We start from the raw sequence: 125,902 nt of genomic DNA, 5'->3' as shown, positions 1-125,902 counted from the left end.
GTGTATGTGAGTGAGTGTGTGTACCTGGCTATGGACTGGCCTGCTTTAGGGGCACAGGGCTGAAAGGCTCAAGCTGGGGTCCTACTCAGATAAGGGGTCAGGGCAGGGTACGTGATGGAGGGGAGGCATGAGGACTGGACCAAGCTTGGGGGCTGGAGGAGGATGGATGGATGGGGAGCTCACATCAGGGCAGTGGGCCAGGAGCCATTTCTGCAGCAGCCAAACTTCAGCAGGGCTTCCAGTCTCCTGAGCACACTGAGCCCTGTGGCCAAGCACTGCCAAGGGCAGAACTGAACAGCTCGCATTCCATGGAGGGAAGGGTAGTGTGTCCTAGTCACCAAGCAGACCCTGAATTTCCGGGACCTTAGGCATCTACATGGGGTCTGAGCCCCAGGCAGAGAGAAGTTATGTCTGGGCTCCAGATTAGTTCCTGGTCACACATAGGCTTACTCGACGGTTCTGCTTGAGCCTCGGTCAAATGAAGGCCTGCAGGCCACATGTGAAAGCCCAGAAGGGCAGGCACATGAGGGCAGATGCCCTGAGGAGAAGCTGCACAGAGACCTCGCTGGTGGCCAGAGTACGTAACCTCTTCCTACAAAACTGTGTTCACATTCTGGGTTTCTTGGGTTTCCTTGGATTTGTCTAGTAAATGGCCCAAGTTTCTGTGAAACTTGCCCAGGCCTGGGGCTAGCTGGAGAGAGAGGGGGCTGTGACCAGGTACTCATAGGCAGGGCCTCCCCGTCAAGGGCAAGCCCCAAACAGTTCTGGCCTGAGGCCAACTCCATCCTCAGGTTCCCCTTCCCACCCCTAGGTCCCTGAGCCTCACCTCACCTCTTGAGCCCACCCTTTGCTTCTCTCACGTGGTGTAGGCCTTGGGGCCCCGCTTGTGGCTGGAGGCCTTGGCCATCCCAGGCTCCCAACTCTCAATCCTCAGGGACACTCTAGCTTTCTGCCTATGACCCCTCAGAGCCTATCTGTGCCAGAGTCAGAAATGAAATGCCCATGGAAACTTCAGGGGATCCAAACCAGAGCCCCCTGTGGCCAGGCAGACTGCTCTACAATCTTGGTTTGGATCTTGGCTTTGTGGGAGCTTGAAATAGGTGTGGCTCCTCACAAAGAGAACACCATGTAAATAAAACAGACAATGAAATAAATGATCCACTATTACACACAGCAATGTGGAAGAAACTCAGATATTATGTTGAGCAAAAGAACCCACGGACCAGAGTCCCTACTGTGCACTTGCATTTCTATGATGTCTACAAACAGGCAAAAGTCATCTCTAGTGACGGAAATCAGAATAGCAGTCGCCTCTTGGTGGGAACCTTCTGCAGTGATGTAATTATTCCACAGTCTACATGCTACTAGGAGCCCTGGCGGCTTAATGGTTAAGTGCTCAGCTGCTAACCCAAAAGCTGGTGGTTCCAATCCACCCGGGGGCTCCACCGGACAAAGACCTGGGGACCTGCTCCTGTAAAGATTACAGCCTGGAAAAGCTTATGGGGCAGTTCTACTCTGTCACATGGGGTTGCTAGAAGTTGAAATCAACTGGAGTGCTCCTAACAACAACAACCACATGCTACTATTTTCTATATTCCATTATTTGACATTTTATCAGGGTGGTGGTTACAAGGATATGCCATGTAAATTTTGTTGAGCGGTACACTTAATGCATTTTACTGTATGGATGACATACCTCCATGAAAAAGAAAAAAAAAAAAACGCCCACAAAGAAACAAAAATTACAAAAACCAGGTACAGGGCCTTGAAGCTTGAGTGTTATTAGCATTCTGGTAAATCTGCCTCTAGAAGGGTCTTCAGCTCCTGCGGGTTGGAACTGTACGCCCCAGGCCCCCTCTAGGCTCTTGAAGGGTTCCACCCCACCCTTATGGCCCTCCCCCCGCCCTCCCTGTCTCTTGCTTCACTACCTAGCGCCCTACCTTTCTGCCGAACTCCTGGGCCTTGCGCCTGCGCTCTCGGTGCACGATGTCCGAGCGCTTGCGGCCCGCCAAGCGCAGCAGCTCTCGTCCCAAGAAGAGGCCGCGGCCGCAGGGCAGAGGCCGCAAGGCTGTGGCTGGGGGCGCGGGGTCGCATCCCGGGCGAGGGCCGCCAACAGGGCCTGGGAGCACGCCGAGGCTTGGCGGCACGCGCGGGCAGCGTCTCGCCAGGCGCACCAGGCGCTCGCGGCTCAGGCCGCCCACGGCCAGACCCTCCACCTCCAGGATCTGGTCCCCGGGCCGCAGCCCCCCGGCGTGCGCGCTGCTCCCCTCAGCCACCTCCAGGACGAAGCAGGGACCGGAGCCCCCCAGCCGGAAGCCGAAGTCCTCAGGCCACCCCCGGTTGGTGGCCGTCATGACAGCGGCAGTGGCACTGCTGGGGAGGGGAAGAAACAGCACAGGGGTCCCTTGCGGCGCTGTCCATGGCGCCAAATACCTCTCAGCGTTGCAGCCTACCTGGTCCCGGAGTTGTGCAGCCTGGGCCTCTGTTTCTCTCTGCCTCCTCCTTCTGACTATCTCTCAGTGTCCCCCTCCATCTGTCTGCTCTTTTTCCCCTTCACCCTTCAGCTGGATCCTCTGGCCCTGAGTCTTTCCACCAAGAGAAGGAAGTATGGCTGAGAGGATGGGGCCTCAGAGGGACAGGTTTAGATGGGGAGGACAGAAGGAGGTGAAGGGACATTTGCTGGGTAAAGACCCAGTCTCAAACCCTATAGAAGCTGTGTAAGGGAATGGGGCTGGAGGGAGAGCAATGAGGGCATGCAGTTTTTAGGAGGAGCCCGGTGGGACAGTGGTTGAGCACTCCGCTGCTAACCGGCAGGTCAGTGGTTTGAACCTACCAGCTGCTCCGAGGGAAAGATGTGGCAGTTTGTTCTGTAAAGATTACAGCCTTGCAAACCCTACGAGGCAGTTCTGCTCTGTCCTGTAGGGTCACTGTGACTCAATTGACTTGATGGCAATGGCTTTGGTTTTGGTTTTGGTTGGTCTCTAGGAAAAGGGTTGGAGGAGAGCTTGAGGCTCCTGCTTCAGTGCCCCAGCGGACACCAAGGGCTAAAGTGGGAGTCTTTGAAGACATGTACTCATTTCTCTACATTGCTGTGAGCAATGTGAAAATTCGTGAGAAATATAAAATTTGAGTGTAAAAGGGTTTTCTTTATAGACTTAATCTGAGTTCGTTGGCTTTAACTGATGACGCTACACTTTTTCCATGTGCCTGCTTTATTGTCTGACTTAGATGGGGCACTCTGGCCCCAAAATCCCCTTGCCTCCTCACTGTCCCTCCACCTTAATCCGTCTTCTGACCCCTTCTCCATTTGCCAAAATCCCCTTTCTAGAATTTCCCCATTCAGGGACTGTTGGAGCAGGAAGATGCCCTAGAAACCATTTGTATCCTGGGGAATGTTTTAAAAACCATCGTAGACCCAGGGAAGTGGAGTGTTTGCACCCTGAAACAGGAGGAGCCCAACTCATGGTCACCCATCAGAGAATGGCGGAACCAGCCCTCCTAGCCTCCCCGCCTAAGGCTCACTCCATTGAACCACACTGCCTCCTAGCCCAGCACAGGTAAAGCCCTGGAACCCCTGTCCAGGGTATTCCTGTCTGTCTGAAGGCTGCTCCCACAGACACCCCTCACTTAATGTTGAAGGAGACCCCAAGAGCTGACTACTGGCAACTCTCCCTTTCTCTCTTGCCCTGGGGTTCTGGGGGAACAAGCAATCATGTATCTCACTGGTCCTGGCAGCAGGGGTAGGTATGTGACCAGGTCAGTCACTGTGTCTCAACGTGCATGTCCCAAAGAAGAGCTGTTGAGATTTGACATGGTGGCCTTGGGAGAAAGGTCTTTCTCTGGGCCTGTGACCTGCAGGTGAATGCAGGTTTGGGACTGCCAGCAGCCATCATGCCACCACATGGAGGGTCAGTTTTTATATCATCTGAACTCCTGATGCATCTGTGCCTGAAAGTCACCCAACTTCCATGTGACAAAAAGGCTTCCCAGTGACATGAGCTCACCAATTCCTTTCTTTTTTTTTTTAAAGGCCATTTAGCATTGGGTCTCTGTCATTTGCTACTGACAGGACGCTGAGTAATATAAACTTCTAGGCAAGCAGGAAATGACAGGAGGGCTTATATGGTTAAGATCTCGGCTGCTAACCAAAAGGTTGGCAGTTCAAATCTACTAGCTGCTCCTTGGAAACTCTGTGGGGCAGTTGTACTCTGTCCTGTGGGGTGCTATGAGTTAGAATTGACTCGATAACAACAGGGTTAGGGTTTCCACTACTACTGACTTTGTAGGGGATTTGCCTTTTGAGTTGCAAGACTCTTGGCCTCTTTGGGGAAGCAGGGAATGGCTGATTTGGGCTGCTTGGGCTCTAGGACAGTCTCTGGGGAGACCAATTGTGTGAGCTGCACAAACTCTCACAACTGGAGAGGCAAGGATGATAGACTGTTCCAAAAGGAACAGTCTGTGTGTATGTGTTCCTGTCTGTTTGATTAGAGCAGGAATTCCTGACCGGAGTCATGGGTGGCCCCTGAGATTGTAGGCAGTATGTGGTGTGAAGTCTTATTTTTCTGGAGATAGGTCCACAGATCTGGTCAGAGTGTCTGAGGGATTCCTGACCCTGGTTTAGAAGAACCTCGAAGGCAGGCGCCTGCTCTCTTGTGCCCCTCAGCTGTCAGCAGATGCTTGGAGACTCACCTACGGAGCCAGCCTTCTGTTGGCTCCCTCTCCCAGGAAGCAACCTCTCAGAAGCCCCGTGGATCACTTTTTAGAAACTGGGGAGCCAGGGACGCATTACCCCAAAAGCAAGGTAAGCACATGCTTAGGGCATCAACAAATAGGGGCACTAGTTGTCCAAAGCAAAGACCCATAGATGCCAAGCACACAGGACACAAGGAAAAGCAAGTGCTGCAGTGGAAGGGAACTGACAGGGCACTAAATGAAACTGATCCCAGCTCCAGGGCGTGAGAATGTGCTGGCTGGAAATAAAGTTCACTGCAGGGTCATGAGGGCGCCCACACACAAGGTTGTTTAAGCTATGAGGCCCCTACCACTTCAACACCTTCATTGACATCTGTCTCCTGTGGTCCCTTCCTGTGTAATTGTAATTCCTTATCTCAGCAGGTCTCTTGGGAGTAAACTATTTCTTTCTAATAAACAAGAGGTGAGGGTGGGCTGTTGAGTCTAACTCTTGCTACATTCACCAAATACGGAACTGGATCTAACAGCTCCAACCAGGAGGGTCAGCAATGCTCTTTGCCACGATGCAAGCAAAAGGGTATGCTCTTGCCCATGTCCCAGTAAACAACCAATGGGATCTCCAGTCCCAAAAGACATGCAAAAGGAAGGGAACTTGTATAAGTTGACCATTGCAATGAATTCGATCAAGTTACTTTTTAAGCATATACCATTTGCATACAGGGTTACGTCCTAAGTTTTGTAAACAATAATATTTATAACTTTAGCCTTAAAATATGTTTGGCATACACATGAACACATCAAAGCAAATTGGTAAAAGTCAATTTTTCATTGTGGGAGATCAACAGAATTTCACATTGATTGTTGGAACAACTGAATTCATTGACTCCTTTTCTTTGTTGTAGAGTATTCTCTTTGTAGAAAATGTGGTATATAGTAAAAATCTTAGTACCCCACATCCACTACAATTTTTAAAATCCAGTTTATCTCATTCCACTAAAATGGCATATGCCACTTTCATGTTCAATCGATAATATGGTCACATTTAAAAAGAAGTTACATCGTAGATAGCTAAAACACACACACGTGTATATAGAACTCAAGGGGGCCCTGGTGATGCAGTGGTTAAGCGTTTGGCTGCTAATCGAAAGGTCAGCAGTTTGAATCCACCAGCCACTTCTTGGAAACACTGTGGGGCGGTTCTACTCTGTCCTATAGGGTCGCTATGAGTTGGAATAGACTCGACGGCAAGGGTTTTGATCTTTTTTTGGTTTATATATATCCTGTTAGAATGCATGAGTAAGTAGAGGGGGCGCCACAGACTATCAGCCTTGTCTGGCCCCAGGGGGAGCTGGGAGAGGGGTGGAGAGCCAGGGTTCTGCCAGCATCATGGAAGAAACGGAAATGTCCCTGAGTGACATCCGTAAGAAACTGTGTCACCTGGCCGCCAGAGGGCATGGTGCGAGAACTCACACTGGGTGGGGTGGAGGCCAGCACACACCAAGGCTGACGGGATCACTCCTGACCCCACCCCCGGGGCCTTGCCCTCCTCTGCCAGGAGGTGGTGGACAACAGGCATGGAGCCTCCAGGACACTTTCTTTGTCACTTGGTGGTATACCACTGGACCCCCGTGGCCCACTGCTCCCAGGCAGGATAGGGGAATCACCAAATCTTGGAGGGACCCGAGGTCAGTTTTGTACCCTGAGAGAAGCAATCAACTCCTCCATGATCTAAGAGGGCCTAGATGAAAACTGAATTCAAGGCTGGGGCCCATGCTTCCCCCAACCATGCACACCTCTTCTGACCGGCATTCCTGTGGCAGGGCTGCCTGTCAGAGGCCACAGCAGGTAACTCCTAACACCTCTACACCTGACGTGTGGAGCCCACAGGGCCAAAGAAGCTGCCAGTGCTCAGACCCCACTGGGCTTTTGAGCCATGCCAAGCCCTCTGAGTCCCGCACACTGACCCAAGCCCCACTCCCGCCGACCTGGAGCTCCCAGTTGGGGCCACACTCTTTTCCATCACTCACCACCTGGAAACCGGAACCCAGGCTCCTGGCAGAGGTTACTGGGCTATCTCAAGGCATGAAAGGAAGGCAGCCCGGGTTCCCCATCCCAGAATACTAGGTGCTGCACCACCCTGGCTTGCTCACCTTCTTCTCTGATGGCTGCAGTGGCCGTGGAGGACAGAGCAGAGCATTCACGAAGTGCCCCAGAGACACTCAGTTGTTGCCAGCCCTCTGCTGCTCGGGGTCTTGGCATCAGTTACTGATGCGTCCAAGGTGACAGCTGGAGTTTCTAAGGCAAAGTGATCCTCTGGGTAACCTGAGAAGGCCTCAGTTACCAGGTAGACCAGCAGCATGGCTGGACAGCTTGGCCAGGGCCCAGGCCAGCTGGCCCCTGGTCTGTGGTCCCCAGGGCAAGTGGTGGTCCTTGGGCAGAGATAAAGACTCATCTCTGTGCCCATTTCACTGGGAGGGTGAAGCTGGGCCTGGGGCATTGTCCACCACAAGGTCACAGAACTTGGCAGCTGGGTTGAAAGGTTCGACTGGGTTGTTTCGGGGTGGGGGTTGGCACTCAACTTAGTGGGACCAGTGACAGCAGAGGGGTCCAGTGAGGCCCAATAGGGCATTTGGATCCAGTCCTCGCAGAGAATACCGCAGTGGGAGCCCCACTCCCACAGGCTGGGTTTGTGGGCAGGAGGAAAGGGGGCTGGGACAGCAAAAACGATTTGGGTGGGGGAAAAGGTGCTGATCTACGTAAGTTTGGAAATGAATGGAGACTGTAAGACTACAGGCAAGAGGAACTGTATGCAGCACGGTACTCTAGTTGGTAAACTTGGAGTACAAGTTAACAATTCAGAAACCATTATACATGTACACTGAAATTGAACAATTTACTACGTGGATGGTGGGAGCCAGGTGTTCCCTCTGTTGAAGTGGTAGGTTATAGACAAGCAAGGAGAGAAGGCTAGAATGATCCATATAGTACTAGAATGCAGTTGGAGACATCAGTATGAACTCATGTTTAGCTTAATATATAAAATAGATATAAAAAAATAGAGATAGTTAAATACATACATGTGTGTATGTGTGTGTGTTAGTATGCACACATATATTTGTTTGCTCTGTCAGCAAAGAGGGCCTAGAAGCAAGGACACTCCAGTAGCACTGAGCATACCCAGAGCCCAGATCTTGATTTCTAATACCATACTCCAATAAAAGCAACCAGGGCTTCTTGGACAAATGGCTGAATATAAGGCTCTGGCAGAGAATATACAAGATGAGTCTGGAGTATCTTACGTTGTTGTTAGGTGCCATTAAGTTGATTCCAACACCATAATTCAGAGGCATCAATTCTTCTTCAGTCTTCATTATTCATTGTCCAGCTTTCACATGCATATGAGGCAATTGAAAATACCATGGCTTGGGTCAGGGGCGCCCTAGTCCTTGAACTGACATCTTTGCATATCGACACTTTAAAGAGGTCTTTTGCAGCAGATTTGTCCAGTGCAATACGTGGTTTGATTTCTTGGTTGCTGCTTCCATGGGCGTTGATTGTGGATCCAAGTAAAATGAAATCCTTGACAACTTCAACATTTTCTCTGTTTATCATGATGTTACTTATTAGTCTAGTTTGTGAGGATTTGTGTTTTCTTTATGTTGAGGTGTAATCCAAGGCTGTAGTCTTTGATGTTCATCAGTAAGTGCTTCAAGTCCTCTTCACTTTCAGTAAGCAAGTTTGTGTCATCTCCATAATGCAGGTTGTTAGTGAGTCTTCCTCCAAGCCTGATTCCATGTTCTTCTTCATATAGTCCCGTTTATTGGATTATTTGCTCAGCATACAGATTGAGTAAGTGTGGGAAAAAGATACAACCCTGACGCATATTTCCTGACTTTAAACCACGCAGTATCCCCTTGTTCTGTTTGAATGGCTGCTTCTTGGTCTATATACAGGTTCTGCATGAGCACAATTAAGCTGTTCCCAATGCTATATCTATAATTTATGATTAACATATTCAAATACCTTCCCATAGTCAAAAAAACACAGATAAAAGCATTTTTCTGGTATTCTCTGCTTTCAGCCAAGTTCCATCTGACATTGGCAATGATATCCCTCATTTCACATCCTCTTCTGAATCCGGCTTGAATTTCCGGCAGTTCTCTGTCAATGTTTTCGAATTATCTTCAGCAAAATTTTACTTGCATATGATATTAATGATATTGGTCGATAATTTCTGCATTCGTTGGATCACCTTTCTTCGGATTGGGCACAAATATGGATCTCTTCCAGTCAGTTGGCCAGGTAGCTGTCTTCCAAGTTTCTTGGCATAGATGAGTAAGCACCTCCAGTGCTGCATCCATTTGTTGAAACATCTCAACTGGTATTCCATCAGTTCCTGGAGCCTTGTTTTTTGCCTATACCTTCAGTGCAGCTTGGACTTCTTCCTTCAATATCATCGTTCTTGATTACATTCTACCTTCTGAAATGGTTGAACATCAAACAAATCTTTTTGGTACAGTGACTTTGTGTATCCCTTCCATCTTCTTTTGATGCTTCCTGTATCGTTCAATATTTTGCACATAGAATCCTTCAGTATTTCACCTTGAAGCTTCAATTTTTTTTCTTCAGTTCTTTCACCTTGAGAAATGTTGAGTGTGTTCTTGTCTTTTGGTTTTCTAACTCCAGATCTTTGCACATTTCATTATGATACTTTGTCTTCTTGAGCTGCCCTTTGAAATTTTCTGTTCAGCTCTTTTACTTCATCATTTCTTCCATTTGCTTTAGCTACTCTATGTTCAAGAGCAAGTTTTAGAGTATTCTGGCATCCATTTTGATCTTTTCATTCTTTTCTGTCTTTTTAATGAGCTTTTGCTTTCTTCACGTATGATGTCCTTGCTGTCATCTCAAAACTCTTCTCGTCCTCAGTCATTAGTGTTCAGTGTGTCAAATCTATTATTGAGATGGTCTCCAAATTCAGGTAGGATATACTCAAGGTCATATTTTGATTTCCACGGACTTATTTTAATTTTCTTCAGCTTCAACTTAAACTTGCATATGAGCAATTGACGGTCTGTTCCGCAGGTGGCCCTTCACCTTGTTCTGACTGATATTGAACTTTTTCGTCATCTCTTTCCACAGATGTAGGCAGTTTGATTCCTCAGTTTTGCATCTGTCAAGGTCCTTGTGTATAGTAGCCACTTATGTTGTTAAAAAAAAAAAAAGTATTTGCAATGAATAAATTACTGATCTTGCAAAATTCTATCATGCAATCTCTGGTGTTGTTTCTATCAACCAAGCCATATTTTCCAACTACAGAGCCTTCGTTTCCAACTTTCACATTCCAATCACCAGTAATTTTCAATGTATCTTGATTGCATGTTTGATCAAATTCCGACTGCAGAAATTGGTAAAAATCTTCAATTTCCTCATCTTTGGCATTAGTGGTTGGTGCGTAAATTTCAATAAGTATTGTTATGAATTGAACTGTGTCCCCTCAAAATGTGTGTCAGCTTGGCTAGGCCCAGTATTGTGTGGTTGTCCACGATTTTGTGCTCTGATGTGATTATCTTATGTGTTGTAAATCCTAACCTCTGTGATGTTAAGGAGGCAGGCTTAGAGGTAGTTCAGTTAATGAGACAGGGCTGAATCTACAGGATTAGGTTGTATCTTGAGGCAATCTCTTTTGAGATATAAACTAGAGAATCAAGCAGAGAGGGGAGGGACCTCATGCCAACAAGAAAGAAGAGCTGGGAGTGGAGTGCGTCCTTTGGACCCAGGTCCCTGAGCTGAGAAGCTCTTAGACCAGGGGAAGCTTGATGACAAGGACCTTTCTCCAGAGCTGATAGAGAAAGCCTCTCCTGGAGCTGGTGCCCTGAAGTCAGATTTCTAGCCTCCTAAACTGTGAGAGAATAACTTTCTGTTTGTTAAAGCCTTTCACTTATGGTATTCCTGTTATAGCAGCACGAGATAACTAAGACAGTTGTATTAACTGATCTTCCTTGTAGGTGTGTGGACATTATCCTATCACTGACAGCATCGTACTTCAGGATAGATCTTTGAACATTCTTTTTTTATGATGAATGCAATTTCATTCCTTTTCAATTTGTCACTTCCCTGGCATAGTAGACTGTATGATTGTCGGATTCAAATTGGCCAATACCAGTCAATTTCAGCTCAGTAATGCCTAGGGTATCAATGTTTGTGCGTCCTGTTTCATTTTTGACGACTTTCAATTTTCCTAGATTCATACTTCGTACATTCCACTTCCAATTATTAATAGATATCTGCAGCTGTTTCTTCTCATTTTGAGTCATGCCACATCAGCAAATGAAAGTCCCAAAAGCTTGACTCCATCCACGTCATTAAGGTCGACTCTATTTTGAGAATGCAGCTCTTCCCCAGTTGTATTTTGAGTGCCTGCTAACCCGAGGGGCTCATCTTCCAGCACTATATCAGACAGTGTTTCACTGCTATTCAAAAGGCTTTCACTGGCCAATTTTTTCAGAAATAGACCTCCAGGTCCTTCTTCTTAGTCTGTCTTAGCCTGAAAGGTCCACTAAAACCTGTCCACCATGAGTGAGCCTGCTTGTATTTGAAATACCAGTAGCACAGTGTCCAGCATCACAACACACAAGCCACTATAGTATGACAAACTGACAGACGAGTGGTGAGGGGATCTCATATTGCCAGAAAATAAGTAGTACTAACTCATACACACACACACACACACACACACACAGAGACATACACAACGATGGGGTTAGTCAAAGGGAGAAATATAGCTAGAATGATTTGAGCAACAAAACAGATCACAGAGTAATGGGTTATCCATGTGTGCATACCAATATGAATAAACAATTGATTAAATAAATAGAGACAATACCCTCATGCAGAAATGCAAATAATTCATGTATTACTGCCATGTCAAGGAGGTAGAACATAAATCCTGCCCCCCCTTAAGTGTGTGGTGCACATAGTGATTTCCTTCCAAAGAGCACAGTATGGGAGACAGTGAGAAGAGTAAGCTTACAATGGAAAAATCTGACAAACACTTCCTCAGTCAGACGCTCAGGGTCAACATCAACAGTGATATGTCCCTGTTGTTGAAACCATGTACCCTTGATATGATGTGATGAGAATGACAGTTTGCCTCAGTGGTTTTCCTCTCAAAATCCCATAACCATTTAACTGTGAGAAAAACATCAGGCAAACCCAACTGAAGTGCATTCTACAAAATATCTTCAAAACTATCATGATCTTCAAAAACAAGGAAACTCTGAGAAACTCTCACAGATTAGAGGAGTCTAAGAAGACATGACCACTAAACATAAGGTGGCGTTCTGGATGAGACCTTGAAACAGAAAAAGAGCAGTAGGTAAAAAACTAAGGAACTCTGAACATGGTATTATTAATGGATCAATATTGGCTCATGAGTTGTGACAAATGCATCATAGTGTTGTAAGATGTCAATAATACCAAAAACAAAACCCAAACCCACTGCCGTCGAGTCGATTCCGACTCATAGGGACCCTATAGGACAGAGTAGAACTGCACCATAGAGTTTCCAAGGGGCGCCTGGCGGATTTGAACTGCCGACCTCTTGGTTAGCAGCCATAGCACTTAATCACTACGCCACGAGGGCTTCCAAGATGTCAATAACAGGGGAAATTAAAAGCGTAGGGTATATGGGAACTCTGTACTATCTTGATAGCTTTTGATAAACCTGAATCTATTCTAAAACTAAAATTTCATTAAAAAAAGCCTTCTTAAGGGGGTGGGTCAAGCAGAGTAGAGGACACCTTTAATAGGGCACCATGATTGGACTGGATATTTTCAAGAGTTCCCTTTACCCAGAGGTGATCTCCGAGTTATTGTGTGTGCGTGTGTGATGTTGTTAGATGCCATGGAGTCAGCTCAGACTCGTGGTGACCACATGGACAACACAACGAAACGTTGCCTGGTCCTGCACCACCTTCGTGACTGTGGACAAGTTGGAGGCAATTGCTGTAGCGCCTTCCAACCTGGGGTGGTCATCTTCCAGCACTGTGCTGGATAATATTCTGTTGTGATTCGTAGGGTTTTCATTGGCTAATTTTCAGAAGTAGGTCACCAGGCCTTTCTTCGTAATCTGCCGTAGTCTGGAAGCTCTGCTGAAACCTGTCCAGGCCAAAAACAAAACCCATTCTTGTCGAGTTGATTCCGACTCATAGTGGCCCTATAGGACAGACTAGAACTGCCCCATAAGGTTTCCAAGGAGTGACTGGTGGATTCAAACTACCGACCTTTTGGTTAGCAGCTCAGCGCTTAACCACTGCGCCACCGAAGATGATCCAGCTGATATTTGAAACACCAGTGGCATAGCTTCCAGCATTTTAAAACATGCAGGCCACAACAGTTCAACAAACAGATGGGTGGTGGGTGTGTGAGATAGATGTGTCTACATGTGCACTCTTGTCTCTTAGACATTATAAATGTACATTATGAAATCTCTGCTAAGGAGTTTACAGTACACCCTTATTGAAAAAATAATAAGCGTGAATGTACGAGAGTGTCCCCAGAGCATTGTAGACCAGTGTCTGATGTTGCAGTAGAATACACCCCAGCACACATCTCTTTGGCTGCGTAATTGCTGTGCTGCCTGGTAGTTAGACATAAATAGCAAGTAGGTCATGTGGGTGACTTTACTTGGTGATGCTCTTTTGTCTTTTTTCATTAACAAACTGGTGTTTTTCCAGGATGGTAAAAAAAAAAAAAAAAAATGGAGTTATCATTGCTGGTGGGCAAGCAAAATGGTGCAACCATTCTGGAAAACTATTTGTCAGCTATGTAAAAAGATAAACATACACTTACCATACAACCCACCTCTTCCACTTCTAGGTACTTACCCAAGAGAAATGAAACCATATGTCCACCCAAAGACTGGACATGAATGTTTACAGCAGCTTTATTCTCAACGGCCCCAAACTGGAGACGATCCAACTGTCCATCAACTGTGAATGGATAAAGTGTGGTGTATCCATAGAATGGAATACTAGTCAGCAATAAAAAGAAATAAACTATTGTTACGTGTAACAATGCAGATGAACCTCAAAACCATTATGCCAAGTGCAAGGAAGCCAGAAGCAAAAGGCTCTAGGATTCCATTTACATCTAATTCTATAAAATGCAACCAATCTATAGTGTCAGGAAACAGATCAGTGGTTGCCTGGGACCAGGGTGGAGGGAGGGATGAACTGCAAAGGGGCATAAGAAAACTTTTTGGTGCGTGGAAACGTTCTGTACCTTGATTATAGTGGTAATTTTACAAGGATATTCATTGAACTGTACATTTTAAATGTATACCATTTATGGTCTATAAATTATAGCTCAACAAAGCTTTTATTTTTTTTAACTTGAATTGTCTGGGAAGCAGTGAGTTTCTGTTCATGGTGATGGGAAACTTGGCATCAATGAAGGGTAATGGTTGCACAATGTGATTAATGTAATAGATACCACCTATGGGGTTGGGTGTACACCTGAAAAACATGGAATTGGCAAATGTTGTTTTATATGTATCTTTACAACAACAACAAAAGCTTGAATTATTTGAAGGATGCTTTTCTAAACCCCATACCCTGAAAGAGAAGGTAATATGTATTAAGCCAGACCTGATAGTGTGCCAGGCAATTTTCACACATTTGCCATCTCATTTGATTCTCCCAACTCTCTTAACAGAGTAAGAATTGTTAGCCTGGGTTTAGAGATGAAAAAAACCAAGCTAAAGAAAGATCACGGACTTGTCCACAAGCCAATGAGTGGCAGAAGCGGTATTTGAACCTGCCTCTAGCTCCAGAATTCTTGGTCTGCCCACTGTTCTCTGCTGTCTTCCTGCCCTCTGGGGAACTCCATGTCTGGTACTCTTTCTACTGGCCACAGAAGAAAGCACATTTCTGCAGCCTGGGCCTGATGTCCTTTCTCCATGTTCCACCTTCTTTAAAGGTTTGCCCAGGCCAATAGACTCAGAATGTGTCCTGGGCATTTCCCACCCTAATCTCAGAAGATGAGTCAAAGATGGCTGCTGTCCAAGGTATGGGGGAGTTCCTGGGTAGTGCAAATGATTAACACGCAACCAAAAGGTTGGAGGTTTGAGTTCACCCAGAGGTACCTGGAGGAAAGGCCTGGTGATCCACTTTGAAAAATCAGCCATTGAAAATCCTTTGGAGCACAGTTCTACTCCAGCACATATGGGTTCACCATGTGTTGGAACTGATCAGACAGAAATTGGTTTTTCGTTGGTCCAAGGTGTGGGGATTCCAGCAGGTGGAGGGAGAGAGGCCAGGCCCAGGCCTGCCTGGCTTCCTGGGATGGTAGGGGGGAGGTGTCTGCAGGTATGGAAAACAGAACCCTGGAGACCCTGGACCAGTGGTGCTGAGAAAAGCTGGCATCCGGACTCCTCTATTTTTCATCCCAATTCAAACATCAGCAAATCCCATTGATTTGTGTTCAATCTCCTGTGTTCAAAATATAACCAGAATCCATGTCCTTCTCTCTACTTCCACTGCCCCTGGCCTGGCCCAAGCCCCATCATCCCTTCCTGGATGGTGCCTCCGTCTCCTCACTGGTCTCCCCTTGCCCCCTGCAGTCTATCGTCCACATAGTGGCCAGATTGATCCTGTTAAAACATGTGCTTCCTTCATGGTCAGATCATGTCACTCTTTCCCTGGGTGATGTAGACAGTTAATGTGCTCATCTGCTAACCAAAAAGTTGGCAGTCTCAGTCCACCCAGAGGTATGTTAGAAGAAAAGCCTGGCAGTCTACTTCCAAAAAATCAGCCAGTGAAAACCCTATGGACCACAATAGAACATTGTCCAGTATAGTGCTACAGAAGATGATCCCCTTAGGTCGGAAGACACTCAAGGTACATGGTGGCCACCATTGACCTCAAGGATTCCGATGGCTGCGAAGAGGGTGCAGGACCAGGCAATGTTTCATTCCGTTGTACATGGGATGACCGTGAGTTGGAGTCCACTGGACAGCAACTAACAACAACGATAGGTATGTAATGGTATCCCACTGATATTTTAATTTGCAGTTTCTTAATGACTAATGGTGTTGAGCATCTCTTCATGTATTTATTTACCATCTGTATATCTTCATTGGTGAGGGTTCTGCTCAGATCTTTTGCCTGTTTTTAAATCGGGTTGTTTGCTTTTTTATTGATGAGTTTTAAGAGTTCTTTATATTTTTTATACACAAGTCCTTTACCCAACATGTGATTTACAAATATTTCCTCCCAGTAGGTGACCTGTCTTTTCATTCTCTTAACAGTGCTTTTTACCAAGCAAAAAATTTTAATTTTAATAAAGTCTGATGTATCAATTTTCTTTCATAGATTGTGTTTTTGGTGTTGCATCTAAAAGCTCGTCACCAAACCTAAGGCCGCGTATATTGTCTCCTATTTTTTTTTTTCTTGTAACAGACTCTGGAAAACATCAAACTCAATCATGGTGCCCCTGGTAAGAGTATCTTCTAGTCTATCTGACTCCGCCATGAAAAGAGGATTTTCTCATTTAAATAATCTACAGAAATGTGACCGGGAACACCACAAAAGGAACCCTGAAAGATCAATCACTAGAAAAAGACGTCACATCTGGTAAAGTAAAAGGCCGGTGAAAACAAAGGAAACTCTCAATGAGATGGACTAGGACTAACACAATAGCTGCAACGATGGACACAAAAATACCAACGATCCTGAAGATGGCGCAGTACCTGGCGACGGTTTTGTTCTGTCACATGGGAGGTTGCCATGAGTCAGAGCCAATTCAACAGCAACTAACAACAACAAAAAACATAACTGATTTGTAATTCTTTTCTTTAAAATGTTTCACATACATCATCGCAAGCAAATGTACACATTATATACGTAATTAGAAACAATATTTTCTTTTGTAGTCACATTCCTGAGTTTTTACTACCTTAAATGTGGACTATCTAGGTTCCTTTCTTTCTTTTTTTTTTTTTTTAATAACATTAAAAAACAGTTAAAATAATTCAGCTGCTGTTTATCCAACAGAAAGAAAAAGAAGGCATCACACATAGAGCTCCTCTATGCACAACCTTTCCACCAGGAGTTATAACAGGCTACCCATTCCCTGCAGCTATCTCTCTCCCTTTGTGGGTGCCCTCAAGCAGAGTCTCAGGGCTGCGGGTAGGAGCCAGCACTCCTGGGGCAACCCGAGCTCCGCCACCTGCTGGCAGGCAAGGTGACCTCAACTTTGTTTTTCCTTGGTGATCTCCAAGTCTGGGCACAACCTATCTACTCTTGTGAAATTTTATCAGAGTATGGCCAAAGGCTCTTCATTCAGGCTGTGTTTAGAGTCTGAGCAGGAACCCTTAATCCAGGAGAGGGAGTAAGGGCAGGCAGGCAGGGATTGATTGGGAAAATACCGACACCAACTGAAAACTGGCTGGCGTTGCATTCTCTGCATGCCGAGCCTCTCCTGACCTGGCACATCCAGCCTCCCCCCACCGGACTGAAGAATCAGGGTCCAAACTGGGGGGTGACATCTGGTAGTCATACACTCCTCCCTAAAGCCTCTGGGTATATAAGCCCTGTGCTCTGAAGCCCTCTGCAGCTGAAGGAAGGGGAGTGAGTGGCAGCCTGTGTAGAGTAGGGGAGGTCGGTCAAGATGACTGTCCATCCCCATAAGAGCTGAAGTTGACCGACAACTTAACAGCATTTTGAGGACTGGCTTGATGAGTAGCACAGGGCCAGGCAATGGCTTTTACCAACACCTTGAATGGTCTGTGAGTCAGGGCCGCTTATGCTAACTTCTGTAACAAACAGCCATCCAATCCCAGTGGTTTAGCATAATGAAGTTGCATGTACTGCCTGCATCACAGTCCCACGTGAGTCAGGCAGCTCTCCTGGGGGCACTACTTCCAAGAAAAGCTCAGTGTTTGTAACGGTTAAGGTTGTGTGTCAACTTGGCTGGGCCATGATTCTCAGTGGTTTGGCAGTTATGACGTAGTTTGGCAGTTATTTAATGATGTAATCACCTCCATGATGAGATCTGATAAAATGTAATGATGAGATCTGCTATGAGGAGTCAATCGGTTGGAAGAAAGTTTCCTTGTGGTATGCCCACATGCAATATATATGGGCTTTCTTGCAAACCTTGCTGGCTTTTACTTTGCTCTGGATCCGCATTCAGCGTGTCATTATCTGAACTCCAGTTCTTGGGACTTGAGCCAGCAGCCTGCCATCTGACCTGCCCATCTTGGGCTCGTCAGCTCCTGCAGCTTTGTGAGTCAGGAGAAGCCTCCAGTCTGACGCCTGACCCACGGAGTTGGGACCTTCCCGCCTGAACCAGCACTCTGGGTTTCTTCCACATTGGGATGCTGAGATCTTAAACATGTGGCTGCAGAAGTCACTGCAGAAGGGAAGAAGATAGCCAGAGGATGGTGCAAGGATGTTTCCAAGGCTATATTTCTTCTGCCCACTTTCCAATGGCCAGAACAAACTGCAAGGGAGACTGGGAAATGTAGTCTTCCTTTGTGCCAGGAAGGAAGCAGTATGGTAAACACTTGGTGTTCTCTACCACAGATAAGGACACTAATTTTGTTACCAAGCCTGCAAATGTTAGGATGCTGAGGATGACCTGACAGATGGGATGGAGATTCGGCCTCCAGAATTGGGATAGCTGAACTGGCTGGGACAATCACTTCAGTCTAACAAGATAGCAGGAGAGTTGGCTTAGCAGCACACAGGGCAAAAGTTGGGGACTTACTTGACGGTGAATCTGGTGTGAATTAATGGTGGAACTCCTTAGGGGAACTCTTCAGAGGGGAGGGTGAAACGAGGAGCGGCATCTGGAATTGTAAATCCCACTGTCGTATCATATGAAGTGCTATAACCCTACAATGATGAACAGAACAGGTGTCATGTTCTGACCTAGACACACCTGACCCTCTCCTTCATCCCTGTCACAGGTCTCAGGCCTGAAGTTGCACAGAGAGCTGGTCTGAGTCCAGATATTGGTGGCAGCCTCTCTCAGCATCCTCACTTCCACAGCAGAAGTAAGATCAGTCCGCTGGTGCATCTGGGTTCATCTCTTCTTTCTTACATTCATTTTCCCTTTGCCTTTTACTCCCTCTGCTCAGAGTTATTTTATACTGTTTTGTGTATTTATGTAAACCATCTTCAATCCTGCCTAGGATAAGACAGGATGTTATAATAAACGTAGTAGACCTACATTTGGAGTGTTGGCGATATTGAGAAGCTGCCCTTCTGATCAGGCATGGACCAGTAACTTGAAATTTGCCTCCAAAATTGGAGAGCACCAAGAGACCAAAGAAAAGGCACGCAACTCCAGTGTGGTGGTGAAGGAGTCTTAATTAGGGAGATTTACATGTTGGGGGTGGACATACCAAGGTAGGTGGTTCCTAGGTGGCCACAGGACTAAAGCAGTTCTCCATGCCCAGCAGCAGGGGTCTGGAGGTTTTACAGTGGTCAAGGACAAAGGTGGCCCAAGCCAGACAGCTACATAAGACTGCCTCTGCAAGGTCACATAACAGAGGCTTGGAAAACAGCAGTGAACAGAAACAGGAGTGAACTAATGGAAAGCATGACAGCAGCCATGTTTGGCCTCGAAAAGCCTATTTTCCCCTTCACCTTCCCATTTCTTATTCCCATTGCTCCTCTCCCAAACAAGCTAGCTTTAGATGGTGAGATGGTTAATTTTATATGTCAATTTGGCTAGACTATTGTCATGGATTGAATCGTGTTCCCCCCCTCCAAATATCTGGCAGCTTGGCTAGGTCATGATTCCAAGTATTGTATGATTGTCCACCATTTTGTCATCTGATGAGATTTTCCTATGTGTTGTAAATCCTATCTCTATGATGTTGATGAGGTGGGATTAGCAGCAGTTATGTAAACTCAATCTACAAGATTAATCTGCAATTTAAGCCAATCTCTTTTGAGATATAAAAGAGAGAAGTGAGCAGAGAGACAGGGGGACTTTATACCAGCAAGAAAGCAGCTTCAAAGCAGAGCGCGTCCTTTGGACCCAGGGTCCATGTGCCTGAGAAGCTCGTAGACCAGGGAAACATTGATGACAAGGACCTTCCCCTAGAGCCAGAAGAGAGAAAGCCTTCCTCTGTAGCTGGCACCCTGAATTTGGACTTCTAGCCTCCTAGACTGTGAGAGAGTACGTTTCTCTTTGTTAAAGCCATCCACTTGTGGTATTTCTGTTACAGTAGCACTAGATAACTAAGACAGCTATGGTGCTCAGTTGTTTGGTCAAACACTAGTCTAGATGTTGCTCTGAAGGTATTTGCATATGATTAGCGTTTACAATCAGTTTACTTTAAATCAAGCAGATTACGCCTCCATTGGGCATCATCCAATCAGCTAAAGGCCTTAAGAGTAAAAACTGAGGATTCCCAAGAGAGAAGGAACTCTGTCTCAAGAATTCAACATAGACATCCTGCTGGAGTTTCCACCCTGCACCTGGCTCACGGATTTTGGACATACAGCCTCACAATCATGTGAGGCAATTCCTTAACATAATCAAAATCTATGTCTCTCTCTCTCTATATATACATACACTTATGCATATATATAGACAGAGAGTATATATACATATACATATAGAGAGAGAGAGAGAGAATTTATCTCCTATTGGTTCTGTTTTTCTGGAGAACCCTGACTAATACAGATGGGTACTTGGGTGTGTGTGCATATTAGAGGGAGATTTAGCTCAAAAGGAGCCACCTTTTTGGACTTTGATCTCCTAAGTAGACTTTTGTGCATCTATTGAAAAGACCCACTAAACATCTGTCAGTTTGTCATACTGTGGTGGCTTGCATGTTGCTATGATGCTAGAAGTTATGCCACTGGTATTTCACATAGCAGCAGGGTTACCCAAGGTGGATAGGTTTCAGCAGAGCCTACAGACTAGGAAGAAAAGCCTGGTGATCTACTTTTGAAAATCAGCCAATGAAAACCCTATGGATCACAACAGAACACTGTCCGATACAGTGCTAGAAGATGACCCCCCTAGGTGGGAAGGCAGTCAAAATACACAGTGGCCACAATAGACTCGAGCATACCAACGATGGTGAGGACGGCACAGGACCAGGCAACGTTTTATTCTGTTATGTACAAGGCCACCATGAGTCAGAGCCGACTTGATGGGGACTAACAACAACTAACAACCTTAAAAAAGCAAAGGCCTAGAAGCCAAACAATTTTTTTTTAGGTACAAAAGCTGGGGCTTTTGGAAGAGAGAAAAAAAAAAAAGATCAGAAAATCTTATAGTTAAAGGCAAAACTAGAGAGACAGTAAAAAGATCAGTGATTGTTAGGAGCTTAGGGGGAGGGAGGGCAGGATGAGTAGGTGGAGCACTGCACATTTTTAGGGCAGTGAAATTATTCTGTATGATACTGTAATGGTGGACATAAGACATTATGCTTTTGTCCAAACCCATAGGACTGTACAACAGAAATGATGAACCCTAATCTCAAGTGCTACGGCTGCTAACCAAAGGGTCAGCAGATCGAATCCTCCAGGCGCTCCTTGGAAACTCCATGGGGCAGTTCTACTCTGTCCTAGAGGGTCGCTATGAGTCGGAATCGACTCGACGGCACTGAGTTTCCTGGATTTAGTGTAAACTAAAGGAGCCCTGGTAGCGTAGTGGCTAAAACACTTGGCTGCTAACCAAAAGGTCAGCAGATGGAACCCACCGGCGCAGGAGAAAGACGTGGCGGTCTGCTTGTGTAAAGATCTACTGCCTTGGAAACCCTACGGAGCAGTTCTACTTGTCCTATACGGTCACTGTGAGTCAGAACTGGAACTGACCCCACAGCAGTGGGTTTGGTCTGAGTGTGAACTGTGTACTTTAGATAATAACGGATCAACATTGCTTCCTCGACTGCAACAAATGTGCTACACCAACCCAGATGTTAACAACAGGAGAAACAGTGTGCAGAGGGGAGAGGAAGCATATGGGAACTCTTCTGAAGTCCCTGGGTGGTACAAATGGTTAAAGCACTCAGCTGCTAACTGAGAGGTTGGAGGTTCAAGTCCACCCAGAGGCACCTCAGAAAAAAGGCCTGGCAATCTACTTCCAAAACACCGGCTGCTGAAAACCCTCTGGGGCACAGTTCTACTCTGACGGACATGGGGTCGCCAAGAGTCAGAATCTACTTGATGGCAACCGTTTTTTTCTGTACTTTCTGCAAACCTTTTCTGCAGACCTGAAACTGCTCTAAAACAAAAAGTATATTTTAAAAAAGAAAAAACTTACGGTTTACTCCATTAACCATCAAGCAGGCCTGGTTGCACCAGGAGCGAGGGCCTTTTTCACACCCCCAAAGAAGTAGGCGTTTGAGCAGTGGGCCAGTAGGGGTGAATCAGGAAATAGCCCCAGAGGGGCAGGCTTGCTGCCTCAGGGGAACCTGGGTCCCAGGAGCCAGGCTGAGTCCAGTTATGACGAAACAAAGGAGCTGGGTTTGGAACAGCTGACTTTGTGGCTGTGTGATCTTGTTAGCTGCACCTGCTCACCTCTGGGGGCTACACCCCACTCTTGAGGGGCCCGTTGAAGTGGGCAAGGGACGCTCTTGTGTACCCCAGACACCTCACCATCTGGTCCTCTTGATTCCGGCTAATGTTCAGAAGCACTTGGGACACGCAGGCTCAGAGTTCCCCGGCCCAGGCAGCAGAGTTTCCAGGGCCTTCCAGCTGATCTGGGGCCCCCCCAGCCAGTGATGCAGTGTCTCTAGTAGGCTCTGGTGGGCAGCTGCCCTGGTGGCTTTCTGGCCCAGGTGAGTCATCAGAGCCTGGTGTCAGAACTGGGTGCCAGGTGCCTTAGTTCTCTAGTGCTGCTATAATAGAAATACCACAAGTGGATGATTTGAACAAAGAGACGTTTATTTCCTCCCAGTAAAGTAGGCTCAAAGTCCAAATTCTAGGCGTCAGCTCCAGGGAAAGGCTTTCTCTCTCTGTCAGCCTTGTCAATCTTCCCCGGAATAGGAGCTTCTCCGTGTAGGGACCCCAGATCCAAAGGACGCACTTTGCTCCCAGCACTGCTATCTTGATGGTATGAGGTTCCCCCTCTCTGCTTGCTTCCTTTTCCTTTTTATCACTTGAGAGATAAAATGTGGTGCAGGCCACATCCCAGGGAAACTCTCTTTACATTGGATCAGGGATGTGACCTGGGTAAGGGCGTTGCAATCCCACCCTAACCCTCTTTAAGATAAAATTACTATCACAAAAATGGAGGACAACCACTCAATACTGGGAATCCTGGCCTAACTAAGTCGACACATATTTTGGGTGGACACGATTCAATCCATGACACCAGGTTAGGGGTGGGGCACATCTCACCTTCCCTGGGGACATTTCACAGAGTCTGTGGGGGGCTCACTCCAAGCCTTGCTGCTTTTCTCATTGGCCTCACCTGTTCCAGCCCCCTGGGGAGGTTAGAGAGCCCTTCCTTTCTTTGGCTTCCATGATGCCCTTTTTCCTGCCTCTCCTCCAATTCCTCTGACCAGCTCCTCTTTTTCTGGCTACACTGCAATGTCAGCTGGTCCCAGCCTCATCTCTCTTTACACTTTCTGGCTCTTCCTAAGGAATCGCATCCATTCCAGGTGACCTTGCAGAACTGTGTGACTGCAGCTTTGTGGCTAAAATTTCCTTCTCCTTCCTTTGGAGGTACATTTCCTTGTCCAGGAGACGGCTGCCAGGAAGGAATTTTATTAATAGATTTGCCTTTGAGTCTGGGAAACGAAAGACAGCCACCCCAAGTTAGCGCCATGCCCCCGTTCCCAGCACCAGCCTGGCCCTTTCTTTCGTGAGGCTTTTCCCATTTGTCAGAGCAAAGAAGTCAGTTATGGTGGAGAAGCCTGTGTCTCCATGTGTGTAGGTGGGGTCCCCAGAGTGACTCTTCCACCAGCACCCCATGTTCCCATTCTTGTGCCTTCATTCATCCTGGCCTTCATCTCACCTTTTCACCATATTCCTCCTGTTGCTCCAGACACAACAACTTACTAGATGCCCCATTGTTGACTGCATACCCCACATCCATGCCCCTTCCTAGTATAACCCATACATCCCTTCTGGAACCCTTCCCTCCCCTGAGCACCCCAAGTGCTTTGGGAGAAACTGATCGTACCTGCAGCTTCAACAGGGCGCCTTGTTGAACCAACCTAGGTGGCACTTTCCATTCTCCTGTCCCAGTCGCAGGTTCGGTGGTAAACCTCTGACCCAAGCCAGCTCAGTCGAGATGAATCGCAGCACCCCTGCTTGGCATGCTGGAATCAGCCCGGTATAAGTTTCTTAGAGCTGCTGTAACAAAATACCACAAACCGGATGGCACATAAGGGCAGAAATGTATTGTCTCTCAGTTCTGGAGGCTGGAAGTCTAAGATGGGAGTGTCAGCCCTCTTGGTTCCTTCTGAGGCTCTGAGGAAGAACCTGTTCCTGCCTCTCTCCTAGCTTCTGGTAGCTTCAGGTGGCTAGCAGCTGCAGCAACACATGGTGTCCTTCCTCTGGCTCCCTGTCTGTATCTCTCCCCCTCTGTTATAATGACACCGGTCATATAGGATTAGGACCCACTTACCATATAGGGTTTGATCTCACGTTAACCTACCTGATGACATCTTCGAAGACCCTCTTCCATACAGGGTTACATTCACAGGTATCGAGGTTAAGACTTTGACATATCTTTTTGGGGGGACATGATTCAGTTCATAACAGACCTCCTTTCTCACTTCATTGGACGTGATTGTGGGAGCATGAAGGCCCATCTGTAGCTGGATTAAACTGTTGTGAGGATTAAAGCCCACTCCAAAATGGGATCATAGCCCATTGTTGTCAGCTGCTGTGGAGTCAGTTCTGACTCATAGTGACCCTATGCACAACAGAACAAAACACTGCCTGGTTCTGCGCCATCCTCGCAATCGTTGTTATGCTCGAGCCCATTGTTGCAGCCACTGCATTAATCCATCTTGTTGAGGGTCTTCCTCTCTTTCGCTGACCCTCTACTTTACCAAGCATGACGTGCTTCTCCAGGGACTGGTCCCTCCTGATAATATGTCCAAAGTACATAAGACAAAATCTTGCCATCTTCCCTTCTAAGGAGCATTCTGGCTGTACTTCCAAGACAGATTTGTTTGTTCTTCTGGCAGTCCACGATATATTCAATATCTTCTGCCAACACCATAATTCAAAGGTGCCAGTTCTTCTTCAGTCTTCCTTACTCATTGTCCAGCTTTTGCATGCTTACAAGGTGATTGAAAATACCATGGCTTGGGTCAGGCATATCTTAGTCCTCAAAGTGACATCTTTGCTTTTTTGACACTTTAAAGAAGACTTTTGCAGCAGGCACAGGGGTTAAGATTCACAACACATATTTTTAGTGACACAATTCAATACATGCCATTAAGTCACTTGCTCAAAACCATACAGCTAGAAGAAGTGGAGTCTGGATGGAAACCCAGGCAGTCTGATTCCTGAGCTCACATTCTTAACTGCCATGTGGCCTCCCATTCAATGTCTTCATTCTGGAGTTACACTCATTTCTGTCCTTAGCAGAGCCCGCGTCAGTCCCGACTCACTTGATCTTGACAGTGTTAATAATAAAGTCATTGACTCTGGCACACTAAACAGAAGTTTCCATTCCTTTCTTCCCCAAGTCTCTGAGCACAGCCTTTGCAATGTTTTCCTTTGTCTTTTTTCAGCCTCTGTCTGCGTAACTTGTAAAACAAACAAGTGAAGCACCCATTATTCATACTTTATATGAGTGAGTGGACCACCCTCCCTCAGTCAGCTCATTATCTCTTGCTTTTCGGCCTTTTCTCCAGGTTGTCAGCTGACTTCTCTTTTGTGGAAATGTCTCATGGGTCATCCCAACTCAACGTCCAGGTCTGGATGCTCCTCTAGCCCAGCACTGCTAGCCAAAGGATAACCAGGTTCCAGATGCAGAACTCATTCCTGGCCTTAGTTGTTGTTAGCTGCTGTCGAGTTGGCTCTGATTTATGATAACCTTATGTATAACAGAATGAAATCTTGCCTGGTCTTATGCCATATTCGTGATCCTTGAGTCCATTATTGGGCTATTGTGCCTGTCCATCTCATGGAGGGTTTCCCTCGTTTTCACTGGCCATCTACTTTACCAAACATGATGTCCTTTTCTAGTGATTGGTGTCTCTGGATGAAGTATCCAAAGTGAGTTAAGTCTCACCATTCTTACTTCTAAGAAACATTCTGGTTGTAATTCTTCTAAGACCGATTTGTGCGTTCTTTGGCGGTCCCTGGTATAATCAACATTCTTTGCCAACACCACAGTTACAACACGTCAGTTCTTCTGTCTTACTTTTTTATTATCCAACTATCCTGGCCTTAATAAGGCAGAAAACTAGAATCTCTGTTTTGAGACATTAAGACGGTATTTTCAGGTAGGATCCTCAGATTTAACAAATAAAAATACAAGACACTTAGTTAACTTGAATTTCAGATAAATAATGAGGACTTTTTTTTGTATAAGAGAGAATGCCCGCATTCTGTCTGGCAGCCCTGATCCAAGAGAGAAGAGAGGTGAAGGTGAATTTTAGAGTTGTGAGCCGGAGCAACAGAGCACTTGGGGTGAGAAGAGCTCAGCAGTGCTTGGTTAACTGGCTAAGAAGAGGTCAGAACTGAGGCAGAAAATGGTGAGTCTAAGGAGGAGGAAATGGAATGTGTGGCTAATTGGCTCCATGGAACCATTGCCTCCTTTGCTGTGAGACCAGAACTGGATGGTGCCTGACTGACATTGGTGAACATTTTGATCAAAGATTCCATAGAAGAATCCTGATCAAAAGGGGGAAAATATAGAGCAGAATTTCAAATTCTCATGGAACCCAGACTTTGATGAACCCTGAAACTATTGCCCAGAGGCACTCTTTAAACCTTAAACCAAAAATAACCCCTGAAGTCTTCTTTAAACCAAACAATAGTTTAGCTTAATTAGTAAAGAATGTCTGCCTTGGGCATTGTGGTCTGTTGAAGAACTATCTACATGTGATCAAATTGACAATCGCAACTTGAAAGGTAGGAAACTTAGGGGGCAGTGAGTTTATGTTAATGGGGGAGGAATAATTCAGAAAAGGGGGGTGAGAATGGTTGCATAACTTGAAGAATGAAATCAATGTCACTGAATTGTACATGTAGAAATTGTTTAACTGGTGTATGTTTAGCTGTATATATTTTCAACAACAAAAAAAAATTAAAAAAAAAAGAAAATGGAGATTCCGCCCTGACAACCCCCCTTTACATGGTGCTCAGCCTGAGCACAGTTGCTTTAAGGGGCAGAAATCACAGTAGCAAAAACAGAGCGAAATTTGGAGGTGTAAGTTGACCTAATATACTTTGTGCTTGGAGCTGCCTAGCAGTGACACCTTGTGGCCCCACCTACTGGCCAGAGGAATTCTGTTTCAGTCATATCTAGGATATAATTTTCTTCCATTATAACTCATCATCATTCATGTAACATGTTTGTACTGAGCACCCAGGCATTAAATAGTTGCTGCTGATACAACTATAATAGTTAGGAAACACAGACCGAGTCATTGCCCTCCAACAGAAAATTCTTCTGTTACCTTCCTTTTTTTTCTTGATTTCTCCATTGTAAAATTCCTCACAACCAACAAACCACTGGTCGTAAACAAGCATCGTGTGCTATTTGTCCATTGCAAGAGTTTCTCTTGCAATGAAGTCCTGTATTCCATTTCCCAAGTATTGCCTCAGTCATTCCAGTGGGGACGGGAGATCCTGGTGTAGAAGGGGTTGATCCTGTCAACTGATCTTGTAGCAGGTAAAACACTGATATCCCAGGTCTAGTTTCAGGGCCAACAGGAAGGTTTAGAAAAGCTCCAAGGAAAGGTTATTTGTTGCATGTTTCACAAGCGATACAATCCTTTGTCTCACACTGGAATTAAATTCTTGGTTTTCGGCTTACGTAGCATGTTTCTTCCTGTGCCATTTACAAAATACAAGCGTCAAGGTCTGTACTTGGAGGTTTTTGAAGAACAGAGAGAGAAATAAAATGCCAGACTCACATCAGTTTCAGTAACTGACCAACCTCTGAGAGATTTATCCTGAGAAAATAATTAAACTAAAAAAAAAAAAAAGCTATGAAGGTGTTAATTGAAAAACTATAATACTGAAAAGTAGGAAATAATACAACTGTCCAATATAAGAGAAGGCTAAGTTCATTGTATTATTTCCCTGGGTAATAATTAAAAATATCTAGACTGATCGAGGAGAGACCTGATGGCGCAGTGATTAAGCGCTTGGCTGCCAATTGTAAGGTCAGTGGTTTGAACTCATCAGCCACTCCGCGGGAGAAGATAGATGTGGCAGTCTGCTTCGGTAAAGATCTAGAGCCTTGGAAACCTAGAGCCTTGGAAACCTTATGGGGCAGTTCTACTCTGTCCTATAGGATCTTTATGAGTGGATATAAGGGCAATGGGCTTTTTTTTTTTTTAAACATTTACATGAATATACAATTCACACATACGTATCTATCTATGAATACACAATAATGAAGTAGCAGTTAAGATAGTAAGATACAGAGTCTTTTTTCTTTGCTGTTATCTATTTTTATAACATTTAACATGAGTTTAGAAAGAGGAACATGAGGTGGGAGGAGACGAGCTGAAGGAGTACGTGTTTCCGTCACAGTTAGGATGTTTCAGTTGGAAGTCCCGTAAAACGTAACTCAGCATGGTTTACACAATAGAGGGGATTTCTAGCTCATTGGACTAAAATGTCCAGCTGTGTGTGGTACAGGCTTCAGGTACAGCTCAGTCAGAGCTCTGGCTCCACTTCTGTGACTGTTCGTTCTGTCCCCTCCCATGTGTTAGCGTTGTCCTCAGGCTGGCTTTCCTTATGGCCCTGGATGAGGGAAGTGAAGTCACAGGCTTCTCCTTTAAAGATCTTTACTCTCCCAGGGAGAGAGGTGGCATCCTCTCTTACAACCTTTGAAGGAGAATCCTAGCTTCATTCGAATTGGCTCACCCGCAGGGGTAGAGGTTGCGTTTGTTTCGAAAACTTATTGTAATAGGAAGGGCAGTATTATCCTGATTGGCTAAGACCAATTAAGGCCCACCCCTGGAGCTGGGGTGGGTTCTTTCTGATCCAAACAGCATTTAGGGAGAGGTGTGGCAGACACCGGAAACCCTGGTGGGGTAGTGGTTAAGTGCTACAGCTGCTAATTCAAGGGTCAGCAGTTCAAATCCATCAGGCGCTCCTTGGAAACTCCATGGGGCAGTTCTACTCTGTCCTATAGGGTCTCTAGGAGACACCTAGGGTAGTTCGGTGTCCACCTATGCCATTTGTATGCAGCAGATTGTCATGAAAAGCAGGAAGTGCGTTGGAAGACAGTTGAGAATTTAATAGATAGTGTCTTGGTGAAATACTTTAAATGTCTCCTTTCCCTCCTGAAACGATTTTGGTCATCACAGGAAAAAATTCCAGATGAAGTGGAGATAAAAACGTAAATCAACTAGAAGAAAATATTCTGGAATATACTTTGGTGTGTGTGTATGCATATATTATATATGCATTTGTAATATTGGCTCAAAGAATATCTTGTTAAACAAGACATAAAACACAAAAGCCACAAAATAAAAGGCTGGTAAAGATTTGACTACATCAGAATTTAAAACCTCTGTGTGATGACACCATAAACCAAGTTAAAAGATATGCGACAGTCGCAAAAGGACGAATACTGCATGATCTCACTTATAAGAAATAAGCAAATGTATAGAAACCAAAGATTATTAGTGGTGTCTTAGTTATCTAGTGCTACTATAACAGAAATGCCACCAGCGGATGGCTTTAACAAACAGAAATTTATTCTCTCACAGTCTAGGACGCTAGAAGTTGGAGTTCAGGACCCAAGCTCCAGTCTTTGTCTCTGTGTCATTTCTGGGAGAAAGGCCTGTTATCAATCTTCCCCTGGTGTAGGAGCTTCTCAGCACAGGGATCCTGGGTCCAAAGGACACGCTTCTTTCTTGGTGGTATGAGATCCCTCTCCTTTCTGCTTACTTCTCTCTTTTATTTCTTAAAAGAGATTGACTCAAGATAAGACCTAATCCTGTAGATTGAGTCCTGCCTCGTTAACATAACTGTCTCCAATCCTGCCTCATTAACATCATAAAGGTTAGGATTTACAACATATAGGATAATCACATCAGATCACAAAATGGAAGACAACCACACAATACTGGGAATCATGGCCTAGCCAAGTTGACACACATTTTTGGGGGACACAATTCAGTCCATAACGAGTGGTTACCAGGAGCAGGGGGGAGGGGGAAGGGGCAGTTGTTGCTTAGGGGACACTGAGTTGATGTTATTGGTGGTAGAATGATTTGGAAAAGAATATTGAGAATGGTTGCACAACTTGAAGAATGTAGTCAATGTCACTGAATGATACATGTAGAAATTGTTGAGATGGTGTACGTTTTGTTGGGTATAATTTCATCCCATTAAAAAAATAAATAAAAAAGCAGATTAGACAAAGAAGTGAGCACATACTTGGGAAGACAGATGCCGCGGGAGAATTGTCTACAAGCCAAGAACACCCAGGGATACCAACAAGGAAGAAATCGACAGAGCCGAGACCCTGATTTGGAATTTCAGCCTTCCAGAACTCATGACAGCCTTAAGTGTGTCAGAGTAGAAAATAAATTTTGATTCTTTAAAGTGACCCACTTGTGGTATTTGTGTTAGAGCAGCCCTCGGAAACTAAGAAGGAAACTAAGACAAGGGCGTTCCTGCGCATGGGTTGTGCTGGCCTGTCGGGGGCGGGCCAGGAGGGGTCGGGAGTTCTTGCCCTAGGAGTGGTTGGGTGACTACTCCAGCTCCCTTGCCCCTCATGGGACAATTCTGAGGCCTGTTCTGTGGGCCTTTTCAGAGGACCCCCAGTGGAACAGCATCCAGATGCCCACAGTCGCATTCTGCTCATCAACATCAGCTTTGGTGGCTTTCCAGCCCTTTATCTCTTGCTTCTGCAGTTCCATCACTGTGTTTCCTGAGACCATCTCCTAAAATAAGCTACTTGTACCAAATCCTTGTTTCAGGGTCTACTTTTGGGGGAACCCAAACTAAGAGAAGCAGCTTAGGCTGTACCTTAACTAATCCACAAAATATGTAAATAAGTACTGCAAAGCCACAAGATAATGTCAAACAACCCAAATAAAATCAAAACCAAACCCAGTGCCGTCGAGTTGATTCCGACTCATAGTGACCCAATAGGACAGAGTAGAACTGCCTCATAGAGTTTCCAAGGAGCGCCTGGCAGATTTGAACTGCCAACCCTTTGGTTGGCAGCCGTAGCACTTAACCACTATGCCACCAGGGTTTCCAACCCAAATAAAAATGGACAAAAATATTAATAGGCAATTGGCTGTTGTTGTTGTTGTTAGGTGCCGTCAAGTCGGTTCCGACTCATAGCGACTCTATGCATAACAGAATGAAACACTGCCCGGTCGTGTGCCATCCTCACAAACGTTGTTATGCTTGAGCCCATCGTTGCAGCCACTGTGTCAATCCACCTCGTTGAGGGTCTTCCTCTTTTAATTAAGGTTGACTCTACTTTGAGGGGGCGGCTCTTCCCCAGTCATCTTTTGAGTGCCTTCCAACCCCGGGGGGCTCATCTTCCAGCACTGTATCAGACAATGTTCCGCTGCTATTCACTGGCTAATGCTTTTCAGAAGTAGACTGCCAGGTCCTTCTTCCTAGTCTGTCTTAGTCTGGAAGCTCAGCTGAAACCTGTCCTCCATGGGTGACCCTGCTGGTATCTGAATACCGGTGGCATAGCTTCCAGCATCACAGCAACACACAAGCCCCCACGGTACGACAAACTGACAGACACGTGGGAGAGGCAATTGGCAGTAGAGGAAAAACAATTGGCGGATAAACACGTAAGAAGTTCAACCTCACTAGAAATTGGCCTACTGTAATTAAACCGGCATAGCCCAGTAATGAAAAGCACTGATCCTGAAACCCAGCTATCTGGGTTTGCATCTGGCTCTCATACTGTCTCACTCTATGACCCTGGGAAAATTATTTAACTTCCCTATGCCTCACTTTCTCCATCTATAAAAGTGGCAAAATAATAATGCCTACCCCTTAGGATTACTATAAGGATGAAATGAGGAATATTTAAATTTTTTTCTAGACACTTAAGAGCAATTTCATTATTTGCTTGGGGGAATTTTTTAATATTACAGAGAAAAATATTTCAGCTGAGACTCCTGATAGCACCTCACTTGGTTGAACAGGTTCACAATAATAGACGTAAATAGATGTCAGCCCTCTAAACTTCTTTTATGCCCTGATAAATATTTATCCATGTCTTTTTTTTTTTTTGATAGGTCTGTCCGAAGTCTCGACCGTGAAGTCTCGACCAAGGCGGGAGGTGGAGAAGGACATCTCCAAGTGCAGCTGGTAGACCAAGGGTGTGGACTTGCTGTTCCTATACAGAAAACATTGTTTCATTTTTATAGTTTTTCATCCAGAAATTTTATACACAAATAGCTTTAGGAAATGAGTTGCAATTCTTCCCCTTTCTCTTTCCACTCTGGGTTCTCAGTGTCCATTCGTCCAGCTTTTCTGTCTCTTCCTGCCATCCTGTCTTTGCTTTCGGGGAAGCGCTGCTCATTTGGTCTCATATACTTGATTGAACTAAGAAGCACTTTCCTCACGTGTTTTGTTTGTTTTATAGTCCTGTCTAATCCTCGGCTGAAAGGTGGACTTCAGGAGTGGCTTCAGTTCTGAGTTAGCAGGGTGCCCAGGGGCCACATCCCAGGGGTTCCTCCAGTCTCTGCCAGGCCAGTAAGTCTGGACTTTTTTGTGTGAATTTGAATTTTGTTCTATATTTTTCTCCTGCTCTGTCCAGGGCCCTCTGTTGTAATCTCCATCAGAATGGTCGGTGGTGGTAGCTGCGCACTGTCTAGTTCTTCTGGGCTCAAGCTGGTAGAAGCTGTGGTTCACGTGCTCTATTAGCCCTTTGGACTAATATTTTCCTTGTGCTTTTGGTTTTCTTCATTCTCCTTTGCTCCAAACGTGATGGGACCAATAGATTTATGTCAAATGTCCACTTGCCATCTTTAAGACCCCAGACACTACTTACCAAAGTAGGATATAAAACATTTTCTTTATGAAGTATGTTATGCCAATTGACCTAGACGTTCCCCAAGACCATGGTCCCCAGCCCTCAGCCCCTCAAGGGGGTTTGAATGTGTCTGTGAAGCTACTACGACTGCCTTGGTTATGTTGTCTTGACTCTCCCTAAATTGTGTGTTGTCTTTCCCTTCATCAGAGTTAACACTTGTCTACTACCTAGTTAGTGGTTTACCCTCCCCTTCGGCATAACCATCAAAGATTGTTTTTTTCTGTGTATAAACCTTTTCTTGGGTTTTTATAATAGTAATCTCATACAGTATCTGTCCTTTTGTGGTTGACTTATTTCACTCAGCATAATGTCCTCCAGATACATCCATGTTATGAGATGTTTCGTAGATTCATCATTTTTCTTTATCATGGCGTAGTATTCCATTGTGTGTATATACCATAGTTTGTTTATCCATTCATCTGTTGATGCGCACTTAGGTTGTTTCCATCTTTTTGCTATTGTGAATAATGCTGCAATGAACATGGGTGTGCATATGTCCATTCGTGTGATGGCTCTTATTTCTCTAGCGTGTATTCCTAGGAGTGAGATTTCTGGATTATATGGTATTTCTATTTATGGGTTTTTAAGGAGGTGCCATATTTTCCAGAGTGGAAAACATTCGCACCAGCAGTTCCAATCTCCCCACAACGTCTCCAACATTTGTTATTTTCTTTTTAATTAGTTTAAATTTTTTAAGTACTTAGGACAGTGCCTGGAATACAGTAAGTACTATATGGGTGTTTGCTAATAAAGAAATAAAATGCCATTTCACCTAAATGTTGGCAAGTGTTTGGAGAAACAGGCTCTCTCATACATTTTTAGTTGAAGGGCAATTTAATAGTATTGATTAAAAATTAAAATGCCTGTATATTTTTTGGTACAGAAATTCTACTTCCTTGTAACTGCCCTAGAAAAATGATCCTATTTGTGTGGAATGAAGCTCACGCAGTTACTTCCACTGCAGCTTTGTTTGTAATAGTAAACACCGAAACTAACCTAAATGTTTACCAATAGAACAACGCAATTAGAGGTTGCAAACTGGTGACCCCTGGGCTAAATTTGGCCCGCAGGTGTGTTGTGCTTAGCCTGAACAGTGTTTTAAAATCTTGACTTGGTTGCCAACATTAAAAACTCAGGAGATTCATGTTGTAAAATACAGATTTCCACATGCTCGTGAAACACTGAAGTTCTGTATCCATTAATTCAAGTTAACGATCCTTGGGCCAAGCAGCAGCTACTTCCTCTTGGGACAAGGGAACGACTGAAGCGAGCCATAGAGTTTTCTTTTTTTTATTGTACTTTAGATGAAGGTTTACAGAGCAAATTAATTTCTCACTAAACAATTAATGCATATATTGTTTTGTGACATTCGTTGCCAACCCCAACGACATGTCAACACTCTCCCCTTTGCGACTTTGGGTTCCCGGTTACGGGCTTTCCTGTCCCCTCCTGTCTTCTCATCCTTGCCCCTGAGCTAGTGCGCCCATTTAATTCATAACGTTTTCACTGGCTGATTTTCAGCAGTAGATCACCAGGCCTTTCTTCCTCGTCTTCGTCTGGAAGCTCTGCTGAAACCTTGCAACACGCAAGCCTCCACTGACAGACTGGCACTGGCTGTGTATAAGGTGTATTAGCCTGATTCGAACCCAGGTCTTCTGCATGGAAGGTGAAAATTCTAACACTGAACCACCACTGAAATACATGAAATACGTAGAATGAGGTAAATACAGTGTAGTAGATCTATACGTCGTGGTGTGGAAAAATTACCAAGACATATTGTTTAGTGAAAAAAAGCAAGATGCAGAACCATGTGTACAATAAGATGCCATTTCTAGAAAACAGCATATTATATATGTACATGAGAATGTGGACTCCATAAGACTCAGGAATTTTTGTCTGTTTCGTTCATTGCTGTGTTCTCAATGCTTAGAAGAGAGGCTGGCACATGTTAAGTTCTCAGTACATATTTGTTGAATGAATAAACCAAAAGCAAACCCATTTGAGAGGGCCCTGAGCAATACAAGACGGATCCTGCCCACAAAGGAGTCTGGGAGAGAACTAGAGTATCTTACTGAGCAGTGATTTGAGTCAGGAAAAACGTACCAAACACCTGATGTCATGGTAACATCAATTGGAACCCATTAACAAAGATAACCCCCTCCATCACAGTCAGCATGTTTTTTTCTGGGGTCCCCTGCACATATCCTTGCATGTAAGTACTAAGTATATAAACCCCCACCCCGAACTGCTGTGTGTGGGCTTCTAATCAGGTGATTCGGCATGGCACTGTCCATCTCGGAAATCTTGGCACCCACCTCTGCCTGTAAATTCCCAAATAAAAGTTCCCTCTGATCAACCCGGCTTTTTCTGCCACTTTTTTTTTTTGAAATCTGACTTGTGCCCCCCAAAGCCACTCCTGCTGCTGGTCTCGTGGGGCGAGATCCACTGCCATCGACTCCATTCCGACTCACGGTGGCCCCGTGTGTTCCAGAGTAGAGCTAAGCTCCGTAGGATTTTCAATGGCTGTGTTCTAATGGAAGTAGACCACCAGAGTTTTCTCCTGTGGGGCTGCGGGATAGATTCAAACCGATGGACATTTTTGTTCGTAGTTGAGTGCAAAATGTTTTTGCCACCCAGGGACCTGTTGAAGACACACGTATAAATGCACAGAAGAGGCTTTTGGAGAATACACATTAAAAAATCAATTGCCCTTGAGTTGACTCCAACTCATGGTAACCTCGTGTGTCAGAGTAGAACTGTGCTATACAGGGTTTTTAATTGCTGTTTTTTTTTTTTTTTCAGAATAGATCACCAGGCCCTGGAAGAAATGTGACTTCTGAGGCATCTCTGGGTGGACTTGAACATCCAACCTTTCAGTTAGCAGCCAAATATGTTAACCATTTGCATCACCCAGGGACTCCACACACTAAAGAGAGTGATTAATTCTGTCAAGGGAGGGCTAGTGCTCAAGGAAAATTTTTGGTTTTGTTTTGTATAGTTTTACTCTTTTACAAGAACACAATACTGTATTATTTATATAAATTTTTAAGAAAGGCAACAAAGCACAAAATGATAGGTGATCAAACCAAGATTCAAAGTTAGTCTCAACTGAAACCATCCAAGGAAAAATGAACAGAGTTAAAAATAAAGTTCCACATCGATGAGCAAAAAAGCCTAATTCTAAATATTTAACCCCCAGCTCAGTAATAACCAGCAGGGTTGTTGCCGGGTGGAAACCGCAGGTTTTGCTCAGTGAGACTCCTTTTAGCCAATAAACAAGAGACGGAAGTGGGAGGTCATTGTACAAGGAAAGGAACAGTCGGGGATGCTGCTGCCAAGACTGCTCAGTTGGGGCAAGAAGAAAGGTTACTTTTATGGGGGTTACTAGCAGAAAGTTCATACAAGTCACGTCAGCAACATTTTTTTTTTTACTTTTTTTTAAATAACTTTTATTGTGCTTTAAGTGTAAGTTTACAAATCAAGTCAGTCTCTCACACAAAAACCCATATACACCTTGCTACACACTCCCAATTACTCTCCCCCTAATGAGACAGCCCGCTCTCTCCCTCCACTCTCTCTTTTCGTGTCCATTTTGCCAGCTTCTAACCCCCTCCACCTTCTCATCTCCCCTCCAGGCAGGAGATGACAACATAGTCTCAAGTGTCCACCTGATCCAAGCTCACTCTTCACCAGCATACCTCTCCAACCCATTGTCCAGTCCAATCCATGTCTGAAGAGTTGGCTCCGGGAATGGTTCGTTCTGGGCCAACAGAAGGTCTGGGGGCCATGACCACAGGGGTCCTTCTAGTCTCAGTCAGACCATTAAGTCTGGTCTTATGAGAATTTGGGGTCTGCATCCCACTGCTCTCTTGCTCCCTCAGGGATTCTCTATTGTGTTCCCTGTCAGGGCAGTCATCGGTTGCAGCCGGGCACCATCTAGTTCTTCTGGTCTCAGGATGATGTAGTCTCTGGTTCATGTGGCCCTTTCTGTCCCTTGGGCTCATAATCGCCTTGTGTCCTTGGTGTTCTTCATTCTCCTTTGATCCAGGTGGGTTGAGACCAATTAATGCATCTTAGATGGCTGCTTGCTGGCGTTTAAGACCCCAGATGTCACTCTTCAAAGTGGGATGCAGAATGTTTTCTTAACAGATTTTATTAGGTCAATTGACTTAGATGTCCCCTGAAACCATGGTCTCCAGACCCCAGCCCCTGCTACGCTGGCCTTTGAAGCATTCAGTTTATTCAGGAAACTTCTTTGCTTTTGGTTTAGTCCAATTGTGCTGACCTCCCTGTACTGTGTACTGTCTTTACCTAAAGTAGTGCTTATCTACTATCTAATTAGTGAATGCCCCTCTCCTACCCTCCCTCCCCCCTCTCGGAACCACAAAAGAATGTTTTCTTCTGTTTAAACTATTTCTCAAGTTCTTGTAATAGTGGTCTTATACAATATTTGTTCTTTTGCAACCAATTTCACTCAGCATAATGCCTTCCAGGTTCCTCCATGTTATGAAATGTTTCACAGATTCCTCACTGCTCTTTATAGATGCGTAGTACTCCATTGTGTGTGTGTGTGTGTGTGTGTGTGTGTGTGTGTGAATATACCATAATTTATTTATCCATTCATCCATTGACGGGCACCTTGGTTGCTTCCATCTTTTTGCTATTGTAAACAGTGCTGCAATAAACATGGGTATGCATGTATCTGTTCATGTAAAGGCTCTTATTTCTCTAGGATATATTCCACAGAGTGGGATTGCTGGATTGTATGGTAGTTCTATTTCTAGCTTTTTATGGAAGCGCCAAATCGATTTCCCAAGCAGTTGTACCATTTTACATTCCCACCAGCAGTGTATAAGTATTCCAGTCTCTCCACAGCCTCTTCAACATTTGTTATTTTGTGTTTTTTGGATTAATGCCAGCCTTGTTGGAGTGAGATGAAATCTTATTGTAGTTTTGATCTGCATTTCTCTAATGGCTAATGATCGTGAACATTTCCTCATATATCTGTTAGCTACCTGAATGTCTTCTTTAGTGAAGCATCTATTCATATCTTTTGCCCATGTTTTAATTGGGTTGTCTTTTTGCAGTTGAGTTTTTGCAGTAACATGCAGATTTTAGAGATCAGGCGCTCACATCAGCAACATTTTTAATCATACTACGCAGGAAACCCTGGCGGCATAGTGGTTAAGGGCTACGGCTGCTAACTGAAAGATCAGCAGTTCGAATCCACCAGGCGCTCCTTGGAAACGGTGTGGGGCAGTTCTACTCTGTCCTGTAGGGTCACTATGAGTCGGAATCAACTCAACGGCAACAGAATTTTTAATGGGATTTACATATGACATCAAGCATCACAGTTCTACTCTGCCCTACGGGGTCGGAATTGACTCAAAGGCAATGGATTTTCATCCATCGCATGTTCAGAAAATGGCAGTTAAACCCCACCCAGAGTCGGGAAAGTTACTATGTGTATGTGGTACTTAATGAGCTAAAAGATTAGCCAGAACATCAACATGGCACCTAAACCGGTTTCCACCAATTTCCTCTAGTTCTGGGCAGCAGTTAAGGGGAACCAGGATGTTAACGTAAAGCTAGCTTGAAGCAGTGCAAATTTCCGCAGCCTGGGGACCTCTGTTTTAGGATAAGGAGTTAGCTCCAGACAGCAACGAAATCCAGCCCACTCTGGATTACCATCCCTGGGGCTCCACCCACAACCACAGTCTTTTCCTAGTCCAATCAGATCTTCAGTTTTCTTGTTTTCCAATTCTGTGTTCACAAGTTCATGAAGGCCCTGCACACAATGAACACAGGCGAAGGTGTCCAGCTTGGTTAGGAGTTTTTAAAAAAGGATAAAGAAAAAGAACCAAGAATCTGGGATAGGTAGCAAGGGCAGACAGGAAAAGAGCTTTAAGGTCCGTGTTTGGAGATCAGACATTTCTCCCTCAAAGGGAGGGCAGGACTGGCTCAGGCAGACAAATTTTCAGAGGCATCATGAATAGACAAGTCTTCACGTATTCAAAGGCGTTCAGAGCCAGGCAACACCCACAGGGGCACTCTCAATGCTATGTTTGGAAGCACCCTTTGCCACCCCAGGTCTCTCTGTCATTAACAGCCTCTGATCCTCAAGGTTTGTGGGCAAGGAAATGTCACTGTCCCCAGGGGCTGGATGTTCAAAGCTGTTCGGAAACAGCAGGAGCAAAGACACACGTGGAGCGGCATGTCAGACCCTGATTGGTACATACCGTACCTTTGAACTGCCTCGGCGGGGTTAAGATGCCGGGACGGCTAGGATAGGTGTCGTCGGCTGAAAACAAATTGCCCATCACAAAGAAAACTATATAAGCGCCCAAAGTCTGACGGCTCTGGTTGGCCAGGATTCCACGCTCGGGTGTGAGCGCGGCCGCAGTGGGCTCTGCCCGGGTGGCAGGGTCGCTCGGTGTTTCACAACCCAGGCCTTCTCGCCTACACCAGAACGGGTTTTTTGTAAGAATCTAACACTAAAAAAAAAACACTACTGCTCTAAAACTCGGGTTTTCCACGCTGCGTGTGCCGGACTAGAACATGGAGAGACTGGAAAGCCCAGGCGGGGCGCGAGCAGCCGGTCCTCACCCTAAAGGGCCCCCAGCACTTCCGCCGGAAGTCTGCCTCACAGTGTCAGGGTGCATCGGGGTCACCGGTCCGCCGAAATTCTCGGGCCACGCACGGACGGCGCCGGCGCGGTACGGCTGGCACTTGGCAGTTAGACCGCCTCCGCGGGGATCGTTGGCATCCGGGCTGGCCCAGGGCCATTGGCCTCTGTGTCTGAGCCTTCCTTCGCCCTTGGATGTAGGGCCGCAGCCCCAGCTCTACCCCACCCGGGGCCGGGGCGCCTCCGGGCCTGCGGGGTCCCGCGCCCTTCACCCGGGCTCCGGTCCCCGGGGAAATCTCGGGTTAGAAAGTGGCCGCAGGGACACCCTTCTGTCCGGTGTCCAGCGTGGGCGCCCCAGGGATAGGGCAAGACCCGGGACTCAAGGCTCCTAGCTTATTTCTTCTTAATGAGCCGTTTCTGCCGAAGTCTCATAACCCGGTCACCCTGCGGGGCTCAGCACCCCTCGACTTTCACCAAATTCTTAGCCACAATGCGTTTCTAGTTCTGCCCCGGCTCCTCCGCTGTCTTATTATGTGAGTGATTCATTGATCTTTCTCTCCAGCCAGATCCAGCCTGCTTGGCAAACCAGGAATCATGTTGCCTGCAGCTTTGGGTGCCACCTGCCGTGCCAGGCACACACTGTTGCACAAGAGGAGAGGCCATTTGAATTCTCTGTGACTGTTGGGAGGAGAAATGCCAGAGCTGCCGGCTGAAAATTATCCAACCAAGAGCAATATGCAGGCTGGGGCCCTGAGTCATGCCATGAGAATTGCTGTTCCTACTTTGAGTCCTCCGCCCTACAATCACATGAAAAGGAGCCCTGTGTCACATCGGTTAAGCACTCAGCTGGTAACCAGAAGGTTGGCAGTTGGAACCCATCCAGTGGCTCCAAGGGAGAAGAGACCTGGCAATCTGCTCCTGTAAAGATTACAGCCTAGAAAACCCTATGGGCCAGTTCTACACTGTCCCATGGGGTTGCTATGAAACAAAAGCTGACTCAACAGCACCGGACAACAATAACCCCATGAGTAGTTTCTGGTTTGGCTTTCACAATCAGAACTCCTGCCCAAAATCACATCTACTAAGGCCAAAAGTAACAATTTCCAGTTTATCAAGTACCTTGGTTTATGGAGAAGTATTCATGTATTCCCTTAAAGACATGTCAGTGCTTCTGGCACACACACGAAAAACTGTGAATTAAGTCATGGAGGGAGCACAGGGTGTGTGGTGGCACAGGTTCCGTTGGCGCTTCTGCTTATCCTTTCTGCCATTATCAGCTCATGGACAGTTTCAGGTGAAGGTGGTGATGGCTTGGTTTTTGGGATGCTGGGTCAGGTCACCGCTAAAGACTAGTTTTCCTGGGTCTGTGAATTGACCGGTCTTTGGTGGCACAAATGGTTTGTGCTTGACTACTAACCTAAAGTTTGGCGGTGTGAACGCACCCAAGCAGTGCCGTGGAACAAAGGCCTAGCAATCTACTTCCATAAAGATTACAGCCAAGAAAGCCCTGTGGAACAGCTCTAGTCTTTAACACAGGGGGTCACATGAGTTGGAATTGACTACCATGATGGGTTTGGTTTTATGTGTGTGTGTTGACCGACTCTGGTCCCGACGGGTGATCCCTGATAGTTGTGGCCATTGTCTTGGAGGGATATGTGGGGGGACACAAAGCCTGATTCTGAGAACAGCCGTTAACTGCGTGTGGGGGATGCTTGTTCCAATGACTTTGTCTAGTAGAATCATTGGGTACCTTCTGTATCAATATCTATGCGAATATTTATATTTAAAGAAAAATGATTTGTTGCTGGGGTGGGAGGGTAGTTGCATTCCCCTCCCTCCCGCCGCCACATATGCTTTATTTTGGAATCTCCCAGCCAGCAGTGTCCCAAAAGCAGACTCCAGCATTATATTGGGAAATTCTAAACAGACAAGGCTCAGGACTGTTGAGGGCCCCACCAAAGAGTAACAGGGCTCCAGGGTGTGTGCTTTGAAGGTTGTCATTCAGTGTGGGGAGCCACTTAGGTAGTTGGTGTCTGAGAATATGTGCCTTGGAATGAATCCCTCAGCAGTGGATGGTCACTGTCCTTCTGTTGTAGCCCCCAAGATGGAGTTCCTGGTTCTCTTCTCGCTCTACCTGGCTCTGCTGCTGATTGGTGTGGCTCTGATCTGCATCTGTGCGAGAACCCAGTACTTGGATGGCCTGGTCAGGGGAGGAGCACAGGTAACAGTGATGCTTGGGTACCACTCAACTCAACTCGCCAGGGTCCTGACAGGACAAAAAGGAGTGTCATTTTAATACATTTGTTCCTGTAGTCTTTTATTTATGGCAATTGTGGTATATTCAGAGGTCTCACTCTCTCTGGTTACTGTTGAAAGTAATCTAGTGATGATTCTTTGCAGTTATAAGATAACATTCTCAAGGTGGACAGTTTTCCTCTGCATTTGATTGCTGTAATGAGACGTGGATGTGAGCATTGTCTGCCTGGAGGGTCCCGATGGATGAAACTGGGGGCGGGGGCGGGGGCGTGTATGGTCAGAAAGCTGAGTGTCAGGCCGCCCACCTTCTTCCTTCAGGGATCAGAGTGAGCCAGAGTGGGGCAAGCAGCCCTCAGGAGGGGTTGACATGGGCGAGTGGCTGGTGATCTGGGGGCAGGCTCCAGAGCCTGGGCTTGAACTAGTGTTACTGATCCATCCCCTCCATGCCCCTCCTTTTCCCTGAAGACTCTGGCATGGAGCCTCCTTTGGGGTCAGGGTAGAAATGGAGGAGTTGGTAGTTGAGGAATGTTCTCTTTATTCCCTCTTAAATCTCTTCTCTGTCCACATGCTAGCACAAAACTTAGTATTACCGATATTGCCATTTTTACATGGAGAAAGGAGCCCTGGTGGTGCAGCAGTTAAGCATTCTGCTGCTAATGGAAAGGTCGGTGGTTTGAACCCACCCAGCAGCTCTCTGGGAGGAAGGACCTGGCAGTCTGCTCCCATAAAGATTACTGCCTTGGAAACCCTATGGGGCAGTTCTGCACTGTCACTCAGGGTTGCTGTGAGTTGGCAGCTACTCAACGGAACATAACAACATACATGGGGAATCTAATTTGTTTGGGAATGGGAGGATTGAGAAATGCAATCGAGCCTTTCTCTTTTCTTTTATTTCAGATACTTTCCCGTATAATTCCGGAATGCCTTCAGAGAGCCGTGCACAGATTGCTCCATTACCTCTTTCAAACACGGTATTTATATTTCAGAAGGAGCCCTGGTGATGCAGTGGTTAAGTGCTCGGCCGCCAACCAAAAGGTTGATGGTTTGTACCTTCCAGCCACTACGAGGGAGAAAGATGTGGCAGTCTGCTTCCGTAAAGATTACAGCCTTGAAAACCCTGTGGGGCAGTTCTGCTCTGTCCTATAGGGTCGCTATGAGTTGGAATCAACTCGACAGCAGTGGATTTTTTTTTTTTAATTTCAGAGTTTAAACATTACCCTTCTTTTCTGTTCTGATGGTTAATTGTTGTCATCCCCTAGCTCTGGAAGCTCCGTGTGGTTTCCAGCCTCGTGGGGGAAGGACACTGGGAAGAGTCAGAGTCCTAGGTTCGGAACTCCACTCCTCCACTGTGTGGCCACGGGAGGAGTCACTTCTTCTCTCAGGGCTTCATTTTCTGCAGCTGGGGAGTGAGGGGAGGTGGAGTCGAGGGTTTTGGAAGTCCCTCTCGGGCTCTCAGGTGACACACCTTGGCCCGTCTGCTCCGTGCACTTGTGGAGCAGCCTTCCTGCATTGCCTGGTTAAGGTGATGTGACCGGCGGGACGGACATGCTGCCCCATCCAGAGGGTAGGCACGTCCATACTCATGATGAGACCCACGTGGACACCAAAGTCGAGGTAACCAGGAAAGCAGAGAGGAGATTGGTACCTTGTGATTGTCATTTGAGCAACCACTAAAACAATGTCAAATGTGCTGGAAAGTGAGATGTCGTAATAACAGTAATGGAGGTCTCCAGGTAGCACGAACAGTTAAGTGCTCGACTACTAGCTGAAAGGTTGACTGTTTGAACCCACCCAGAGGCACCTCGGAAGAAAGTCCTGGCAGTCTGCTTCCAAAAGGTCACGGCCTTAAAAACCCTGCACACATGGGGTCACCACGTGTCAGAATCAACTCGACGGCAACCATGGTAACGACAAGGGTAGCAACGATATTTATGAACACTTATGTTCTTTACGCACATCATTGGCTCGTTGAACTCCCGCAGCAACCTTCTAGGCAGACGTGATTGTGTGAGTTCCAACGTGAATGTTACCATTTCTTTTCAGATGGATGTACATTGAACAAGAAAAAATTCACATAGCTGGAGCTGCAGTATTTTGTAGTCCCCTGTGGCCATGATAGGGGTCCCTGGGTGGTGCAAATGGTTAACATGCTCAGCTGCTAACCGAAAGGTTGGAGGTTCGAGTCTACCCAGAGCTGCCTTGGAAGAAAGGCCTGGCACTCTATTTCTGGAAAAAATCAGCCATTGAAATCCTTATACAGTGCAGTTCTACCCTGACACGCATGGGGTCGCCATGAGTCAGAACTGACTCAGCGACATCTGGTTTTGGTTGGCCATGAGGCCACCTAGGAGTGACCAGAGGGAGACCTGACCAGGGTTTTGGTAGCTGCAGCCGAGTGGTCCTCCGTGACTTTCTGGCACCACACTCCCTGGAGCTGGCTGGCTGTCAGCCTGGCGACCAAGCTGAGAGTCACCCACTTGGTCCGCCAGCAGCTGCACAGACGTGCAGGGCACGATGGTGTGCAGTGGAGGGTGGGACGGAGGCGGAGGAGGGAGAGGGAGACTGAGCGGGAAGAGAGGAGGACAGCTGAGGAAGGCAGGGCCGCGGAGGAGGGGAGCCCACCTCTCCCTCTGCTGCGTCGGCAGAGCTCCCGCGCCCCGTCTTGCACTCGCGTGTGTTCTTGAGCTTCCTCAGCTTGATTAAAAGGAACGTCGTTCTTGGCTGCCTCCATCCGGGCTCCACAGTGTGCCCAGCTCTGTTTGTCAGTGAGTTCCCGGTGAAATCCCGGTCTGGGTGCTGGACGCTACAGTGGGAACCCCATTTCCGTGGGTTTTGAGGGAAGTGCACCTCTCAGAATATGCTAAGCATTTGGCTGCTCTGCAGGAGTCTCGTTGGTTTCTCAGAGCTGATTTTTATGACCCACAGTGTGGGGCTACTTACCAGGCTTCTTGGAGGACAGCTCCAGCTCTGGGAGAATATAATAGATTACCCTGCCCCCCCCCCCCATGCTGGGATGCCAGGAGCACAAGGGAATTGAACTGGGGGAGTGGGCTTTGGTAGACAGGGCCCTCAGAGGAGAGGCAGCATGGTGAGTCCAGGCAGGCTTTGCCATTTACCCAGCTTCGTTGTGAGGGAGAGTTGGGGCTGTGGTTTTGATGGCCCAAGGAGGAGACGACACAACAGGAGGAAGGACCAGCCTTTGGAATGAGATGGGAAGGTGGGTCCCAGCTGCCCCCCACGCCCTTGAGTTCCAGGTGACCTGGGGAGGGTGGGGCTGGGGAAGGAGAAGGACAGAGAATAGTCCTGAGACAGAATTCTGAGTCAGATGGCCAGATGGGGACCCAGAACCTTTTGTGGGGAGATCCGAAATGGCTGTGGCATGGAGGCACCCAGTTTGTCCACTCACGCTGGCTCTAGAGGCCTGTCCCCCCATCTGACCCAGTGAGGATCTATGTGGGGTGGAGGAGGGTCTGGGCTGAACAGCTGCGGGTGGGGCAGGTGTTGGCTAAGGCGGCAGTCTAAGAATAGAGGATGGTTGTAGGCAATCTTGGAGCCCTGGGAGCTGCTAGCCAAAAAAGTCAGCAGTTGAAATCCACCAGCCGCTTCTTGGAAATCCTATGGGGCAGTTCTACTCTGTCCTGTAGGGTCATTATCAATCAATTCCACAGCAACAGATTTGGTTTGGTTTGTGGGTAGGCAATCTCACGTGTTGTAGGCTACCAATGTAGGAAATAAAATGGGTCCTGGGGAAGGGGAGTAAATTACGAAGACATCTATCATCATTTTGCTAATGTGTGCCTGAATACCAGCCAGAGTGGTTTACATCCTTGACTTTGATCAAGTTTTTTTCCCCCAAAGATTTATGAGACACTTAAACAAAAATGTTTGTAGTTATTGGTTGTGCCATTTGGGAGCATTCCAGCTTGATAGTAACAAATGCTAGATGTATCCCATTTTACCCATACTAAATGTTTACTGTAAGTAATATTTAGAAAAGGAACCATTATGTCTTATGCCAGCCCTGACATGGCAGCTTTGCAGCCTTGGCCGTGGTAATTAACTTCTCTGGACTTCTTTTCTAATTAGAAAAAAAAATGAAGAAATTGGACTTTTAATTTTATTTTTGGTGAAAGTTTATGCAACAAATTAGGTTTCCACTTAACAATTTCTGTGCATATTGTTCAGTGACATTGGTTACATTGTTCTTAATGTGTCAGCATTCTATTTCCATTCTGATCTGTTTCATCTAGCTTCTCTGCCCTCCCCCCCTTCTCATCTTTGCTTTATGGTAAATATTAACCGTTTGGTCTCATATCGATGATTATTTAAAGGAACACAGTACTCACTGGTGATACTGTTTATTTTATGAGTCCATCTATTATCGGGCAGAAAGGTGACCTCCAGGTGGACTAAGTGTTTTCTAAAGAACCTTCAGCATTAGAAATTCTGTGATGTTTCAAATCTGGGAGGCGAAACAAAACGCTGTGGACTATATTATTCTGTAGTTCCTTCCAGCTCTTAAATTCCACATGAATGGTGACCATCACGTGTATTGACTATCAGACGGGTGGTGACTACCCAATGTACATTTTCATATATTGGGTTTTATTAAAAGTGAAACATGCTTATAGGTGCTAACCCTTTGAAGAGATTCACAAAAATAAGAGATACAGTGAGTACAGGGTTTTGACATGTCTACTGATAGTAACCAAAGGGTCGGCAGTTCGAATCCGCCAGGCGCTCCTTGGAAACTCTATGGGGCAATTCTGCTCTGTCTTATAGGGTTGCTATGAGTGGGAATCAACTCGAGAGTGCTGGGTTTTTTACTGGGACTGACAGTAATAGCCACAACAGTGAATTGAAGCATACCAACGATCATGAAGATGGCACAGAATCAGGCAGTGTTTCTGCTATATATAAAGTCGCCGTGAGTCGGAGCCGACTTGGTGGCAACTAACAATTTTTAAGTAGAAATATTTAAAGAGTGGGAAAATACTGACACGTACCTGGTTCAGTAAAAAGAAATAGACTCTAACGTTGAGACTTTGGTTCTAAAGAAAGATAATAATAGATGATATTTATTGAGTGCTTAGTATGTGCTGTGCACTATGTGAAATGTTTCGTATAATTTCCTATTGAATTCTTCCTATTATCTCAAGCCCGAAGGAAGTGGTTGGCCCTTGGCTGCTTTCCTTGGTAAGGTTTCTTCGTGGAGAATCCGAGTGAACAAGCCATGTACCTGTCTTCTTTCAGAAACTACACCTTCATTATCCTGCACCTCGTCTTGCAAGGGATGGTTTATACTGAATACACCCGGGAAGTATTTGGCTACTGTCAAGAGCTGGAGTTCTCCTTGTATTACCTTCTCCTGCCCTATCTGCTGCTGCTTGTAAACCTGTGCTTTTTCGCCCTGAGTTGTGTAACCAACCCTGGTAAGTTGAGGCTCTTTGTATGTAGACTAGTGACATCTAGTTAGGTGCACGCTCTAAGTTCTCTGCACAAGATTCAACATGTAGTGTGTTCATTATCTGACACTTGTGGGTATTTTCTGGTTTGATTTTTTTTCTTCTTTGACCCATGGGCTGTTTAGAACTGTTTAAAATAAGGTGCGCCTGACCCAAGCCGTGGTATTTTCAATCGCATCATATGTATGTGAAAGCTGGACAATGAATAAGGAAGACCGAAGAAGAATTGACACCTTTGAATTGTGGTGCTGGAGAAGAATATTGAATATACCATGGACTGCCAAAAGATAAACAAATCTGTCTCGGAACAAGTACAACCAGAATGCTCCTAAGAAGGAAGGACGGCGAGACTGCGTCTTAACATACTTTGGACGTGTTGACAGGAGGGATCAGTCCCTGGAGAATGACATCATGCTTGGCAAAGTACAGGATCAGTGGAAAAGAGGAAGACCCCCCAACGAGGTAGATTGACACAGTGGCTGCAACGGTGAGCTCAAGCATAACAACGACTGTAAGGATGGCCAGGACTGGGCAGTGTTGCTATGAGTCGAAACCAACTCAACGGCACCTAACAATAACAACAACAAAATTTTCCAGTATACTTTTTTTTTAGTTTGTCTTTTTGATATATATTTTCACTTATTTGTGTTATAGATAGAGCTGTGATCTGAGGAATACTGTCAGTCAGGATAAAACCAAAAACCAAACCCACTGCCTTTGAGTCAATTCAATTCTGACTCATAGCTACCCTATAGGGCAGAGTAGAGCTGTCGCATAGGGTTTCCAAGGCTGTAAATCTTTAGGGAAGCAGGCTGCCACATCTTTTTCCTGCAGAGTGGCTGGTGGGTTTGAACTGTTGACTTTCTGGTTAGCAGCCAAGTGCTTTAACCACTGTGCCACCAGGGCTTCTATCAGTAATGATACTCTCAGTAAACACCCAAATGTCCACCAACTAGTGAATGGGTAAGTAAAATGTGGTCCATCCATACAATGGAATATTATTCTACCATAAAGAGAAATGAAGTTCTGACACATGCTACGACATGGATAAAACTTGAAGATAAATCAGTCGCGAAAGGACAAATGTTGTATGATCCCACTTACATAAATGTCCAGAAAAGGCAGATCCATACGGACAGAAAGTAGACTAGGGGTTGCAGAGGGCTGGAGGGAAGAGGCGGAAATGGAGAGTGACTGCTAATGGGTACGGGGTTTCTTTCTGGGGCGATGAAAATGTTCTAAAATTAAGTGTGGTGATGGTTGCACAGCTCTGAATATACTAAAAGCCAGTGAGTTGTATGCGTTAAATGGTTGAAGCATATGGTATGTGGATTATATCTCCAAAAAGCTCTTACAAAAATGAACTATTTAAAATGCTAAACATAGCTATTTTACTTGTGCTGTGTGGGAACAGGTTTTGTGAACATCCAGTCCACAACATTGTTGCTAGAAACTGACATTTGTCCTTACTTTTTTCAGGAACCATAACAAAAGCAAATGAATTACTGTTTCTTCAAGTTTATGAATTTGATGAAGTGATGTTTCGGAAGAATGTGAGGTGTCCCACTTGTGATTTAAGGAAGCCGGCGCGATCCAAGCACTGCAGTAAGTGTGGCACTCTCTGCCCCAGCCACCTGCCCCGCACGGAGGACCACGTGTGCTTTGTCTGTAAGGGAATATCCCATAAATCTAAAAGCAGAGCCATTTGTCTCCCAGACAAGGGGCAGCCACTACTGATAGAGGCTGGACAGTGGTTCTCTCAGGTGACTGGGGGTGAAATCTGTGTTCTGGTATAGTTGCGTAACCCTCAGGCCTGGACATGACAGCCCTGCCTTTGCCACAAGGCAGGTCAAGCTGCCCAGGAGAGGTTTCTGTGGGGTAGTGTGCTTGCCGTTGGTCCTGGTGCTGCCCAGTCTCCTGGGCAGGGCTTGGGATTCTAGGCTAGCACTGTCCAATAGAAGAATAACGTCAGCCACAGATGTGATTTTAAATTTTCTAACAGCCACCCATTACAAAAGTCCAAAGAACCAGGTGAAATTAATTTTAATAATATACTTTATTTAACCTAGCGTGTCCCAAATATCATTTTAACACGTGGCCAATACAAAGATTATTCATGACCTAGTTTATATCCTGTTTTTCCTATTAAGTCTCTGAAATCGGGGGTGTATTTTACATTCGATTTGTTTCAAATGCTAGATTTTCATTGGCAACACTTTATCTGTATATGTATTTCCCAACACTTAGAGTTGGAAAAGTAGATTCATGTACCCACGCTATTCCAAACCTTCTGAGAAGTTTTCCCATAGCTGACTCAAGGACCAAACAGTCATTTTCCCTTACTGTCCACAGCTACAGTAACAGAACAGTTTGTCATTACTAGAAGAATTGATTTAGCTTGGAAGCAAAAACGTCAGTTCCAAAACTATGTCTATCCAAGTTAAGTAAATTAACTCTTGTGCCACCTCAGGTCCCCTGGGTGACACGGATGGCTTGTGCTCAACTACTAACCTAAAGGTTGGCAGTTCAAACCCACCCAGCAGCTCTACAGAACAAAGGCCTTGCAGTCTTCTCCCATAAAGGTTACGGTCAAGAAAACCCTGTGGAGCAGTTCTACTCTGTAACACATGGGGTCACTGCCAGTCAGATTCGACTTCATGACAGTGGGTTTGTTTTTTGTTTTGGTGCCCCATCAGCATTATTCACGTTTAATTCTAAGGTAGCTTGCATACGTTAAAAAGCAACTCTAAATTTACCGGTATCAACATCAAGTATCCTTTCAGATTCTCTGTGTAGCCACATGTCAAATGCTCAGTACCAGACAGTGCAGTGCTCGGAGCTTGGCAGCAGCTGCCACATCCTCCATGTGTGCCGCCACTGGGCTGTGTGTAAAGGTCTCCGCAGGTGTGCACAGGGCCATGGTCTCATCAAGGGCCAACTCAGGTGTGGCTCCCTCATTCTGTGCAGGGGTGTGTAACAGGTGTGTGCATCGTTTTGACCATCACTGTGTTTGGGTGAACAACTGCATCGGGGCCTGGAACGCCAGGTACTTCCTCATCTACCTCTTGACGCTGACAGCATCGGCGGCCACCATGGCCAGCGTGATCACTGCGTTTCTAGTCCAGGTGGTGGTCTTCTCGGATCTGTACCTAGAGACCTACATTGACACCCACGGACACTCCCAGGTTGTTGACACCGTCTTTCTTGTTCAGGTAATTATTCTGTGGGGTGAGCTTTCTGACCTCAGGTTTCAAAATTGGAAAAGGGACATTTATGTTTCCAGTAAAAACATGATGCCATTCCTTCTTTAAAAAATTGAGATACAATTTACATTCTATAAAATTCATCATTTTAAAGTGTACAATTCAGTGGTTTTAGCGTATTCACAAAGTTGTGCAACCATCACCACAATCAATTTTAGAACATTTTTATCACCCGAAAAAGAAACCCCATACTCTTAGCAGTCACTCCCCATTTTTCCCTTCCCTGGCCCCTGGAAACCACTAATCTGCTTTATCTATTGATTTGCCTTTACTGGACGTTTCATTTAAGTGGAATCACACAATATATTGCCTTTTGGTCTGGCTTCTTTCACTTAGCATAATGTTTTTAAGGTTTATCTGTGTTGTAGCATGAATCAGTACTTCATTCCTTTTTGTGGCTTGAATAGACATTTCTCCAAAGAAGATATACAAATGGATGATACGTACATGAAAAGATGCTGTCTTGGTCATCCAGTGCTACTGTAACAGAAATAGCACAAGTGGATGTCTCTAACAAAGGGAAGTTTATTCTTTCACAGTCCAGTAGGCTAAAAGTCTGAATTCTGGGTGCTGGCTCCAGGGGAAGGCTTTCTCTCTGTGGCTGTGGAGGAAGAGCCTTGTGACGCATCAGTCTTCTCTTGGTCTGTGAGCATCTCAGCATGGGAACCTCAGGTCCAAAGGATGAGCGCTGCCCCCGCGCTGCTTTCTCGGTGATATGAGGTCCCCATGTCTCTCTGCTTGCTTCTCTCTTTTATATCTCAAAAGAGATTGGCTTAAGGCACTAGCTAATCTTGTAGATCTTATCAATATAACTGCCACTAATCCATCTCATTATGTCATAGTGATAGGATTTACAACACACAGGGAAATCACATCAGATGACAAAACGGTAGACGATCACACAATACTGAGAATCATGACCTGGCCAAGTTGACAGATATTCCTGGGGGACACTGTTCAATCCGTGACAGGTGTGCAGTATCGTCAGGGAAATTACGCATTAAGTCAAAGCCACGTGAAATACTGCTTCACCCCTGGTGCTTTCCCACTGATGACCTGAAGGGCTCCTTCAGCCTTTATAATAGCCATGCTAATAGGTGGGAGAGCTCTGGTGGTACAGTGGTTAAGTGCTGGGCTGCTAACCAAAAGGTCAGTGGTTCGAACCCACCAGCTGCTCCATGGGAGAAAGATGTGGCAGTCTGTTTCCGTAAAGATTACAGCCTTGGAAACCCTTTGGGGCAGTTCTGCCCTGTCCAATAGGGTTGCCATGAGTCAGAATCAACTCGATGGCAGTGGATTTGTTTTTGGGTTTATTATTAAGATTAAAAACAAAAACAGAAAATAAAAAGTATTGGTAAAAATGTGGAGAAATTGGAACCCTCATCCATTTCTGGTAGGTACAGAAGTTTGATGGTTCCTCAAAAAGTTAAACACAGGGGGACCTCGTACCACCAAGAGAGCAGCACCAGGAGCAGAGCGCGTCCTTTGGACACCGGGTCCCTGTGCCTGAGGAGCTCCTCAACCAGGGGAAGATTGAGGACAAGGACCTTTCTCCAGAGCCGACAGAAAGAGAAAGCCTTCCCCTGGAGCCAACGCCGTGAATTTGGACTTGTAACCTATTAGACCGTGAGAAAATAAATTTCTCTTTGTTAAAGCCAAAAACAGAAGAAGAAAAAAAGTTAAACATGGAATTACCATATGAACCAGCAATTCCACCCCTACATGTATACCCAAAAGAATTGAAAGCAGGGACTCGGACACTTGGTACACCAATGCTCATAGCAGCGTTATTCACAACAGCCAAAAGGTGGAAGCAACCCAGATGTCCATCAACAGACGAATGGATGCACCAAAGGTGCTACACAGATGAGTGGAGTATTACTCATCCACAGGGAGAAATGAAGTTCTGATACATGCCACCACATGGATGAACCTTGAAAACATTATGACGAGCGAAATAAGCCAGACACAAAAGGGACAAATATCATATGATAGCTCTTATATGAAATATCTAGAATAGGCAAATGCATAGAGACAGATGAGTGGTTACCAGGGGCGGGGAGAAATGGGAAATGAGTTCTTGCTTAATGGACAGAGTTTCTGTGGGGGGTGATGAAAAAGTTTTGGAGATAATTAGTAGTGATGGTAGCACAGCATGGTGAATATAATCAATGCTACTGAGTTGTACACTTAAAAATGGCTCAAATGGCAAATTTTATATTTTACCACAAATTAAAAAAAAAAAGTGGTATAGAAGTGTTTAAAGTGAACAGTGGAAGCTACAACCCCCCCAACATTTCACTCCCCAGAGGTAACCACTTGTATAGTGTGATGTGTATATATTCCCAGGCTTTTTTCTCACGTGTATTCATGTAGCCAGCCAGCCTCACAGAGTCCTTTCTCTTTTGTTTTTACACAAAGGACCACAGTGATTTGCATCTGGCCTTTTTCACTGGGCAATTTGGTATTACAGACGTCTTTTCCAAATCAGTACCTAGAAATTGACCTTATTTTTAACAGCTCGTTATTATTGTGTAGCATGAATATCCCAGAGTTCATTTCACTTTTCTGCTGAGGACGGGTACTTGATTTTCTTTTAGGATTGGGCGGGGGGTGGGGACTGTGAAAATCAATGCTACTATGAACGTCCTTGTACGTGTATTTTGGAGAGGTATTGGTCTCTTCTGTCTATCTGGACTTTATTTGATGTTTGAACTAAAGTCTACATTTATTTATTTGTTTATTTTATACATTGCTAATTATCATAGAAGGAGCCCTGGTGGCACAATGGTTAAAGCGCTTGGCTGCCAACCAGAGGTTGGCAGTTTGAGCCCATCAGTGGCTCCATGGGGGAAGAGACCTGGCGATCTGCTCCCATAAAAACTTACGGCCTAGGAAACCCTATAGGGCAGTTGTACTCTGTCCCGTAGGATTAACTATGAGTTGGAACTGACCTGACGGCACACAACAACTGTCATACTATCATTTCCTGAATACACTTTCCCTTTTTCCTTCAATGGAACTGAAGCCAGGAAGGGTTTGAATAGATGAAAAGGAGAAGGAAGGGAATTTTCGGAAGAGAGAACACTTCACATATCATATGTTAAACTCTTGGACATACTAGGATTTTTCCTGGGCTATCTGTCAGTGCTGTTTATGGTTCTGATTTATGTTCAGTGGGCCAGACAGCTCTGCTGGTGGTGACTGAGGAGGCGGCTGGGATGTCCTCATGGGTGGAGCCAGGGCTAGTGGGTGCTGACTCGCAAGTGTGTCACTGTCCAGTTCCTGACTGTACTCCTTCTTTGCCCCCAGTACCTGTTCCTGCTCTTCCCAAGGATCGTCTTCTTACTAGGGTTTCTTGTGGTGCTCAGCTTCCTCCTGGGGGGCTACCTATGCTTTGCTCTGTACCTGGCCGCCACCAACCAGACCACTAATGAGTGGTATAGAGCTGGCCGGGTCCTGTGTCAGCACTGCCGCCACGAGGCCCAGCCCCCACCCACAGAACCCCGAGTTTTCCAGAACATTTACTCCCATGGGGCTTGGAGCAACCTTCGAGAGATCTTCCTCCCTGCTGCACCTTACAAGAAAAAGAAGAAATGAGAATGGAAGAGTGTTACTGTCTTTTAAATACAGTATATATTTATACATATGGATACTTATTTTCTAGGCATGTTCTTTTGTTTTCTGCTTTGTGTTTATGAATCGGCTTTCAGTGGGTAAGGAAGGGAAAGGAGGACGATTGTTTGTTGAGTGCCTGATCTTTGCCAGGTGCCAGGTCAGGGCCTGGGGTGGAAACCCACCGGCTCATCCTCTGTGCACTCAGCCTATTTGAACTGAGCATCACCGAAGGCCTGGTGCCGAGACATCAAGAGGTGACACCTTAGAAGTTTCAGCTAATGCTGCTACCTTGTCTGCCACCCTAGACTCTAGGCCCCGGGACCAAAACAAACCCAAACCTGTGGATGTGGAGTTGATTCCGACTCGTGGTGAACCCTTGTGTTGCAGAATATAACTTCCCGTAGGGTTTTCTTGGCTGTAATCTTCACGGAAGCAGATTGCCAAGCCTTTCTCCCATGGCACACTGGGTGGGTTTGAACTACCAACCTTAGGTTAGCCACTTGGAAACTGCTTGTGCCACCTGGACTCCTGGACAGGAGTGGCCCTATGGCTGTGTTTCCTGAGTGCAGGAGCTTCTCAGCGGGCTGGGCCTGGCTGGGCCCTCTTTTATGCCCTTCTGAATTCTTGATATGTCGGAATTGAGTCAGCGGCAAGGGGCTTTTTGGTTTTTGGATTCTCCCTCCCACCACCCCCAGGGGAAGCCCGTGGCTTCTTTTTCATCTCCTTAACCACACCCAGTATCCTCACCCAGCCCACCCTTTGCCAACATAGCCCTCATACACAAGCTTATGCTTGTGCTTGCAGCCTCCTGTCTGCCCTCCACTGGCCCCTCTGGCCACACTAAAGTCTTTTATGCCCCATTAAAAAAAATCCAAAACTAAAGCCCCAGTCAGTTAAGTGCAGGATGAATACCTGCAAAGAGGTTCATAGAAAGTGCTGAGAGGTTTGGGGTGGGGTGGGGTGGGGTGGGGTGGGGTGGGGTGGGGTGGGGTGGGGTGGGGTGGGGGGTGAGTTTTCAGAAGCAGTGAGCAGGTAGGCTGGCCTTGCAGGATTCCTAAGATTTCTTGGCCTCCCAGGCCAGGCCCAGAGGTCAGCATCCAGAGACCCAGATTACCCTGGAGGGGAGTGGGGGTCAGGGACCCTGAGGACAGGTACTGGGAGTCAAGGGTAAGAGGCCACAACAGACACCACATGTCACAGCACCCCTTGGAATTAAGAAACAGATGCCATCTTTCAAATGAGTTGCTGAGGCCCCGAGGGAACCCAAGTCTGCCTCCTGAGTCAGGGCCCTGCACCCCAACCGTATCCGTCCTAGTGGAGGCTTTGAACGCCGCGCAGAGAAGCTAGGGGAGCCAGATTGTTTTGTGAATGCAGAGCCCCTGACCTGTAGAGCGTTCCCTCGTGGGTGCGGTACCACCCGCTCGCCACTCCTCGCTCCGTTCTAGGATGCTCCCCGGGCCCTTCCTGGGCGGGAAGGAGGCCCCCTGGCCCGGGGGCGGGGCCTACCGCCCTAGCCCCGCCCACGCGGCCAAGCCGCCAGGGGGCGCCCTCCCGAGCGCGTTCTTTGCGGGGCCCGGCTTGGCCCCTGCGCGTTGCCGTCGCCGCGACCGGCCTTCCGCCACCGTTCGGCTCTGCCGCGTTGGGTTCCCGCGGCTCCAGTGGCGCTGTAGCTGGGCTCCTGGGCGCCGGTTCGCCGGCGGCACCGGCGGCGGCGATGGCCTCCTGAGCGGGCCCGGAGCAGGGAGCGGCGGGCGCCCGGGTCGAGGGCGGTGGGCGCGCGGAGGCCGGGTCGCGGCCCTTTGTCTCCGCGGGCGGCGGGCGGAAGTCCGACGCGCTGCGGGCGCCCGGCTCCGGGGGCGGCGGCACCATGAGCGACATCCGCCACTCGCTGCTGCGCCGCGACGCACTGAGCGCCGCCAAGGAGGTGCTCTACCACCTGGACATCTACTTCAGCAGCCAGCTGCAGAGCGCGCCGCTGCCCATCGTGGACAAGGGCCCCGTGGAGCTGCTGGAGGAGTTCGTGTTTCAGGTGCCCAAGGAGCGCGGCGCGCAGCCCAAGGTGCGGCGGGGGTGCCGGCAGCCGAGGACCGCCCATCCCACCCGCGGCAGCCGCCTCGGCCCTTTGCCGCCGGGTGACTTTGCTGACCAGTTCCCCGATGAGCACATTAGTCCTCCTCTCTCTCTCTTTTTTTTTGCCCTCTCGGTGGCAGGTATTTGCCAAAACAAAAACGTCTTTCGCGCCAGGGCTCCATTGTCGGCTGTGATCACCTTGCTCCTTCCTTCAGCCGTCTTCTCTGGAGTCCCCAGGCGTTGCTCAGCTGCGTGTCTTTCGCAGCAGGTGTGGCAGCCGTGTCTCCATGGTGCTAAAGGAAGAGGCTTTGGGTACTGCCCACTCACTTCGCTAGAAAATGTGTTGTCCTGTTTTCAAGAGTCACCCTGAGGCTCCCAGGATGGTGTCTAATGATGTATCATGACTTTTTCTGAGATTAACCGTAGTTGCTCCTCCCTGGGACCTGGATTTCAGCAGAGTGAAAAGTAGTGCCCTGGAGAATGTAATGTATTTGTTGTTTTCTTACTGTGTGAGTTAATAAACATCTTAGAGCCAGATTTCTTACCGCTTCTCCTGGATTTGTTTTGCAGAGACTGAATTCACTGCAGGAGCTTCAGCTTCTTGAAATCATGTGCAATTATTTCCAGGAGCAAACCAAGGACTCCGTCCGGCAGATTATTTTCTCGTCCCTTTTCAGTCCCCAAGGGAACAAAGCTGATGACAACAGAATGAGCTTGTTGGGAAAACTAGTTTCCATGGCAGTGGCGGTGTGCCGAATCCCCGTGTTGGAGTGTGCAGCCTCCTGGCTCCAGGTAAAGCCACTGGTTGCCATCAAGTCAGTTCTGACTCATGGCGACCCCATATGTGTCAGAGTAGAACTGCCTTCCATTGGGTCTTCAATCTCTGGTTTTTCGGAAGCAGGTTGCTAGGCCTTTCTTTCGAGGCATCTCTAGGTGGACTCAGAGCTCCAACCTGTAGGTTAGCAGCCAAGCACATTAATTATTTGTACCACCCAGGGACTCCCTAGCTCCAGGTACTTCTCTAGAAATAATCTACCTCCTGAGTGTCTCTGATGAGGAATTTAACGTCAGGAATTTTCATTTGATTGGATTTCTGAAGAGGCCTTTTCCACATGTTTCCTCTTTGGTCATCATTGCCCTGCTCCCCAGCCTTATATTTATATACGGGTATTCTTGAGAAAACAGTGGTTTGTGATGGTAGAAGATTCCATCTTCCCATCTTTAGAACATAGATGAAAACCATGTGGTAGGATTTTGAAAATAGCTACACGGTAGACTCAAAGATAGTATTTTTTTTAAAGATCATTATATATCAGATTGTCGCAATGTTTACCTGTTATTCCAAAAAAAAAAAAAAACCCAAACCCATTGCTGTTGAGTCAATTCCAGCTCATAGCGACCTAATAAGACAGTAGAACTGCCCCATAGGGTTTCTGAGGAGCTGCTGGTGGATTCAAACTGCTGACCTTTTGGTTAGCAGCCGTAGCTCTTAACCACTGCGCTACCAGGGCTCCTGTTATTAAGAGACTGTTCTCTATACAGGTAGGTCAGTAAGCACGTGGGTTTTATGTTACTGTTTTGTTATGTGACATTAAGGAGCTCTGGTGGAATGGTTAAGCACTCGGATGCTAACCAAAAGGTCAACAGTTCAAACCCACCTTTGGCTTCACAGGAGAAAAGACCTGGTGATCTCCCCGCATAAAAATTACAGCCTTGGAAACCCTAGAGGGCAATTTTACTCTGTCCTATACGGTTTATAAGTTGAAATCGACTCGACGGCACACAAAAGCATCGTCACCAACAGCAGGGCAACATTATAAGGTTGATGGCTCTTCTAGTGGATATGGAGCCCTGGTGGCACAGTAGTTAAGAGCCTGGTTATTAACCAAAAGGTCAGCAGTTCAAATCTACCAGATGCTCGTTGGAAACCCCATGGGGGAGTTTTACTGTATCCTATAGGATTGCTATGAGTTGGAATTGACATCAACAGGTTTGGTTTGGTTTTTGGTCAGTGGATGTAAGAGCCTTCTGGAGCATTGTTAACTATCAAAGGAAAAAATAGGTATTTGGAATTGATTTAGTGTTAGGTGATATCTTGGGAGATGCATTTTGTTTTGTTTTTCTGCTATACAGAATATCTGAAAAATTGGTAATCCATTTAGAATAATTATTAATCAATTTTTTTTTTACTAATCCGATCCTCAGCCAAGCTAACAGAATTTTACTACCATGTTTTTCCTTTTCAATTTAATTAAACTCTTTTCTTGTTATTTGTAGTAAACCTCAGTGGGGTCCGAACCTTAATTTTCACCGATCCAGTTTCTAGGGAATATGAATTGATCACGTATTGTATTTAACCCCAGGATTACCTTTATTCCTTGACAACCTAGTGAAACCAAGTTTAGCATTTCTGATTCCTCATACGAGGTTTCCATTTACCTCTTATGCGCCAGCATTTTGGCCAAATGAAAGCAGACGTCAGTGGCAGGAAATGGTCTTAGTGGTTTGGGTCAGGGTTTGCCATCCTGCGACTAGCTTCCTTCTGAGGATAGGCAAAGAAGTTGGAGTGGCGTTGCAGAGGCAGGTGACAGCCTGAATGGCGTTGCAGAGGCAGGTGACAGCCTGAATGGCGTTGCAGAGGCAGGTGACGGCCTGAATGCAGTCTGGCCTTGCCCTCTCCTCGTAGTTCCTTCTGTGGGGCCAAGTCAGGGCCCTGGAGCTGTAGCATCTTGAACAGTTATTGAACATGGCAGCTGCTACCAACTGGCAAATGAGTGGAAAAAGGCAGGGCAAGGTGATGATGTCAGACTCAAAAGTATCATAGAAGCTTGCTGAGAGGGATGGAATTATATAAGAGAAATTTAGAAATACTACTCTAAACACACATTTTAATCATGTGGTTGTTCACAGGCTCCTAAATCTCTTCTAAGTGGGAACAACTGTAAATTTTTACCTGTGGAGTCTTGCTTTGAATTCGTAGGTTGTCATTTCTTTACCTGACATCAGAAATGGTCTTTTGTAAGTAAACTTGAAAGCAGGAGGTTTATCAGACTTTTTCTATTAAGGGCCAGATAGTAAACATTTGAGTCTGGCCTGGTGTCACAGCAAGAACAGCTCTAAATAACAAGCAAACCAATGAGCATGGCTGTGTTTCAATAAAACTTTATTTACAAAATCAGGTGGTGGGATAGCTTTGGTCCGTGGGCTTTGGTTTGCGGCCCCCTGCTTTACGTGCTTCACATCTTTTCCCCCTTGTGGAAGTGATTCTGCCAGCTCTGGTGGTCTTCACCATGAGTACAGAGCTATAGTGGTGGCTCATAACACCTTTGCAGTTACACAGATTGTGGCTTCTTTGCAGCGGACGCCTGTGGTCTACTGCGTGAGGTTAGCCAGGGCCCTCGTGGACGACTACTGCTGCCTGGTGCCAGGATCTGTGCAGACTCTGAAACAGACCTTCAGTGCCAGCCCTCGCTTCTGCTGCCAGTTTGTGACATCTGTCACCGCGCTTTATGACCTATCCTCAGGTAAACTTTAAACCGGTTTTCGCCGTTAAAGAGGCCTCAGCTGACTGCCAGTTTTATACCCAGGTGAAGTGTCCAATGAATGCTTTGGCCTTTTCCTCTCTGAAGTGTGTGTTTTTATTGTAGGCCAAAAGCTAAAGGTAAGTGTGAGCTACCCAGGCTTATGCAGTTTGCTAAGCTGGAGCTTTCCTTAGTGGTACCCTGACTTGGAGCGGTAAGAGGGGCAGACGACCCCCAAAGTCAGGGTCTGGTGTCTGGGTGAGATGTGGCTTCATGTCTATGCCCTGCTGTTTGAGTCTGTCTTTCTAAACGTTTGACTTACTTTTTTATCCCCTGATTCTTATTTTCAGAAATTTCAAAACTGGAGAAAAGTTGCAAGAATAGTACAACAAGCACTCATCTACTTCTCACCCAGATTTATCAGTTATAGTGTTAGCATTTTTGCTAGGTATCACAGGCATGTTTTCCTTGGACTGTTTGAGAGTTGTTGCCAATATCACATACGAAATGCTTAAGCGTGTATCTCACGAGAGCAAAAATACTCTCTTACATGCATAACCATGATACCATTACCACACCTAAGAAGTTTAATACAGGTAGTCCCTGACTTAACAACAGGGTGCCGTTCCAGTGACTGTCATAAGTTGTAAGCTCTGACGTAAGTCGAATGCCTTACTTTTTTTTAGTTTGCATTATTATTGCCATCAGTATTTTTATAAAGCTGATGTTTATTTGTCTTTGGGGGTTGGCATGAAAGTGATAACATCAGCAAATGACATGCGGCAACACTGTACGTAGTACATATTACTAACAAAAAGACGTTAAAAAAAATGGTCACAGCATGGTTTGTCGTAACTTGAGTACATCATTAGTCAAGGACTAGCTGTATTGATGGAATTGTGTAATATATAGCTTATTTTCAGATTTCCCCAATTATCTCAATAATACCTTTTATAGTCTTTTTTCCCCCCTTTGAGCGATGCAGAGAATTCTGGGTCCGATCAGGGATCTCGCATTATACACAGTTGTCATGGCTCTTTGGTTTTTTAAAAACCTAGAACAGCTCCCCAGCAGTAAAAAAAAAAAACATTTTATACACCATTGACATTTTTGAAGCGCTCAGGCCTGTTATTTGGCAGAATGTCCCCCAATTTGGATTTGTCTGGTTGTTTTCTTATGAAAAGATTGACGTTAGACATCTTTGGCAGTAGTGTTACGTAGATGATGTTGCATGGTGCTGTGTCAGTTTGTTTTATTGTTGGTGATGTTTTTGAGTCCTCAGCTGGACGCAAATCCAGGTCCTCAGGGAGCCCGTTAGATGGCATGTAGCTTCTCCCGAGAGAAGCCCATGTCCCTTACCCCTGCCCAGCAACAGAGCCCTCAAAAATGACAAGCACTTCATGCAGACTCTCAGTCAAGACAGGAGCCCTGGTGGCACAGTGGCTAAGAGCTCGACTGCTAACCAAGAGGTCTGCAATTCAAACCCACCAGTGGCTCCATGGGAGAAAAGACCTGGCTATCTGCTCCCATAATGATTATAGCCTTGGGAACTCTATGGGGCAGTTCTACTCTGTCATATAAGGTCACACTATGAGTTGGAATCGACTCGATGGCATTCAGCAATGACAACAATCAAGACAACACATAGCAAGTGAACAGCTCTGGTTGAATTAGGGCCAGAGTCATACTCTCCGGAGAAAAGGCCAGTGTCTCCTGAGAGAGAACCACTGGAAACCATATACCAGCACGGGTCTTGCTCACACTGCCCTCTCCCTTCCCGTGCTTGACATTGGCTCACTCACTCACTCAGCGGACTGGAAGGGGCTCTTGTTCTTTGCTATGAGCTGTGGCATGCACACAGCCAGCCTGTGGGCATTGCATGCCCCTCCCAGCCTGGGCAGTGCTGCTTAGTGTTAGAGGGCAGGCCCTGAGCCAGGCCCACTACATACTTGTGATGAGGCCTTGGGCAAATGACCCAACAGCCCTGCACCTCAGTTTCCTTGTCTTTTATGTGGGCATAATACATGGGCGTGTTGGAGGATTAAATAAGTTCATCTGTGGAAAAGGATGTAGACTAGTACCTGGTGCAGAATCACTGTCAACAGTGGTTTTTACATCATTGTTCTCTGCTAGGCTGTAGAACAGGCCATGGGAGGGTAGGCTGATGCTTAAACGAAAGCTCCAGGCTTGGGGCTGAGGATGGCCTTGGCAGCCTACTGATACTGCCTGAACTTTGAGCAGCTTTCTGAAGGCCACCTTAGCTGTCACTGTGTGCCATGGTGGAGACACCAGACAGGAACAAATTCTACTCAAGAGGGTAGTTTTGGACATAAAAGATGTGGGCTTGGATTTAAATTGGCACATAGGGACGAACTCTTTTCAAGGCCTAATGGAGTTGTAGGGGATTTTTGGTTTAATAAATACTTCCGGGGCTCCCACCTTGGCCTGGTAGTTCTGGGCACTGTGGCTGTAACAGTGAATGAGACAGAGTCTCAGTGCTCACAAAGCTAACGGTGCTCCAGAAAAAGAGACAGAAAGGAGACGAGCCTGTGAGCCCGGGACATGAATGGCAGGAGGTGAGTCGTGTGGAGTCAGTGGTCCAGCCACCCCCCTGCAGAGGCGGAAACCTTTCTGACCTGCTGGGTCTTTGCTTGCAGATGACCTCATCCCACCTCTGGACTTGCTCGAGATGATTGTCACCTGGATTTTTGAGGACCCAAGGTTGATTCTTATCACTTTTTTAAATACGCCAATTGCAGCCAATCTACCAATTGGATTTTTAGAGCTCACCCCACTCACCGGACTGATCCGCTGGTGCGTGAAGGCGCCCCTGGCTTATAAGAGGAAAAAGAAGCCCCCGCTCACCAACGGCCATCTCAGTAACAAAGTGACGAAGGACCCGGGCGTGGGCCTGGACAGGGACTCGCACCTCTTGTACTCCAAGCTGCATCTCAGCGTCCTGCAGGTCCTGATGATGCTGCAGGGCCACCTGACCGAGAAGAACCTGTATGGGCGCCTGGGCCTCATCCTCTTCGACCACATGGTCCCACTAGTTGAGGAGATCAACAGGCTGGCAGACGAGCTGAACCCCCTCAATGCCTCCCAGGAGATTGAGCTTGCGCTTGACCGGCTTGCACAGGCTCTGCAGGTGGCCATGGCCTCCGGGGCCCTGCTGTGCACGCGAGGTGGGTGCTTTCTTGGCCAGGCCTTCCTGGGGCTCTCGTGCCACCCCCGTTTTCTGCTGCTTTTAAGGCTGCTTTTCCTCTCGGTGAGCACAGGGGAGGAGGGTGGGGTTCGCCAAACATGACCCACTAGAGCAGCCTAACCCATCCTTGCACCCGCCTCCGCCGGAGCACTCCCGTGCTGTCACCATGTCATCTGTGGTGGTCCCAGTCTTTCCACCCAGGACTGGGAACGCCTCCAGAGCATGGGTACTTCCCCAGTGGGGAGCCGTTCTTCTTTCTCGGCAGTCATTTTTAATTGAAGCATCATTGTTGTTGTTTTGTGCAGTCGAGGTCCATTCTGACTCGTAGCGACCCCATGTGGCAGAGTAGAACTGCCTCATAGGGTTTTCTAGGCGGTAATCTTTATGGAAGCAGATTACCAGGCCTTTGTTCCATGGAGCTGCTCAGTAGGTTTGAACCACCCACCTTTCAGTTAGTAGCCGAGCACTTGACCATTGTACCACCAGGGCTCCTTGATGCATCATTTACATACAACAAAATGCATAGATTTAAGTGCGGAGTTTTGACAGATTATGTACCCATGTAACCACTCTCCCAAACAAGGCATAAAATAGCCCCATCATCTGCTTTGGGGGTTCCTACTTCTCTGTTTAAATGTTTGAACTCTCCCAGGAGAACGATCCCGGCTAACATCACACATGGGTTTGCTCTTTCACTGCTGGCTTGCTCACAAGGGCTGCCTGTGGCCCATGTTATGGTCAGTGGTGATAGATTTCCCATCTTACTCCTGCTTTTAGAATGCTTGGAGTACCTGCCTTCCTCAGGACCTGGATCTGGAAACCAGGAATCAGTTCTTTCTCCCCTCTCGGTTTTCCGTAGGATGCTGAGCTGATGACCAAGCACAGCAGCTACATTTCTGCAGGGTTTCAAGGGAGAACAGTGGGGAGTGGTGGGGTGTCTTTTTGAGATGAGTGGCGGACAACATTCACAAAACCGGAAGCTCCGCTGGGCTGCACCCTGCCGCCCCCATCCCTTACCTGTTGATCTGCTTCAAGCCCTGCCTTTGGACTGTGTCCCAGCCATCTGGCAAATGGCCTGCAGGGTTGCCCCTTTCCCTAAGTGACTTTTCCTGTTTGAGGCCTAGTTTGTTAAAACAAACACAGAAGAACAAGAGAACACAAACTGTTTTTAAGTCGTGCTAGAAAAATGTCGTGTGATGAATTGTTACCTTGCCAGCATCCTTGAAAAGAAAGCTAGCGTCTAGTCACCTCATTGTCTCTAGGCTGTTACTTAACTGTGTGTCTCCTTCATTTCAGATGACCTGAGAACCTTGTGCTCCAGGCTGCCCCATAATAAGTAAGTGCCGTCTTACAGCTTCTGGCTGGGCTGGCTGGGCTGGCAGTGCTGGGGGTACAGGGGGTGGGTAGCAAGTATGGCGGGCCTCTTTGTCCCGGGCTCCTTGGGGAGAGTTGGTCTGTAAGGTTATAAGAAGCCCCTTAAAGACTTGGTGATAAATGGGAAACAGAGATAATGGGATAACCCCCATGAGAGGAACCCTAAGTAGAGAGTAAACGTGGGAAAAAAGGGGCCATCTTAATGGGAATCAGGGAATGAACCCCGAGTACGCTCGACACATCATTTAAAGCTTACCGAATTAGCAAACACTTACTTCCTGGTGAGATTGGCCATCACTTACTCTGTTGCTGACGTGATTTGTGACACGTTGGAAGGTTCTGCAGAGCGTCGCTCGAGTGCACAGGGTGTCGGTTAAGTAGGCGCTTGGCGTCAGGGCCGGGGTTCTAGCGCAGCTCTTGTTATTTGCTGTGACACTTGGGTAAGCCCTTAACGTCCCTTCGAGCCTTGGTTCCCCCCTTATAAAATGGGGACAGTGACTGTTAGCTGCTGTTGAGTTGGCGACCCCATGGGCAACGAATGAAACGCTGCCCTGTCCTTCGCTATCCGCGTGTTCGGTTGTGGAGCAGACCCTTGTAAGCCATAGGGTTTCCATTGGCTGATTTTCAGTAGATCACCAGACCTTTCTTCCTAGTGCATCTTAGCCTGGAAGCTCCTCTGAAACCTGTTCAGCATCCTAGCAGCACACAGGCCTGCACTGACGGATGGGTGGTGGCCGCACGTGAGGTGCGTTGGCTGGGACTTGAACCTGGGTCTCCTGCATGGAAGGCCAGAATTCTACCACTGAACCACCTGTGTGCCCATAGGGTTATAGTAAGGATGAGATGAGTTGGTGTTTATAAATTTCTTAGCATGGTCCCTGACAAGTGGAACTCGCTCTGTAAATGGTGGTTATTGTTTTAAGTTTAGGAGAGCAGTAAGAATAGTGGTGAAAACCAGGAACTGGATGGTCAGCGAATCCTGATCGGTTTTCATGTCTGGCCGTGCTGTTTACTGTGTGCGACCTTGGGCAAGGTCTTTCTCTCTCACTGCCTCAGTTTTCTCATCTGTAAAATCAAAATAATCGTGGTATCTGCCCCATGTCTCCCACCTTGGGACTTTTGTGAGGATGAAATGAGTGAAAATGTGTGAAGCACTTACAACAGTACAAGGTAGATAGTAACTGTCTAGTAAGTGTTAGCTGATGTCACTGTGACTGTTATTTAAGTAACTTAGGAATTTCACTTCTGTAGCTCTGTCATTAGAAAAGAAGTAAAAAGCTGTTGCACAAAAATGTTTCATGCGGATACAGTATTAAAAAGAAACCAAAGCTGTTGCCATTGAGTCAGTTCTGATTCATGGTGACCCTGTGTGTCACAGAGTAGAACTGTGCTCCATTGGGTTTTCTTGGCTGTAATCTGTATAGAAACAGTTTGCCAGACCTTTTTCCATGGAGCTGCTGGGTGAGTTTGAACCACCAACCTTTAGGTTAGCAGCCAATCACAAGCCACTTGGGCCAAGCAGGCTTCTAATGCAGTATCATTAGTAACAGAAAACGGGAAACAACCGGTCAGTCAGTGATACAAGGTTACCTAATAAATCAGGGGCGCTACCTCAGAAGGATAGAACATTGTGTATCCATTAAAAGTAATCCTTGTGATAAAGGCATCAGAAACGTAAAGTTGAAGGCAAATGCGCGCAAGGGCAGGGCTTGCAGGAATGAGAATATTGAGTTTTGTTGTTGTGTGCTATCAAGTTGATTCCAACTCATGGCAACCCAGTGTGCTAGAGTAGACCCCACAGAGTTGCCTAGGCTATAATCCTTATGGGAGCAGATCGCCAGGTCTTTTTTCCTGCGGAGCAACTGGTGGGTTCAAACTGCTAACCTTTCGGTTAGTAGCCTAACACTTAGCCGTTGTGCCACCAGGGCTCCAGATACTGAGTTAGGGTGGTAGAATCGTTAATATCCTACTTTCTTCACGCTGTCACGCCAGCCTTTCAATGAGGAATACTGGGGCTCCAGGGCTGGTGTGGGCAGAGGGTGAGTGAGCCCAGCCCAGCGGACTCAGAAAACCCACGTCCTCCAAGGCAGCGGATCAGCCAAACGCAGACTCATGACTGGTAGTGAGAATGACTACAGCCCGAGAGGCCTGGCGGAGTCCTTAGGGTGGTTGGGGCCCGAAGTCCAGGCTGAGCTCTGCGTGGGTTCTGTATAGGAGAGCAGCTTAGAGTGGAATGGCAGGACAGGTGTGACCACGAGAAGCAGAGTGGGTGGCGTCTGGTGGGGTGGAAGGGCCTGGGTCAGAACTCTGACATGCTGTCCAGAGGGCCTTCCCCTCAGGAGCTCATTTGACTTTTTTTTCGTGCTCTAAGAAAGTCCCCAGGCATCTGAGGACACACTGTAAGTTAGTGTAAGTTAGTTTTCCCTCTTGCCGTAATCCGTTTGTCACAGTTCCCTTCTCTGTACTTTTCATTTAACGTTTTCAGCTGCGTTAACGTAACGACGGGGTGCATGTCTTCCGTCGTCACCTGGTTGTTGTTAGCTCTGATCACAACGGGATCAGACTGTCGTGATCTAGAGAGTCTTCACGGGCTGGGTTTTGGAAGTAGACCGCCAGGCCTTTTTTCCTAGTCCCTCTTCGCCTGGAAGCTCCAGTGAAACCTGTTCAGCGTCATAGCAACACTCAGGCCTCCGCTGACAGACAGGCGGTGGCTGCACATACGGCACGTTGGCGGGAATCAAACCCGGGTCTCCACACAGAAGGTGGCAGTTTACCACTGAACCACCACTGCCCTCTATCATCAGCTTAAGAGTGTGATAAGCAGGGGTCTCTACCAGGATCCCCTCAAGAGCTTTGTCACACCATCCACTCCAGGAAGCCTGTGCTGCTTCTGCCATGTATCAGGAGAGCCGCTGGGACCCTGGAGCACACCACTGCCTGGAGGGGGAGAGCGAGAGCAGAGAGCAGTAGGGAACCCTTGTATGATTTTCGATTGTCTCATTAGTTGTCTTCCCGACCAGACCGGAAGCTTCTTGAGATGCTGTCTGTCTCTGGCAGAGTTTACAGATTCAAAACACCGACACACGGCCAGAAGTTTGCCTCTGCCATACTCCCTTCTTGGGTTTATGTATTTATTTTTTATTGCATTTCTTACCCCAAGCCCTAAAGAAATAGTTGTTGTTAGTTGCCATCAAGTTGATTCCCACTTATGGTGACCCCATGTGTGCAGAGTAAAATGGCTCCATAGGGTTTTGAAAGCTATAACCCTTCCGAAGCAAATCACCAGGGCTGTCTTAAGAGGCGCCTCCGGGTAGGCTCAAACCATGAACCTTTTGGCTAGTAGCTGAGCACTTAACTGTTTGCACCACCAGGGACTCCCTAAAGAAATAGTATAAATGAAAAGGGGCTCGGGGAGCTTTGGACCCTAAAATGCATCAGCTTCCTTCATGCTTGCTCCTGCTGGGGATCTAAGCACCAGGCCTTGTGCTTGGGGGCTGGAGGTGAGGGCCCGTCTGCAGAGGACACGACCCCTTCTTGCAGAGAGCCCAGAGTCTGGTGGGCAGAGGGTGGTTCGGGTTTACTGAGGGCGACGTAGTCCCAGACGGTGGCATCACTGTGCCCACAAAGTAGCACAGAGAGGCCAGCCTCAGGGAGAGGTTGGAGGGGGTGGCGAAGGGCATGAACAGGCTGGATCTGGTGATGTGGAGGGACTGTGGGGGCATCCCTGGCACAATCTGAGCAGAGGGCCTGAGGGGGTCGGGAGAGGAGCAGGCAGAGCCCGCTTGCCTGCGTCCCAGGCTTAAGATGGGGAGACGAGGAGAAGGCAGGGATGAGGGGAGGCCGTATCCTGAGCGGGGAGCCAGGGAGGCCTTTCCAATGAGGGAAGGACATGGCTCGACTGAGGCCAGGGAAGGCTTGAGGTGGTAACAAGGGTCAAGGCTCTCTGATGATAATCCTGGGGTGGGGTATTAGAAAAGGGGAGACCGACAGGAGTTACTCCCCAGGGAGTTTCCTCAGGGACCCAGGCTTGGTAGTTGACATCGAGTTCCAGAGGGAAGAGGTTCTCCAGCTGCTGGGGCCACTGACAGCCTGGGCCATAACGAGAAGGCAGACAGGAGGGGCAGGGTCACTTGGGTTTGAGGGGTCATGTGGGACCCCTGGAAACTCTGGTGGTGTAGTGGTTAAGAGCCATGACTGCTAACCAAAGGGCTGGCCATTCGGATTCACCAGGCGTGCCTTGGAAACCCTATAGGGCAGTTCTACTCTGTCCTATAAGGTTCCTATAGGTTGGCATGAGTCAGAATCAACTTGATGGCAATGGGTTTGGTATTTACTTTTTTGGTGGGACCCCTTAGTGGAAGGGAGTCGGGAGGGAATGGGGAGGGCATGCCTGCGTTGGTGTGGTGTGATAGCAGGAGCTGGGGGTGAGGAGGCCACCACACTGGGTTGAAGATTCAAGGCAAGTGAGCAGGCAGGTCTGAAGCCTCACGGGGCAGGGATGTGGTGGGTCCCACCAGGTCGGTAAGGACTGGGACCCAGTCTAGGCCACCTTGAAGGGCAGGACCTGTATGGGATTCTTATTTTCCATATCATTTTAAAGGCTGGCTTTCGCGTGGCTTAGCTTGGAATTCAGTCAGAGTTCAGTCAGTAAGAAGGACTTTGAGGAGATTGTGCCTGGTGTCCTGTTTGCCCAGGAAAGGGCCTTCTGGGTGGATAGCCCACTGAGGCCTATGTCGTCCAGGCCATGAGGCGCAGCGCCGGGACCGCTGCAGCAGAGCTGCAGGAGGACTAGAGACCCCTTGAGCCCCCTGCATGCTGCCCGCTCCCCCTTGACCTAGTCTCCTGTGTGATCCCAGTGTCTCCCCAGCCACTCTCTCTGCTCCGGCTCCACATGGGTTCATCTGAGTCTTGCTGGTCCTATGAAGGCCACCTCTAGCCCCGCCTCTCTGCTTTTCCTGCCATGAGCCCTCTCTTCCTATGCCTATACCTGTCTAGAAGGCTGTCTTGTCCCACCTGGTGTCACCGAGTCTTCCATTATGGTGCCTCTGCTGGACCGTGTTTCAAGGGCAGCCCCATGTCTCACATCTGTCTCGCCGTCTCTCCCCTGGGTGCCTGGGACAGAGGTGGTCAAAGCTGGCCCCCAGTGCATGCTTAGAAAGGGTTCTTTTCCTTGAGCGCAGCTGTCCTAACCTTCTCTTTGTCTTTGCAGCTTGCTCCAGCTGGTTATCTCAGGCCCTGTGCAGCAGTCTCCCCACACAGCGCTCCCCCCTGGGTTTTACCCTCACATCCACACCCCTCCACTGGGCTACGGGCCTGTGCCGGCCCACCCCGCTGCTCACCCCGCCTTGCCCACGCACCCCGGGCACACCTTTATCTCAGGCATGACGTTCCCCTTCCGGCCCATCCACTAGGCCGACCTCTTGTGTGCCACCGCGTGGCAGTGTGCCTTCTGCGCCCGGGCTGGGAAGCCCTCCAGAGGAAAGGATGGCCGCTCCATAGAGGAGGACCTTGGAGAGACAGCCAGGTGTCTCCTTCTTGCCGGCCGGTCTTGGTGCAGAAGTTCTGAGTCGTCGTGGTCCAGGTGCCTCCTACCTTGGTCACATTCTTAAAAATCCAGATTGGATGGCCCTCTACAGAGTGATGTGGGTGTTTTTTAAAGTCTGCCCCTCCGCAAGCCTGCTGTTCAGAGGTGCTCCAAGCCTGTGTGCGAGTGGCATTTCTGGGAGAAGTGGAGTGGGTGTCTGGCTGCCTTCCTCGTGAAAGTTGTGTGTCGCTGCAATACAGACAGTCTCTTCTTACAGCTCCATGAGCTCAAAGCTGGTACGTGGTGATTGCAAGTATATACACAGCGCTTGGCGCTGTTCAGGGAAGCCTGTCAGGATGTCCCCTGTCACCTAGGAAAGGAACTTCTCTGTTTTATGGAGGTCTCTAAATTTTCCTTTCATATGTTCAAATAAATTTTTTTCTAAACAGTTTGCTAGCCTTGATGGAATGTATTTTAAAAACTTAGGGAATGCAAGCTGTGGTGGTTTTCTCCGCAGTCTGCACAGACTTATGGTAAGAAGATGGAGGACATCTTTCGTCACTTTTGACAAAAACACCGTGGACACCACGTCCCTGCCCTGTGCCAGACAATCTGGCGTCTGCTGGCCCATGAGAGCTTGGGTGTGTTTGCTTCAGGTACAGAATACAGCCCTCAGGAGTTTTTTTTTTCTGTTACATAATGGGAAGTTACCTGCTTTGAGTTCTCCTTTATTCATTTCAGGAGAAGAGAAAGGTATCAGGAGCCATGTCACTGTGGCACCCTTAGTCTGAAAGGGAGAAATGAGAGCTGGTCCCAGCAAACAATGTGGCCTTCTGGGAGAGTTAAAGGACTAAGATTAACCTGGAGGGATGAGATTTAACTTTATAACTTACTAACCCTTCTGTTCCTTGTTGAAGACAGTGACCTGGAAGACCAGACACCACACCAGGTTGTCAACAGATTCCCATTTGTGTGTGTGTTTTCTAAGTCTGGAATTTAAGACACGCTCAAGATGAGGAGTCCCTGGGTGGTGCAAACAGTTAATGTGCTCGTCTGCTAACCAAAAGGTTGGAGATTCAAGTCCACCCAGAAGTGCCTCGGAAGAAAGGTCTGCTGATCTACTTGAAAACAATGAACCATTGAAAACCCTATGAAGTACGGTTCTGCTCTGACACACACGGGGCGCCACGAGTTGGAGTTCACTTGACAGCAGCTGGGCGAGATAAAAACATGACGTGGTTGGGAGGCCCACGGGTGCTTTCTAAGGGATGTCGAGCCCACGGCTTCCTTGGGCACTTGAGGTTCCCGTGTTCTCACCCCATATTCCCAACAGCCACAACCAGGTGCAGGGTCGGGCCCGCTGTGTGACGCCTCTTTGGAATCTGTTTGAAAACCATGAACTATAAAGAAAGTGCTCTTTTCTTTGGGTTTGAGTCCATTACCATTGGTTGAGTCTGTTTCCTGTTTAAGTGTCAGTCTGCTGGTGTCAGGGCAGGAACTGAAGTAAAGTGCCTGCTTGCATGGCTTCCTGTGGGACACAGGTGTGAGGCTGGAGAGATGAGCACTTAGCTGTGCCTTGGTACTTAAGTCTGGTTTGGGCTGTTTCTGAAAAGGCTTGGAAAGAAGTTCTCCCAGCTTTGTTGTTAGAGAAGGTCTTTGAGTGGTACTCTCCTGGCTCTATCTCAGAAGGCACCCTCCACCAGATATTTTGGGGCTAGATAGGTGTTAGCTCCCCTCAGACACAAGGTGAGTTTTGCCAAAATAAGAAAGGAAAAACGTAGGAAATAAAGCCACTAGAGCCCTAGACTCCTTTTTGTGGTATTTGTAGCCATGTGTGAGTAATTAGGAAACCCTAGTGGCGTAGTGGTTAAGAACTACAGCTACTAACCAAAAGGTTGGCAGTTCAGATGTACCAGGCACTCCTTGGAAACCCTGTGGGACAGTTCTACCTTGTCCTGTAGAGTTGCTATGAGTCGGAATCCACTCAGTGGCAGTGGGTTTGGTTTTTGGTTGGTGTGTAATTAAATCAAATTATTAAAAACGTAAATACAGGTGAGCTGGTCAAACTTTCACCGATTTTTACTTCTTTATTAATGAAAATACTACCTACAGTTCCGTAATTATGTGCTGTCAGGCACCTGCTAGGTGTTCTGTATACATTAAAAATTGATCTGTGAGAAAATATTTGCAGCATGTAAAAGTATACAGAATATATAAAGAACTGTGGATTAATGAAAAGACATTACAATTAAAAAAAAAGTGAAAATGAGCATAAAACTTACAGAAGAGAAAATGTAAATGGTCACTGGATAGGAAAAGATTCTCTACCTAGCCAGGCAGTTGCAAATGAAGGCGAGCTGCTGTTTCTTCACTTACCGATCAGATTGGCAAAATAGAAAGTGTAGCCAGAGGTGTGGGGAGACGGTTATTCACACTGAGTGTGGTGGGTAAATCAGCACCTCTGGAGAAATTAAAAATCAGAACTGTCCTGTGACCCAGCAATTCCAGAAACAAGGGATGTTCACCGCAGTATTTTTTAAACAACAGCTTTATTGAGATATAACTCACCCTTTTCAAATACACGATTCAGTGGTTTTTAGTAGAGCCATAGAGTTGTGCAACCATCACCAGTATCTATCTGAGAACATTTTCATCATCCCAGAAGGAAGCCCATCCTGTTGAGCAGTGATTGCCCATTCTCCCACCCCCAGCCCTGGCAACGCAAATCTGCTTTCTCTCTCTATAGGATTTGCCTATTCTGAGCGTTTTGTATAAACGGAATCTCACGTGGTCTTTTGTGAGTGGCTTTTTTCACTTAATGTTTTCAAGGTTCATCCATGTCGTAGCATGTTTCAATCAGTAGTTCGTTCCTTTTTATGGCTGAACGATCCATTGTCTGGATATAGCATTTCATCCATCCATCAGCTGATGGATATTTGGATTGTTTCCACATTTGGGCTATGGTAAATAATACTACTATGAACATTTTTTGTACAGGTTTTTGTTGTTGATCTTGTTTCTTTTTTTTTTAAATTTTTATTGATCGTGTTTTTGCTTTGTAATTTAGGAGACCACACGTGTTGCAGAGTAGAACTGCTCCATAGAGTTTTCTTGTCTATGATCTTTGTGGAACTAGATCGCCACACCTGTTTCTTCCATGGTGTGCTGGGTAGTTTTGAACACTTGTACGAGTTTTTGTGAGGCCATGTCTTAGGCTGGGTTCTCTAGAGAAGCAAAACCAGGAAAGCGTATAAATATATATAGAGAGAGAGATTTGTATCAAGGAAATGGCTCACGCAGTTGTAGAGGCTGAAAAGTCCCAAGTCTGTGTATCAGGATAGAGGCTTCTCTCAAATCACGTAGCCACAGGGTCTGGAGAACCCAAGATTGGCAGGTCAGAGAGCAGGGCTCCAGCTCTCAGGATATGAAGATCAATGAGATATGCAGATAAGCTGACAGCTCAAGTCCCAAGAGCCAGAGGTCAGGCAAACAGGAGGCACCCGCAGGATCCACGTCCCAAGATCTCCAGATAAGCTGATAGCTCTAGTTCCGAGGGAGGTCAGATGAACAGGAGGAACCCACAGGATCCGAATACCAAGATCTGTAGATAAGTTGATAGTGCAAGTCCCAAGAGCCGGTTAGACAAACAGGCAGCGCAGGATCTAGAGTGAGCAAAGCCAAAACTTCTGCTTATATTTGGATGTAGGCCACACCCCCAAGGAAACTCCCTTTCAACTGATTGGCTACTCACAGAGGATTCAGTCATGGGAGTAATCACATATAAACACTGAGAATCAAGGCCCAGCCAATCTTAACCATCACAGGCCATATCTTTTTAGTTCTCTTGGGTACATACATATATATATGTTGTTGTTAGGTACCCTGGAGTTAGTTCCAACTCAGTGACCCTGTGTACAACAGAACAAAATGCTCTTGGGCCATCCTCACAGTCATTGCTGTATTTGAGCCCATTATTGCAGCTGCTGCGTCAATCCACCTGGTTGAGGGTCTTCTTCTTTTTCATTGACCCTGTTTTACCAAGCATGATGTCTTTCTCCAGACACTGGTCCTTCCTGATAAAAAATTTAAAGTAAGTGAGATGAAGTCTAGCCATCCTGGCTTCTAAGGACCATTTTGGCTGTACTTTTTCTGAGACAGATTTGTTCATTTTCCTGGCAATCAATGGTATATTCAGTATTCTTCACCAACACTGTAATTCAAATGCATCAATTCTTTGGTCTTTTTTATTCATTGTCCAGCTTTCGTGTACATATGAGGCGATTGAAAACACCATGGCTTGGTTCAGGCACACTTTAGCCCTCAAAGTGACATCTTTTCTTTTTAACACTTTAAAGAGGTCATTTGCAGCTGATTTGCCCAATGCAATACATTGTTTCATTTCTTGACTGCTGCTTCCATGGGCATGTACATACGCACACACCCCTAAAAGTTGAATTGTTGCGTGCAGGATTGTTTCAGTAAGGAAAATCGAGAAGCAGCTTGACCAGCCATCCATAGAGGACTGGCTAACTAGGAGTTGTAAACTAAGCCCCTAGCACCAGACAGGTACTGGCCACAGATGAAGCTCTGAGGGTTAGACTCCAGGACAGACTGGGTACTGAGCAGACCCGACAGCATGTGGAGCTGGTCACTGACGTGTGGGCACCTGGGCCAAGGTGAGTGTTGCCAGAGTTTCAGAGTTTTCAACAGACAGTGGAAATAGGGTTTTTGTGTGCTTTATTTCTTAATTTGAAAAATCATGTCTGGAAGCTAATCTCTAGTGCTAGACGTCAAGATAGTGTTGGAGGGTGGGAAATGGAAGAGGCTTCTAGGTGCTAGCTACACGGGCATGTCCCGTTTGTAAAAATTGGTCAAGATGTACACTTATGCGCAATTTTCTGTATGCTATTATACTTTAGAAGTTCCCCCTCCCCTCCAAAAAAAATTCCCCAACACCATTTGGGCTAAACATGTTTATGAGCCAGATTTAGCCTATAGCCTTCCTGTTTTTCACCTTTGTCCTACTGACATGGCAAGATCCTCAGACTTTTCTAAGTGACAAAATTTTGCATAATTCGAATAGCATTCTGAAGAGTAAAATTCCATGTGGTAAAATTATTTTTTTTAAAGACAAAATGATCCTACAGCTTCCCCATACCCATTGCTGTCGAGTCGATTCAGGCTTACAACAACCCTATGGGACAGAGTAGAACTGCCCCATAGGCTTTCTAAGGCTGTAATCTTTAAGGGGGAAACCCTGGTGGCATAGTGGTTAAGAGCTACGGCTGCTAACCAAAAAGTCAGCAGTTGGGATCCACCAGGCAGTTCTACTCTGTCCTATAGGGTTGCTATGAGTCAGAATCGACTCGATGGCAGTGGGTTCTGTTTCTGGGTTTTAATCTTATGGGAGTAGATTGCCACATCTTTTTCCTGTGGAGCAGCTCATGAGTTCGAACCAGCAACCTTTCAGTTAGCAGCTGAGAGCTTACCCACTGCCTTATAACTTTCCTACAGGTATATGTATATAAATGTGTTAAAAAATGATAGACACCAAAGTGAAGACAGTGGAGACCTCTGGGAGAACACTGGAGATGGAGTGGGTGATGGCCAAGGGAGACTTTGTTTTTCTATATAGTTTTAAAGTTTCAATTTTGTTTTTAAACTTTTAATTTAAAAAAGTTCTGTGAGTCACAGTAAATGGCTACAGACTTGAACTAGCCCCTGGTCATTATAAGCAAGAGAAGGCCACTGTTGGCATTGTTGGCATGTTTACCAGGCAGTGTTGCACATATTTTCCTTTTTTTATAAGGATGTTTTCATGTGTTACTTGTCTAATTAAAGATTAATTTTTCTGAAAACTTATTTTAGAATGCCTGTTTCTGGTAGTGATGGACCAGGTTATTCAGACCAACCCTTCTGCTTAAAATAACAGAAAACGCTGGATAAAATACAGAAACATCTTGAGGTGTTGAAGGGCCGACAGGATAGGAGGAAACTACCAGGTCAAGAGCCAAGGGAAAGTAGCAACCTAGAGCAGTAAGGTGTACCCACAGGGTATTTGCCTGCATCCCAGCAAACGTGTGTTTTAGTTTCGGTGGCCTCAAAGGATTAAGGGCCCAAGGAGTCTCCGAGGAGCACCTCTCTACATGACGCTGGGATCCCAAGGGCTGCACCCTCAGTCAGAATTAACTGAAGACTGCAAGGAAGAATGCCTTGGCACTGAGCAGAGCACAGCAAAACACAAAAGAAAAATCTCGTGCCTGAGCTGTGAAGGGCATGAGCTGATCTTCACCCAACATGGCATCACTGGCTAATCCAGCGAACCTCCCTCTGTGAACTTAGTTCAAGAGGGTCCTCTGAGCTGTAGCTCTCCCGGGTGCTTGACAGAAGCCAATGCAAGCCCTCTGGAGGAAAGCCATTCATCCTAGGCCTCCAAAGTGTCCTGCGAATTGAGTTGTCAAGGACAATGAACAATATACAGTAAAAAGTAAATGAGGCACCATGATCAAGAACCAGCAGATGCAACCAGCACTAGAAGCAGATCAAGGAAGTCTTCAGTTGTCCGATTGTCAGAGTCAGATTATAAAACAATTACACTTCCGTTTAAGAAAATAGAAGACAAAAGTGACACTATCTACAGAGGAAAAAGAAATAAAAAGTAACTTAGCAGACTTGAAAAAGACCCAGGTAGGAGTTCTGGAACAGAAAAAGAGTAACCAATTCAATGGGGTTGGTGGAAGCAAAATGGTACAACCCCTTTGGAAGGAAATTTGGCAGAGTTATGTATGCATTTGCCCTTTAACCTAGAAAACTACTTCTAGGACTCTACCTAGAGACCCACTGGCAAAAATAACAACGTATGCACAAAGAAAGGTATTCATTGCAGCGCTATGCAGAAGATTGGAAGTTTCCCGAAAGATTATCAACAGGTTGATGTTTTATCATCCACATAATGGATTATTATGCCACTGTTAAAAAAAAAAAAAAACCATATTCTGAGATGGAATAGCCACCAGGATTTATTTTTAACTAAAAAAAAAAAAAAAAAAAGGCCCAGAAAAGTATTTCTACCTTTTCCATAAGAAAAAAGGGAGGGGTATAGATAGAAGGAAGGATATGGCAAAATCTAATAAAAGTAGTTATTCAGGGGCAGAGGGAGGAATAGGATGAGGGGTCAGGAAAGGAAACAAGACTATCCAAAGTAGCTTGTTTTGTAGTTTTGACTTTGGAACCATTTAAAGGTTTAACCATCATTAAGTCAGACAGAAAAACAAAACAGTGAAACAGATGAACTGAACTTGGCACCCAAATTGGTGTTGTGTTGACTACCCAGTTTAGTATGGACTGAGTAACTGCCACCCATCTTCATAGTGCTCCTCCTGGTGGCCTTGGCCCAGGGCCTAGATGGGGAGCCCCAGGCTGGATGGCTGACAGGGGGCCTGTAGGAGGTGGTGTGATACATTCCCCAGGTCTTTATCCCCTTCCAGGAGTGAAGGACTGATCCTCCAAGATTCTAGGAGCTTGGCAGGCAGAGAGCCTCTCAGCTGTTGGCCCTCTACAGAATTGTCTCTGCTAAAGAGCAGCCCTTTTCCCAACATCACACCCTCCTCCCAGAGTAGCCCGTATCTCATGACTACTTGATGCAGCTTGTGGCAACCCTGAAGAATCATCCTGGCCTCAGAGCTCCTTGGGGAGTCAGCTGGGGCCTTCATTGAGCCTGCTTCCCAGTCCACAATCTTTTTTCTGCCTGATTCTACTTCCGTCCCTTACTTTCCGTTCCAGTCCACAAGTGGTGATTTCAGGAAACTTCATTAACAAGGCTCCTGGGTGCTAATCTCCATCTCAGGGCTGGTTTCCCTGGGAAACAAACCTTTCTTCACCAACAGGCCTAGAATGGTCCCCATCCTCAATGAATGCCCAATCTCTGGTGCAGGACCTGGACCTGGAAAAGAGGCTGTATGAGCCAGCATGGCGGCCTGGGTCAAGCCTCTGCTCTCCAGTCCTGGAAAGGTGTTGGTTACACTATCAAGAAAAGCCTCTCCGAACCCCTGAGGGGGCAGGAGAACAGTGGGATGCAGACCACAAATTCTCATAAAAAGACCAGACTTAATGGTCTGACTGGGACTAGAAGGACCCCGGTGCTCATGGTCCCCAAACCTTCTGTAGCCCAGGACAGGAACCATTCCCGAAGCCAACTCGTCAGACATGGACTGGACTGGACAATGGGTTGGAGAGAGATGCTGATGAGGGGTGAGCTACTTGCATCAGGTGGACAGTTGAGACTGTGTTGGCATCTCCTGTCTGGAGGGAAGACGGGAGGGTAAGAGGGGGTTAGAAGCTGGCAAAATGGTCACAAAAAGACAGTGGAAAGAGGGAGCGGAATGACTCATTAGGGGGAGAGTAGTTGGGAGTATGTAGTAAGGTGTATATAAGTTTATATGTGAGAGACTGACTTGATTTTTAAACTTGCACTTAACAATAAAAATTATTAAAAAAAAAAAAAAAAAAGAAAGCTGCTCTGGGCTGCCCATTGGTCTCTGTTAGGACATTCCTTGAGAACTGATCTCCACTCCACGTATAATGAATCCCTTGAAGGAAGAAATTGGATTTGTCAATGAGTTTATCCTATTGGGATCATCCATCATCATCCATGGAAGCAGAAGTCAGGAAATCCAATGACATACTGCATTGGGCAAATCTGCAAAAGACCTTTTTAAAGTTTTCAAAAGCAAAGATGTCACTTTGAGGACTAACATGCACCTGACCCAAGCCCTGGTCTTTTCAATTGCCTCATATGCCTGTGAAAGCTGGACAGTGACAAAGAAAGACAGAAGAATGGATGCATTTGAATTGTGATGTTGGCAAAGACTAATGAACGCACTGTGGATGGTCAGAAGGATAAACAAATCAGTCTGAAGAAACACAACCAGAATGTTCCTTAGAAGTGAGAATGGCGAGACTTCCACTTGACTCACGGTGACCCCACGTTTTAGGGTAGAACTGCGTGCCTTAGGGTTTTCAGTGGCCTTTCTCCTGCAGTGCTACTGGGTAGATTCAAACCACCGATCTTTTGGTTAGTAGCTGAGAGCAAATCATTTGTGCCCCCCCGGGAATGTGTAAATGCTGGTGAAACAAGCCAGCAGAGGGAGAGGGTAAAGATTGAAGGAACGAGGGAGACCTCAGAGTGCGAGGTCTCCCAGGAGCAAGGAGGACGCAACAGGGTCCTCCAGTTCAAAGCAAAGCCTCAGCCTCCCTCAGGCACAGGGACAGCTCTGTGCCTAGGCCCTCCTTGGAGAGGGGAAGGTTCCCGCCGGCCATGTGCAGGAAGGAGGTGTTTGTGGACCCTTATGCTCCTGGCTAGCAGGTGTTAGCCCAGTTCTGTAGATGGACGGTAGTACCTTCCCTCAAGTTACCTGGCTGGAAGAAGTCTCCTGTGAACCCAGTTTATTCTGTCTCCAAATCCAAGCTCTTCTTTCTTAATTGTAATTAATTTTTTTAAGCTTTATTCTGGTAGTATGTATGCTACAAAACATTTGCCATCTCAACCATTTTTATGTGTACAATTCAGTGGCATTAGTACGTTGTCTTGTTGATGTCACGTAATACACACTATGTTTACTCCTAGGTACATTTATTGGCCCAGTGGATATCCTTTACCAACAGCGATTCTTAACTTTACACTGAACATCAAATCCTTAGTCGGACATAGCGCATCTCATCAATTCAGTGCTTACCGACAATGCCTATCACCTCCAGTAGCTTCTAGAAAACCAGCAAGCCGCTTGGATGATTCCCTTCTCACTCTGGGCCCATTAACCATGAGGCTTTCCTGAAACTACCCCGTGCATCTGGCCTGTTTTTCAGGGTCATTTCACCTTAAATCCCCACTCACTCCCCTTAAATAAGACATCTCTATGGACTAACAGGAAACTCTGGGGGTGTAGTGGTTAAGTGCTACAGCTGCTAACCAAAAGGTCGGCAGTTCGAATCTGCCAGGCGCTCCTTGGAAACTCTATGGGGCAGTTCTACTCTGTCCTATAGGGTCACTATGAGTCGGAATCTACTCGATGGCATTGGGTTTTTGGTTTTGGATGGACTTATAACTAATCAGCCCACCATGACACCTAACTCTGGTGGATCTTGCCTTTTGAGTTGTTGGGAAGGCTGTGATTCAGCTGTGGCTGTCCATGGCCTCAATGGAGGCCAGTGGCTTGTAGCTGGCAAGGTCAGGCTCTTTGCTGCACTTGTTTCCTGGAGGATACAGGTGTGTCCTCTGCCTTCCCAAGCTCCTAGTCCAGGGGTGAAGCCACCAGACAGAATGGAGGCTTTTTCTAGCAAGGACCAAAGGGGAAGCGCCAAATTTCAGTGCCTGGGGGTGGGGCGTGGGGCAGGAAGAATCCAAAAATGGGACAAGGGGACCACCACACATGAGACAGTAATGTGAGCTGAGTTCTGGCCTCTGGCAGGGAGACAGAAAGGAGGGGAAGGGCTGTGACCACAGGACAGCTGGGCATCCCCACACCCCACCTGTAGCTCTCCATCACCAGATCTTGGGGAGTGTCAGGAGAATTTTAATGTGATCTCTCCAGATGAGAGCCGCCTAGGCTATGAGGCCAGGAAAGCAAAGTGATGGGATAAGGAGAGATGGTCAGGGAGACTGATCTCCATGGGGAGGGGGGCCTGGCCCAGGCAGGAGGCAGCCGGGCAGTCCGGAAGGGGAAAGAAGCCAGGGAGGCCCTGCTGGGAACTGCTGGGGAATGGGCCTAGCTCTGCCAGGTGACGATTTTAGCTCTGCCAGGTGCACAAGGTGGCCCGGGTGGATCCCGTCTTGTCCCCTCAGCCCGCTGACCCTGCCTGCCTGTGCCACCGCAGGGATCCAGGAGGAGAGGTCCAATGTGTGCGTGTGGAGGGGAGATCCATTCAGGGCCTGCTGGGCCCCAGGATGGGGCGTCCTCATTAACTGTCACCTAATTGAGTGTTAATTAACCACAACTTGAACCTGAGCCAGGAGCGCCCTGAGGCTGGGCCTGCCCTTCAAGGGTAGCAGGGACCCGGCTGGGGAGGCCCAGTCTCTGCTCCTCTCCCCGCATCCCCACACCTAGCAGCGGCAGTCGCCAACTCTGGCGGCCGCGCGCACACGGATGCCGCCCGGCTCCTGACGCCCTCAGGCCACCCAGGCGCCCGAGCCGCGAAGGGTTAAGCCCACCGAGCTCGCGGCGGCCTAGAGCGGCGGCGGCGGCAGTGGCAGCAGCGGCGGCGGCGGCGGCGGCGGCGGCGGCGGCAGGGGCGCGGGGCGACGGGGGTGGCGGGGGCGGGGGACAGGATGCGGATGCCGGGGGGACTTCCTGTGCCGGCCCGCGCCCCCGCCCCCCGGCCCGGCCCGCGCCGACGCGCCAAGGGACCGACGCCCGGACGGCGGCGGGCAGGCAGCCACGGGGACTCGGGCCGCCCCGGGAGCGGCCGGCACCTGTGGCCGCGGCCGGGCCGGGCTGACCCCGCCGCTCCGGGCTGAGCCCAGGTCCGGGCCCTCCTGCCCCGGGCCACCAGCGGGGTGGCCTCGGACCCCGCAGAGCCCGCGCCGTGCGGCCGGACCCCAGCTTTGCCTCCAACCCACCTACCCCTGCTCAGGAGTCTCCAGCAACTTCCTCGGGACAGGCCCCTTCTCCAACTCCATCTGCCCCTCTTTTGGCCCAGGGCAACCCTGGAGGCCCTGCAGCGCACACTCTGCGCAGTGCCCAAAAAGGCCCAGGCTGGCCCAGCGCCTCCTGGGCTCCTTCGGGATGGAGTCCTCTCAGGCAGAAGCTGGCTGAGCTCCTTGGCCTTCACTTTCCAGCCCTTGCAGATCACCCCTTTTCAGAGCAGAGGCTGCTGTGAGGAGCAGGACATCCTGTACCAGGTGAGGCCCAGGGATGGGCATAGCTGGGTGACCGGGATCGCACCTCCTAAGAGGCTTTGAACTGGACTCTGAAAGGCTAGAGGGGTTGGGGGTGAGGGGAGGACTGGATGTGGGGACAGCTCTGAGGAGCAGGGTGGACGCAGGTGTGCAGGAGAGCACGGGAAAAACAGCCCTCAGGAGAGGCCAGGCCCAGGGCCCACCAGCCCCCTGCTGGTTCCCTGGGTTGTATGTCTCTGGAACTCCCTGCATTCCCAAGGAGCTGGAGTGGCGTCTGGACACATGTGGCAGGGGACCCGTGGCCGTTGGTGGCCTTGGCAGCTGGGCAAGCCCCCAGAGCAGTGTTGGAGAGAGGAGGCCAGAGAGGTGCACAGAACTGCTGGCACTTTGCAGGGGGAATGTGACATGGACGAGCCTCCCTTTTGTTGCACAATTCCCCAAGTTGTGTTTTCTGTGATTTAAGCTCCTCTCTTGCTGACGTTCTCCCTCCTGCTTGGGGCTGAATGGTGAGCCCACCAAAAGTGAAGAGAGGAAGGACTTCTTCTGAGTGGGAAAATGGGGTCCAGGGTCAGCTGCCACCTCCCCAGCCCTGAGGCTCCAGCCACCCACCTCCCTTACTTCCTCAATCCCTCCCTGCCAGTGTGGACTTTGCTGTCCAGCTTTTGCCGCAGAGAGGGAGCTGTCCACTCTGGGGTAGACTTGGGATAGAAGTTGTGGGCTGTCTGTGGTGGGTGTCATTCCCACCCCATCTGAACAGCTTCCTTTCTTCCTTTCAGCACAGCCAGCTCCCTGGGACCCCTGTCTGACCACCAGGATGGAGCTAGGGCCAGCAACTGACACCTTTGTGCTGGAGTTGCGGTGCCTCCAGGATGGGGGCCCAGGGCCTGACACCCTCTCAGGTGAGGGGCTGGTGGGGCCTCCGGAATCAGGACATGATCCTAGGGTCCCAGTGGTGGCCCTTTGGCAGAGCCCCAGGCCTGCTTGTGGCAGAGAGAGGAGATGAAGGGTGGTAGAAGCTTCTGGTCTGGAAGGATGCTGCCTGGGTGGTTGCAGGGTTGTACCTGCTCCCACCAGCGGAGTTCAGCTGCCTTAGTAGCACTGCCAGGTTTGCCTTGGAATTTTCTGAGGCAGCTCTGCCAGGCTGAGATGTTGCTGTGAGGCGCTCCCTGGTGGTGCTGACATTCTCAGCCCCACGCTCCCTATCCCTGGATGTATACTTGCTGCTGCCGGCTGGCTTTGTTTCCCTAGCCACCAGGGGGCCTCCAGCATTCTCCCACTGGCATCCAGGAATGAGTCCCCAGACCTAATCTCTCTGCCCTCCCTCCTCAGACACTGACTCAAAGATGTCTCTTTTCCCCTGTGACCTCTGACCTTGCCTACTCTTCCCCTGCCTACTTCCGGATGCCCAGGGGCAAATGTGGCCCTGCAGAACTTTCAAGACCCCCTTCTGCCGCTGGGACCTGCTCTGGGCAAACCAGAGCTTTTAGGTCAATCCTTCTGTGGTGTCCTGGCTTGTGGGAGATGATTTTCCACTCTGTGCTTAAGGGGTATGGAAAAAGGGCGGAGGCAGGGCTGAACAGAGCTTAGAAAGAACCAAGGGAATTAGAGGGGTCAGATGGGACATGAGGACTAAACAAAGAATCTTCTGATTTGTAAGCCTGACTGACAAGTCTTACAAAGGTATGCGCACCAGATACCACTTGATCATTTGTTTGCCAAAAGGCCTCTGTTAAACACGCTGAAGTAAACTGCTGCTCCAGGGAGTCAGGAGTGGCCGGTGCCCATACAACCAAGGACTGATCTAGAAAAGCGGAGACTCACACAGCAGCGTGATCCATTCCTGTTGCTCCCCGAGGAGGTAGCAGAAGGGAGTATCTTTGAAACACTGGACTTGTTGGTGGGATGGTTTTTCATGGCTCTCCCCATCCGCCACCTGCCTACCCCCAGCTGATGTGAATGTACATGAGAAATACATCTACTGATACTTCAGCCTAAGCCAAGGTCATTAAGAATATTTTTCTAAAAGGAAATTATATACATGTGTTTTTATTCTTGGTTTTATTAAATCCTTCTATTCCTGGAAAAGTGGCCACAAAACGAGCTTTTATAAAGCAAACCATTGCTTTCATTCCTTTCCATGACAAAATTGAAAATACAATGCTGTAGTGAGATCAGACTCAGGAACGGAGAAAGGCCCTTAGGGTCACGCACTTAAAGAAGAATTATGATTTTGTGATTACACAACGTTGTTAGTGGCTGTCGAGTGGGCCTCTCACTTATGGCGACCCCACGTATGGAATGGAATGAAATGTTGCCTGGTCCTGCACCCCATCCCCATGATTGATTGCCGATCAGACCATTGTGATCCATAGGGTTTTAACTGACAGATTTTTAGAGGTAGATCGCCAGGCCTTTCTTCCTAGTCTGTCTTAGTCCAGAAGCTCTGCTGAAACCTGTTCAACATCACAGCATAACACACAAGCCACTGACAGAGGGGGTGATGGCTGCGCATGAGGTGCGTTGGCTGGGAATCGAGCCTGGGTCTCCTGCATGGGAAGCAAGAATTCTACCACTGAACTACCAGCTCCCCTTCACCCCCAACATAATAAACCCATTGCTGTCAAGTTGAGTATGACTCCTGGCGACCCTGTGTTTTACAGAGTAGAAATGCTCCATCGAGTTTTCTTGGCTATGACCTTTACAGAAACACATAGCCAGGCCTTTGTTCTATGACTCCGTTGGGTGGGTTTGAATGACCAACGTTTAGGTTAGCAGTGGATTGCAAACCATCTGCGCCACCTAGGGACTGGATAACACAAATAATAATGCTCAAATTGAGAAACTGACCGTGGACATGGTGCAGAAGGTCAGATGTAATGGCTTAGGCAACTCCTGTTCATCCAGAACTTACTCCGTGCCTTGCACGGCTCTGGGACTGCACATTTTCCTCTCTCATTCTCATAACATCCCTGAAAATGGTTTTTCTCCATTTGCAGATGGGAAAAGGGTGGTTCCCAGAGTTTCAGTAATTGGACAGTCGCTGTGTTGTTTTGGGGCTGTGAGTTAACCCTTTCCTTCCTAGAATAACCATCGAAAACACTGAGTCTTCAGGTTGTTTCTCATGAAGTTAGTTCCATACTTGGTATTTCCAAAGTGTTAGTTAGTTTGCAAACTAATTCGTAACCTGCAGGAGAGGGATTTTTCAAGCATGGCACAGGGGTTAAGAGGGCAACTGTTAACCAAAAGGTCGGCAGTTCAGATCCATCAGCCGCTTCTTGGAAACCCTATGGGGCAGTTCTCCTCTGTCCTGTAGGGTTGCTATGAGTCAGAATCAATTCAATGGCAACCGGTTTGGTTTGGACCAGGTTTCAGGGAATATGCCAGGGCCCTTCATGGTTAACTCATTAGACTCAAGGTGTGGGTATCAGGAAGCTGCCTTGCAGACAGCACCCTGAGCCTACAGATGGTAGTTAAGATTTGAACTGAGGACTTCCCATTCAAAGCCTAGCATTTTCTGTGACACATTAGTGACTTTCAGAAACTAATTCTGGTCACACTTCCAGGCAACTTTATAAGAATTCTTCACTATTACAGAGGAGAGCTTCATCTCTTTAAGGTGTGACTTTTCACAGAGGTCAGAGTTCATCATGGGGTTGATGTTTTGGCCTTTGGAATGGCAGGTTCATTGACTCCCACTGGATGGTAATTACGCATCTAAGACTTCTCAGGGAATTGTGTCGGGGAGCCCCGGGCACCTGAACTGGTGTCAGTGCCAAGCTCTAAGAGCATGGGGTCCAGGTGAAGGGAGGCCAAGAGGAGGCATCAGGACCTGGATCCTGTGCCAGGTGACCAGCAGCCTTCTGGGTATGTTACCAAGCCAAGCCAACCTCTCTGGACGTTTCCATTTCTGCCCCGTTGATTTGGTGCTCTGGGGTCCCTGCTGGGAGCTCTTGGTGTATCCCTGAGTGGCTGCGCATGGGGCAAGGGGAGGTTCTGGGTGTCTGGACCAGAGAGCTGCCTGTAGGTCTTTCTTTCCCAGCTTCCTGCCATTTCCACTACAGGTGGCAGTGGCGGGAGTGAGAGCCAGGAGGAAGAAGAGGTTCAGGAGGGGAGCAGCAGCCCAGCGCGGCCAGCGGTCTCAGACCCGATGGGGGCCGGTGAGTTCACTGCGGAAGCCCAGCTAGGACAGCAGGAGTTGCAACTGCAGCAGTTAGAGCGGCAGCCAGAGCTGCATCGACGGCCGCAGCGAGAGCAGTTGCAGCAACAGCAGCCCCCAAACCAGTTAGCAGGCCATCAGCCGGGACTGCAGCAGCAGCAGCAGCAAGATGGACAAGGGCAGCTGCCTCGACAACAGCGGGAGCTACAGGGACAACCTCGCTCTGTACAGCAGCAGGAACCGCTGCAGCAGCAGCAAGCCCAAGAACAGCAGCCGCCACCACAACAGCCGGTACAGCTACAGCCGCCGCCACAACAGCAGGTACAGCTACAGCCGCCGCCACAACAGCCGGTACAGCTACAGCCGCCGCCACAACAGCCGGTACAGTTACAGCCGCCGCCACAACAGCCGGTACAGTTACGGCCGCCGCCACAACAGCCGGTACAGTTACGGCTGCCGCCACAACAGCAGCAACCGTTGCAGCAGCAACTGTTGCAACAACAGCCGGTACAGCTACAGCAGCAGGGACCATTGCAGCAGCAGCAGGGGGAAGAGCAGCAGCTGCCACAACAAGGGCAGTTACAGCAACAACAAGTGCAAGAGCGGCAGCTGCCGCAGCAACAGCAGGCACACTTACAGCAGCAGGTGCTGCTCCTACAACCAGAGCAGCAATTGCAACAGCAGAAACTGTTACAGCTGTTGCAGCAACAGCAGGAACAGTTACAGTCGCAGCACGTGCAAGAGCAGCAGCTGCTGCAACAACAGCAGGTACAGTTACAGCAGCAGCTGTTACACCAGCAGCAGCAGCAATTGCAACAACAGAAACTCTTACAGCCCCAGGAACCATTACAGTTACAACAACAGTTACAACAACAGCAGCAGGAACAACTACAGCAAGAGCTGCAACTGTTGCAGCAGCAGCAGGAACAGTTACAGCAGCAGCACCTGCAGCAGCAGCAATTGTTGCAGCAGCAGCAGCTGCAGCAACAACAGCAGTTACTGCAGCGACAGCAGGAACAGTTACAGCAGCAGCTGTTGCAACAGCAGCAAGGACAGTTGCAACAGCAGCAGCTGCAGCCCCCTGCAGAGGAGCCAGACGAGGACGAAGAGGTGGAGCTGGAGCTCATGCCCGTGGATCTGGGGACGGAGCAGGAGCTGGAGCAGCAGCGGCAGGAGCTGGAGCAGCAGCGGCAGGAGCTGGAGCGGCAGCAGGAGCAGCGGCAGCTGCAGCTCAAACTGCAGGAGCAGCTGCAGCAACTGGAGCAGCAGCTGGAGCAGCAGCAGCAGCAGCTGGAGCAGCAGGAGGTGCAGCTGGAGCTGACCCCGGTGGACCTGGGCGCGCAGCAGCAGGAGGTGCAGCTGGAGCTGACGCCCGTGCAGCCGGAGCTGCAGCTGGAGTTGGTGCCCGCGGCAGGGGCTGGTGGGGCGGCGGGGCCCGGGGCTCCAGCCACAGTCGTTGTGGCGCCCCCAGGCTACGTGGTGGTGCAGGAGCTCATGGTGCTGCCCACCGTGGCCACATCAGCGGTGGTGGCTATCCCAGGCCCCGCGGGCAGCGCAGCCCTGACGCCGGCCCGACAGCGGCGGCGGCGGCGCGCACGGGACCGGCCCACTATCTGCGGCGAGTGCGGCAAGGGCTTCAGCCGCAGCACGGACTTGGTGCGGCACCAGGCCACGCACACCGGGGAGCGACCGCACCGCTGCGGCGAGTGCGGCAAGGGCTTCTCGCAGCACTCAAACCTGGTGACGCACCAGCGCATCCACACGGGCGAGAAGCCCTACGCCTGCTCCTACTGCGCCAAGCGCTTCAGCGAGAGCTCAGCACTCGTTCAGCACCAGCGCACGCACACGGGCGAGCGGCCCTACGCCTGCAGCGACTGCGGCAAGCGCTTTAGCGTCTCGTCCAACCTGCTGCGCCATCGGCGTACGCACTCGGGGGAGCGACCCTATGTCTGCGAAGACTGCGGAGAGCGCTTCCGCCACAAGGTACAGATCCGCCGCCACGAGCGCCAGCTGCACGGCGCCGGCCGCTCTCGGGGCCTGGGCCTGCTCCGCAGCTCGAGGCCCACGGCCACAGCCACGCCGTTGTGCCCAGAGCAGGGCACCGTGGCAGCCGCACCCATGAACAAGGCACCTTGAGGCTTCGTGCGCCAGTGATGCCCGGGAAGCCAAGCTGCCCGGGCATGAGCGGTCAAAGTCCAGATGGGGGTGCCAAGGTGGGAGCCACGGTTGGAATGGAGGTGGTCCTTGAGCTTAAAGGCCAGGGGGGCTAGCGCTCCTCCCACCTGCCCCTGCGCAGGAAGCACAGCACATACTAGGACGTTTTGACCCCATTTTGTGGTCTTTCGAGAAATCCTGGAATGTTGTTAGGAAAAGGCTTCCATGTTTCTCCCGGATTAACTGAGAAGTACCACCAAGTCATAACTTATCATAAGCCCAGAAACAACTGGCAAGGGGAAAGGGGTTATGGCTAAAACAGCACATGGTAAAAATGTGTTGTTGAGTACCAAGATTGGCCAAATGTCGCCTTGGGGAAATTGGAAGGTACTAGAAATGAGAGCCACAAAAGAAAACTCCCAGTGACAGATGGGACAGTTGATGACATTTGACATGGAGTGAACATTAAGCAGTGAATCAAGTATAGGTGGTAACGCTTATGTGACAAGGATTTGATCCTGATGGAAACTGTTTGAAGGGGAAAAAAGGACAGAAGGAAACAACGTGTCTGCACCGCATGGAAAACTGCTCAAGGCATTTTGTTGTCCTCAGTGGCATTTGCCTTGGAAATACTTTCTGGAATGAAAATATATCAGGGTGGATATCATTCTGGTTAAAATGCTTGTGTTTATAAACACAGGGGCAAAGCACTTACTGGGTCAAAGTGGAAGTGCCAGAAAGTCGTGCCCTGGGTTGGAGGTAAAAACCTTCCCTCCAGGATAGCCCAGGTTCTAGCACACTTGGTGGCAGGGCTGAGGCACTGGACTGTGGGCCTCTTGGTTGCCATGTTCCAATGCCTACAGCGTCTCCTTCAGTCCTACTGAGTAAAAGCCTATGGCTGAAGCAGAGAGCATTCTGGGAGTGCTATCCAAGGTTTGAAGGAGGGGACCCCTCAGAAAGAGCCCCTCCCTGGGGCCCACCAGTTCTAAGCTTCTGAGGTGCTGCCCAGGGGCTGAGGTTATGGAGTTGGGTCTCAGGGGCTGGGTGGGGGTAGGAGGAGAATGTTGAGGACAAGGATTGGGGCCACAGAGCTGGTCTTTACGACAGTTATAAAATCATCTGGGGCACCATGAGAGCAGCAGCAGTTGCTGATGCCTTGTGGCAAGGCAGAATGATGCCTGCCCCCTGGTCCCCAAGCACTTCCTCTTCTACCTGGCTTCCCACCTGAGGCTGCGTCCATCCTGCTCGGCTCTTTCCTCCCTGCCTCTCTGTTGCTAACACAGCCTGTTACATTTTACAAATGTGTTGGTAAGTGAGAAACAAAAAAAGAAAAATAAATGAAAACAAGTGACTTCATTGTCCTGCCTTTGTGTTTTCACCTGTAGTTTGGGTGGATTTCTAAGGAAAGTTTTCCTGGTTGTTCTAAACCTATTGCTGTAGAGTAAATTCTGACTCAGAGCACCCCACAGGACAGAATAGAATTGCCCTATAGGGTTTCAAGGCTGTGATCTTTATAGAAGCAGACTGCCGCATCTTTCTCCCATGGAGGGGCTAGTGGGTTTGAACCACAGACCTTCTGGTTAGCAGTTGAGCCCCCTTAACCACTGCACCACGAGAGCTCACTAGTTGTTCTAGAACATGGGGCTTATTATTTAGGCACACATCTGGCACTCCTCATCCCACAACCTGCCTGCCAGCCTGAGGTCCTTGACCAGAGAATGTTGTTGTTAGATGCCACTGAGTTGACTCTAACTCATAGTGATCCTGTGTATAACAGAATGAAACATTGCCTGGTCCTGAGCTGTCCTCACAATCGTTGATGTGTTTGAACCCATGGTTGCAGCCATTGTGTCAGCCCATCTCATTGAGGGTCTTCCTCTTTTTCGATGACCTTCCACTTTACCAAGCATGATGTCCTTCTCCAGGGACTGGTCCCTCCTGATAACATGTCCAAAGCAAGTGAGATGAATTCTCACCGTCCTTGCTTCTTTGGAGCATTCTGGCTAATACTTCTTCCAAGACAGACTTGTTCGTTTTTCTGGCAGTCCATGATATATATTCAATATTCTTCATGAACACTATAATTCAAAGGCATCAATTCTTCTCCGGTCTTCCTTATTCGTTGTCCAGCTTTCATGTGCATATTGAGGCGATTGAAAATACCCTGGCTTAGGTCAGGCACACTGTAGCCAGGAAATGGACTTACTCACTAAAACCCTTGTGGGAGGAATGCGGACCAGAGGTTAGACACTTGAGAGGACAGTCTCGACTCCTGTAGGGATGGGATCTGTAACAACTCAGCTCAACGACAGAGTGGAGTCTGGGGCTGAGATTGCCAACGTCGGGTGTTTTAAAAAGCACATCTGGATGCCCCCAGAGCAGGAGAGTCACGAGGCCTGGAGGCACCTTCCTGCCCTGAGATTCCTTGATTCTATTAAGACTCGACCAGGCAGATCCTCTCAGACCCTTTTGTACCATTTCCGTGTCCTCCTGCTCCCCAGCTTCCGCCTCCAAACAGTCAGCATCTTCAGTTCTTCTTTGAAGAAGAATTTGGGGTGCAGGATCCACTTTTATCCCCCTGTACTGAGAGCCGGAAGTGCCTGAGAAGGGCCTCTCAGCAAAGAAAGATGGTTGGGAGGAGCGTGCAAGCCAAGCTGTCCTGCCTCTGGTCAGGATGGCTCTGAGGTGCTTACTACACTCCAGAGATTCCTGATGGGATCGGGGGGAAACACCCTTTGCAGGACTCTGTTTGAGCTCAAGCCCTTACTTGGCTTCCTCTCTTTCCCTGTCCCACTTTTCTCACTCCTGCACCCCAAAGGAGCACTTCCTGACTAGATCACTTCACACAAATCCTTGTTTCAAGGTCTGCTTCTTGGGAACCCATCCTAAGACTGATGGCATTGAAGGTGGTCCTAGGAAGTGGCATCTACACTACAGGTGGGATTCTGGGTTTGGATCCCTTGTTGGAGAGCCACAGGGACCCCCTGGTGGATGGTGAGTTGTGGGGACCTCTGGCTGGGACCCCCTGGGAGACTAGGTGGGACGGGATGCTCCAGCTCACGTGGTATCCTGAGCACTTGAGATATATGAGCGAACTGGTCGCTGTCGGGACTGTGGAATGGTGGTTTTGCTGAGTACAGTCAATCCCGTGATGAGGGAAAATGACAGTACCAGGTCCACAATTATCAGCCTAAGGCAGAGTGACAGGAGCCCTCCCTGCCGGGATTTAAAGACACCCTCATTTCCTGCAGCTGAGGACAGACTGAAGGCCAGCCTCAGCCCTGGGGCATGAGCACAGCTGGATGCCAGAGAAGGCTGTCACTTCAGCCCTCCAAGCTCCCATACTCCAGTCAGGGCCCCAATGTGGAAGGAGAGAGACTTTCCCACTTGGATTGGGGGTATCTGGTGATGTACCGGGAACTCTGAGTCCCCAGGCTCCCCCAAACCCTCTGGGCCTGCAGAAGTGGCCTACTCTCCTTTGCTAAAGGTAGCTTCACCCATCCCCCCACCAGCTTCCCTGAACACTATGCAGAGAGCTTATTGTGACAGATGTCTTTTAAGTTGCTTTTGCCACACTCCCCCCCAAGATCTGCCCCCAATGGCCCTTCTGGCCGTTAGATCTATCTGTTGTGTCAGCTCTGACTCTCAGCAACCCTACAGGACATGGTAGAACTGTCCTATAGGGTTTCCAAGGCCGTGATGTTTACAGAAGCAGACTGCCACATCTTTCTCCCCCAGAGCAGCTGGTGGGTTTGAGCCACTGACCTTTTGGTTAACAGTCAACCGCTTTAACTACCGCATCACCAGGGCTACTCGAGAAACTGTAACACCTGGCTAATACACACCGGTAGGAACCAGGAGAGAGTGCCTGGGAATGGATCTTGAAGATGATAGACTTGGTGGGTGGGGTATTAGGCTGGGGAAGGGAGAGTTTATTGAAATGGGAGCATCCTCCTATGTCCCTGGATGTAATGCCCTGGCAAAGGCCCTGGAGCTGATCTTAATACTCTTCTGGGGTGGTTCCTGGAAGCGTGGATGTAATGATGGACTGCTGTCAATGAGTTTGGAGTTGCCAGGACTGCCTTGGCAGAATGCTGAGGAAGGTACCGAAAGGCCTGGAGGAAATAGCTATTTTACTCCCAAGAACCCACTGCTGGCTATGTTCCTTGGGAGGGGCCAAAAGGACAGACACTCCCTTCACTAAGCAGATAAGGAACGTGCTGGAAAAGGGGTGCCACACCACTGAGAAGGTCAATAGTAGCTCTTCTCCGTATACCTGTGCTGACGTTAGACATGCTGTCTTGGAATCGGATTCCCTCATGTCAAGGGAGAATGACAGAATCCTGGAGGGCCAGTGGACAGATGTGGCACTTAACCATCAAAGGGAAACCACCCAGTTGCCGTCAAGTCTTCCCTGACTCATGGCAACTGTGTGTGTCAGAGTAGAACTGAGCTCCGTAGGGTTTTCAGTGGCTGAGTTTTCAGAAGGAGACCACCAGCCTTTCTTCTGAGGTGCCTCTGGGTAGACTTGAAGCTCCAACTTTCCAGTTAGCAGCTGAGTGCATTAACAACCATTTGTACCACCCAGGGACTCCACTAGAGGCAATAAGTTTGGAGTGGCATCCAGGAGGCCCAGACCCATGGGTGTCTATGGTGATGGCTAATAGACCATGGTGTTCGTAGAGGCAGAACAGATGGGCAGCCAACTAGAGTATTGCTTCACTTATATTTCCAAAATAAGGTCAAGTGGTGGAATGTCACCTGTCCAATGGATTGGGCCCTGACAGGCCTGCTCACCTGTCCCTTGAACCCCATATCCTCAGGCATCTCATGTTGACGTGAGGCTTCTGGTCTTTATAGGTGCAGGCTGTGCGGCTTTGGGGGTGTTTTACAGTGCTCCCAGCCCTGATGTTCCTTATGTTCCCAGCCCACCAGGACCCCCGTAGGTGGGCAAGTTTGGGGCACATCTATACCCTAGCCCATCATGTCAAAAGATAACGTCCAAACCCACCCCAGTCTCAACCACTATTATACAGAATGCCAGCACCTTGTTATGCTTCTACTTGTTACCAAAGGACTGTTGTAATGTTGACTTCTGAGAGCCACACAGTGATCCCAGGAGACCCCGCACTGCACCTCTGTGGGTGGGAATGGGCCTCAGCAGGGTCTCGAGTGGTGTGTCTGGACACCACAGGCTGTCCTAGGAGCTGTGTGCCCCTTCAGGCCTTGCTTCAGTTCTTGCAGGTCCCTCTCTTGCTGGCATCCCCCCACTCCACTGATCAGCTTCCACGCTTCCTTCATACATCCCTCTCTCTGCAGCCCTTCTGCCCACATGGAGTCCTCAGTCCTTCTGCTCAGAGCCTGGGGAGCTGGGACAGACCCCACTTGAAGCTCCTGTCCCCCCACCATCCCCACCAACTGGACAGCCAGGCTGAGAACCCTGGCATGGGCACAGGGCACATGGCCGGTGTCAGACACCCACAAGCTGAGTAAGTCTGTCATCAGGGAAACACTTACAGTGTGAGCACATGCGCGTGGCCTGACCAAGAGTTCCTGTTGAGAATGAAGGAAAGCAGAGTGTGTGTGTTGTATATGCGTGTCTGCATGTATGCATCAAACATGTGAGTGTACATTTCTATGTATAATGTATGTGTATGTAATGTGTATTTATGCATGTGTTTGTAGATGAATGTGTGTTTGTGTGTGTATATATGCATATGCACATGTATGTTGTTGTTGTTAGGTGCTGTTGAGTCAGTTTCAACTCATAGGGACCCTATGTACAACAGAACAAAACACTGCCTGGTCCTGTGCCATCCTCACACTCGTTGTTGTGTTTGAGCCCATTGTTGCAGCCACTGTGTCAGTCCATCTCATTGAGGGCCTTCCTCTTTTTTGCTGACCCTCTACTTTACAAGCATGATGTCCTTCTCCAGGAACTGGTCCCCCCTGATAACATGTCCAAAGTATGTGAGGCATAGTCTCGCCATCCTTGCTCCGAAGAAGCATTCTGGTGGTGCTTCTTCCAGGACGAATTTGTTCATTCTTTGGCAGTCCACAGTATGCTCAATGTTCTTCACCGATACCATAGTTCAAAGGCTTCAATTCTTCTTCGGTCTTCCTTATTCATCATCTAGTTTTCACATGCATATGAGGCGATTGAAAACACCATGGCTTGTGTCAGGCGCACCTTAGTCTTCAGGGTGACATCTTTGTTTTTTAACACTTTAAAGAGGTCCTTTGCAGCACATTTGCCCAGTGCAATGCATCATTTGATTTCTTGACTGCTGCTTCCATGGGTGTTGATTGTGGATTCCAGTAAAATGAAATCTTTGACAACTTCAATCTTTTCTCCGTTCATCATGATGTTGCTCATTGGTCCAGTTGTGAGGATTTTTGTTTTCTTTATGTTGAGGTGTAATCCATGCTGAAGGCTGTAGTCTTTGATCTTCATCAGTAAGTGCTTCAAGTCCTTTTGGCTTTCAACAAGTAAGGTTGCATCATCTGCATATTGCAGGTTGTTGATGAGTCTTCCTCCGATCCTGATGCTCCGTTCTTCTTCATATAGTCCAGCTTCCCAGATTGTTTGCTCAACGTACAGACAGAATAAGTATGATGAAAGGATACAACCTTGATGCACACCTTTCTTGACTTTAAACCATGCAGTGTAATGCATCTTGATTGCATGTTTGATCAATTTCAGACTGCAGAAGTTGGTAAAAATCTTCAATTTCTTCATCTTTGGCCTTAGTGGCTGGTGCGTAAGTTTGAATAATAGTCGTATTAACTGGTCTTTCTTGTAGGGATATGGATATTATCCTGTCACTGACAGCATTGTACATCAGGGTAAATCTCGAAATGTTCTTTTTGACAATGAATGCGATGCCATTCCTCTTCAAGTTGTCATTCCCCATATAGTAGACCATATGATTGTCTGATTCAAAATAGCCAATACCAGCCCATTTCAGCTCACTAATGCCTAGGATATTGATGTTTATGCGTTCCATTTCATTTTTGATGCTTTCCAACTTTCCTAGGTTCATACTTCGTACAGTCCATGTTCCAATTATTAATGGATATTTGCAGCTATTATTTCTCATTTTGAGTTGTGCCACATCAGCAAATGCAGGTCTCGAAAGCTTGATTCCATCCACATCATTAAGGTCGACTCTACTTTGATGAGGCAGCTCTTCCCCGGTTGTCTTTTGAATTCCTTCCAACCTGGGGGGCTCGTCTTCTGGCACTGTATCAGTCAGTGTTCCACTGCTATTCATAAGGTTTTCACTGGCTAATGCTTTTCAGAAGTAGACTGCCGGATCCTTCTTCCTAGTCTGTCTTAGTCTGGAAGCTCACCTGAAACCTGTCCACCATGGGTGACCCTGCTGGTATTTGAATACCGGTGGCATAGCTTCCAGCATCACAGCAACATGCAAGCCCTCAGAGTACGACAAACTGACATGTATGTATATGATTCCTATCATGCATATGTGTACATGTATGTGTGTATATAGGTATATGTACGTGTGCATATGTGCATATGTGTGTATGTGATGGTTGTGTATCATCTTGGCTGGGCCATGGTTCTCAGAGTTTTGGCAGTCGTATAATGTTTTGGTCATTTCCCTGTTGAGATTTGATATGCGATCACCCCCATGATGGGATCTGCTGTGAGTAGACAGTCAGTTGAAGGGGAGTTTCCTTGTGCGTGTGGCCTACATCGAGTTCAGGCAGGGGGGCGGGGGTTGCACCTTCTGGATCCTGCAGCTGGCTCCTGTTTGTCTGACCTCTGGTTCCTGGGACTTCAGCTAGCAGCTTACCTGTGGTCTTGCCTGCCAATCTTGGGATTCATCGATCTTCACAGACTGTGAGCAACAGTCCTGCTCTCCGGCCTGCCGGTCGTGGGTTTGCCAGCCCCTGTGGCTATGTGGGAAATCCTGGTGGCATAGTGGTTAAGTGTGTGTATTTATGTGTATGCATGTATACCTGTATACGTATGTGTGTGTGTATTGGGAGGCGTATGGAAAACTGAGACTCCAGGGATAAGGCTGCTGGCCTCAGCGGAAATGAGGGGTGCCATTGGCGACCCTGAGAACCCACAGGGAGGGATGGCCAGAGGGGCCAGTGGCCAGGACTGAGAGCAGCAGGGCCACACGGTGCCACCTTTGTATAGAGCGTCACACTCTGGAGTAAAAGGCAGGGAGAGAGAGGGCTGGGGCAGAAAACTGAGTCTCCTGGCTCTACAGCACACTGCAAAGAGAGCCCTGCCCGGCAGATCCTGCCCCTGGCCGTGCCCAGCATCCATGCCCACAGGCACCTGGGACAGTCAGCCCAGAGCCAGGTGACCTCAGGACACAGGAGCAGCCCAAGAGAGACCCATCTGAGAGAGCCTAGCCCTGTGCTGACCAGGCTGTAAGATGCTGTGGCCCACGGGAGGGGTGTCTGGGAGGCTCAGCCAGTCCAAGGCCATGACGAGGTGCAAACCCAGTCTCAGGGCTCAGCAGAGAGCAGAACCAGATGGAAGGGGTTAGGTGGGGCATTGATGTTTATGTGACTGTACATTTCTCAGTCTCTTACCAAGTGGCTGCATTCCCACAGAAGGGTGGGCAGTCCACCTGAGCACATCTTGCTCAAGAAGTCATACGTGTGGGGGGCGGCTGGGAGGTGACAAGCCTAATTTCTGCCTGGGACCACCAAGAGCCGAACCGTCATTCTGAGGGTCGGGTTCGGCTGAGGGGTGGGTAGCCTGGTGCTCTGTGTTCAGAAGAGGCCAGGGTTTGCACAGGGGTTGTACCCTCTATGGGACAGAGGTTTGACTCTTCCTGGGCCTGAGCAGCACCCCAGCCAAGGGCTGTGTTCTGGAGGGAGGAGCTGTTATTTCAAACAGCTGTAAACCTGCCTCTAGCTCAGAGTGCTGCCCTGTCTTGAACGTTTAATGTGTGTGGAACTACAGAAAACCACTAAAAATAGTGGTACAGGCTGGGCAGAAGCCTGGGCCACACCATTCCTCACAGAGGCTGAAAAGGGGCCCCGGACCTCTGCAGGGCCCCAGCGCACCACTGGACCCCAGCTGGGTATCCTGGCGCGGGGGGGTGGGGGGGATGCTGGCCTCACGTTCCCACAGTTCAAACGTGGCCCCTCACTTGTATCTTAGCATGGGCTATTTCCTCTGCTTCACAGCCCTGCCCTCCCGGGTCCTCTGACCACTTGTCCCGCCTCTGGGAAGCCTCCTCACCCTATGCTTGTCTTGCCCTCAGCTGCCACATAGCCTACCGCACCCCTCAGTTCAAGACACTTCTGGCCCCCTAACCCCCAATCCTGCCCCAGGAGTTTACCAGTGCCGGCCCTATTACCAAACCTGCAGTAGGTAGCCCACAACAGTCCCTGCAGTGACAGTGGGCCGGTGGGGTTGCCAACAACCTGCCCACCTGCTCCATCACCCGTGAGAGATCACCGGGATCCTTAAGCCTTAGCTGTGACAGGGTTCCCTCCCCACCCCCGCACAGACTTCTGACCACGAGGCCCCCCAGAACGGTCACCGGCTCTGTCTCCTGTCCTGGGGCGCGGATAAGGTCCCAAGGGCTAGCGGGGGGCGCCTAGCTCAGGGTCTGGCACTCAGCAGCGCTCGCTACACCACGGGTGAATGGAGGAGGCCTGGCTGCGTTAGGGGGGGTGCTGGGGCGGTGGAACCTCCGGCGTCTTCTGGGGTGGGGTTGGGGTCTCCGGGCGGGTGGGGGGCCTCTGGGGTCTGCGGCGGACTGGGGTCTCCCGGCGGGCTGTGGGCGCTAGGGTCTTCGAGGGTGGGACGGGGGTCTCCGGCCGGCGGTGGTAGCCGGGGTCTCCAGGAAAGCAGGACCCGCAGGGCGCGCTCTCGCGCGCCCCCTGTCCCCCCTCCCAGCCCCGCCGCCAGGCCCGGCCCGCGGACGCTCCCCCTGGCTCAGGTCGGGCCGCCGCGCTCCCGGACAGCGCGCCCCGCGGCCCCGCGTGACCGGAAATGCCCCCCCGTGGGTGCAGGCGGGGCGGGGCCGAGCGGCGGCACTTCCGGTGCCCACGCGCTGCCGCCGCGCAGCTCGGGGCCGTCACTTTGTGTAGCGCGGGGCCCACGCCCGCCCGCAGGCCCGCCGCCCGGCGCGCGCTCCCGGCCCGGCCGACGCGGTGAGTGAGGCGCGGGCGGCGCGGCGGCAGGTGCGGGCGGCGGGACTGGAGGGCGCGCGCCGGCTCGGCCGCCCTGGACGCCGGCGCGGAGGCCGGGGAGGCGGCGGCGGGGCCTGGGCCTGCGGCGGGCGTGGGCCTCCACGAACCCTCGCCCAGCTCCCCGCGGACCGCCGCCCGGCTCCCCGCGGACCGCCGCCCGGCTCCCCGCGGACCCCCGCCCGGCTCCCCGCGGACCCCCGCCCGGCTCCCCGCGGACCCCCGCCCGGCTCCACGCGGACCGCCGCCCGGCTCCTGCGTACCCCCGCCCGGCTCCCCGTGGACCCCCGCCTGGCCGCCGGCGGACCCCTTCAGCGCCTGCACGCTCAGGGCCAGTCCGACCCCCAGAGCTTTCCAGGCCGGCAGTGCGGGTGGGCGGGGAGCGGAGGACACATGACGGTTCGAGAGCTGAAGGGTGGGGGTCGGGCGCGGCCACCCACGACACACCCATCCAGGGGACCTGCCCTCGCCATGGCCTCCGCAGGAGATGGGGTGTGGGGAGGCGGATGAGACCCTGGAGGCCAGGCGCTCCCTCTGCGCTCCCTCCTATCGCTTTGTGACCTTGGGGGCCTCATCTGGGTCTTTCCTCTTCTGCAAATGGAGGCCCCAGTGGGCAGCTTTGTGCTGCGCCCTTGACTGCCGGCGTGGCTGGGGGGACCCATCCCGGGTTTGGATGGTGTCTGGGCTGTCCTGTGTGGCATGTGAGGTGCGGTGATAGGAGCGGGCCTTCGGGCATGGGAAGTAGGGCTTCGTGGAGGGCTGATGGGTAGGGAAAGGAGAGGCGTGCAGGTACCGGACAGGCTGGGCCCCTGCTGTACCTGTGTGGGGAGCCTTTAACACGTGAGATGGCTTAACAGGTGTTGGTTGGTCTAGGGAGCTGACAGGAGTGATAAGGCTGTCGTGGGGGACTGGAAGGCCACCATGGGTAGGGGCTAACCCAGGAGAGTAACCAAAAAAAACAAACCCAGTGCTGTCGAGTGGATTCCGACTCATAGTGACCCTATAGGACAGAGTAGAACTGCCCCATAGAGTTTCCAAGGAGCACCTGGGGGATTCAAACTGCCGACCCTTGGGTTAGCAGCCATAGCACTTAACCACTACACCACCAGGGTTTCCCACCCAGGAGAGTAAGGGGAGCCTTATTCGTGGACAGTGAGAGTCCTGTGGTCGGGCAGGAAGGCTTGTTGAAGAAGAACAGCAGGGTGTGGTCCATGAGCTCCCCCAAGAAGGAAAGAAGGAGTCTAGATATGTGTGTACCCCACACATCTCCACCCACTCCCCTGCCTGGATTTGGGACTTTGGTGGAGAGTTTCTCACAGTTTTCAAACTTCGCCACTTCTTCCAGTCATTGTCTTCCTCCTGTCTCCCCTTGGGGGTGTCTTGTCACCACCAGTCTGTATGTCTGCACCACTGCCAGTGGACAGGAGGGTCTCAGTAGCCCAGAGTTTATGCTGAACCTTACATGACCCCTGGAGACTCTGACCTGGGGAAGGGAGTGAAGTGCATTTCAGGTGGGCTGGCGGGCTGGAAAAAAGAGGGAGACTGTGGGTCTGAGGAGCTTGTCCAATACCCATCTGGCCATGGGAGAGACCCAGGGCCCCAGGGATATGACCATGAACTCTGCCCTGATGCTATTCCGAGTCCCAGGTTGGGGTGCAGTCCGGGGGAGTGTGGCGTGTCTGCTGCGCCCAGGCCCCTGGTCCATCTGTGGCTGACTGCTGACCTCTGTCAGCAGGGGCTTGGCCTTCCACATCTTTGGTCACTGGTAGATGGACTTGTTGAGAGAAGGGACTTTACTCATTGTCCTCTTTGGAGGCAGAGACCCTCAAGTGTTTCTGGGATAGGTTCCAACTCGAGGGACCCCAGCAGTGGTCATTCGGTTCTCTGGGATGCAACAAACCAAAACCAAACCAAACCTGTTGCTGTCATGTCAGTTCCAACTCATAACGACCCTACAGTGGAATCAGAATACTGAATTTAAAAAATCTCTCGTCTGTCATACTGAGCACAGACTTCAGAGTCGTTTCTCTAATAAACATGTGAGTGTTTGCTATGTCCAGTATGGGATTCTGAGATGAGCAGAGGGAGCCCCTACCTTCCAGGAGTTGACTGTGTCCTCAGGGATACTGACAGCAGCAGACAAATCCACACGTGTATAAAACAACAAAGGAGGCCTGGTGCCACAGTGGTTAAGCGCTCAGCTGCTAACTGAAAGATTGGCAGTTTGAACCCCCTAGCCACTCCGTGGAAGAAAGATGTGGCAGTCTGTTTCCATAAAGATTCCACAAACCAAAATCCACGTTTTGTCATTGAGTTGATTCCAACTCATAGCAACGCTACAAGACAGAGTAGGACCGCCCCATAGGGTTTCCAAGGCTGTAATCTTTATGGAAGCAGACTGCCACATCTTTCTCCCGCAGAGCGTCTGGAGGTTCACACTGCCAGTCTTTCAGTTAGCAGCCGAGTGCTTAACCACTGTACTACCGGCACTCCTTTCTATAAAGACTGCAGCTTAACAAGCCATATGACGGAGTTCTGCTCTATCCTGTAGGGTTTCTATGAATTGAAATTGACTCGATGGAAATGAGTTTGGGTTTTTGTTTTTATAGAGCAACGGAATAAGAGCTGCAAGGGAGAGTATGGAGGACCATGTGTGATAGGGGACCCCCTCTGGCCTGAGGCCCGGGGAGCTACCTTCAAGGGATCAACGAAGAAGAGGGGGAGAAAGTTTCAGGGAGAGAGACTAGCATGTGCAAAGGCCTTGAGGTGGAGTAAGCATGGGGCCACTTTATTCCAAAGCCATGGAGTTTTATTCTTTTGTTGGGTCCTCAGGTACGGTGGTCTGGCCTATGGGAGTTGGAAGTGGCTCCTCTGGGTGGTGGCCGGGCAGGTGATGGCTCTGCTTAGCTTGGCAGGGTGTCTGGGCTCAGCCTAAGTTGCAGCCTGAGGTCTGGGTGAGAGAAGTCCTCCTCTGGGCATGAGGTGGGTGGCAGTTGGGAAACCTTGGCTGGGCACTCTCGGTGCCCTGGGTGCTGGGCAGGGCTGCGTCCTCCTGGAGGTGACATGAGGCACCCAAATATCTACACCCTGGGCACCTTCACATGCCTAGAGAGCCGTGGAAGCTTCCAGAGAGGCCGGAGGCTGGGTTGGCCCTGCTGGGCATATTCTGTGACCCAAGCCTTTGGGTTCAATGGTTCTGAACCTAGGTGGGGACAAGGGTGGTTTCTGAGTGCTTGTGTGCCCAGCCCCCAGACGTGGACTTGGCCTCTGAGGGCCGGTGTGATGCCCGGAGGCCTACTTCTGCATTGTGGGTTCTGGAGCACGGCACAGAAGCAGCTCAGGATGAGTGCCCGCTGCCCTACTCATGGTGAAGCAACGAAGTTATGGGGTCAGAGCGTGTCTCTGAGCAGCTTTCTCATGTGCCTGGGTAAGGACACAGCCCAGTGGTCTGACTGCCCCGTGATCCAGGGCTATCTTCCTGTGGGGTGCCCAGTCCTGTTTTAGGGGTCAGTGGCAGACACTAGTAGAGCTGATGAGCCGGCTCAAGAGCCTCATGTGGCCACGTGGCCTGACATTTCCAGATCCTTCCTGATGCATGCACTCGTCTCCGGGCTCCGGGGCTGCGGTGGATTTTTAGTGGGCTTGGCTCACTTTTAGCTTAATCTGTCCCTTTGGAAAATGGCCCAGCTTGGGCAGGAGACACTGATGGGGCGGGTGCTTGGGGAGGGGCCGTGCTTAGGTTTACGTTCAAAAAGGAGCCACGGAAAATGACCCACCAAAACTGTGACCCTGCCCTGCCCTCGGGTGCTCTGAAGGAGCTGGTGAGGGACACGTGGCTGGGGGTGGGGGTACCCCATACTTGCAGCCCCTGATGCCACCTCCACTCCCTCATCCACAGCCGGGCTCTGAACACACAACCATGTGTCTGTGTTCCCCCAAGCACCTGACAGGCTGTCTGTGACGTCGGTGTGAGGGGGCCCTTGTGAAACGCTGGGAGCCTGACAGTTTGGCCCCAGAAGTTGTTGACTTGGAGGAATGTCCCAGGGACTTTTCAGTCACCTTTGCTGATCTGGCCATGAACATAATCTTTGGGATGCACTGAGTTTTCGTCCAAATGCCCTCAACTGAATGAGGGTTATGGGCAGACAAAGAAGTGAATTCATACTCCTGCTCTCTGCTCTCCCGTGTCTTACAGGAAGGAGCCTGACTTCTGGGCAGCACAAATTAAGGGTGCTGGGTTGACCTTTGACCTGAAGAAACCTGGGGCCACCTCGCCTGTCCCATCCTCACCCGGCATGCCTGCCATTGCTCCAGCTTGTCCTCACTGAGATCTCTCTACCAACACTCCCTGCCGGCCCAGTTCCTGTGTGGATGCCTGGGTTAGCATCTCTTTGCTCTGTGTATTGCAGGGATGCTCCTTGCAGGCTGCGCTCACTCTTGGAAGCTCACCATGGGCCCCCTGAAGGCTGTGGTGCCTGGACTCAATGCTGTCTGTGGGCCAGGGGGATAAAAGACTCTGGGGAAATGCTTGCTTTCCCCCAAGAAAGAGCTCCAGTCTATCCCCGGTGTGGGGTCGCTTGTGAGAAGGAGCTGGAGCCACGTACCAGGGCATCATGGAGGGGAGCACTTGGGCAGCCTGGCTGGGTTCGGAATGTCTTGGGTGTGCAACATAGTATCATGGAAAGGGCCCAGTCCTTGCTCGGCTTCAGTGCTTTTCTCTCTGTAACTAGGAAATGAAGCCTGCCCCCTCATCCCAGGGCTGTGCGGGGCCCACAAGGAGTCCCTGGGCCTGGGGGCGCGAGGTGACCCCCAGGCGCCTCTGTGTTTCAGACTGAGCTGAGACTTCTCCGGGGAAGATGGCGGCCCTGCACACGACACCAGACGCCCCAGCCGCCCGGCTGGAGAGGGTCGAGGATGGGTCGGAACGCAGCCCTGATCAGCAGGAGGAGGACGAGGTAGAGGAGATGGAAGAGGAGGAAGAGATAGTGGTGGAAGACGAGCTGGCAGCAGAGGTGGAAGAGGAGGAGGAGGAGGAGGTGGCCAAGGAGCAGAGCCCAGTGTTGGGGACCCAGGAGCGACTGAGCGGAAGTGGTGATGCCAGGTCCCCAGGGCTTCAGGAGACGGGTAAGGAGAGGGAGTCAGGGGTGGAAGTCAAGGGGCCTGGTAGGAAGAGCGGGAGCCGGAGCACCAAGGCCCGGGTTTGGAGTCGGGAGCAGCCTGGAGCCGCTGGACGGGCAGAGGGGGCCAGGGCACGAGGTTGGATGCCAAAGGGCAGATGGCTCCTAAGAGACCGCTCCCCTCAGCCCTGCAGACCCCCCGGGTTCCAGCCATCCCTGGGGATGAGGACCTGGAGGAGGAGGAAGATGAGGAAGAGGACGAGGGAGAGGAGGAGGAGGAAGCTGAGGACGATTTCCTAACAGCTGGGTCACAGGTGAGCGACCTCCTCTTGGTAGAGCCAAGTGATTGATTGGGCAGGGTTTCCCAGGGAGGCCTTGGTGTCCACTGCCCTGGGGACCACATCAGGAGCGGCCGAGCACTGGGCTGCTCAGGCCCAGGCTGGCTCCGAGCTGGTCAGGGCTGCAGAAGGCTGTTGGGGGATCCAGCACCATGCCAACAGACTATTGGCTGTTTTCCTGGGACCCAGCATCCCTAGGCCACTGGAATGTCTCCATCTCTTCATCCACCCCCCTCTCAGCTGCCCTCTCCACTACACCTGGCTTTGCCCTGAGGTCTGGGCTGCTCCTGCCTGCAGAGGTGTCACCTGTCCAGGGCCTGGTTCCAGCCAGTCGTCATCCTGGGCAACCAGAGCCCATACTCTGTTTAATTGGTACCACTTGTCCAGCCAGGGTGGGGCTTCATGCAGCCAACGTGACCACGGTGTTTGCTTCAACCAGACTGGACTGGGAAGGGTGGGGAGGCAGCCACAGCTGGCCAGGGGCTCTCAGGATCTGTCATCTCCTGGCCTCAGCGCAAGTCTCAGCTCTCTCCCGATGGCTGTGCTGTCACCTCTCCAAGCTCAAGTTCCCTGTCTCTGAAACAGGACTGGGGTTCCATTTCCAGGGCTGCGGGAAGGCCTGAGAGCCTTCGTGCTGTGTTGGCATTTTAAACTCATTGATGGGGGGCTGGAGTGTACTCTGTGAGAGCCCATTGCGGGGCCTCTGTCCATTTCCCTGCGTGGGCCCCAGTGCTGCTCTGTTCCCAGCCAGGGCCGCAGAGGGCAGTGTCTGGTCTTTGTTTTCCAGGGGCTGGTGACCTTTGAGGATGTGGCTGTGTACTTCTCCCTGGAGGAATGGGAGAGGCTGGACACAGGCCAGCGCGACCTCTACAGGGATGTCATGCAGGAGAACTATGGGATCCTGGTGTCCCTGGGTAAGGAGGGGCCCCGCGTCCCCAAGAGGTAACCTGCTCACAGGTCTGCCAGGGCATGGCTGTTGGAGAGGGTGGCTTCTGGGCCCTCAGGTCTTAGAGAAAGGGGTGCTGGAGCCAGCCTGCCTCAGGGAAGCTCAGGGACCACACTGGCTCCTGGGCTGGGATGTCCTGGGGTCCACCATGGCCGAGGAGCCCCTGGGCCAGGTGGCTGTGTTCTGTGGAGCTGTCATTCAGCTCTGGGTTCTGGGCACACTCCCCAGAAGCCTCGAGATTGTGAGGGTGAGGTGGAGGAGGAAGGTGAAGGTGTGTGGACAGGGGCAGGCAGGGTGAGTTGGGCAGTCAGCTCTGGAAGAGAAGGGAAGGTGGGCTTTCCCAGACTGGAGCAGGGAGGGGGCTGGGCCTGGATGGGTGGAGAAGAGGAGGTGAAAAGTAGATGGTGGCAGATCTGCTGGTGAGGGCAGTGGGTGGCCAGGTGCAGCCCTGAGGTGCTGGCTGTGTTCCTCCTGGGCAGGATACCCAATCCCCAAGCCAGACCTAATCTTCCGCCTGGAACAAGGAGAAGAACCGTGGGTCCCAGACAGCCCCCACCCTGAGGAGGGAGACATTGTCACTGGTGTCTACACAGGTGAGCGTGAGCGGAGGATCTCGGGTTTCTGGCTGCTCAGCTCCTTGGAGCTCTTATCAGAATGTGGCCTCACTGAGCTCTCCTGGGGTTCCCAGGGCAGATGTTCTGGAGCGTCAGGGAGCTCTGTGGGGACCAAGCAAGCCTCTCTCCAAACCTCTGCCTTTGTGTCTTGGTTCCTCTTGGTCCCAACCCCACAGAGGCCCAACGTGTGGAAGGTCCTTCTTGTTGTATGCCATTAAGTTGATTCCAACTCATAGTGCTCTTGTAGGACAGAGTAGAACTGCCCCATAGGGTTTCTTAGGGTGTAGTCTTAGGGTGTATGGGGGCAGATCACCAGGTCTTTCTCCCCTGGAGCCACTAGTTGGTTCAAACCTCTGACCTTTTGGTTAGCAGCTGAGCACTTAACTATTTTACCACCAGGGCTTCTTTGAAGGTTCTTCCAAACCAAACCCAAACCCACTGCTGTCAAGTTGATTCCAACCCATAGTGACCCCACGGGGTTTCCAAAGCTGTAAATCTCTACAGAAGCAGGTTGCCACATCTTTCTCCCACAAAGCCGTTGGTGGTCTAGAATCGCCAACCCTTTGATTCCGTTTAAAGGTTGTGCTGGAAGGTGCTTACCAAAAAAACCAAACCTTTTGCCGTCAAGTCAGTTCTGACTCATGGTGACCCTGCGGGACAGAGTAGAATGCCCCATAGGGTTTCTGAGGACTGGCTGGTGGATTTGAACTGTCACCTTTTTGCTTAGCAGCCAAACACTTAACCACTCTGCCACCAGGGCTCCAGAAGGTGCTTAGAGACCCTTCAAAAAATGAGTTGTCATCGAGTTTAGTCTGACTCATGGTGACCCCATGTGTGTCAGAGCAGAACTGTGCTCTGCAGGGTTTTCAGTAGGTGAGTTTTCAAAAGCAGATCACCAGGCCTTCTGAGGCACCTCTGGGTGGCCTTAAACCACCAACGTCTGGTTAGCGGCCAATCACATTAACTGTTTGCCCCTCCCAAGGACTCCTAGAGACTGTTGTTGGGTGCCGTCGAGTCAATTCCAACTCATAGCAACCCATGTGATGGAGTAGAACTGCCCCATTGGGTTTTCTAGGCTGTGATCTTTACAGAGCAGATTACCAGGTCTGTTCTTCTACGGAGCTGCTGGTGGGTTCAAACCTCTGACCTTTCGGTTAGCCACTGAGCACATTAACTGTTTGTACCTCTCGGGGGCTCCTGAAAGTGAATCCCTATCCCCACTTTGGATCCTGTGGTTTTAGGATTATTTGTTAGTGAGGGCAGGTTGTCAGGTTATGGCTCAGGGCCAGGGCTGGGCCTGTGGAGCCGAGCAGACTGTCAGGGCAGGGAGTACTCGAGCCTTACTGGCCTTTCAGATCCAGAGACTTCAGCCCGTTCTCTGGCTTCTCCACACATTTGGCCAACTCTGAAAAAAGGGCCCCCTCAGGCCCCCTCTCCTCCCTGGAAGGCCCGGGAGCAGCCATGGGCAGTGGCCCTGACCTGAGTGGGCAGCTCTGGGCTTCCAGGGGAGGAGGCTTCAGAGAAATGTGCACAGAAGGCATTTGGGGTCGAGTTCTCTGGAGAACTTGGCTGTAGGTTCAGTTCTGTTCCTTCAAATCCCTGAACCTCACTTTATTCATCTGGAGAATAAAGGATGTGAACCAAACCAGTAGTTTCCCACCCTAGGACCTCCGCCTCTCGGTTCTCTCAGGGTGCTTCATGGGGGGCTGTCAGTCAGGAAGCTCAGTGGAAGTCTGTGCCCCAGTGGGTGCTCTTGGCTTTGGGCTAGAGTGACACCAAACTCACGAGGGTGCCCTGAGTGTCACAGGCCTGTCACAGGCTCAGGTAGACGCGGAGCAGGAGCAGATGTTTTAAAATAAAAATACAGAAAAACTTGTAACTGACACCTTGAGTACACGTGTACTTTTCAGTGTCCTCACGCATGCCGTCTCTCTGTCGTCGTCACGACCCTGGAAAGTCGCTGCATTAAGATGAACCTGACTTTTAGAGCAGTCATTGCATGACTGGACTTCAGTCTCCATCCTCAGGCCCTTCTCCTTGTTGCCGACAACCCCCTCTGCAGTGCCTTCCCACCCTCCCCAGGACCCTCCCGGACTCTTTCCTGGGCTTCAGAATCCGGGGTGGAGGGCTCTGGCTGGCGAATGATACGCCACTTCCTCCAGGCTGAGGCAGGAACAGGCGATTGGCTGAAGATACACCCTACACTGTGTAGTCTCATTACCTAGCAGAGAAATCCCTATTCCCGGAGGGGATTATATCCACAGGCACAGGAGTCAGGATTTACAACACATATATTTTGGGGACACAACTCAATCCATCACAGGTCCCCTTTGAGTCTTGGTGACCCGCACCACGTGGTTTGTGTCTGGCTGACTTGCGAGCGCTCCGTGACGGGACCGTTGGGCCAGTGTCTCTGCATTTCCCTGTGGCTGGTGGGCCTGGGACTGTCCTCAGAACTCATAGTGACCCCAGGTCTGGGCAGTCCTGGGTGTGTCACGCCAATGTGGCCAGGCTGCAGCAGCAGAGGCTGTGGGTCAGCCCGGGCAGGGAGACTCCACCTGCAGCTTCGTGACTATAACTGCAGCCCATCCGCTAAGTGCCCCCACCCATTCTCCCCCTGCGTTCGATTCTCTTAAGCTGGGCTGGTTGAGAATTGCTGGGCCTGGGCAAGGCAGACACTGACTGTTCCAAGCCCGACACCACTTCTGTATTGTAGTTTTGCAGGACACTAGTGCGCTCTGAAGACCTCTCTTGTGTCCTACTTGGGTGCCCGCCACCTCCTGAATCCTGACTTGAAGGCTTCTGTCCCCTTCCTGGGTCCCCCGTGGCAGTGCGCCTGTGGCCTGCTGTGCTTTCTCACTCCCCTTTCCCCCCCTCTTCTGACCTCACCCCTCCTGCCTTCCCTTTCCTCACCTAGCTTACAGTGCAGGGTCCCTCCCTTCCTTGGGAGTGCCTGCTGTAGTCACCTGGGAGACCTCTGCCCCTGGAGTGGGGAGCACAGCTGGAGAAAGGCCTGCAGGTGGGCTGACCACCAGCCTCAGCTGGACACCCTCTGCCAGCCCCTGGCATTATCCGTTACGGAGGGCCAGAACCCTCTGTGAACTAGAGTCTCAACTGTCCCCAGTCAGTACATATGGCTAAGAAGGTCCCCCTCCCCAGATGGCTGACCTGAGCCCTTGCTGTGCCTTCAATCCAAATACCCCTTGTAGTGCCTCAGGGTCTTCCTGGAGGGCTAGCTCAGTCATCTCCAGGGTCGAGTCCTTTGGAGCAGATGTCTCAGGGAAACGAAGGCTGACACCCCTTGCCAGGTCTTCTGGGTTCCGGAGGAGCAACCGTGCTGATCCTTGGCCTATCCTGCCCTTGTCCACCCCCCGCCCCCCTCCCCCCCCCACCCCCACATCCAGCCACTGAGAAGGGCATCCCACACTGTCTCCCCTGGCTGGGGGATATCTGACCAGTACTCACTTGGATCCAAAAGAGGGTTTGGGATCTGAAAGCCAGCAAACTCCCTCGAATCTTTCCAGCCCCTGCTGTAGCCTGAGCTAGCTGTTACTCTGGCATCCCTTCTCCAGACCCTGGGCCACTTTGTCAGGAGGAGAAAAGTGAACAAAGCCTGGCCTCAGGGGCAGGCTGGTCTTCCTGTGGGTTCCCATTGGGTTCCCCAAATGGCCTTGCCACTTCCTGAGAGTCTTGTCTCAGGGTGCAGCCAGCTCTGACTTCCGAGGACTTGGGTGCAAATGTTTATGGGTCCTCGGCTAGGTCCTGAGGTATCCAGATGCAGCCCACTAAGACACTGTACTTGAATCTCACCCTGCCTACCTTGGGTGGGTATCTCTGATTAAAAACAACTCAAGGAACCCTCCTCAGAAACTTCAGGGAAAATCCTCTTAGAGACAGAAGCAGTCCACCACCTGCCTCTCCTATCACCAGCTTCTCCTTGCCCTCGGGGGTGCTCCTGCCTCCCCAGACTCAGGGAGAGTCATTCCCAGGCAAAAACTGGCATCCTGTGAGGAGGAAGTAGGTCTCTTCTGTGCAGCCCACAAGGGCTTAGCCACTCAGGTCACTCACTCGCAGCCTTGGGTGGGAGTTGGAGGTAAACTCAATCGCAGGATGATTTTGCCTTTTTTGAAGCTTATTTTTACTATAAAAGTATAATGTTACTAGTTATAGGAAACTTAGAAACAGTTGCAAGGTATGAAAAAATAGCCCATTTTCTCATCCTTCTGTACAGTGCGGGTCTAGGTCTGGCTTTATTTCACTTGGCACTGCAGCCCTCCAGATAGAGCAGACACTCAATAGAACAGGGTAGGTGGAGGCAAGCTGCCTGGCCACTTCCCGGGTGCCAGCTCCCCCTCCCCTTGGGTAGTACACAGTGGTCCTGGCTCACCTGGCCGGGTGACCCTGACACCAGCCAGAGCTTCGGAGGGCGGGATTCCTACTCAGTGGGGGCGTGACCCTTCCAACTGCTGGTTTCTGAGGTGGGGACAATATAAGGTGTTCATGAGGTCAGGCATGTGGGTGCTTTGGAACACCGGGGGGCCAGGCTGTCCCGCAGGGCTCCTGTGGGACTTGGTGCTGGCCCCAGGAACGTTGGTTCCCTCCTGGATGTACAGTGATGGCAGGCAGATTACACCCCGTCTTACAGATGAGAGGAAACCCTGGTGGCGTAGTGGTTAAGTGCTGCGGCTGCTAACCAAAGGGTCGGCGGTTCGAATCCGCCAGGCACGCCTTGGAAACTCTGGGGGGGCAGTTCTACTCTGTCCTAGAGGGTCGCTATGAGTCTGAATCGACTCAAGGGCACTGGGTTTACAGATGAGAAAACCCAACAGACCCAGCTCCCCAGCTTGGCTCTGTGCTGCCTGCAGCGCCCCCTTGTGGGGGACAGAAGGGAGTGGCCAGGTGCAGCTCTGGGGAGCAGGAACAGGAGAGTAGGAACTTGAGGTATCCGCAGCTGCAGTGATGGGAGGTGCTTGCAGGCCACTCGAGGTCTTGGCAGACGTGGGACTGTTTCCCCAATGCGGTGCAAGCTGAGAGGATGCTTAGCAGGGAAGGCACCAGACTCTGAGAGCTAACATGGATGTGTGAGAGTCTCTTAGCTGCATGTGGAGAGCTGGGCTGCTGGCCCTCTAGGCCTCTCTCCTCAGCCCAGGGCAGCTTCTCCTGGGCTTGATGTGGGCGTGGGAGGGAGACCCCTGGCTGCTGGCCAGCCTGAGACTGGTGGAGAAAACCCCCAGAGAGGGAGAGATGGTGAGCTAAGCTTAGGTACTCATCAAAGCGGCTCTCGCTGGATACTCGAGGCCTAGCAGGCTGGCCCAGGAAGTTCTGCAGGAGGCTTGGAGGAAACTACTTCTGGGGTCTCTGTTTTTCTTGGCACAGGGCCCCATTAGCCTCAGGTCTTATGGGAACCTGCAGACAAGCTCACCCACTTTGTCACGTGTCTACCTTCCTGTAGGGTCTGCAGGCTTGGGATGGAGCGGGCCATCTGGAAAAGGTATTAGTTGAGGCCATTGATGACAGCCCAACAAGTAAAGAACCCCCAGGCTTCTGAGGGGGACACCTGTGTGGGCATTACTTGTGCCTACAAAGCTGCTAACTGGGGGAGGCAGTGGCTTTACCGCCCTTGGGCCACACAGGACACGCAATGGGGTGTGGACGACTTCTTCTGCCGAATGAAGAAAGTGCCTTAGCCTCTCCAGGCAAGGGAGACTCCGTGCTGTGAGAGCTTGGGGGTTCTCCCGAAGTCTGGCAGGGGGCTGCCTCTTCTCATGTCTCTGGCCTCCTCCCTTGTCTCCTTCAGGGTCCTGGTACTGGACCGACGACATGGAGGACCACGAGGAGGAAGACGATGAGGACTTCCTGGCGGAGGTGGCGGAAGAGGAGAATGAGCCCCCTGGTCTGTGGTCAGCGGCCTATGGTGTGGGGGACGTGCCTGGGACGTGGGGCCCCGATGACTCGGACTCGGCACAGACCCCAGAGAGGTGGGGGCCCGACCCGGGTGGCCTCGGGATCCTGGCTGATGGGACCGAGATGAAGCCCTTCCTGGCCAGCCGGGAACCCAGCACGAACCTGCTGGCGCCCTGGGCCTTCCCGGCTGCAGTTGATGCCCCAGCCCTGCGGCCCGAGACCACCTGTGACGTGTGCGGCAAAGTGTTCCCGCATCGCTCGCGCTTGGCCAAGCACCAGCGCTACCACGCCGCCGTCAAGCCTTTTGGCTGCGATGAGTGTGGCAAGGGCTTCGTCTACCGCTCGCACTTGGCCATCCATCAGCGCACGCACACCGGCGAGAAGCCCTTCCCGTGCCCGGACTGTGGCAAGCGATTCGTCTACAAGTCACACCTGGTGACGCACCGGCGCATCCACACGGGCGAGCGGCCCTACCGCTGCGCCTTCTGCGGCGCGGGCTTTGGCCGCCGCTCCTACCTGGTTACCCATCAGCGCACACACACTGGCGAGCGGCCCTACCCGTGCCCGCACTGCGGCCGCAGCTTCAGCCAGAGCTCGGCGCTCGCGCGCCACCAGGCTGTGCACACCGCCGACCGGCCGCACTGCTGCCCCGACTGTGGACAGGCCTTCCGCCTCCGCGCGGACTTCCAGCGCCACCGTCGCGGCGGCGGCTGCGCCGAGCCCGGGGCCGACGGGCCACGACAGGAGCCCGTCGAGACGGCGGGGCTTGAGGAGACTGAGGCGGAGCCGGAGGGACCTGAGGCGGGCGAGGCCGATGGGGACGGCGAGGCGCCGGAAGCGGCGAGCAGCCCCGAGCGAAAGGAGGCTTTGGAGCCGACGCGGCGAGGCCTGGAGCTGGGGAACGGCCTGAGTGAGGGCGAGGGCCCATCCTCCCATCCGCTCGGCTTCCACTTCCCCATACACCCCAAGTCCTGGCTGCACCCCGACGGCTTCCCCATGCTCGGCCTCCCGGACTTCAGGGAGCGGCTGTCGGCTGACGCGCGCGCCCTGCCGGGGCCCCTGGGCGGCCCACTCTCGCTGGTGGAGGGCGCGGGACTGGCCTGCGACCCCTTCGGCGGTGGGGGCCCCGGGGGCGGCGGCGGCCTGCGCGCTTTCGGGCCCGCCGTCGGGGGGCTGCTGGCCGAGCCGGCGCCCGCTGCGCTGCCTGAGGAGGAGAGCCCGTGGATCTGCTCTGACTGTGGCAAGACGTTCGGGCGCCGCGCGGCGCTGGCCAAGCACCAGCGCTACCACGCCGGCGAGCGGCCGCACCGCTGCGCCGACTGCGGCAAGAGCTTCGTGTATGGCTCACACCTGGCGCGTCACCGGCGCACGCACACGGGCGAGCGGCCCTTCCCGTGCCCCGAGTGCGGTGCACGTTTCGCCCGCGGCTCACACCTGGCGGCTCATGTGCGCGGCCACACGGGCGAAAAGCCTTTCGTGTGCGGCGTGTGCGGCGCGGGCTTCAGCCGCCGGGCACACCTGACAGCGCACGGGCGCGCGCACACGGGCGAGCGGCCCTACGCGTGCGGCGAGTGCGGTAGGCGCTTCGGACAGAGCGCGGCGCTGACGCGGCACCAGTGGGCGCACGCCGAGGAGAAGCCGCACCGCTGCCCCGACTGCGGCAAGGGCTTCGGCCACAGCTCGGACTTCAAGCGGCATCGGCGCACGCACACGGGCGAGAAGCCCTTCCGCTGCGCGGACTGCGGCCGCGGCTTCGCGCAGCGCTCCAACCTGGCCAAGCACCGGCGCGGTCACACGGGCGAGCGGCCCTTCCCGTGCCCCGAGTGCGGCAAGCGTTTCTCACAGCGCTCTGTGCTGGTCACGCACCAGCGCACGCACACGGGCGAGCGGCCCTACGCCTGTGGTCACTGCGGCCGCCGGTTCTCGCAGAGTTCACACCTACTCACACACATGAAGACGCACCGCGGCGCGGCGGGAACGCCTGCCCAGGCGGTAGCGCCCAAGGCCGAGGCACACGCCAAGGTCCCGGGGCCAGGGCAGGCGGGCCCGAGCGCTGAGCCTGGGTCAGGGGAGCGCGGTAGCGCCCTGCGGGAGTTCGCAGGCGGGACGAGCTTCGGCTCTGAACAGCTCGCTGCTTTCCCAGGACCGTCGGGCACCTACGAGGAGACCACCCTGTGAGGGGCCAGAGGCCAACGAGGCGCACCCACTGGGCGGCCGGCGCGCAGGCCGGGGGCTCTGAGGTCCCAGCCCTGGGTGTGGTGCTTTCCCCTCAGCCCCCACCCCACGGCCTTGGGGCTGCCCTCCCGCCCTGGCCCTTGAAAGGGTTAGGGCGCCCGAGGTGGCATGGCGGTGTAGGGGGCTCCAAGAGAGAAGAGCAGTAGGCCCTGGAGGGAAGGGAAGGGATGGGGAGTGGCCACCCTGAGGACTGCAGCCTCCCCAGGGCTGTGCTGAGGCCAAACAGTGGGCACGGCAGGTGGTGGTATTTTACCCCATTGGACGTGGGTGGCCAGGGGCCAGGTGGCTTCTGAGTTTTACAGCAAGGGTGGGAATCCCTTGCGTGGAGTGGAGGGTGGGGTAGTGGAAGGCAGAGCTGACATCTGGGTCGCCAGTGGATTGGGCTGACTACTTCGTCCCATTCCTCAGTGGGCGGTTTCAGGGATCCTCTGGTCATTTAACAGTGTCCAGGAAGTGTTCAGAGTTGTGTGCATGGCCGATGGAAGCCTGGTAGTTCCCCCAAAGGAGGGTTTTCTCCCTCTGCAGGGGACAGAGAAAGGGCCAGGAAAGCTTTTATTGTCATCGTCCCCTGTGAGTATTTATTTCCACCTCTTGTATGGCCTGAAGAACCTGGGAGGAGGAGAAAAAGCCAGAAACCAAATTAGTAGCCCCGGGTGGATGGGTTGCAGGTACTTTCTGGCCCGGAGCAGGTTTGAAGCCTTATTCTCAGGAGTAGCTCACTCCTCACCCTACTGGGGCCCTGGGACCAGCCAGGCTCTGGTTATACCAGCTCGATTTTAATCTAGGCTCCTTAGGTGCTTTGGTCCTCTGACCCCTGGGGGCTGGAGGGTACACACTGAGACCCTCTGGAAACTGGTGACACGTGGATCGCCGCCCTTCTGCGCCCCATGCTTTAGAGTTAATAACAGATTAAAGGGCTGAGGCGGGTCACAGGATCTTTCCCCACATTCCATAATTAGGGCCCCACGACTTCTACGGTCCCCTTCAGTCTACTTTTGCCGTTACATTCTTCTATCGTGTTTCTGTTTAGATGACCACCTTATAGGGTGGAAGACGGAGCCCCAGGCGCGTGGTACTGGTGGGCCTCCAGGGTGTGTCCTGAGCCCATGCGCAGTAACCAAACAGAGCCCCCAGCTATGCAAGGCCCTGCTCGGTGGGCACCCCACCCTCTGGGCAGCCTTTGGGAGCCTCTGGTAAGCAGCTGAGGCAGGGTCCTGTGAGACTCTACCCGTCATACTTTTTGCAGGTCCAGGATACAGTTGAAGCAAGTGCATTCCCTTTTAGACCTGGTTCCTTCCGTTTGAGTGTAGGCAGGACCTTGGGGGCTGAGAGCCAGCAGACAGGCTGCAGGGGCTGGGGGCGGGTAGGAGGCTCGGTAGTGGTGGGTGGGAGTGGGCCTGGGTGGTGGTGGTAAGGATTAGCTGTGCTGGGTGAAGTGGCAGTGTGGGTGGTGAGGAGGGCAGGGGCCCAGGAGGCAGTGGGGACGGTGGGTGATGCTCTTTCTGCCCCAGAGGCATTTCCAGCTCTCTTCCTCCACCAGTTTCTCAACTCTTCGAGTGGGACAGAAGCCTCAGAAAGGGCCCAGGGGAAGGAGGCTGGGTGGGCCAGGAGCTGGGGACCTTGGGTCTGGCCCTGTACTCATCCTTCCTGGCACGCCCTGAGTGCATGCCCTTGGTGCCCCTTGGGCGCAGCTTCTTCTGCCCTGCCGCTGTGGGCAGGAGGACCTAGCTTTAATAAAGAGTGGAGAAACGAGCTTTCTGCCTGGATTCCGTGTCGTTGCTGCTCTGCCTCGGTGCCCACCTGCCGTGGAGGGTCTGCAAGGCCTCAGGCCCTGTCATCGTGTTTCTGCTAACACTGCAGGGCCAGGATGGCCCAGGAGGAGTCAGGCCCAGGACAAGCTTTGGCCACATGCAGACTGCATCCCCCAAATATTTCTGGGAGTCACCAAAGGGTCCCCACACTGCCATGTACTCCTTTAAGACTTGTACCAGTCTTGGGACCTTACTGTGTTTGGAATCGTTTAACCAACCTTCCCTGTGCTAGAGGAGGGGCCTGGTCCTGGTGGTCCAGTTGAGTGCCTGGATCACAGACCTTTCCCCTGAGGCCCCAACGCCCTGTGGCTTTATCCAGGGCTCACCTGCTCCCTTGCCAGGGCAAGGTGCAAATCCCCCAACCCCCCTAAAACCTACCTTTAAATCGACTTGCTGGCCATTTTATTCTCACCATGTCCTATGATCAAATAAAACTTTCCCAGCCTTTCCACGTGGATTTGGGAAACATGAAGTAAATGCTCTTTTCAAATGTGACTTGGAAGCATCAGAACAGAGCAACACAGTATTTCAATTTTTTGTTTTTGTTTAAAGTCTTTGGAGTGACAGACAGATGTTAGGGCCTAGTTTAAAGATGGTCAGCCCAAAGGATCTTACAGTCTAACCAGAAAAGCTAAATTATTCCCAGATCTTCTGATTCTGTGGCCAAATACTTTTTTATTTTAGGGTGGGGGGAACCCAACCCTGATGGTCATAGAAAAAAAGGTAGATACCCTTCCTAGTTTTGAGAGAACTTCCAAGTTTCCAGAGTCCTGACTCATTCTGCAAATGTCTATTTAGCTCCTCCTTTTTTTTTTTTTTTATCATTGCCAAGGAAACCTGGTGGCAAAGTGGTTAATAGCTATGGCTGCTAACCAAAACGTCAGCAGTTCGGATCCGCCAGGCACTCCCTGGAAACCCTATGGGACAGTTCTACTCTGTCCATTAGGGTTGCTATGGCAACATGTGTTTTTTTTTAAATCATTGTCAAGAGGAGCTCTGGTGGTGCAGTGGTTAAGTGCTCAGCTGCTAACCAAAGGGTCAGTGGTTCAAACCCAGCAGCCACTCTGTGGGAGGAAGATGTGGCAGTCTGCTCCAGTAAAGATTATAGCTTTGGAAACCCTATGGGGCAGTTCTACTTGGTCCTATAGGGTCGCTATGAGGTGGAATCAACTGGACATCGATGGGTGTCGTTGCCAAGGAGGAATGAAACCCCCAGGGACCTGCCTGTGAAATGTGGCCCGTAGAAGGTGGTACTTGGAGTCACCGGACCTGAGCCTCCCTCTCGCCTCCCCCTCTGTCATTTTCCCATTTCTCTCTTGCCCCTATTAAAAATAATCAAAAGGCAAAGAAATTGGAACAACGTTCATTCTGAGCAGTTATCCTATATGCATATACAAAAAAACGTTACCACCTCATTCATTTTACACATTCCATAGGATTTCATTCTTTGGATGTCCCACAATTTATGTAACTAACCAAAAAAAACAAACTAGTTGCCAACAAATTGGCTCCAACTCATGATGCCCTGTGTGTGTCAGAGTAGAACTGTGCCCCGTAGGGTTTTCAATGGCTGTGATCTTTCAGAAGCGGATTGCCAGGACTTTCTTCTGAGGTTTCTCTGGGTGGACTCAAAATGCCAACCTTTGGGTTAGCAGCCAAGCTCTTTACCATTTGCACCACCCAGGGACCCCAATTTAAGTAGTCTTCTGCTATTTCTGTGTGTGTGTCTTGTGTTTCTTCCATACCCCTTCCCACAGTTCCAAAGGAAACCAGCAACCAATCAAACAAAACAACAGGAATAGGAGGTCACCAAGTAAATAACACAGTTCCCATTTAATCCTCATAACAAGTCTATTATCATCATTCCCATTTTGCAGATGAGGAAACTGAGACACAGAGACATTAAGTCACAGGCCCAAGGTTTGCCAAGATTCAAGCCTTGGAAGTTTGGCTCTCAAGTGTCTATTTAACCCTTTTGGAAGTTTGAGTTGATGGACAGAATAGTGAATTATTTCCATAACAGAACACCCCTTTTTAGGGGAGGTACCTCGGCCTTGTCCACAAAAAAAAAAAGTACGTGCTGGTGGCCAGGCCTGGGTAGAACACCCCAGTAATTAGCCTAGGCATGAGCCCATGACCTCAGCAGAACACTCTGATTAGTTCCTGTCGTTTTTCATCAGTGTTATGGGGAAAATGTTCCCTTTGCGGAGGGGGGGGGGGGGTTGCTAGGTTGGTAGAATGTGCTTTTAGTCCTAGCAGGCACCACACTTGCCGTGTAGAGAAAGCCTGTCTGAGATATGCAGAGAAGTGTTGATGACATTGCTTAGGTCACTGGATATAGCTATGCCTGAAGTCCCTCATGAGTAACACCTTGTTCTTAACCCAATGGAGTTGGTTTCCACCGCTTGCACCAGATAGAAGCCTGGCTAGTTCAGGGGTACAAGGAGTTTTCATAACAAAGGAAGAGGTTAAGTGGAGCTTCAATACCCACCTTTCTGCCTCTCTAAGTCTGGAGGAACAAGTGTCCAGGTAAATGTGGGGGCTTGATGAGGACACCTAGCCTGCCTGGCATGGGGTGTGCGCCCAGTGCACCCACATGCATTTCTGAAGCTGCTGTCAGACGGAGGCTGTACAAAGACCAGGCTATTGCATGTATGACAGTCACCTGCAGGGGGCGTTCAACAAGACTGTGCTTGCTGCAAAGTGGCTGTGAGTGAGGGTTGAAGAGGGTGGTTAGACGTTGTCTTTGTCCATTGTTTGAATACTGTCTGCTGTTACTAACCACCCTAAAACCTAGTGGTTTTAAACAACCATTTTATTATGCTCATGAATTCTGTGGGTCAGGAATTCAGGCAAGGCACAGTGGAGGGGGTTTGTCCTGGCTCTGCGTTGTCTGGGACCTCAGCTGGGAGGACTTGAAGGCTGGAATCGCACACCTGGAATAACCTGAAGATTGGGACTGTCTACAGACAGGTGTGTCCACAGGTGGCCTCTCCATGTGATGTGACTTTCTCACACAGCACATGGCCTCAGCAATGACTGGATTTCTGACGTGGTGGCTCAGGGATCCAAGTATGTGCCAAATGCAGAAGGTACATGGCCTTTTACCACATCATCTTAGAAGTCACAGAGTGTCACTTTCTCCTTACTCTTTTGGTCGAAGACAGGGGCAGATTAACCAGTGTGTAAGGTATGCATGGGTTTACAGTAAGCAAGGTAGGCATGGGCTTAATTGTGTTTACTCGCTAATCTGTAATGCACAATTTCACACGGGTTTCACATCTTTGAGGTTGTGAAAAATAGCTGAAATTGTGCACTGCAGATCAGAAAATTAGCACAAGTAAGCCCATGTGTACTGCTGATGAGTGAAAAACTTATAGTCTAAATTGAATTAAAGAGGTTTGTTGAAGGTTTAAGAGAGCTCAAACATGGTAAAGCCCAAGTATAGGGTGAATCATCTGACTTTTTCCTTAAATAAATTGATCCTCCACATAAAAAGACATATCCAGATGGGGCACACAGCTTACCTGCCCTGGTGTGAATATTAGGAAATAGAATGGATTGATTGGCCTTTTTAAGCCAGTTTGCTGTGAGTGAGTTATCACAAATGGATAATTCTCTAAATTCTAGGGGATCTCAGAGTTGGGCACAAACAGAGAGATTCTGATTATTTTTTAAAACAGTTATTTGCTACCAAGGAATCATATTGAACATTCTAAAAAGACGACATGGTGTGAACAGAATAAAACATTCCCACCATGCCCGGGTAAGATTGAAACAGGGGGCAGGTGAAGAAGTGGATAATTTTGGAGGTAGCTGTAATTTGACACGAATAGCTCATTTTAAAAATCAGTAGTACAATTAGGTGTGGATTTATAACCTAAGACTGGTCCAGGACGAGGATCAAGTATGATCTTGTGCAGACCGAGGGGAAGAGTGACATATCCTGCATTTGGTTAAATTGCTAGAACTGGCTACTGATTGAGTTAACTTGATAAAAACATTTTCTTACCAAGCAAAAGATAAAAGAAACAATAAAGAGTTTAAGACAATAATTATAGGAAACATACTTAAAATGAATACACAAATGAATAACACCACAAATATCCAACAACTATGAATACTTTTATTACCACTAGACTAAGTTAGGAAACCCTGGTGGCGTAGTGGTTAAGTGCTATGGCTGCTAACCAAAGAGTTGGCAGTTTGAATCTGCCAGGCACTCCTTGGAAACTCTATGGGGCAGTTCTACTCAGTCCTATAGGGTCGCTATGAGTCAGAATCAACTCGATGGTACTGGGTAAAAGTAGACTAAGTTAAAAAAATTTTAAAGGTTGCATAGGTAGCAGCTTAAATCCAAGATACAGACCTGGTCTGGGATCTTGGGAAAGGAAGCCATCTACTCAGATGTCTGCTTCTTGTCCAGGGATTGTTTAAATTTTGAGTTATTTAGCTGGCTCAACTGTCCAAACAGGAGTGGCAGCCTTCTTCAGCTGGGAGAGATGGATTCAAGTTTTAATTTCTTGTAATTTAGCGGCATAAGGATTAGAGAGAATTTTTCAATTGATGCCTTTTTCAATAGACATAATTACCGGGAAAAATGGAAAGCAATTTGGAATTATTCGATTTCTGAGAATCGTAGGCTTTTTAGAATATTGGACTAAGGCCTGATAATACTTTAATATGCTGGTCTGAATTAGAGTCAGGAAGAGCCCATCAGTAAGGTACTTATCAACACAAGAAGAAGGACTTGGACCCAGGGAAAAATCAAGAAAGAGGAAAGTTTAGCAAGCTGGTTTTCTGATGGTTCTGTTTGTTCTTTCAACCAATTCAGACGTTTGGGATGGTAGGGATGTAATGGAACTGTTCCAGGTCTGCTCGGCATGGCCATTAGAAATACGAAAGAGGGGAACACGAGAAGAAGCTTTATTTGGCTGGCCAAGCAAATGAGCACACCAGAACCTGCGTTGCCAAGATGGCTCCCTGAATAATGGTGGAAACTGTATTAGGGGATGGGTCCTGGGAAAAGAAACAGGGTCGTTTGTTGGTCTGGCTCAAAAAAGACATTCCCGGGGTGGTTCCATCTTCTGCGCTTGCTCAGTCCAAAACGGGGCAGGGGGGCGAAAACCGGATCTTAGGCTCGGATCCTTCTCTTTTGAAAGTCTTCCCCCAATCTTGGCCTGCTAAATTTGGTTCCTTCTGGCGGGAGACAAGTTCTGGGTCACCCAGAGGACTGGTTGATGGTTCTGAGCATGTCAGGCGGGCTAAATTTGGTCCTAACTGGCTCTGTCATCTGCAGACCTCAGCCTCTTGTTTTTCTTATCTTGGGTGCAAAGTTGGCTGATTGCCTTAAAAACATCTGCAGAAACCAGTTAGAAAGTGAGGTGGCTCATGCTACTCCACTTACAAGTTGGGGGTTGGTCATGGTGCCTGGAGGCTGGGTGTCTCAAGGTCTTTGAAAAATTTTACATATATTTTTATTATTTGGTAAAATGGTATTAAAGATTGGTTATTACAAACGACTTTTGGTGCTCCCTGTTATTGTTGTTAACTGCTGTCAAGTTGATTCTAACTCATAGCGACCCTATCTACAACAAAACCAAACACTACCCAGTACTGTGCCATCCTCACAATCATTGTTACGTTTAAGCCCAATGTTGCAGCCCCTGTGACAGTCTGTCCTGTTGCAGGTCTTCCTCTTTTTTGCTGACCTTCTACTTTACCATGCAACGTGTCCTTTTTCAGGAATTGGTCTCTCCTGATAACATGTCCAAAGTGTGTAAGATGAATTCTCACCATTCTTCCTTTTAAGGAACATTCTGGCAGTACTTTTAAAAAAATTTTTTTATTGTACTTTGGATGGAGGTTTACAGGGCGAACTAGTTTCTCATTAAACAATTAATACACATACTGTTTTGTGACATTCGTTGTCAACCCAACAACACGTCAACACTCTCCCCTTCTCAAACTTGGGTTCCCCATTACCAGGTTTCCTGTCCCCTCCTGCCTTTTTGTGATTGTCCCTGGGCTGGTGTGCCCATTTAGTCTCATTTTGTTTTATGGGCCTGTCTAATCTTTGGCTGAAGGGTGAACCTCAGGAGTGACTTCATTACTGAGCTATAAGGGTATCTGGGGGCCATACTCTCGGGGTTTCTCCAGTCTCTGTCAGACCAGTAAGTCTGGTGTTTTTTAGTGAGTTAGAATTTTCTTCTACACGTTTCTCTAGCTCTGTCCAGCACCTTTTATTGTGATCCCTGTCAGAGCAGTCGGTAGCGGTAGCACCATCTAGTTGTGCTGGACCCAGTCTGGTGGAGGCTGTGGTAGTTGTGATCTATTAATCCTTTGGACTAATCTTGCCCTTGTATCTTTGGTTTTCTTCATTCTCCCTTGCTCCAGATGGGGTGAGACCAGTGGCATATCTTAGATGGCTGCTCACAGGCTTTTAAGACCCCAAACGTTACTCACCAAAGTAAAATGTAGAACATTTTCTTTTAAACTATGTTATGCCAGTTAAGTTAGATGTTTCCCGAGACCATGGTCCCCACTGCTTGTACTTCCTCAAAGACAGATTTGTTCGTTCTTCTAGCAGTCCATGGTGTATATTCAATATTCTTCACCAAAACCATAATTCAAAGGCATCAATTCTTCTTCGGTCTTCTTTATTTATTGTCTAGCTTCCATATGCATATGAGACAATTGAAAACACTATGGCTTGGGTCAGGCGCACCTTAGTCCTCAAAGTGATGTCTTTGCTTTTCAACACTTTAAAGAGGTCCTTTGCAGCTGATATGCCTGGTGCAATGCGTCATATGATTTCTTGACTGCTGCTTCCATGGGTGTTGATTGGGATCCAAGTAAAATGAAGTCCTTGACAACTTCAATATTTTCTCCATTTATAAAAATGTTGCTTATTGGTCCACTTATGAGGATTTTTGTTTTATGTTGAGGTGTAATCCATACTGAAGGCTATAGTCTTTGATTTTCATCAGTAAGTGCTTCAAGTCCTCTTTGCTTCCAGCAAGCAAGCTCGTGTCATCTGCACATCATAGGTTGTTAATGAGTCTTCCAACAATACTGATGCCGCGTTCTTCATGTAGTCCAGCTTCTCTGATTATTTGTTTCAGCATACAGATTGAATAAGTATGGTGAAAGGATACAACCCTGACACATACCTTTACTGATTTTAAACCACTTATTATCCCCTCATTCTTTTCAAATGGCTGGCTCTTGGTCTGTGTACAGGTTCCACATGAGCACAATTAAGTGTTCTGGAATTCTCATTCTTCGCAATGTTATCCATTATCTGTTATGACCCACACAGTCAAATGCCTTTGCATAGTCAATAAAACACACTGTCTTAGTTATCTAGTGCTGCTGTAACAGAAATACCACAAGTGGATGGCTTTAACAAACAGAAGCTTATTCTCTCACAGCCTAGGAGACTAGAAGTCCAAATTCAGGGTGTCGGCTCCAGAGGACAGCTTTCTCTGTTGGCTCTGGAGGAAGGTTCTTGTCCTCAATCTTCCCCCGGACAAGGAGATTCTCCAAGCAGAAACCACGGGTCCAAAGGACACGATCTGCTCCTGGCACTGCTTTCTTGGGAGTATGAGGTCCCCCAACTCTCTGTTTCCATTTGCTTTTATCTCTTGTAAGATAAAAAGTGGTGCAGGCCACACTTGAGGGAAATTAATTGGATCAGAGATGTGACCTTAGTAGGGGTGTTGCATCCCACCCTCATCCTCTTTAACCACAGGCAGAGATTATGATTTATAAACACAGGAAAATCACAGAATGGAGTACAACTACACAATACTGGTAATCATGGCCTAATCAAGTTGACACAGATTTTGGGGGGGACACAATTCAATCCACGACAACATCTTTCTGGTATTCTCTGCTTTTAGGCAAGATCCATCTGACATCAGCATTGATATCCCTCGTTCTATACCCTCTTCTGAATCCAGCTTGAATTTCTGGCAGTTCCATGTAATGTAGTACTGCAACCTTTTTTGAAATACCTTCAGCAAAATTTTACTTGTGTGTGATACTAATGATGTTGTTTGGTAATTCCCCTAGGTGGGGACCATGTTTTTAAGAAGATTTAGCTACAAAGGCAGCAGTAGTTTGATGACTAGGGAAAACTTTTACCCAGTGAGAAAACCTACAAATTATTATTCAAATAAACTTATGATTATTTGCAAATGGAAGTTAAGTGAAACCTGTCATTCAAACACTGGCAGAAGAACTCTCTCAGGTGGAGCTTTAAAAGGTTGGCCTGAATTGCACTGGAAGCAGATAGGATATCGAGAAGTCATTTGTTTAGCGGTTTCATAAAAGTGCCCCACCAATATTCTTTTTTAATTTCTATAATTTTATCTTTCCGTAAATGGGTGCCCTCAGGTAGAGATTGAATTATGGGAATATGCCAACATTTAGGTAAAACTAATTTGCTATTTGGCTTTGTTTATAATTTTGTATTGGGGTCTTGATACAGCCCTCCTTTTTCTAGTTTTTTTTACTCATTAATTTGAACCATTTGCTGATGTTTCCTAAGGCAATCTGGAGTTCAGTAAGGTTATAGTTCCTTATAAATAAATTACCATAGCTGCCATTGTAGTCTTTTATGGGAGTAACAATCAATTGTGAGGCAACTTTATTGTCCTTTGTATTAATTTGGTAAATTTTTAGACTTCTTTAAGCTTGCTTTTTTTTTTTTTTTTTTGGTTAGTCAGAACAATGAGAAATTACAGTTGGTAGGTTCAAAGAATTTCTTACTTTACCTGTATTTTTCTGGTAAGAGAATTGCTTTATCTCTTTCTAATTGCAAGGGTAAATATAAATTCTGAATGGTAGGAAGACAAATAATTTGGTGAACGATTTTGCTATTAGGTCCTTACCGAAGTTTAGTGGTAGCATCCAACTTCCTTCCAGCTTATAAGTACTTTTTTAGGGACTGCTTGTTGATAATTCAAATGATTTTAAAGGCAATGTGTAAGTCCTAATCAGGCTCTTTTCTGAGTCTCCCAGGTGCATAAGGTTTTGGTAAAGATAAAGCTACCAGGATGTGGGAGGCAACCTGGAAACCCAGTGGCATTGAGGTTAAGAGCTATGACTGCTAACCAAAAGGTTGGCAGTACAAATACACCCGGTGCTCCTTAGAAACTGTATGGAGGCAACGGTTTTTTTTTTTTTTTTTAACAATGTTGTTGAATCTTCTCAGGTTGAGGAACATTTTTTGAATTTAAAGCCACTAGGAAACATCCCTGTTAGATCTCCGGAGTCCCTCCGTTCCATCTTGGTTGTTTATTTTCAAGAAAGGGTTTTGTTCCAGTGTTTGAGCTAATTTAAAAGCCAAATTAGCTTAGTAATGGGTATTGTTTCTCAGTTCAGCCTGTAACATTTGACTAAGTCAAAAATTTTGGGTGCAATTTATTTAAAAACATAGAATTAAAGGCTCTTTCAGCTCTGGTGTCAGTCACTTTTTAAAACTAGAGTGTTTTGTAAACAGTTTGGCTAAAAGATCCTTGTAAACAGTTTTCCTTTTTTCTTGTTTGTAGCTTTGAGCCTTTGCCTAATTAATTTTTCTTGGAAAAACCTTAGGGATGGCATCGAAAAGGAACTAAGCTACTGCTTTTCTTTGATCTAATAATTCAAGGCCTGAAGTATTGGGTTTAGTCGTTAGTGACTTCTTAGGGTTTTTTTCAATACGCTTCTTCAGCCTATTGTTGGGCTTTCCTAGGTCCTACTAACATGTTAATCAATTGAAACAAATCTGATAAACCAGGTGTCATGGATTGAATTGTGTCCCCCCAAAAATATGTGTCAACTTGGTTAGGCCATGATTCCCAGTATTGTGTGGTTGTTCTCCATTTTGTGATTGTAATTTTATGTTGAGAGGATTAGGGTGGGATTGTAACACCACCCTTACTCAGGTCACCTCCCTCATCCAAGGTAAAGGGAGTTTCCTTGGGGTGTGGCCTGCACCACCTTTTATCTCTCTAGAGATAAAAGGAAAGGGAAGCAAGCAGAGAGTTGGGGATCTCATACCACCAAGAAAGCAGCACCAGGAGCAGAGCGTGTCCTTTGGACCTGGAGTCCCTGTGCCTGTGAAGCTTCTCGACCAGGGGAAGATGGAAAAGGAACACCTTCCTCCAGAGTCGACAAAGAGAAAGCCTTCTCCTGGAGCCAATGCCCTGAATTTGGACTTGTAACCTACTAGACTGTGGGAAAATAAATTTCTGTTTGTTAAAGCCATCCGTTTGTGATATTTCTGTTATGGCAGCAAACAGATGACTAAGATGCCAGGTTGACAAGTTTTTATATAGGTGCCATATTTATAGGTGTTATAACTGCTCTATCATTTTTAATTATTTCCTCCTTCTTATCATGATTGCGAGTGGGATTATTACGGTCATGAGTGAAGGTGGCGTCCTTAACAGGATGATTGGAAATTTTTTGACAATTGCAGGGGGGCTTTGCTTTTGATGCCTGCTGGCTCAGTAGTCAAGAGCTCGGGTGCTAACCAAAAGGTTGGCAGTTGGAATCCTCCAGCCACTCCTTGGAAACCTAACGGGACAGTTCTACTCTGTCCTATAGTGTCACTACAAGTTGGAATCGACTCGATTGCAATGAGATGCTTTTGACCAGGGAGTAAAAGTGACTGTAGGAGGTTTATCTTTTTCCTCAGGGCATTTCATCTTAAAAGGCATTTCAAAATGAGGTTTTCT

At 49.2% G+C, this 125,902-nt stretch overlaps 4 protein-coding genes across 12 annotated transcripts; all 4 read left to right on the top strand.

The window, feature by feature from the left end:
• The first annotated feature begins 39,575 nt into the window (after positions 1–39,575).
• On the top strand, positions 39,576–54,613 carry ZDHHC4 (zinc finger DHHC-type palmitoyltransferase 4). 4 transcript variants are annotated; one of them, XM_003416515.4, is made up of 7 exons: positions 39,576–40,056; positions 41,620–41,744; positions 42,677–42,750; positions 47,033–47,211; positions 48,724–48,849; positions 50,212–50,456; positions 53,820–54,597. In XM_003416515.4, exons 2-7 carry the CDS (start codon positions 41,628–41,630, stop codon positions 54,105–54,107), a joined length of 1,029 nt encoding a protein of 342 aa, XP_003416563.2. In that variant the 5' UTR covers positions 39,576–40,056; positions 41,620–41,627; the 3' UTR covers positions 54,108–54,597. The 4 variants fall into 4 exon arrangements, with proteins under 4 accessions (XP_003416563.2, XP_010594573.2, XP_023411722.2 ...); XM_010596271.3 differs by lacking the exon at positions 39,576–40,056 and adding an exon at positions 40,451–40,817 and having other exon boundaries at positions 53,820–54,600; XM_023555954.2 differs by lacking the exon at positions 39,576–40,056 and having other exon boundaries at positions 40,831–41,744; positions 53,820–54,599.
• Positions 54,614–55,957: 1,344 nt separating this feature from the next.
• On the top strand, positions 55,958–80,940 carry INTS15 (integrator complex subunit 15). 4 transcript variants are annotated; one of them, XR_010323708.1, is made up of 7 exons: positions 55,958–56,184; positions 56,766–56,987; positions 59,554–59,719; positions 62,374–62,901; positions 64,218–64,257; positions 69,505–70,115; positions 70,737–80,940. XR_010323708.1 is itself a non-coding variant. In XM_003416608.4 (6 exons), the coding sequence occupies exons 1-6, from the start codon at positions 55,993–55,995 to the stop codon at positions 69,704–69,706; spliced, it is 1,350 nt and encodes a 449-aa protein (XP_003416656.1). In that variant the 5' UTR covers positions 55,958–55,992; the 3' UTR covers positions 69,707–80,940. The 4 variants fall into 4 exon arrangements, 1 of the variants encoding a protein (XP_003416656.1); XR_010323707.1 differs by having other exon boundaries at positions 70,337–80,940; XR_010323706.1 differs by having other exon boundaries at positions 69,505–70,475.
• A 661-nt stretch (positions 80,941–81,601) lies between these two features.
• Positions 81,602–97,673, top strand: ZNF853 (zinc finger protein 853). The gene is made up of 3 exons (XM_064296011.1): positions 81,602–81,715; positions 82,489–82,611; positions 85,774–97,673. Exons 2-3 carry the CDS (start codon positions 82,527–82,529, stop codon positions 88,002–88,004), a joined length of 2,316 nt encoding a protein of 771 aa, XP_064152081.1. The 5' UTR covers positions 81,602–81,715; positions 82,489–82,526; the 3' UTR covers positions 88,005–97,673.
• Positions 97,674–98,068: 395 nt separating this feature from the next.
• On the top strand, positions 98,069–115,999 carry ZNF316 (zinc finger protein 316). Of its 3 annotated transcripts, none has more exons than XM_064296010.1 (7): positions 98,069–98,174; positions 102,406–102,589; positions 103,041–103,334; positions 103,514–103,641; positions 104,453–104,579; positions 105,091–105,204; positions 111,023–115,999. In XM_064296010.1, the coding sequence occupies exons 3-7, from the start codon at positions 103,067–103,069 to the stop codon at positions 113,305–113,307; spliced, it is 2,922 nt and encodes a 973-aa protein (XP_064152080.1). In that variant the 5' UTR covers positions 98,069–98,174; positions 102,406–102,589; positions 103,041–103,066; the 3' UTR covers positions 113,308–115,999. The 3 variants fall into 3 exon arrangements, with proteins under 3 accessions (XP_064152080.1, XP_023411719.1, XP_023411717.1); XM_023555951.2 differs by lacking the exon at positions 98,069–98,174 and adding an exon at positions 98,483–101,637; XM_023555949.2 differs by lacking the exon at positions 98,069–98,174 and having other exon boundaries at positions 98,483–102,589.
• The last annotated feature ends 9,903 nt before the right edge of the window (positions 116,000–125,902 follow it).

This window comes from Loxodonta africana, chromosome 12 (assembly GCF_030014295.1).
Source record: "Loxodonta africana isolate mLoxAfr1 chromosome 12, mLoxAfr1.hap2, whole genome shotgun sequence".
NCBI lineage: Eukaryota > Metazoa > Chordata > Mammalia > Proboscidea > Elephantidae > Loxodonta > Loxodonta africana.
This window is presented reverse-complemented; position numbering and strand designations above follow the sequence as displayed.

Bases quoted from the DNA above. Each gene is read 5' to 3' on its own strand.
- ZNF853 (XM_064296011.1), top strand. From the start codon at position 82,527: ATGGAGCTAGGGCCAGCAACTGACACCTTTGTGCTGGAGTTGCGGTGC. The intron at 82,612-85,773 runs GTGAGGGGCTGG...TTTCCACTACAG, and splicing joins AGGGCCTGACACCCTCTCAG to GTGGCAGTGGCGGGAGTGAG.
- ZNF316 (XM_064296010.1), top strand. From the start codon at position 103,067: ATGGCGGCCCTGCACACGACACCAGACGCCCCAGCCGCCCGGCTGGAG. The intron at 104,580-105,090 runs GTAAGGAGGGGC...CCTCCTGGGCAG, and splicing joins TGGGATCCTGGTGTCCCTGG to GATACCCAATCCCCAAGCCA. The intron at 105,205-111,022 runs GTGAGCGTGAGC...TGTCTCCTTCAG, and splicing joins TGTCACTGGTGTCTACACAG to GGTCCTGGTACTGGACCGAC.
- INTS15 (XM_003416608.4), top strand. From the start codon at position 55,993: ATGAGCGACATCCGCCACTCGCTGCTGCGCCGCGACGCACTGAGCGCC. The intron at 56,988-59,553 runs GTAAAGCCACTG...GCTTCTTTGCAG, and splicing joins GTGCAGCCTCCTGGCTCCAG to CGGACGCCTGTGGTCTACTG. The intron at 64,258-69,504 runs GTAAGTGCCGTC...TTGTCTTTGCAG, and splicing joins TCCAGGCTGCCCCATAATAA to CTTGCTCCAGCTGGTTATCT.
- ZDHHC4 (XM_023555954.2), top strand. From the start codon at position 41,565: ATGTGCCTTGGAATGAATCCCTCAGCAGTGGATGGTCACTGTCCTTCT. The intron at 41,745-42,676 runs GTAACAGTGATG...CTTTTATTTCAG, and splicing joins TGGTCAGGGGAGGAGCACAG to ATACTTTCCCGTATAATTCC. The intron at 47,212-48,723 runs GTAAGTTGAGGC...TACTTTTTTCAG, and splicing joins GAGTTGTGTAACCAACCCTG to GAACCATAACAAAAGCAAAT.